We start from the raw sequence: 143,361 nt of genomic DNA on the forward strand, positions 1-143,361 counted from the left end.
TATCACATTAGAATGTTCTTTTTTTTAATTTTTGGGGCTGCAAAAGTATTTTCCCATGGCTTTGCCAAGTTGTGTTTTACAACGGCCAGCAGGATTCCTCTGCTGGTGGGTGACAGCACTGTACTTCCCAGAAGTAAGTGTATGGCCCACACCCTGAGGGGAGCTTCAGCATCTGGAGGGACTGCTTGTTCAGCTGAACAGCTGAGGGAACAGTGGAGCCCTGAGCGCCGAATGCTTTCCGAGCCACAAGCCTGACAAAACACAGGTGGATTCCAGCCTGAAGGGGTACACAGATATTCCCTGAGCAGAACAAAAACCAGACAGGCCTTCTGCTCTACCACTGATAAAAGGGAAGTGGTTCTCTATGTGAAGCAAAGATTGAAAAGAAAAGCTCTGCGATGTCCTGTGCATGTGCTGGCTGCTAAACCCCAGGAACATAGTGACAAGAGAAATGGGCAAGAGACAGAGATTTAATTGAATAAAAACTCCAGGCTGTGACGGAGTGGGGCCGGGGGGAGGTGGTGGGAAGACACAAAGCAGTAATTAACAACATAATATTTTAAATGACAATGCAATTAATTAACGTCCTGGGTAAGTGCAGCGTGGGAGGAGGGCATCTTTCAGCTCAGAAACACTGCTAAGTAAAGGAGAAGGGAACTTTCCGTGTTTTTTAAAAAAACCTATGTGCAAATGGCCCTGGTTATCACAACTTTATCAAAGCTCACTCACAGCAACAACTCGAGTGGTTTCTCTGGCCAGAGAAAGCCAACAAATGGATCGACTTTGTATTTCAACGTTTTTCTCCTCTGTGAGGGGAGAGATACTGGGCTAGATAATGAAGTTGGCGGATGTTCAGGTTTCATTCATGATTCAGGTTGAGGACTAGTCTCTCTTGAGGGTGCTGGGGTGAGGCTGCAGGAGCTAAAAGCCTCCCTGGGGTGGGCTCCCAAGCCTGTAGGAATAGACCAAGGCTGCTAGAGCAGCAGCGGTTTGCAGCTGGCCAGGGTGGTGTGGGGCTGGCTAGAATCTGTTCAGGAAATGATTTTCTGAAACCACTGGGCTGTTCACTCATGGGAGATAGCCGCTTGGATATAAAAGGGATGTCTCAGACGAGCGATGCTATTGCTATTCACATTGATCACATGCCCTTCTCCAAGAGGTGAGAATGGGTTATCTGCACCTGCCTAAGGGTTTAGCGGTGACAGCTGGACATGCATTTTGAGTTCACTTCCAGAAGGGACTTCTCAAACTAATTTCTGGGTTCCTTATGACCCAGGAAATGCAATCGTCCCCTTTGTAATTGCAAGGCCCACGGCATCTGTTCACTGACGGAAATGACTGTCTTGATGGGGTCAGTCTAGAGTCAGAATCGTAATGAAGTTTGTCACCTTCTAGGAATCTTGTCATGACCTTGGGTTTTTTTCTCACTCTCAAGAGAACATCCAAATGCAGGACTGCCGGACTAGGAAGGCCTGCCAATCACAGGATATTTGGGGAGAAAAGTCATCTTTACACATGAGTCCTAGCCCAAGGCTCAGTACGGGGTAGAGTGTAGGTTTATCTCCATTTACTTTTCGAAGCAGAAAACTCTTTTTATCACAATATCCTGTTAGCTCATGCCCAACCTGGTCATTTTTCGGGCTAGAAGACACTATACAGAGTTATATCAGCAGAGAAATCTGACACCTTGGTTTAAAACGAGGGCCACTTCATTGGTTGCTGCCCCTTTAGCATGTAACACATATAAAGAATAAGACACAGGTGTGGGAACAGATTTTCTCTTCTTGACTTTCCACTGTGAAAAGAAGGGGTTCTCCAGCAGACTTGCCTCTTGCAAGTATTACACACAGCTCTGGGAAGCAGCACTGCTTAGTCACAAGTCAGGTAGAAAATCACCTCCATGCGCTTACTCGGGTTATACAAACTGAGATTGAGCACATCAACCTGGTTTTAGGGGTTGGGGCAAGTCCACTATTAACTGAACAGAAATGTGCTGCTACAACACAGGATAGTTCAAATAATTGTTTTTTCCTAAACTGAGTTTGGCCTAGGGTAGAGATCTAAAGGAAACAAGAAACCCTCACAACCACTGAAACAAACAAAGCGGAAGTACTTAGCAATTTATAGAACTAAAGTTTAAGGTGAATATCGTTCCAGAGCCACAGGGGCTGAAAGAGGCTTACGCTCACTTGGTTTCAAACAAAAAGACACTCTTCATAGAAAGACGGACTTAAACTGTTACTTGGATTTCAAAACTCCCCATTTGGAAAAGAACATTTAATCTAGCTTTTTCTGTAACCTGTTTAGGCATTTTAAACAGTGGCTTGATGCTTCCTGGAATTATAAAGCTATGTATAAAATCATTCCAGAACATACGTATCTCTCTTACTTTACAATGAAGCTTATTCTGAGAACAAAGACCCTGTTTTCAAACAAATGTGATCATTAACTGTGGTGCATCAGAAAACATATGGCATGTTTAGTTTCAGCGGAATCATTCCTAAAGAAAGTTGACTAAGGTCCCATGAGGAATCAAGACGTTTTCGATTCATGAGGAGAGCCAACCAGGAAGGCGAGTGAGGAGCCCTGCACATCAGCTGAAGGCTCACAGGCGCCTCAGAGGTCTTGTGATTTCAACACGGGACTGAGGGTCCCAACGCGATTTACGTCCCGCCAGCAAACAGCTTCAAAGGCTAGTAATTCACCCCACAAAGGCCCTTCCATAAATTCATCTCATTCCTGCAGGGCACTGAAAATCCGGCTGCAGTCCCACCGCGCCTCCTCCTTTTCTGGGGCTGTGGAGACACAGCATTTCAGAAACTCAATCCACCTCTTTCCAAAAGACTATTCATTGTATTTTCTAGAACCAATCTCTGGGCTTTCCGCCCTTTGTCTTTTCCTACTCTTTTTTTTTTTTTTTCTTTTCTTAACGGCAGACCCATAAAAAGTGAAAAACCACAAAAACATCACCTTGGGAGACAGAAAAGACTAAGACAGATCTGACCACATGACAAGTGTCTCGGCCTTGACCTACACAGGAGCAGGTAAGGCTCTGGGTGACGACGGCCGCTGCCGCCGCCGCAACTGCACAATACGGTTTAGACGGTTGAACAAGTGCAAAGAGAACACTGCTGAGTCCCGCTGGGGTTACTCGGCCGCGCAGCTCATGGTGTCGGAGGCGGTTTCGGAGATGGGCACGAGCTCTCGCTGTCGAAGCTGGCAGCTCGGCCCTGCCACTGCAAAGGGGGAAAATCTGGTTATTAATTGCTAAGGGAATTCACATTTCAACTTGCAAAACTGAACTGGCCCATGCACTGAATTCCCCTTTCCCAGCTTCTCATAAGCTTTCTTGAATTTTGCTGTCAGCCATGCAAAAATATAAGGGAAACAGCTTAGAGCTTCCAGGCTGGAATACCTGATTTTCAAAATGACCTACTGCAGAGATAAAGCTTTCTGTGTGTGTGTGTGTGTGTGTGTGTGTGTGTGTGTGTGTGTGTGTGTCTGCGTGTGTGTTAATGAGGTGCTATGACTGGACCATTTCTGAGTGCTTCAGCCATTTTTTCACACTGAAAATCATATCATATTAGTAGCGAAAGAGGCAGTGTGCAGAATATGCCCTTACTGCCAAGAACCCATGGTCATGAATTATTAGCGATTTGTCTGGGAGCTGATAGTACAGCTAAAAACCGGATACTGCTCCAGCTTTGAGCTGTCTCCTTCGGTCTTCACTCTTCCCGTGGGCATTTGCACCTGACTTGCGGAGAGGTAGAGGTGTGAGCAGACCCTTCTTGGCTTCTGCAACCCCTTTTTCCTCCCCAGTTCTCCTAGCTCACAGACTGCCTCTGTGAAAGGGGTGATGTCATGAGGCGTAATGGAGTGAAGGAGAGGGCTGAGGCTGGTGGACTTGAGCCATTCAATCCTTTAACCAGTCAGAGCTGCAGCGGTCATAACCACAGCAATGTTTACTGAGCAAGGATCTGACCCCGTGAATTGACCTGCCTGGGGACTTTATGTTAATAACTTCCAAGTGAGTCAGTGTCCACTGCCCACCCATCCTTGGAGTGGGTTGAAGAGACCCAGTACTCTCCTGGGTGTCTGCGGGACAGAGCTCCAGAGACAGAGGTAGGTGGGTGGTCAAGATGGCCTTCCTGAACCTGAAGTGCAGCCCCTTCTGCTTCTCATGAGCACCGATGGTCTCCACTGTGGAATGGTGGGGCTGAGTAAAAGCTGCAACTGCGTATCTGTGCATGCATGGAGGGTCGGGGTCGGGGAGGATGTGGTTCTCCCTCGATATAGCCATTTCTAGAAGGGCTGAGCAACCTGAGAATAGATCACTTTCCATCCAGCATCACCTAGGGAGTAGATGGGAGACCCACAGAATTGAGGAAGGATCCAGACCTACTAAACTACCTTAATGGTTTCAATTCTAAGGAAAGCTTCTGTTACCATTCTCCGGGCTTAGTTCTTCATGGGCCCCTAAGGGCTCTCTGTGCAGGCCAAAGGAAGGTCTTTATGACTAAGCAAGGGCCGGACAATCAAGGATTGATGACCACCGTTCTGTGACCTAGACTGGAGCAATCTTAGCATGTCAGAACTGGAGGCAGGCTTGGGAGCCGATCTAGTCTAACCTTCTTGTTCTTGCAAATAAGAAAACTAAGACGGAGAAGTCAAGGCACAGCTAGCTAGGGGCAGAGCCAGGAGCTGAAACCAGGTCTCCTAACACCCAATTAAATGTTCTTTCCACTCCATCCTGCTGCGATCTCAGCATCTGGCCTCACTTGGGGAAGAAGGAGACAAAAGGTAGTAAGCAACCTAACATCTTCGGGTGCACACCGGGTACTTACTCCTAACTCCAGGTGGCAGTCTCTCTGCTTGCGGCATCCACGTGAATGAAATCACAACCGAGGTTTTCCCTGGTGAAATATTTTAGATCAATAAATGCCTGGTTGTTGAGCCCTCTATGGCTTCTGACTCAAGTGTTTCTTACCCAGAAGGTGACAACAGGTGATTACTAATGCTCTCATTTAACAGACCTTCATTTTAGGGATTCTACTTTTCTATTACAACCTTTACAGTTGGTGAAACGTACGTTATAATCACCGGCTTCTTCCCTGGGTAAGCATGCCACTTAAACCTGACTGACCGGCAAGGTCAGAGGAGGAAACACAAAAGGGTTACACTGAGTGTGTTTCCTCCTTTATATAACAGCCCAAAGAGTAGTCACAGGGAGCATAGCTATTTATCCAGAACAAATGAAGAAGGAACAGTGGCTCCCCGGCTAGTCCAAGTCTTCCTATGAAGATAAACAAAGGGAGGAGATGGGGCTTGTGGACCGTGGGAAGGCGAATGATTCTAGGAGGCTTACAGTGGCTCTGGAATAGCAGCATACCTGTCCCAGAACACAGGGAAATTATTGTTCCAGAATGCCTGTGTTCCAGTAAGGGCTTTTGTTGCTCTGAAATGGGTCACATTCCAACAGAGATGTAACATTTCTGGCAGATGATCTGAACCTGGCCCCCCGTAATAAAATGCCTTGGAGAAGAGCGCTGGTCAGCCCTGTGTGTGTGGTAACAACGATGATACGTGGCTGTGGGCTGAGAGGGAAGGGGGCCGGTGCCACAGCCGGCGAAGGCCACTCGTGATGGCTCGTGAATTTTTATTCATGAAAGAATTCCAGCAGGGAAAGACCCCGTTTCAGTTAATTTGTTCCCCTCAGCCTTATTTTGAGCCCTCAAACAAGCAAGCAAGTGTGATGCCCTCTGTTCTCACTAATAAAAAAGAAATGGTCCAATTCATCTTAAGGGATTAATGAAAATCCCTTACGAAAGGTGCAAGATAAATACAGAACGCTTTGCAGATATGATGCCATTTATCTTCCTGGGAGCTAGAGGAGATTTCTTTATGATTATACAAATGGGAGACACAAATTTCAGGAGCAAAGCTCTTGCTCAATATCCAGAACAGGAACGAAAGAAGGCAGGATGTGAGCTCTGAGGATGAGCTGGAGGATCGCCTCCAAACACAATGCATCACATGGACACAAGGTGCTTACTTAATGTCAGCCCTGTGGGGGTTTACATGCGTTTTAATAAAGATGTTGAAACTGCGGGAGCTAAATGTGTTGGCAACAATTTTAAACAAACGGGAACTGTAGAAATCCCAGGTTGCCAAGACGAGTGCCATTTTCAGCTTCTTGATACAGAGAATGATCAGCTGAGCAGAAAATGGTGGGATTGTGCGTTGGGGAGGGGGCATTCCTGGGAGCTTGGCCCAAAGGATATCCATTTATTCTCTTTTGTTTTCCATATACTGTTACTTTCCCTTTACGGTCTCATCAAATATTCATTTTCAAGGGCTCGATTCTACTTTATCTTTCTTTTGCAGTCTGAAGCAATGAAACCAAAGAAACAGGGATTTCCAATCAATGATTTGGCTTAATTAGGTTGTATTCTTCATGAAGGAGAGTGATTCTGGGGCCAAGTCCTGGTCCCTCCACGTCCTCAGCACCCCACCCCCAGCTGTAGCCACTGTTCTGTCACTTTCCATTTCCCACAGGCAGGCCCAGCCTGGTAAGGGATGGGTTATTGCAGATTCAAGATTAGAAAGGCAGTCACAGCACAAGATGGGGGCTCATGGGCCCAGCCATCATGTAGGGTCACAGTTTCCTAGAAAGGTAAAGCTGGGCAGTGCTTATCCCCTCATTACAAAATAACCCAAAGACCAGAGTGGGGCAGTAGGTTTTCTAAGGCCCTACAGCTGACCAGAGGCCTCTTAGCTGTCATTCCATGCCCTCCCCCTAAGTCACCATAAACAGTTTAGTATACTTGTTCTATTCTTAAATATCACCAAAGGATGATAAATGGGTGGAGAGAGGGGTGGGGGGGTTCGGGGGGCTGTCACGACCCCTCCCTGGGTTGACCCAGCACAGCCTTTAGTGAGGTGCTGGATGCCGTCTGCAGGTTGGCTAGTGTTCGGCCCAGCAGTGCCTCCTGTTTTGTGGGCTCCTCACCCACACTCTGCAGAAAGGGCCTTCTGGAAAAGAGGGGCAGGGGCTCCCCTGAGGGAGCTGAGAGCTGAGGGACTGGCCTCACGCATTAAAGCTCCACAGCTGTGGGAAAATCAAGGTACCCAGAAGACAGAACTATGAGGCCTCAACTGCCAGAAACTGCTTCTTTTCACCGCCTTGATGCCGCCTCAAAGGTCACAGGGCAGGAGCTGCACAGAGCAGATGCTTCCTGTCTGGGTAGGTGAATCAGTGAGCCTGCCCCCGCCCCCCCATCAATCCAAGGTCCCTATCACCCATGTCTCCAGGGGTCCAATCCCCTTGGCTCTCAGATTCTCTTGGGATACCTCACCTTGCCGGGAACAGGTGGAAATGGGCTCGTCTTCCCTGAGAGGGCAGGGAGCCAGCAGGTTCTCAGGCTTTGCCGCCCTGACTTCTCTGTATCATAGATTGTGGGGATGGGATGACACTGTTTTGAAGGGGACTCCAATTTTAAGCCAAGGGCCATGCAGTGGAAGGGATAAAGCTTCATTTTTGTATTAGTAGAATTTCCAATTTATACAGCTCTCTAGATTTGCTAGGTTTGAAGCCTGTTAAGATGCCAGAATATTCACCCAGCTTTCTAGGATATGGACCAAGGGATGAGATATTACGAGTGAGGTTTGAGCCTTGTTTGGTCACCCACACTTCCAATCCATTTGAGAAGAAGCAGGCCTGGGGACCACCAAGGTGACAGAACACAGGACCCTAAGTCGGTGGGGTTCAGTGGAGGGTGGAGAAGTTGGCAGTTATCACTCAGGGGATATTGTCTTTGCAATTGAGAGAGAACTGACAGGTTCAAGATTATACAGCAAGCCTGGAGGGGCCAAGATTGGAACCCAAGTCTCAGAACTCCCCGGCCCAGTGCTCTCTCCATTATGTCTCTGTTAGAATCCAGCGCAACCCAGCCCCACAGCTTTAGCCAGAAAGCGTGACACCTTGAGGCCATGCTCCCTTTGCCAATAAGGGCGAGAACCCACATCCAGAAGAGGAGGAATCTGCTCCTTGGGATGTCCACCCGAGCAGTGAAAACGGCTAAGTGACGGCCTTGCTTGAGCCTCAGGGAACTTACTGTTCCGACCGGGGTAGAATGTCTTGCCAAGCTCTGATCTCACCCCCTTGGGGCTTTCTCTTAAAGGACCGACTTGGCCAAGGGCTTTGTGAAAGCATTTCAGGCCTGGCACAGTGGTCTGCTGGGAAGTTTTCTTCAAAGTTCTTGCTTTCCATTAAGAATTCAGTGTTGCCTTCAAAATGCCCAACACCAGGGACTTTGTGTCAGCGGCCTCCACCTGCTTCCTCTGATTCCTTTCAGCCTATTACACACTGGGGAAGAAGCATGTGGCCCCCAGGCCCACCTTTCCACAAAAGGCCAAGGGTCTCACTGCAGCCGACTGCCATTCTCCAGCCCACACTGCCATGCAGCAAACATGCCAAGGGCCAGGCGACCTCACCCACCTCTTTGAAGGATTTCTTTACCTCCACCAAGGAGTGCCAGTGTGCGATGGGCTTCCGGGGGTATGCCAGCATCTCATTCCAGTGGTCCCTGCCCAGCCCTTCAGCATTGATTCCCACACGACAGACTCCTATGATCTCATTGTGGCCCACTCTGAGGGAGAAACAAAAGTCCCAGCATTGGCTACCAGACATGGCCTCAGAAAAGGAGGTCTGCTGGGGGTGGTGGTAGGATTCTGCCCAGTGGGTGTAACTCAGAACTCTGAGCTCTGAAAACATGCTTGGCAGGGCCTCAGGGTGTCAGTGGCAGTGAAGCTTTGCCTAGTCCCCTTCAGTGGACACTGAACACAGACAGATAAGCAAAGGTTATAAATTTGTTTGGAATCTCAAGAAGTGGTGAGCAGATGACCTGGGTTTGGGAGGTGAGAGGTTCTAAGTCCCTTCACTTATTTGACCCAGGCAGCACGTTACAACCTCACTGAGACAGCTGCATCTGCAAATAAATCAACGGTCTCTGAGCACCATTTCTCCAAACGCCCAGTGGCTGAAATGTGATTTATTCACTCAGTAAGAGCATCAATTATCCCTTAAGTGTGTTCGTCAAGCATCTACTACGCCTGAGAACTTGTGCTAAAAATCCCGAATTGAGGCTTTAGTGCACGGTTTCTTTCTCCTTTAGCTAAAGTGACAACTGGAGAGGAGTTATGGAGGCTGGAGTAGCTGAAAAATGTTTTTGAGCCAGCCTAGATGGAAGTGCAGGCTGTGTGGAAGAGAAGAAAAATATCTGAGGAAGGGGAAATCCCATGGGATGGATATGCTGGGTCCAGAAGGCCGTACAGTGCACAGGAAAGCCTGGATCACAGGAGCCATTGATGGTTCTTGAGAAGGGAAGGTCCAGGAAGAAAGCTGTCATGTGGGAAGATGCGTCCTTAGTATGCTGGCTGAATTGGGGCAGGAATTGATGGAGGCAGGGGTCAGCTAGGAGGCTGCACAGCCATCCCAGGGTGAGAGTTGTAGCAACAGCAGAAATAGGATAGAGGGGCACTTCAAAGGCCAGATAGTAGGACTTGGTGCCAGATAGAAGAGTGGGAAAAATAAGGGGTGAATTCAGGGAAACTGATGGCTAGAGCTGCCCCTGATGGAACTAGGGCAGTTGGGATAAGAACTTTGAACCCTTTGCTGAGTGGGAATCTATGCTCTTCCTCAAACTCCTCTACCCTTCTTAAGTGCAGACAGATTTGAGGCCTGGTCCCTGAAGCTGAGCCCTGAACCGCAAGGTCTGAGGTCAAGGAGCCGTGTGCGGCGCTGGGGTGGGCCCCTCCGGGCCGCCTACCTACCGGTCATAGTCCATGACTGAGATGAGCAGGCTGACTTGATCCATGTTTTCCGGGGGAATGTCAAAGATGATGGCCTCGTTGTAGACAGGATTGAGAGTGTTTTTCTTTATGGTTGTTTTCTTTTTCTTCAGCCTCCGCCCATCGCAAAGCAGGGACACTTTGACATAGGGATCTGTGCCAATGGGGGCAGAGGAAAGGGAATGGAGTGTGTTAAACAGATGTCCGCAAACATCATTTGCAGCAAAGGGACCGAAACCCTAGACCTACTGCTGCTCATCAGATGGTATCAGTGGGTTGTTAAAATAATTAAAGCACCTCGTATTTATGTAGCACACCTGCCTCTGAGGACGCTCTGTGCTTAATAAATGCAGAGTCTTTAGCTACCTCAGTATTCTTGGGAGAGCGCCTAATGGATTTTTACTAATGGGGAAGCTGGCCCCAAATCAGACATGACACCTGCCGATGGGTACGCAGTTCATAGCCCTAAATCTCAGCTCGTCGGCCGCTGGCTGACTCAAAAGGATGATGAGGCTGAACAGTGACACGGTTTCTTTCACCTATGTGGAGTCCTTTTCTCTGACTTTTTTGTTTTGCCAGAATTATAAACCAAAGGATAAAGGTTGTGGGGGAGGGAAAAAATAGGACTCAACAATGGCCAAGGAGACACAATGTGTCAGAGTGAAATGAACCTCAACGGTCACAATGCTGTTCATGTCCTCCCCACCCGACAACATAATTGTGGGTCCCATTGTCTCAGTAATCTTATTTCCATTTGGCATCCACAAGGTGGGAAGTGGCCCTGCTCTCTGCTTCCCTGGAAGCCGTTTCCTGCCCACTTCTGGGTGGTGGAGGCAGAGGGAGCTGTGGCCCCGGGAGACTCAGGGCAGCTGGTTGACATTTCCTTCCTCAGTGGTATCTTGGATTCTCTCCATCCTGCCAATATAAGCTTTTGTTGAACTTCCACGTACCTCCCACCCTTTTGTTTTCTTTAGCTTTCTGAATGGGTATTTCTTGGTCGTCTTTCTACCCTGAAATTTTCTCCTCATCCAAGTGAAGTGACACCTATTGTATCTCATAGCACAGGTGTCCCGGTCAGCATCGTAATTGCTATTTATGCCTCGCAGCTCAAGAAATGGGAGGGCGGCTCACAGGTAATGATGGCTTTTGAGACACTGATGCGCTGAGACACCTTGTTGCCCAGAAGCCAGGGCTCCTGTGACTCTGTCAGGAGCTGAGCAGCTGCTCCCAGCTCTGTGATTCATAGGCGCATGGTTCTATCTCCTGGACATTGAGCATCCACTAGGCCCCTGGACTCCCTGGCATCATCCAGACTTCAGGGTGCTTAGGAGCTGTCTCATTCCCCTGCTCCGCCTTATTTCCTTCAGATGAGGCACACATCCACGGTGGAACCAAGGGAGAACCACAACACCTGACCGGAAACCCCCAGCCTTAAAGGCATTTCCGTAGAGCTGCGACTAATCCATGTGACAGCAGTAGCTTGCCTTAACTATGGGGACATGAGGTTGGGTTTATGGGGAGACCATAAGGTGTTTAATCGGCCTGCTATCTCTAACTGCACATTTTTAAAAACCTTGTCTCAGGGGGATTTTCAGTAAACAGGAAGTAGCAGTTTTGAGAACTGGCATGAGATGGCTTCCTGGTTTTCACAGATTCCATTCTCCATGGATATGCCCCAGGACATGATTCAGGTCCAAGTAGACAGATGGTCAGAGCTAGCCCCAAGACCCGTCTTTAACACAGCAGCTTGCAAGCTCCGCCAGGATGTACTTCGCCTTGCAAAGTGGCTCCAGACTTCAGGGTGCTTAGGAGCTGTCTCATGCCTTATTTCCACACACTCCTATGTAAGAGCAGATTTCCATATCATGAAGCTTGAAAAATAGAGGCAGAGCCACTTGTCCCATGGGCCACTGGACAAATGCTTTTAGCAGCCTTCCCCCAGTCTGTTCACCCCTACAACAGACTCCCAAATAGCTGGGATTACAGGTGCATGCGACCACACCTGGCTAATTTTTTGTATTTTTGGTAGAAACAGGGTTTCGCCATGTTAGCCAGGCTGGTCTCAAACTTCTGACCTCAGAACCCCTCAGGTGATCTGCCCACCTTGGCCTCCCAAAGTGCTGGGATTACAGGAGTGCGCCACTGCCCCTGGCCGGTGTACCCATTTTTTTTTTTTTTTTTTTTTTTTTTTAAAGACAGGGTCTTGCCATTTTGCTCAGTCTGGTCTTGAACTCCTGGGCTCAAGTGATTCCTCCACCTCAGCCTCCTGAGTAGCTGGGATTACAGGCATGCGCCACTGTGCCTGGCTGCATTTGAAATCTCTAAAATTCAGTGGACATATTTCCCTTGCAGGAACCAACACTTTCACCAGCATCCATGAAGCCAAGCAGACACATGACTGTTCCCTAGGCTTTTCTGGGGCAAAAGCCCGTGGTTTCTAGTGGAATGCTGGCCCCAAATGATCCTGGAGGTCCTTCCTCTCTAACAGCCTATGATGCTCTATGCAGCTCAGGGAGGGGACACAAAGAACAGCAGTGTATTTCAGCCTCATTATCATGGGAGCCATCAAAATTCAGCATTTAGAATGCACTCACCACCCCTTTGTAGCGTACTGGTCCTTATTATTATTTTGTGCTATTTTTCGTGTTGTGGTTCTAGCAGATAGGCTTAGACAATTGGTTCAGGGCTAGTTTAGATCATGGAGAACAGGAAGATCCTGGGTTTTAGATGTCAGTGCCACACAATCCAGGAATAGGCAGTTAATAAGCTCCATTCACTCCCAGCTTAGTCCAACATCAGATAAGTCTGGGCTGAGGGTAAACTCAAACTCATCCTCAAGAACAGGAGATCTAGTTTGAGAGGCTCCTAGCAAGCACACCCCCTCTGCTTCACTCTTGGGACGGGTTCCTCATGCTGTAAATTCAACCATCCATTCATTCAGTGCCCATTTATTGAATGCTTACTGCGTTTTACCCCCGTTCCTGATACTTGCTTACATCAATGACCAAGACAGACAGAAGTCTGTAATGAAAAGAGGACCCTTGCATCTTCGGAATCAAGCCAAGGTTTAATACCAGGTTCCAAACCCAGGTCGAAAAGAGGGGCAATTGTGAGAGGCAGGTCAGAACTTAGCATGAAAACAATCTCATACCCCAAACCCTCTGATTCAGAGCAGCTTTTGTGATGACCTCAGCTTTCTCTCCAGCACATCAGTTTAATTACACCAGAGAAGACAGTGTGGGGACTTAGGCAGCAAAATCCTATTTCCCTCAGCAGCCTCAAGAGTCTTCAGTGAATTTTCTTCCCTGTTATGCACTTATTTTGGTATTAAAATGAAATCTCTATTGGCTATATTTTAGGGGAAGCTGACTTGCTGCTGCCTAAGCATTTCCCAGGCCAGAAGAGGTCAGTTCATCTCTTCCCCATGTCCTGATGTGTGTGGGTAGCTCCGATGGACTCAGAGCTGCAACAAACACAGGTCACTCTAGGATTCCCTGACCACCTTGTCCTGAAACTTTAGTTTTCAAGGCCTGATACCTCCTCTTCGTCCAGCCGCACTAGGTCACGCCTGAGCCAGGTGTTTTGGGCTGGGGCATCACCTCCTTCCAGCAACTGATCATACGGAAGACTCAAGCTACTCCTCTGCTGTTTCCAAACTCAAATACCTTCTTCCACAACTTAGGAGTTTTCCAACAAATAACAAAAAATACAAAGCAAATATGAGGAAACCTCTTTAATATATTCCCATCTAAGTTCAGAAGCACCTCCTGAGTGGCTTTACGTTGCAAAGCTGAGTCAGTGAGAGCCTCTTGAGCAGAAGAACGGGGGGATCTAGGAAAACAAACCGAGCTTTTGTCTACACTTGCAATTCTGGGTGCAGCCCAGACCATCCTATGTGCCCATCCTTTGGGAGGTTTCACCCCATTTCACTCCTCAGAGCAGTCCGAGCTGATGAGGGAAGGAGGCTCCCGAGACTCAAGCTGCTTATTCCACAACAGCCTGCAGAACTGTAGGGGACGCAACCTTCTGACACGACGTCCAGCCTGCAGGACTCTGTGCAGCTGCCTCCAAACAAGCATTTCCTCTGCCGCTAGAGTAGGACTCTATTTCTATGTTCCTGCTGTACCTAGCGGCTATCTTCGCGCCGAGGCCAGGAGGCCTGCAGCAGAGTAGGACTCTATTTCTATGTTCCTGCTGTACCTAGCGGCTATCTTCGTGCCGAGGCCAGGAGGCCTGCAGCAAAGCCTCAAATACAAAAGCGTTTTGTTTTCAGTGGATTTGTTTCGTTGCCTCAGTGTATAGAAACGGTGCCATCGGCCTGCAGGGACCGACTAACATTTACATACTCAAACTTGACACAGCCTGGGGCCTCATATAAACAAGAAAACTTATTCTCAATTTTTAAATCCTATATGTTTACTTCTTATTATCTCTCTCTTCTATGAGAAAGAATGACAGTAACAGATGATAGTTACTGAGTGCTTGTATGAGGCACCATTCTGAACATTTACACGAATTAACTCATTTCTCCTAAAAGCAATCCACAGAAGGTATTATGATTATTATTTTATTTATTTGTTTATTTATTTTTGAGATGGAGTCTCGCTCTGTCACCAGGCTGGATTGCAGTGGTGCCATCCACTGTAACCTCTGCCTCCTGGGTTCAAGTGAGTCTCCTGCCTCAGCCTCCCGAGTAGCTGGGACCAGAGGTACAGGCCACCACGCCCAGCTAACTTTTGTATTTTTAGTAGAAACAGGGTTTCACCATGTTGGCCAGGATGATCTCGATCTCCTGACCTCGTGATCCACCCACTTCAGCCTCCCAAAGTGCTTTTCAGACTAGAAAACCAAAGCATTTACACAGCAAGGAAGGCAGAACTGGAGTTCAAATCCAGACAGTTTGCATCCAAAGCTGGTCCTTCTAAGAATGCTGACAGTTCTTTCCCCCTCTCCCCAAATACCCTTCCAAATCCTAACGTCTGGGCTGCTGGCAGGCCACTCGGGTTAAGAGAGGTACCTGAATAGCCTGTGATGTCCATCGCCTTGAGGTTCCGACACTTAATCACCGTGAGGGTGAGCCTGCCTGCTGTGGGCAGGTAGCAGAGGGAGAACATGATCTCTCCCAAGTCCACGCTTTCCTGCAAAGAAGCAGACAAGAGGGCAGATGAGGGCTTGCAGGCCATGGGCCTCTTGTCCTGTGCAGTGTCTGTTGAGGCTCTCTGGGGTCAGGAGGAGGCTCTTGGAGACACAGTGTCGTGTCTCTAAGACCAATGGACTGGGCGCCATGCTGCGAGTAACCAGGTATAAAAGGCAATGAAAACATTATTGCCTCTTCAGTACAATTTGCCCCTTCCAATATTCCCTCTCAGTGTCAACCACATTCTGACTCTGGTCCTTGCTGATCTGCTTTGGCCTGACTTGCTCTCCGTGCACCCCTCGGCTGCAGCCTCCAACCACCAGTCCCTTTACGGCCTCTTCCTGTTCTCCTCCAGCTTCCCCTTCTCAGTCACTGACCCCCTTGACTTCCCGCCCATCCAAGCATGTGGTCATGCCAGTGTCCTGGACAAGACGCATGCCCTAGCCTTCAGGTGTCCCCTCTCCCAACAGGTCCATGATTCTTTTCTGCTTCTGCCCCTCAGTGCAGTCATTCTTTGTCAATCACTGCCAACCAAGGAGACACACACCTGCCATCCCATTTGATGGTAAGTGTTTGACACCAGGCCTCAGGTCCACTTTCTCTTTTCTCCTTAAATGTGGTCACCCTTTAAAAATAAACCCAGAACAGAGCACACGCTCTGCTGCCTCTCCCGCCCCCAGAATCATCATGGCCAGGGATTCCTGGGAGTTTCTGAGAGCACAGAAAAACCTCAAAGACAGTAAGCGCACCCATCTGTGGCATTAAACAGTGCCTTGGCAGGTTGCTTCCTCCATCTGATGAAGGAGGGTGCTGTCATGGAAGCCTTCTCCTGTAGGTTTGAGGAGAGACTCCAAGATATGGAGATACTTGCTCCCATAGGGCTCCCAGAGTCAGGTTTGAGGGGAGGAGTTCAGGGTTTAGGGTGATTTCAGATGAGGCTCTCCCTCCGCCCAGTCAGTAATTCGGTCTGCCAACAAATATTTATTGAGCACCTTCCATGTGCTAAGTGTTGATCTGAGTGCTTAGGATACAGGAAAGAACAAAACAGACAAAAATCCCTGTCTTCATGAAGCTTACATTTTAAAAAATAATTTCAACTTTTATTTTAGATTCAGATTCAGGGGTACATGTACAGGTTTGTAAATGGGAATGTTGTGTGATGCTGAGGTTTGGGGTACACATGATCCCCCCACCCAGGTAGTGAGCATAGCACCCAATAGTTTTTCAAACCTACCCTCCTTCCTCCCTCCCTCTGTCCCTCCTGACTCTAGCAGTGCCTAGTGTCTACTGTTGCCATCTTTATGAATGGAGCTTTCATTTTATTAGGGCAAAGGACAAGAAAAGAGGTAAGTAAGTAAGTTAGATAGTCAGAAGTATCAAGGAGGAAAAAAGACAGAGAAGGGGAATATCAAATGACCAGCAGGAGGCTACAGCTATTGAATTTTTGGCCAGAGAAGGGCTCCCTAAGGAGGTAATGACTTCCGGGAAAGAGAGGAGGCAAGGGTGACACCAGGGCTTTTGTCCGTTGTCCTTGTAAAGAGCCACCTGTCCTGGAGACTCCTAGAGCCCTGGTCTCCCCTGGAGAATAAGCGAAGGCCCCATCTCCCTGACCTCCAGAGTCTGCACTCCCAACACTCTCTTCTAGGTGGCCCTGACACCCACCCCTTCCTAGCCCTAGATTTGTCTTTTTGTCCATGCCCCTAAATAAAATCACCCCCAAATCAAATTCCAGTATAGCAGAAGGTGAATACCCCCAGCTTTCCAGGAAGGGCCTGGCTGGGGCTGGGGCTGGGCCCGCTGTGGAGACAGCCACCCCTCTGGCACACAACCCCGTGGCCTCCACAGAGCCAGCTGCACTGCCTCCAGGAACAGCACTTCCAGCTGTGAGGCTCCCAGCAACTCTCCGAGGCAGGGTTTTCTGCACTCCCCTCCATTTCACAGACGAAGAACTTGCTCAGGTTCACAAGCCTTGCCAGCTGCTTGGACTTGGCATTGATCCTGTGGCGGGGGAAGATCAGCGTCACATCTGGCTAAATAGTCCCTGTCTCACAGAGGCCCTGAGGTAAGAAGAGAAGCCCCTTTATTTCCCTTAATAACCCTCCAAGCCCCAAGTTACTGAAACCCTCTAGATTCAGTGAGCACAGTACTGGGAACCCACCCACTGGACACGCACTGTGTGCCAGGCCGCTGCTAAGTACTTTGCTAGCTTACCTGTGGATGAGTCTAACCTCAGCCCTGTGAGGTAGGTACGGTCTCTCATCAGCCCTACTGCACACAGGAGAAAACGAATGTTTTGTGAAGTTGAATATCTGGCCAAGGCTGTGCGACTGGTGAGTGGTTTGGTGCCAGATTTTCCTATATCAGTGCCATTGCTCAAACACCTTCAGCGGCTCCCCCCGTTCGGCTTGTGTGATTAAGCCTCATCTTCTTAGCTTGCACTTGGGGCTTCCAGAACCTGGGCCCTGTCTAACCTCCCTGCCTGCGGCTCTCTCCCTTGTCTATGCCAACCCTCCGCCCCACACGGCTGGTACATCTTTGGTCCTTTATGCCCTTCTCCTCTTGGCTTGGATGCTCCGATACCTACATCACGCCCCCCACACCACACCCCTAAGGGCCCTCACCCCGGGGCCAGACCATAGCGAGCATCTCTCCTCCACACCCCTGCAGGGCTTCCTGTCCCTGAACAGCTCACGGGAGCCACCAAGTCCCCTTTGCCCTGCAGCTGTGCCCCCCAGCATCTAGTGGCGAGAGCCCCCTTTGGGACAGGGTCCTTGCTTTGCACCTGCTTGTGCTTCAGTGTGGCCAGCAGGACACAGAGCAGCTACAGAAATACTCACAGAAAGGGGCGCTTACGTTTTAGTAAAAGAACTTGGGAAGGACTGGTTCTTTGCGCAGTGTTGTGATCAAGTTAGAGCCCTGGAAAGAACTCTGGAAGCTCCTGTGGCCCCTGAGAGGGAATGAACAAATGGCCACTGTCACATTTCCCCACCATACCGTGTCCTACAGATGCAGAGTTGCCTGTGCTTTCACAGGCTGTCTCATCTGGGGGAGTCTGAGTGATTTGTTACGGACCTGGGGGGCTTGCCTGGGGATATGAGGGGTCCCTCGGGGTAAGCAGCATCACCCCAGGCTCTATGAACTGCTCTCAAGGATGGCTCCCTCCAGGGGAGCAGTGACCCACAGACCTCCCTGGATTTTGCAGGACTCCTGCCCTTTCTCATAGGACTGTGCCAGCTGGGGACATGCAGGTGCTGAGTCTGCAGTGTGGTGCTGCACCAAAAGTGAACTGTGCTCTCCATCCACGGGCGCAGCCAGGTGAAAGGACTGGCCCAAGATCCCACTGTGACCTGGAGGCAGAGAGGAAACCAGGGCCAGAAGTCCAAAGCCTGGACGGGGCTTCTGCGCGGGGTGGCTGCCCTCACGGTGCCTGGTGGCGAGTCCGCAGCTCTTGGCTCCCTGTTCCCCTGCAGAGGACTGGATTATTTAATAAGGGAAAATAAACAGGTTAATTTTGAGTAAATAAGAGATGAGAGCTGAGCAAACAGAGTCAGCATCTCCTGCTAGTCACTCTCTCTCGCTGGAAAGCCAGGCCCCAGCTCAGCCCTCACCAGGTCCTCTCTCTGCACTACCTGCTCTTGAGAGGTTTCAGTTGGATCCCACATGGCTTTCCAGCCTTTTATCCTCATTAGAGGTGTTTGAGACTTTGGACTTCAATAAAACCAGGGTTACCGGGGGCTTCAGAACAGCCAGCACATTATTGCTTTCATCTTCACCTGCTGTCAGGAGAGGCTGCCCGAGGGCCCCCGACTGGTAATGAGCTCTCTGGTGCAGGAGAGGTCACTGCTGTCCGGAAAGCAGCAGAAGCCAGCGTCGCCTTCTAGACTCCTAACCTAGGAGCGGAGAGTGTAGGTCTGAGCTCAGCAGCAGCTGGCTGAAGGTCTTGGCTGGTGCTTGCAGGAGGTTGACCTGCTGCCAGGGGAGGGGAAACGAGGATGTTGGCTTCTGGAGAAACCTGTCCTTTAGTGCAACTTGACGTCGCTGCCCATAATAGTAGCATTCTCCTTGGCTGCAGTGCCCAGGGCGTGGGCGTCTGGGGATTCTAAAGGGCCCACCTATCCATTGTACAACACTGCACTCCCTGCCTCCCCTGCGCCCATCTGCAACAGCGGATTAAAGCACTTCTCTCTCCTTGATACAGTCACGTAGTCCTGGGCATAGGAAAAGAAATCCTATTTGTGGGCTGCCCACGAAGGAGCAGTGAACCATGAATCAGGAGACCTGGACTTTAGATTCTCTGCCCCAGTTAGCTGTGAGACCTTAAGCTGTCTCTGGTCCTTGGGCTATACAATGAAGGGGTTGTTCTAGATGAGATGATGTATGCTCAAGGTCCCTCCAGCCATGAGAACCCAAGATTCCAACTGGAAAAATCCACCAGCCATCACCAACTGAGATGACTCAGGGATGCTCAAGTGGTCTCTATCGCTCAACTCAAGGAATCTAGTAATTTCATTTTGAAATCCAAATGCTCCCATTTCTTTAGTCCCCATTGCCCCTCAAATGTTTTGTTCTTCTCCAAGGCCAGCCATGCCTCCTCCTAAATAAGCAGTGAGTGGTGTCGGTGCCTCTGAGTCTGTCTTGGGAATGCAGGCAAAGCAAAGTAAGAACAATGGTTCCCTATTTCTTACAGAACACTTTTAGTCTCTTAGTCATTAAGTGGCTTGTCTGAATCTCTCATCATCAGCAGAGAAGCATCCGCTCCACTTTCAGGAAAGCCATAGGAGAACTAAAAAGATCTCAGAAGCACTGGGCAGGAAGTGCCGCTAAGTTCCCTAGGGGTTGTGGGAGGGTTGGGGCACTGGAAGAGAGATGGGGTGGAAGCCAGCTGGACTCCAGTGGATAGAGAAACATTCACTGAGCAACCCCGCATTGCAGGCCTGGGGCTCGGTATTAGGGATACAGAAATGAGTCAGACATGGAAGCCAGATACTTGAAGCTGAGCCAGCCACCATGATATCTTCCCCCCTAGCAACACAGGCCTCCCCTTCGTAGCACACACTACAACTATAACTTTTATGTTGATTTGGGGATTACATGCCGAATGTCTGTGTTTCTCACCAGATCGTACGCTCTTTGAAGGCACGAATGGGGTCTGGTTCTATTCATCCTGGTATCTTTCATGTGCAGCCCAGTACCTGCTATGTAGCAAGTGCTCAGGAAATACTGGCTAATGAACAAATGGTGGAGAACGTGGATTTGGGGTTGGGCAGATCCAACTTCCAGCTCTCAAGACTATGAAAGGTTAAATAAGCTATACTACTCTCTTAGGAGACATACGACTCTCTTAGGAGAAAGTAGGCTTAGGAGAGTAGTATGGCTTGCTTAACCTTCCACAGTCTTGGCTTCCTAACTTGTACAGTGGGGTGAATATAGGACCCACCTCTTAGAGGTTGAATGAGGTAACTTGCGCACACTGCTTGGCACAGTGGCTGGCACAGGGTAGGTGTTTAGTAAGTACTGGCTGCTATTAGAATTATTGCTGCTATTATAAAGAGCTCACGGTCTTGGCAGAGGGGCAGGGAAGAGAAAGGCATACCAGTAAATAGTACTGTTTGGTTTGATGGGTGCAGTAATAGAGGCGTGGACAAGATGTGGGCGAGCAGAGCGAGGAACAAGGAACTCAGCCCCAGATTTCAAGGTAGGCTTCCCAGAGGGGGTGATATTTGATAGGATCTAGAAAGGTGAGTAAAAGTAGATTTCCGGCAGAAAAAAGCAAGCGAGGGAGGGCTTTTGCTTTTTTCTATGGAGAGAGATCAACAGTGCCTACAGACACGGAAGAGGCAGGGAATGTCCAGGGGACATGAGAGGTTCTCTGTGGCTAGAGAGCACGGTGATGACAGTGGGGGAGAGCTCCCAGATGAGGCTAGAAACAAGGCCCCAGGCAAGCGTCAGCCTTGCCTGCCTCGTAGCCCATTCTTGAGAGTTTGTCCTTGATTCTACAGACGATGGGAAACGGACTCTCCCCCTGCCCTTCCTTCTCTACTTCCCACTCAGTCCACCGTGTCACCTTCCACCCAGACACCCACACCAGAGACCATTTTCACGTGTGTCATTCATTTGTCACACACCCACTAAATGTTGGAGGATCCGCAGAGATATTCTAAGGGAGGAAGATAAAAGTGCACTCAGCAAGGTGGTACCCAAGGGCAGCAAGGGAGCCAGGGACCTGACCAAGGGTAGCGAGTGGGGTGTGGGGCCGCTTTACCCAGAGTGGCCCTGAAAGATGGGGAGGAGCAGCCAAGAGTGGAAGGAGAGCTCTCGACAGAGGGGCTAACAAGGAGCACCGGGAGTCTGGCTCGAGGAGGCAGATGGTGGCAGTGGTACTGAGGTGCGCAGAGAGTACCAGGGAGGCAAAGGGAGGACTTGAAAGTGCTGGGGGATTTTGCTTCCTATGAAAAGCAGAGCCCTTGGAGGGCTCACAGCAGTTTGAGTCTTCAGCAGTTTGTAAAGAATGGGTGTCAGGGCAGGGTGAAAGTGAGTGTGAGCTCAAATGCCCCACCCTCCACTGTTACTCAGTTCCCGAGCTGCAGGGCTTCTCTCTGATTGTCCCCAAACTCGGAGGCCTCTCTTCCCATCCCCCTGCACCACCTCAGCTCTGGCCTGCACCATCTCTGCCAGGTCCTTGCCCACCCCCTCCAATCCATCCTCCTTGCTGTAACCAGGAGGTCGCTCTCCTGCTCGGAGTTCTTCAGTGGCTTCCCATTTCACACTTGTTTTGTGGCTGGAAAGCCTCTTCTTCAGATGAAGCATCATGCAACAGCCCAATCATATACAGCAGCTGAAAAGTGGCACAGAAACGGGGCACCCAGCGCACCTTCAACCCCCTGTGCTATCTCCTTGGAACTTTTAGGAGCCAGCATGAAAGTCACTAATCCAGACCCACATGGCATTCAAGCTTCTTTGTGGGGTGGCCCTCCCCTTTCTAGCCAGCCTCACCTCTCACAGTTCTGCCCCCGGTGCCCTACCCTCCAGCCATAGTTACTATGACATTGAGTGTTTGCTGAGTGCCTCCTGCCCTAAGTGCTTACATGTAAGATGCCATACAATCTTCACAAAAGCCTTAAGAGACGGCTCCTATTATTATCCTCACTTTTTACCTGGGGACACCGAAGTATGGAGAGGTTACTCTGCTGGCCCAAGGGCACACAGCTACTATATGGCACAGCCGGGATGTGGACAGAAGCTGGAGGGACCCCTCTTTCAGCCACTGTACCATTCTGCCTCTCGATGACTCGGCCTCTAAACACTCCAAGACCTTTCCCACCTTCATGCCTTCGTCTTGCTCTTTCTACTGCCTGAACTAATCTCTCTGTCCCTCTGACCATCCTGGACACTTATCTTTCCAGGCCAGCTGTCCTGTCACCTCCTCTTGGGTCACCTCCTCTGACTCCTTTGGTCTGTGCCTGGGGTTGTGCTCCCATTGCCCATGAGTGAGTGGTAAAGGCCAAGGGAGAAATCTTACAACTGCCCCAAGGCAAAGGCAGGACTTCCAAGAGGAACCGGGCAGGATGTGATACCCTGTGGGATCAGGGTCTGCAGGAGGGTGGAGACTGACACTCTGCCCACCCCACGTCCCCATGGCTGGCTCAGTGCTTGCCTGGGAGAGAGGAGCTGTGGGAGTAGGCACTCATTCCTGGGGTGCTGAGAGGGGGCCCCTGCTGTGAACACCGGCCTGGGTGACGTGAGTTGGTTCCCTGTTCCTCCTCAGGCCCGGGCTCTTAGGGCTTCAGCAAGAATGCTGGGGGTGGAAGGGCGGGATGTGTCTGTTGCGACGGGGCTTCCTGCTGGGTGCTGGGGCAGGTTCTGTTTGTTCTGAGCTCCATGCCTGCTTTTACTCTCAAGTGCTTCTCTGCCCCACGGGCCTTGCCGCATTATGAATAAATGATCAACCAGAATTGAGGCTCCTTAAATCAATTCAGTCTACTCCTGCTTCACCCTGCCGTGTGGACACAGAGCTAAGGACTGCCCTGTGGAGGAGAGGGCACCCCCAAGCCCGTGTGGAGCAGTGGTGCAGAGAGGACCCGGGTGAGATCCTTGAGGCTGGGCTTGTCCTAGGGACCCATTGAGACTAAAGCACATCAGCGGGAAGCAAATGTTTCTGCATCTGAGCATCTTCAGGGAAACAGATGGTCTTATTTAGGAAACTTTTTCTCAGCCTCTTCTTCATGAACCTGCCCTTGAAAAGAGGCTTAGCATTTCACATGCACCATTACTTTTGGGCAAATATCCATGAGTCAGAATCACACTGGGAGGTGCAGATCTCTTCCTAAGGACTTTTTAAAAGGTGGGTGGAGAAGAAGAGGGGCTATGAGGGGGTGGAAAGGAGCTTGAGGGGAGTGGAGTTTGGAGAAGTTTTAGAGATGGTGTGGCAATGCCCGGTCAAGCAGGGAGTCTGTGCCACAGAGTGTGCATGAGAGGCCAGAGCCGAGGACCTCACTTCAGAGCTGGGCCTTCCCCTGTCGTCTTCATTAACCACAGGGGCGGCATGGGGAGTAAATGGCACGTTAATGAACTTAATGATGAGAATCCATCTGCATTTCTTGCCACAAGTTGTCCTGCCGCGTGGCTGTCAAACAGCTGTCTTTCCCCTGGGAAGAGGGCAGTCAGCTCCGTGGTGAGGGATCTGCTCTCTGCCCCTCACAGGGCTGTGGGGGCTGGGGCTCTCAGCAGAAGGGAAGATACCTTGGTCCCCAGGAGTCTCTTGGGGCAGCTGAGGACTGTTTCCTGCAAGCAAGTGCCCTGAGGTGGGGTGACAAATAGGCAGGGCTTTGGTCTCAGGCAAAGGCACATGCCCGCATTGCACGACAGTGGCTTTAGCTTCACCATCTCTTTGGGGACAGTCACCCTGAAGATAGAGATCTTTCCCCACCTCCTGCTTCCCACACTCCAGAATCTCTGGGCCTGGCCATGGCAAGGTGCTCCATGGAGTGGCTCTTTCCAGCCTTTCACAGAGTTGACTGCCCTGGTCTTGAAAACTCCCCTTCCTTCGGGTTCTCCTGCCACCTCTCTGGCTGCTTCTTTCAGGTCTCCTACGCTGGCCTCTTCTCCCATCCCTGCCTCCAAACAGCGGAGTTCGTCAAGCCTCTCCTCTCCTCTCTCAGCCACAATAGCCTCTCCACAGACGTCTCTGCTAGACTCCGGACCCATCTATCTGATATGATATGGCCATGTGGCTGGAAATCTAAAGCTTCAGATGCTCAGAGTTGCCCTTTTCATCTTCTGTTTACATTCTCTAATTTTCCCCAACTTGTAAGTGGCCCTTCCACACAGCCAGTTGCTCAAGCCAGAAATGAGACAACTTTGTGGGCATCTGCCATCCTCTTTTGCATTTAGATCATCGTCGAGGCCTGAGAATTCTAACTCTGCATTCCATCTCAAGTCATCCACCTCTCTCCATCTCCAGTGCCACACGGAGGCCAAAGCCTCTCCCGCTGCCCCCATACAGCTGCCTCCTATCTGCCCTCCCTGCTTCCCTTGCTCTGCTGCCCCATTCTCCAAGCAGCAGCCAGAGTGCTCCTCCCCAGATGGAAAATGGACTGCACCACTCCTTGTTTAAAATCTCCAATGGCGGCCGGGTGTGGTGGCTCACGCCTGTAATCCCAGCACTTTGGGAGGCTGAGGCAGGCGGATCACGAGGTCAACAGATCAAGACCATCCTGGCTGTGGTGAAACCCTGTCTTTACTTAAAATACAAAAATTAGCCGGGCATGGTGGCACGCACCTGTGGTCCCAGCTACTTGGGAGGCTGAGGCAGAAGAATTTCGGGAGGCGGAGGTTGCAGTGAGCTGAGATTGCACCACTGCACTCCAACCTGGCGACAGAGTAAGACTCCGTCTCAAAAAAAAAAAAAAAAAAAAAAATCTCCAATGGCATCCCCTTGCGCTAGAAATAAAAACAAAAGCACTTACCAAGATCTACAGGGCCCTCCACGAACGGGCTGATTCTTCAGCCTCTTCCACGCAGGGGTTCTCCTCACAGCCTTCCTTAAATGCCCCAGGCTCTTCCTGCCTCGTGACTTTGTGCTTTCTCTTCCTCTGACTGACCGCTCTTTCCCCAGCTCTTCACAGGGCAGACACCCACTCATGTCAGGCCACTTCCTCCAGCGCCTCCCTCTGCCGCCAACTATGTTCCCAAAGGACAGGGTCTGGGTCTGTTTTGCCAGGGCCAGGATGAGGGTGAGGTGAAGCAGGTGCCCAGGTACAAAGTGAAGGAGGTGCTCACTGTCAGGTTCATGCTTCCAAGAGTGAGCGCCCCCTTCCATTCTGCCCCCTGGGTACTTCAATTGCCTCACCCTAACCTCAACCCCCTATTTTACTCACCACTGTATTCTCAGTACTGAGCACAGTGCCTGGTGTATAACAGATGCTGACAAATATTTGTTGAATTAATGAGCAACTCAGCTTTGTGGGAGCTCACCTGGTTAAGGTGGCAAAATGAATTGGTGACAAGAGGAGGCCCTTGCTGAACCTCTGTGGTTCAGCAGTTGCTGTGGTCGCTGAGATGGTTTCAGGGTGGAGCCTCATAGGTGTCCTCAGTGGGTGGGCTGAATATTCCCTGCATTAGAAGGTTGGGAGTTGGGGACTTGATTCCTGAGCTGCACCCAAGATCTACTGAGTCATAGTCTCTGGAGGGGGGTCCTGGATGTTTGCATTATTGACAGGCTTCCCAGGTGAGTCTCACATATCCTCAATTTGTGACATAAGGCAAGAGATTCTGAGGTTGCCCCAGGTCAGTCCCTATTAGGATCTCTGTGACATAGAACATGTCCTTTTTTTGTGGTTATGATAATTATTTTTTATTACTTACCTTAACACCCTCAGTGCCGGCAGAATTTCTCTTGCTTAACAAACATTCGTTGAGATCTGATAAGTGGAAAAAATTGTCATTTGCTTATTCAAGCCATGCTTTTCTGTGATATTCTGATCCTAGTTGAATATATAGAAATAAATGTCTAAAACAGCACCTTGATTCTGGCCTGCGACAGGACCAAGTTCACTGTGACCTCAGATAAGCTTGGCCAAAATAGGACTTGAGTGGAGATAGTCACGCTTCAGCGAAGAGAGAGAATCCCCTGTGTAACGTGACCAGGAGCGTCAACCTCAATATTCTGCACTGAAGGGATGCTCCTCCCAATGAACGGGGTGCTGTATGTTGCAGGCCCTCCAGTTTCTGTGCAAGCTGAGTATGGTTGCCATCTCCTGATCACTCAGTTTAGTCAAAGACCTGAATGTTCTCAACAGTGCGTGCTGGTGTGACAGACTGGGGGATCACAATCACGTTCCTCTGGATATGGAAACGGATCAGAACCTGGGCTGCAGTGTTTTTGTGCTTTGCAGCGATCTCCTTAATCGTGGGATCCTCCAGCAGAGAAGGGTCCTCTGGCTTGGCCCAAGGTCTATCCGGAGAGCCCGGGGGCTGTAGGCTGTAACGGTGATGCCCTTGGAGTGGCACTACTGGATCAGTGTCTCCTGCGTGAGGTAGGGGTGACACTCAACCTGGTTAGTCACTGGTTTCTATTTCAGTCCAGGTTTGTTCAAGAGCCTCTCGATCTGGAAGTGGTTGAAATTGGAAATCCCAAAGGCTTTCACCAGCCCCGCAACCCCCAGCTCCCCCACGGCCTCCCAGGCATCCAAGAACGTTGCTTTTCCATCGATCATTTTACCTTCATCTGGGGATGAAAAAGGTCATCCCCAGACTTGAATCCTTGTGGCCAGTGAATAAGATAGACATCCAGATGGCTCAGTTTCAGGTCCTTGAGGGTCTTCTCACAGGCTTTCCTCACGAAGAGTCTCTCAAAGAAAGTGGGCCACAACTTGCTGATGATGAAGAGGTCCTCCTGCTCACAGCCTTCTCTTGGATCTTCCCTTGGATGGCTTCCCCCACCTCATGCACATTCTGATACACATAGGCACAGTCGATGTGGCGATATCCTGCGTCAATGGCCACCTTCACAGCTTCTTTCACTTTGCCGACAGGAGACTTCCAAGTGCCCAGGCCCACAATGGGCATTTGGCTTTGGTGGTACTGAGCTCCACAAAGGTGACCATGGTTGGTGCAGGTTTTTTTTTTTTGGTTACGATAATTATTATTTATCTTTACACACTGCTGGAAGAATTTCTGTTGCTTAACAAACATTTGTCAAGATCAGATAAGTGGAAAAAATTAGGACGTAAAACATGTCCTAATGCAACTGCAGTCATTAACTATCAGGACTACCAAGCAAAAGTGAAGACAGAAAAGGCCTCTTCACCTGCACTGGGCACAAACAAGGCTTCTGGACTGAAGCCATGTGGGCTCCTGGACTCGTCCTGGCCCTCACTATCTCTGTTTGCCTTTTTCCTTTGCACCAAAAGGTACAATAGGTGGCTGTATTTTAGGAAGAAGCTGCCTCATCCAAATGTACAGGGTTTAAGAAACTTAGATATTAAGCAATGACAGTGTTTCAAAGATATCTGACACCATTCTTCAAATATTCCTTATTGCCATAGGTCTCCAAGGATGGGTTTCTGACCAGTAAGTTCAACATCACTTGGAACTTACCAGAAACTCAAATTCTTGGGCTCTACCCTCAGGAGGCAGGGCCCAATCATCGGTGTTTAACAAGCCCAGGAACGTCTCAGGGACTGACAACCATTGCTTTTATCTAGTTGGAAGAACCAACTGAACACTCATTCTCTGGCCAGGATTTTGAAGTTTCTTCCACTTCTTTGAACCCAATTATTTTGGTGACCAAAGCCAAAATCAAGAGAGGAGGAGACAATTACGGAGCATCTACTAGTTTGTAGGGACTATGTTGAGTACTTAACACTTTTTTTTTTTTTTGAAACAGAGTCTTGCTCTGTTGCCCAGGCTGGAGTGCAATGGTGCGATCTCAGCTCACTGCATCCTTGACCTCCTGGTTCAAGCAATTCTCCTGCCTCAGCCTCCTGAGTAGCTGGGATTACAGGTATGCACCACCACACTCAGCTAATTTGTGTATTTTTAGTAGAGACAGGGTTGCACTGTGCTGGCCAGGCTGGTCTCCAATTCCTGACCTTGTGATCTGCCCGCCTCGTCCTCCCAAAGTGCTGGGATTATAGTTGTGAGCCACAGTGCCCAGCCCTTAACACATATTAAATTCAGTTTACTCATGCTCTGTGCCTGGGAGGAACTCATAATTATCTCCACATTGTACAGAAACTCATAGAGGTTAAGGAACTTGCCTAGGGTCTCCTGTGCTAAGCTTGGCTTTGGACTCAAGTGCATTGACCCTGAAGGCATTGTTCTTCTCCTCCATCCCACCCAGCCTCCTCTGGGACTGTCTATGCTCCACTGCACTCCACCCCACCTTCCGTCCCTGGTTATTGAGGGTTAGGGGTGCCAAGGGCTGTGTAGGTTTTGAAGGTGAAATTTTTTGATGTTCTGGAAGCAAGAAGCAAGAGAGAGGAAGCTCCAAGACAGAATATTTGCCTCCCTTCTGCCTGCCTCCGCCTCCCCCTCTTGGAAGGAGACAAATGGATGGTGTCGCCCTGCATTACAGACTACAAGAGATCCATCCTGCTCACTTAAACCTGCTAGTGCAGCACCCTGGCCTCAGCCCGCCATTTCTCATGAAAGGCACCTATTATGTCATTGTCTCACTAAGTGCGACACTGTTGCAGCAGACACTGCCTCAGGAGAAGAAGGTAGGGGGAGAGGCTAGGCCAGTAGGGGCAGAACCCCTGGGCCAAAGCTCTTGCCCCCACCACAGAAGCTCAGTGGAAGAACTCTGGGTCCTCTCTGCACAGGTCTTTGTACCTGAGATCTCTGGGGAGCAGCCCAGAGGACTGGGAGGAGGAATCCTATATATGAAGAAGTTCTAAGCTAATGAAGTGTTTCCCCTGTCTACTGTAAAGTTGTTGATAATATTCCTCACCTGGAGTTGTTTTGGATAGAGTGTGGGAATGAGGCATCTTCCAGCCTGCATTTCAGAGGCCCCAGCTCCTGCCTGCAGGGCCCCAGAGAAGCTAACTCTTTCTTCCCTCCCAGCCCGGGGCTTCCCTACCCAGCAGCACCTTCAATCAGTAGGATTGGGGAGGGCATCCTGCATCTTCTCAGCCTCCAGGCTCCAGTTCAGATGTTCCCAGTAAGATAATTTAAGGGAAAAATTAAGCTGGCTCCCAGAGGCCTGGGTTAAAATCCTGATTCTGCTGCGAATCGGTAGAATGATATGGGACAGGCCACTGTGCCTCCCTGAGCTGCGTATCCTCAGCTACAAAATGAGAGCATTGTACCAGAAGACCTCACCTCCTCATTAGTAAAATAGGGTGAACCATGAAGCCAAATGAGTGTGTGCGCTGGAGACACCTCTCATGGATCTAGTGCAGAGCAAACTCCGGATATTTTCCGGCCCCTTCCTGCTCCACCCTGCTGCGGAGCTGCCTCTGGCCACTGGTGGGCTGGCTTCGGCCACCTCCAGACTGCATCCTGACGATGCCTCACTGGAAGGAGAAGCACGTGGTGTGGGAGAGGAGGACAGGGAGGAGAGAGCATGGGGCCAGGATCTCAGAGATTCCCCAGGAGGTGCAGAGCCCTTTGCTGGGAAGTTGCTCTAAACCGGGCCCCAGGCCTCCCTTCCCCCTGCTCGCCCGGGAGCACAATGATGAAGCGCCAAATTAGCTCCATTATTGTAACTCCTCCAAAAATTACAGGCCACATGTTCTGCCAGAGCTGGCTAATGTCTCCCCTTGGTAAGCAGGTGACACTAATAGTTATTTCCTCTCTTCCAGGCACCAAGTACAGAGGGGCAGAAACAGAATGAGGCTCAGGCTGGGAGGAGGGAGGCCCAGGGAGAAGCCGAGGCCCCCCTCCTCCAGGGGGGCACCTGAGCACCACAGCCAAAGTTTGCAGATCCCCCATTCCCCGCTTAAGAGAAACTGTCTGTTCACATTGTATGAACCTGGAGACGTCCCTGCTCAGGAATGGTGCTGCCTGCCATCCAGGGGAGGCAATAGCCCGCAGGCCATGCCGCACCCACCGGCGGGGTGTCCCTGGGGCTCCTGCTGCTACTGCAGAGCGGCCTGCTGCTTCCCGACTGTCCCCACGGCTCAGGTTCCTTCTCTAAGTCCATGCCCAGCTTTCTCTGGCTTCCCACACAGCAGCCAGCGTTTCCTCTCTCACCTCTTCCATCTTCTCGCATCCCCATCTGCCTCTCCTCTCACACCAGACAGAGCTATCTCCTGGTGGTGTCAGCTGAGGCAACTCTTCCTGAAGGGGGCAGGGTCCAAGCGGGAGTGGAAACAGCCCATTCCCAGGCACACCTAGGCCCCTTCCTGCCAGGCCCAGCGGCAGGAAATCACAGATTCCTGGACCTGGGGAGGCTTCTGTGTCTCTGTGATCACTGCCCCCGGCAGGCACCACAGTTCTGCAGAGCATCCAGCAACTCCGTCCCAGCCCAGTCCTACCTGGAGACAAAGGTGGGAACCAGGTGGGCCTGACACCTCTCTTTAAGGAATTCCCAACCAAGGCCCTTCTGCAGTTAGTAGCTGAAGCATAAAGACCTCTCTGGTGATCAGTGTGAGAGCTCCGGGGTCCCCAGAGATTACAAAGGCCTCTTCTCATTTCACAGATGAGGAAACAGAGGCTTGGAGGGGCTGTGTGTCCCTGATGATTCTGCATGGAGTATTCCAGCTCCTACACTGAGCTGGAATCCCTTTCTCTTACTTTCCAATTCATCCCACAAATATAAATCGAGCACCTACTGGATGCAAGGCCAGGGTTCAAGGCTCCAGGGGACATGGAAATTCCCGAATTCCAGGAACTGCCTACCTGTAACACTGGATGACAACAAGGAAGAACCTTAAGGATTCTACACACAGCTGGAATCCAGTGAGTGCTTGCTGTGTGCCCACGGGCACTTGGCTGAGGTTTGTGTGGATTCTCTTCTTTAATCCTCACGACAACCTTATGGAAGAGGGATTATTTTTACCCACATTTTACACACGAGAAAACATGCATGGGGATGTTATGTTAAAGAGTAGGGAGGCACGGCTTGAACTCAGGCAGCCGGACCCCAGGGCCCACCGTGCCAAGCCAGCTTGGTTTTCTGAAAGGCTGAGAATCATTCGCCCAGTGCTTCCGCAGCTCTGACTGAGTAGGATGTGATGGGGGGGGGGCAGGGGGGGCTTTGCACATTCTCTCAGTAACTTGTTTTTTAAAATGTCTTTTAAAGATTCTCATGTATTTGTTACAATAAATTTATAAGTGAGGTTTTATAATTACCAGCACTTTGCAGTTGAAGAAGTGGAAGCATAGAGATGTTCAGGAGGTCTCAGAATCCGAAGACCCCACTCTGAACTGCCCCTGTGATGGTGTTCCCTATGTGAGGCCCTCGGTAGAAAATTCCCTCCTGTCCCAGAACCAGGAATAGCTTTGTGTCTCCTAAGCCTCTGGTTCACCTTTACTTAACGGACACTGGATTCTGTGACTACCTTTCCCTTTCAGTGTTATTTGTCAGAATGCTTCAAGTCAATCAGGTGGCCTGCCTCTGGGCAGGTTTGGACAGCAGGCGTACACATTGTGTAGGAAACTCTCTGGACTCCAGAATTTTCCATTCTTTCACTTACTTTTTTCTACTCTTTAATGATGTTTTAAACTTATTTTTAATCCTGTCGTGTCTTATGAGCTAGCTAAATCTTTTCTGGAGCGACACAAAGTGACAAGCAAAATAAGTAAATGTTTTTATTACTTGCTGTGCATCCTCAGATAATTCACTCAGTCTCTCTTAATTTTCTCTATCTACAGAATTAGGATAATTCCTCCTACCTGCTGAGGATTCAATGAGACAACGTGTGCAAAAAGGCCCTGTAAATTTCATAGTGCTATATAAAGGCAAGATGTCCCTGCCCCTGGGGCACCTGCAGTCAGGGATTGGTAAGGAGGGCGTGGCTGGCTAGGACCCACCCCCACATCACTGGGAAGACATCCAGGGTTGTGTGGCCTGAAGGAGCTGCTGATGCTGCCCTGGCTGGGGAACAGAGCTGCATCAGACCTCATGCTGCCCATGCCTACAGGCAGGGCCTTAGTTGAAGCTGTCCCTGCCGCCCTGCCCACTGGGCAGCTAACTGGCCAAAGAGGGGCAGGTGATGTCTCTATAGCCACCAAGCCCCCCGGGGGAAGGTTGGCAGTATCTGTGAGGTTGCAGGACTCTCCAGAGAGTCTTCTAGGATGTCAGCCTCATCATCGGAGAAGGCCATGGCCCCTCCTACTCAATGTCTCAGAGAGCTCAGGGACTTGCTGATACAAGATGGGCAGTGGCCTTGGTCTTTGTTGAGAAGGCTGGGCTGTCCTCACTGTCCCTCCTCGGAGCTTCGACCCTGCACACCTCACACTCTCCTCCCTCCTGTTCTCCACTCCACATCTTCCCTTCTTTCCAGCATTCCTCCAAAATTCCTTAATCTCGGACATTTCCAGGCCCAACCCAGTCAGTGCATCAACCCTCCCAGTCTCCAGTGCAGTCCTCGCCCTTAACTGCATTCACATTGTTTTCTAAGCCACAGGAGGACTCTGGCTCATTGAAATGCAGGTTGCAGTATTCTCGGGAGAATGGGCTTATGGTGAAATGTATTTTTTGTGGCTTTCTATATCTTCCAAAATATCTAAAACAAGAATGTAATACTTTTCCTTGAGGCAAAGAAGGGTACAATATATTAGTTATACAGCATTTAAAGAAAATAATCTGAGTTTTGGTTCTCTGCTCTATCATTTTAAAACTGAGCGACTTCAGCAGATTTCCTCAGTTTTCCCCATCTGTAAAATGGAAATACTGATCTCTTCCTGTATTGAGGTTAAATGAGATCATGTCCTTGGAAATTTATTTATAAACACATTAGTTATTATTGTTGTTAGATTCAAGAGCAATAAACCACAGCAGGAACCTAGGAAGGCCCTTGTCTCATTGAAATTGTATTGCACCCTAGTCACAGCCCTGTGACAGAGATCATTGTCCACATTTGGCTAACGAGGAAAGAGAGGGGTGAAGAGGTTCGATTGAGGCCACATAGCAGAGGCCAGCTTCAAGCCCCAGCCTCCTGACTCCACCTCTTCCTTACCTGCAGGCTCTCGGGGTCTGGCACCAAGTCAGCCCTTGGATCCACGCCCCTTGCAGAGTCTCACAGGTCCTGACTGAGAGCCCAGAGCTGACTGTGAGGCCTTGAAGGCAATATACCTTCATCAGGGCCTCAGCTTCCCCATGAGTGGAATGAAGAGAGACTCTTTATCCTCCTTTCTCAACACGTGAGAGACACAAGCTGACATGGAAGCAGTTGGGTTTTATTATAATCACCCTTATGAGTATTCATAAGCCACATCATCTTCAGGCGGAGAGGTGTCCTAGAGATTCTTTTCCAAACAGTTTCTTAAGGGAACTGAAAAATATCTATCTCTTGGGGACTGGGGTCCTCTGGCGGGAGGAGGAGTGACAGCCCATCAAACAAGATGGAACAGGAATGAGCCCCTTGCTGCTTCCCTGGCGTAGGATGGACACAGCGTGTGTATTCGTGTGTGTGCGTGTGTGTGTGTGTGTGTGTGTACATGAACATACGCACACACACACGGGGCTGCCAGACTCAAGGTGGGCGGTGGAGGGTTCTGCTGAGATTCTCCTTTCCTATCTCTTGCAGGAGGCAGAGAGGAGCGCAGCCAGAGTTTTTCTGGTAAAAATTCTCCAAATAGGGCTGGGGGAATACTTTCCTCAGGGAACACCCACTCCCTAAAAAGAGCTGGGTGGCTGCCTGGACTTGGATAGGACTCACCAAAAATGGCCTGTCAGCAGGAGCTGGCATTACAAAGGCCTTCACTGCCAGCCTTTCCCCCCGCTCCTTTTTCTCCCCAAACCTACCAAAAAGACCCAGCAGCACTAAGAAAGGTTGGTTCTCATAATTTCCCCTTTCTCATAAAAGTCACCTTGACTCCTAATTCCCCACTTTCAAAATGCCTGTCGGGGCCTGCCCGCCCTGGATTCCTGACAGCGTTAGAGACCTGACTCACACCTCCCTTTCTCCAGGGCCCCTGAGACTAGGCGCTCTGAGCCTGGCTGTTCCCGGTGCCCTCCTTCCTGCCTTTTCACTTCCAGCTGACTTTCAACTAGTTCGTCTGATGTATTGAACCCAGGAGGGGCTGGGCAGGGCTCCCGGCAGTGTCGCTCTCACAGGGCCCTGTGGGGGTGACTCAGCTGGAGATGGCTCTGACAATGTGGGGGAGGCATCTTCAAGCAGGTGCAAGTCACAAAGCCAGCCCTGTCCCCAACTTCTCAAGAAGGGAAATGTTTATCATGTTGTCATGACACATCGCCAGAGCTGTTTTGCTCTCTCTCTGGAAGTTGGACTGTTCCTAGCACATGGTCCAATGTGTCACTAGAGATGTGAGTCAACCAAGGGTTGGAGGAGGGACAGACTCACCCTGGGAAAGAGCCCCAGGCCAGCGATGTGTCCATGCGTGCATGCAGGGGTTGCACAAGAGGCTGCCCTCCCCACTCTCCTCCTCTGGAGCTGTGACCTCTCTTATTCAAACAAGGTGTGAAGCCTTTTAGGGGCAGCAGAGAGGAGCTCTGGAGAAGGCTGACAGGCCGCAGGGGCTGAAGTGACCCCTCTCTCCCCGACACTCCCCTTCTTTCCTTCTGGGTTTTCTTTCTGGTTCTAGGTGCTCCATCAAACTCTGTCCCTGCATTCTCTTTAAAGCTCCGACCCCAGTGTAGACTGAAACCTGCTCCTGTCCCCATCCCATCCCTGAAAGAGCCCAGCAGTGTAAGCAACTTCTTCAAACAGTGACAGTGCACAAAAGGCAATAACCACAGGCAAAGCAAAGCACTCGGCCTCAGGGTCTCCAGCCCCAGACGGCTTGTGCAGGCCCCTCCCTGGGTTCTTCCCTGGCAGCTCCCTGCCCGTCCCTGAGGAGGCGCATCTCTCTTTTCTGGACATGCATCTCTAACACTCTGTCTCTTTTCTGGCTGAGACCACATCCAATTCTTCCACTTGGCTGGGAACTCCTTCTCAGGCCCCATTTTGGACGGAAGGACTGGTTTATTCTCAGGAGACTTGTAGAACTGGGAGGGCTGAGATGAGAGGCTTCTCCCTTCCTATCTCAGGTGGCAGCTCCACCCAAGCCCTAAGGAGGGGCCTGTCTCCGCATATACAGGAAAACAGCTCTACAAGCCCCAATGGCCATAGCAATTCTTAGGAAACAGAGAAAGCAAATGCCATTTGAAACCATAAAAGCCTTCTGTGGAGGGTGGGGCCTGGTCAAGGCAATATAACAATCTTAGGGTTCCCACTGCTCCTGGAAATAATGGCAAGTTATTCAATTAAAAACCTTTTTGGGTTTTAAATGTAAAAAGATGGGGACTGGAACTGAGCTGCAGCTGGGGCAGGGGGCTGGAGAGAAGTCAGGCCATTTCAAGAGAGATGTGTGGTTGTTTGGATTTGAGGCCTGGAACTTGCAGAGAAGGAACTTGCAGAGAAGGAAAAGGGAAGACAATAGAATGATGGGGATGGTGGGGAGCTGGGGGCAGGTGCCCACCAGCAGTCTGCTGTACCCCTGGGCGGTGGGAGGGTAAACACTCACTTTGTGTCACAGCTGACCTGCTCTTCACTTCATGTTGCTTGGGATGTGAAGCTGGGCCCTTGTTCTGTGACTGGGTCGATGAAGGAAGAGCTGTCAGAGGCCACGAGGAGGACGACATTTCGGCAGAGGCAGAATACTGGTGCCAAAAGGGACCATGATCATGTATGCTCTCCGCCCCCCACCCGCCCCCAGGATGAGGAAGGATGCAGGGAGTGAGCCTTTGTGAGCCAGTTCCTGAGAGGCAGAAATGGGGGAGGGCTCAGAGCACATATCGCAGGCTGGCCCAAGTGGACTCCTGCCGCTCACTGGCCTGGTGACCACTGGCCTCGAGCAAGTTGCCCGAGCTGCTTCATCTGGAGACTGGGGATAGCACCAGTACCTACCCTGCAAGGCAGGGCCGAGGAGTGAATACGCTACGCTACTTACAGCCTGGCACACAGGAGGCTAAGCGGCTCTGGCGGATACCCTGCTTAACTTGCAGCTGGAATTCTGCACATACACTGTCATCTGAGGCTTGTTTTCTCACCCCTTCCTGGTCTCACCTCCATTCCCTCCCACCCCAAGCACATCAGACACAGGTTTTGTGAAGAAAATATAAAATAGCTCCTAGGAAAACCCAACGCATAGTCAAGGATGTTGGCGAACTCTAAACTGTGACATCCAGACAGTCAGCAGGACGGGACTCTAAAATGACAGTCTTTCGAAGCAATCATGGGTGCTTCTCAGGCCGTCAAGATGGAGGGTGCTGCCAGACGTGGGTGAAGGTCTTGCTGTGGCTCATCCTGTCCCAGGGGCTGTTTCTCTACTCTAATTCTCTCACCCCAAGGCCAACTAGACTCCATGGAAAGCTCTCTAACCAGATTTCAGTGCAGCTCTGGAGAGGCCCTCAAGGTCTCAGGGTCTTTGTCCAGAAAGGAAGATATTAAATATTCATGGAGAATGAGTAGGTGTCAATTCAGACATGAGAGGCAAATGTGGCTACAGTGGATGGCTGATGAGGATGAATGAGGGCCAGATGGGCTCAGGGTTGGCAGGGGCGTTGGGGCTGGAGGGAGCGGGAAGACAGCTGCTGTAGAGACCATATTTTTCTGTATTGTTTCTGACACTAAAACACCATAAAAATATGCTAGCAACTGGACAAGGCTGACCTATACTCTACAGCTCACCTTGTCTCCTTCCTCCTCCAAGACAGAAATATTTATGCACCATGGGGAGATTTTGGGTAGGGGGTTAACTGGCTCAGGGTCAAAACGTTTTGATAAACGGCCTCTCTTTCTTCCTTGGTTTCCTGCTGATGTTGCTTGCCCGTCTGCCTATTCCCTGTCTTAGATCCTCCTTGCATGGAAAAGACTAACTTTTGGGAGAGGGGAGGGGTCTTTGCTCTGTGCCCTTTGACATTTCATGCCTTTAACTCCAAATCCTCTCTTTCACCTACAGGGTAGAGAGGCTACCAGGCACAGGATGAAGCCAGTGACTGGGCAGGGGTCTGGGAAGGAAAGAGTGAAAACAAGGCAAGAAAATTTGCCGTAAAAACCCAGAGACTAGGAAGGCAGTAGGAAGGGCATAGGCCGGGTCTCATGAGACCTGGTTTGGAGTCGATCTGCATTGACTCACAACTACCCTAAGCAAGGTACGAGACTTCTCTGGTCTGAAATTGCTCATCTGTAGCAGGAGGAGGTTGGGCCAGGTCATCTCTGAGGCTCTTTCCAGCTCTAACCATCCCCAAATCCATGAAAATATGGAGTCATAACACCGGGTCCGCAGGAAAATGCGAAGCCCCTCAGGGACTGCTCCAATTCTCCCGGTTGCTATTCTGGTCACAGTTACACCCCATGGCCCTAGCCTCTCTGAATTGCTGCTGATCTAGGAAACTGCATTCCCTTCCTCCTGGCTGAATCCTGGAGTTCAAAAGTCTGTGACAGTGCCCAGAGGGGGTGTTTGGCTGTTGCTTTCCTTGTGACCAAACAGTCTCTCTCCAGGAGAAAATGTCACCGTGTGTTACTGGGAGATGGAAGCACCAAGCGCGTTTGCTGTGGGAGCAAGCTGGGGGAGACGGGGAGTGCATCTGTGCCGGAGAAACTGCGTCTTGTTGATGCATGAGCTCACTGCCTAATGATTTCCCATTCATCCTCTTGTAAGGGAAAGATTAGATATTTATTCCATTGAGAGGCACAGCATACTAATGAGGGGCACACTGGGCCGGGGGCAGGGTCTCCTTGCCCACCAGCTCAGTGCTGAAGCAGGCTGCGAACAGAGGGAGTGAACACGGGGCTGCGGTCTGGTGGCCAGTGGGAGCTGAGCCCTGCAGGAAGCTGGCCTGAGTGGGCAGTGGGCCTGTCTGGAGATAGGGAACTCATCGAGAGTGGAACTGGAACTGTCTCCACTGTCTGGGCCTCTGGCAGCTTTGTAGGGTCATTTCTTCTGAAGCGGCAGAGGAGGACCTATTGTGAAAGGCCAGGTTTAGAAAGAACTAAAGAATACCCGGGGCCGGCAGAGCTGAGCAGCTCCGCTGACTGCAGGTCAGAGCCCCGTCTGGACCCATTAGCTTTGTTTTCCAGAATCACATGGGAAACCTTTAGCCCCCTGGAGCCAAGAACAGCTACTGGTCATAATTTTGGCTCAAGTGAGAGTGTGTGGAAGGGTGGGTGCACATCCATCACCTCTGAAGCAGGAGCAGCCTGGGGACTTGGAGTCCTCCCCTGTGGCGGAGGGGCCTGCTGCTGCTCAGCTGCGGGAGCGTGTGGCCTGACTCCTGGACTGGCCTCAGGGACCCTAGTGAAGGCTACCCGTGGGATGGAGTGTGGAACCTACGCCTCTCCTCTTTCCTTTCTGGTAGATTTTCAGCAATCCTTCTCTAGAGGAGCCTTGGTCCCTTGGGCAACCCCAGAAAAGTCAAGGTCCCGTTTGCTTTAGAACCTGGGGCTGGACACAGTGAGGCACATTCTCAGGATCTGAGCTTTGAGCATGGAGGGACCCCCCCCCACAGTACCCTCCAACCCCCAATTTCCTCCTAGTCGCTATAGGACACGGGGGCCGAGGTTGCTGTTACTATTCTGGAGCAGAAAAAGCTGCTCCTGGCTTGATGTTCCCAACCGACCAAGAAATCCTTCCAGGGAGGCAACCAGGCTCTTCACTTCCTCCTTCTTTGGTGAGAGGTACAAAGAAGAGGTCCCACCCATCTGTCCTCTGCATTGGCAGGGTTGGCAGGAATAATCTGTGGGGAGGATGCACTGGACATTTCCAGAGGGGGTGTCAGAGAATAACAAGGATGATGAGACCAGGCCCAAGGGAGCATGGGGGCAAATGAACATCCAGCAAAGGCAACTGAGGAGCTGCACAGCTCCTTCTGAGCAGCAAACACACAAGGGAGCCTTGGAGCCCTACTGGGGACCCGGTGGCTTCTGACTTAGGTGGGTCGGGGGTGAGGCAGCTGGAAGGGCCACTGCTGGGCTCACTTGGATTGCTCAAAGAGGGGCACAGGGCTGGCTGTCTTCATGCATTATTCAGAGTGCTCCGGCCGCAGGGCTCAGCCTGGGGAGCAGTCTTCATGGGTTTGGGCAGGCCTCCCAGGCCCCCAGGCTCAGGCATACCTTCACACCTACTGGGGCTTCCATGTGATGCCGATTTGCCCCGCTGCCCTCTTTCAGAGTACTCTCCCTCTCTGCTTCCATCCTGGCTCGGACCTGCATGCAGGAGTCCAGACACTCGGGAACTTAAGGCAGAATTCTAGGGATACTGAGCCTTTCTGCACATTTCTGATGGAAAGGGTGGTCTTGGCTTGCGTTGTTCTGTGCTGCTGTCAGCCAGCGTTGCTCACTCTACCCCTTTCCCAGCCCCGGTTTTTCCCTAAGCTATGGCCCATATGTGGAACTAGACTGTTGGCGCACTGCCAAACCAACCTTCCTAGACCTTTTAAAACCCATTACAAGAGCTGCACCCTCCAGAAAATTTCCCAGTTCCACAGTTGATCTTCCCCACTCCGGCTCTGCCACAGCCGCCTTTGTCAAGGCCGATGATAAGCTCCCTGAGGCTGAACGAAATGGCCAGTTCTCAATCCGCATCCTGAGTGACTGGTCACAGCATCTAATACAGCTGAGCCTTACCCCCTCCTTCCGGAAACACTTTGTTCCTGAGACCCCGCACCCTCCCGGCTTTCCTCCTGTCCCCCTTCCGCTAGTTTCCTTTGCTGATTTTTCTTCATAGCCCCACATAAATTGTTAGAGTGCCTCGTGGTAAATCCCGTTCCTTTCCTCTTTTCTAGCTAAACGTGTGGCTCTTGACGCCATTTATATGCTGACATCTCCTAAATCTGTTTCTTTAGCCAAGGCCTCCCTCTTGGACTCTAGACTTTATATCCAGCTTCCTGTGCAGCATCACCACATGGATGCCCAAAAGATATCTCAAATACGACATGTCCAAATCTGCGCTCCTGATCTTCCTACCCGACTGGTTCTTCGTCCAAGATTTCCCAAATCAGCATCCTGAGTTGCTCAGACTGAAAATCTTGATCATTCTGTTTCCCTACACCTTAGACCCTCCACCCAATCTGTCATCAAATACTGCTGGCTGTACTTTTAAAGTATATTCAGAGACTAGCCACCTCTTACATATCTACCACCATCCTTGTTCAAGGTACTGTCATCTCTTTCTTAGGACATCGCCTCCCCACTGACATCCCTGCCTTTGCTCTGACTGTACAGTGGTCTAGTCCCAGCCCGTCAGCTGCAGCGATCCTTTGCAACCTCGCTAACGTTTCCTGCCTCTTACCTCTCCCACTTCATCGTTCACTCTTTCCCCTCCCCAGCCCCATTTCTGCTTCTGCCACATTGGTCCTCTTGCTGTTCTTTGTTTTTCTCTTTTTTTCTTTCTCTCTCTTTCTGTTTCCCTCCCTGCCTTCCTCTTTCCCTCCCTCCCTCTCTCTCTCTCTCTTTCTTTCCATTCTCTCTTTCTCTCTTTCTTTTTTTCTGATAGGGTCTTGCTCTGTTGCCCAGCCTGATGGCTCACGCTGCACCAGTGTGATCATGGCTTACTGCAACCTCAATGTCCCAGGCTCAAGCGATCGTCCCACCTCAGCCTCTGAGTTGCTGGGATTACAGCACGCAGCACCACACTCAGCTTTTAAAAATTTTTATTTTTTGTAGAGATGAAGTCTCCCTGTTTTGCCAGAAGCTGATCTCAAACTCCTGGCCTCACATGATCCTCCTGCCTTGGCCTCCCAAAGTGCTAGGCGTACAGGTGTGAGCCACGGTACCTGGCCTCTTTCCTGTTCTTTGACCATGCTGGATGCCATCGCACCTCGGGCTCTTTGCATTCCCCTTTCTCTCTACCTGGGCCTCTCTTCTTGCAAATATCTGCAGGGTTCTCTCCCATCTTTCAGGTCTACTCACAGGGCATCCTCTCAGGGAGGTCTCCCCTGCCCACCCCTGTCATCCTTCCTTCAACCCACCCTCCCCAACCCAACTCTCCTATCACATTTCCCTGCTTTGTTTTCTCCATGCCATTTATGACTCTCAGACATACTATTTATCTTAGTCATTTGCCTTCCTCCATTACAGCATAAGCTCCACGAGAGCAGGGACTTTCTCTGCTGCATCCTCAGCATCTAGGACCATGCTTGGTACCTAGCAGATGCTCAAACAGGTCATTGCTGAATGAATAATTCCCGAGCAATTCCTCCTCTGACTTCTTCCGTTCCCTTTCTCTTGCTCTCCTCCTGCTTGGTGCTCTCTGCTGCCTGCCCCTCTCTCTCCTTCATCCTGGCTGTGGGCGTTCCCCAAAGCTCAGTTCTCGTTCCTGAATTCTCCTTCTGCTATCTGTATCCGTCATCCCACTCACTCACTCACTCTCCCCACTTCGATACTCACCTCTATCTCCCCCATTTTCCTTTTAATGTAATTTAAATAACTGCGCTCCTTTCATTAGATTTTTACCTGCTCTGAAACCTCTGTTCAACTGTGAGTTCCTTGAAAGCAAGGACTATGTTTGTCCCTTCGATACAGTTCGTTGTTCTAGGACCCAAGTGTGTTCTTCGAGGGCTCGTTGAAGACCTTTTAGTGGGTGAAGATTCAATACGCTTACCGCTTACTCCTGCCCTCTGCTGTCCAGGATAGACTGACCTGGAAGCCTGAGATCCAAGGTGGACACTTTGAAGGCATTGCATCAAACTGCTGGTCAATGAGGCTTTGGGAAGCTTCATCCCCGGGTGATTTAATGAGTCACAGTGGATCAATTAGCCAATTCTTTGGCTCTACTTGAACAAGCCTTTTGTGGCCACTCTTGGATCTCACTCGACTTGAGTGTGTGGGCGTGAGAAGAGGATGCAACTGAAAATTTTTTCAGGCAAGAAAGGAAGGCAATTTCATTTCAGGAGGCCTGCCTTCCTTCAACTTCTGGGCCAGTGAGGGACCTGCACGTCCCCAAGCCAACAAAGCTAGTTTCCTCCCTCCTCCATTGGACTGCGAGGTCTTAAGGGCAGGACTGGAGTTGAAGTCATATTCCCAGCCTGGTGCCTGGTACATAGCAATTACTCTGCAAGTAGTTATTACACAAAGAAAAGAAACCCAATCTTACGTGAGAGAAGTTCTCTCGAGATCCTTCCCCAAGTCCACAGAGAACAGGGAAACGTACTCGCCTTCCTCTGACTTCCTCTTTTACCGTGCTCTGTCCTTCACTGTCATCAACATAGCCTGGCCTGAAACTTTTCTAGAGCAATCTCATCTGACTCTGACTTCTTTTCTTCATGTCTCCTAACACCGCGGCACATGGCTTGCAGTGTGGCAGCATGTGTAATTGTGTCGTAAGCATCCTGAGCTGGTCTGTCCCCAGGTGTGTGCCTTGCGTATGAAGGGCTTGGGGACTTGGGGGCACAGGGCATCTCTTATAGTTGCTGGCAGCCTGGGCACCCTGATGTGGAGGGCTCTTGCCTTGCCTTCCTTTCCACAGCCCAGCCCATGGCTCTGCATGGGCATAGTCAGCATTCAATGAATAGCTATTAAACCAAAGAGAAATCATGTCAAACCCAGTGCTCACAGAAAGGAAATGGGGGACAAGGTCAAGGAATCTAATGTCAGCACCAAACCTGCTCCCCGAAATGACCAGATTTTGAGATGAGCGAGAGAAACTAACCAGCCCACAAAGAAAAAAACAGAACAAAACACTCTTCTGGATCCCCTGACGAGCTGCACAGTTTCAGAGTTTGGTTTCTGTCCCAAGAAGCAATGTAACCACGCTTCCCTCTGGCTGTGCAAGGATCATGAGTTCAGATCTTGGCTTTCTTATTTCTGTTTAGGCGACACTGGGTAAGACACTTAACCTCAAACCTTCATTTCTTTATTTTCTTATAGGGGTTGACCGTAGGGTTGTGGTAAGGATGAAACATGGCAAAGTAGGTTGTGCCCTGGGTTCCTAGCAGGAGCCGGATGAATAATGACCGGCACATCCCAATAAATGGGATTGGAAAAGAGACGGGAGGAGGGAGCTAAGCGCTGGCGTAGGGATGTGGCTCGCGGCAAAGGAAGAGGAAGGGTTGTTGGCGGGGCCTCCCCTGTGGCAGAAACCACCAGAGGACATTCCCCAAGGGCTTGAAGAGAGGACTGACTCTTACTTACACTTAGGGAAGAGTGAGGATGTCTGGAAATTCCGCCCAGTGACTTGTCACTGCGGGGTTTAGGCCTCTGCTATGGAGACCACACTCCTTGGGAATGGGTAGCTCTCTCCTGTGAAAGCGTGAGAGCTAAGAAACTCTCTACGGGAGAAGATGAAAATCACAGGACTCTAGAGATGGTTTAATAATGAGGAAAATGCAGCCCGGGCAGGGAAAGTCACTTTTTCAAGGTCACACAGAAAACACATGCCATAGCCAAGACAAGAAATTAAAAGGGAATAATAATATTCAACAACCAGTCAGAACTGGTGTCCTGGACTAACAGGGAAGGTGAGGCCTGGGAGTGGCACAGAAGTGACTCACGGGCTAAGCCAACAGCATGGGCACCAGAGGAAGAGGGCTCAGCAGCTGCTCTGTGACGGCGCTGTCCTAGGTGACTGCAGTTTCCTTTACTACGTATAATACCAATAGGAGCTAGACACCATTATTATCCCCATTTTGCTGATGGCAAAACTGAGGCATAGTCTAGATAATGTCCCAAGGTTTTAAAGGTAGAAAGTGAGAAAGCTGGAATGCAACTCGGGTTGACGATAAAGCCTGCACTCCTTCCGCACAGCTCTGCTCATTTCCAGGCCAGAGGCTGTTCTTCCATTTAAGGCCCCCCTTCCTCCCTGCATATCCTCAGTCCAGGCTCTCTGGAGTTATATAGGACACTTCAACACCCCTAAAACAACACATACACAAATGCACACTCACACACATACACATGCATGCACACACACATTCTAGCCTAGTCCAAAAACAACACACACGCACGCACACACACACACACACACACTCATGCACACTCTAAACTAGTAGGGACCTGGTAAGGCAGCAAGATGGCCGAATCCATTAGCACCACCAAGCACAGCACATATTTATGGCCCCAATTACAGCCTTCGCCTCCTGCCACAGTGAAGGACGGGGAATAGTGACAGGAATAGTTGTGTGCAGTGGGGTCTGAGGCCTCTGTAGCAATACTACAAGATTACAGAGATGTTAGCAAACCCGGCTGATGGCGGCTCTATTATAATGATAAATCTACAGCTTTATTTAGAAATAATGAGACTAGGGGCAGAGGAAGCTGGGAGGGAAGAGCATGGTGATTTTAGCCAATTGAAGCTCTGGTTGGAGAGACAGTGGCACACCTCTGGGAATGTCCAGGAGACCATCAGAGGCCCTTGGGCATCTGGAAGAGAGACAGGGAGAGCAGAGGGCAGTGCTTCCCAGGGCTGGAATGGATGTGGCAGACTCCCAAAATTTCCATCCCAGGCCTGAGTTTCTTAATTCCGTGCAATGCAAGAGGCCTCCAACTGCCCTGCAGGCCCGGTTTGCTCTGGCTCTCCAGGCAGCGGGGCATATTAGCTGCTGTGCTGCCCAGATTTCTCCCTGGAACAATCTAGACTGGGGAGGCGAGTGTCCCTTGAGGCTTAAGATTTGCAATTAACAAAGGGTTAGACTCCTCGGATGTGCACCTCCCCTTCACTAGCCTTGAGCTCAGGGCTCTGTGGCCGTGAGAAAACAATGCAAATGCTTCTGGCTTTGGTACTTCAACTCAAGCACGGGGTGGGGGCAGGAACAAGGGACTTGCCTGGTGCCACCTGCCAGGGCCGAATCTGACTCTCCTGCACAGACTCAAGGAGCAACACAGGCAGCGTTCACAGCACTTGGGTGAGCACAGAGCAGCCCCCAAGTCCCCTTTCTCACAGTACCTTTCCTTCTGCTCAGCATGTGGGTCACGGACCCTCTGCTTTGGTCCAGACTACCTGACCAAACCATCCCATTCACCTCTGAATGGGATGTCTTACCCCAGACACAAACCATCCCATTCACCTCTGAATGAGTGCACAGGCTGGGTCTCTGCCCACCAAGCCTGACTCTAGCTATTTTCTAAATACTACTTGAGCTGCTTCTCCAAGAAGCCTTCCCAGGTTAACCCATTCCATGCCAACTACTTCTTTAATAGTCTTTCCCTTGGGCACCCATATATAGTCTTAATTGAATGAAGTAAGCCACTGGTCATTTAACAAGAAAGTACTGGGTTCTTACACTCAGCCCTGAGGGAAAATACAAGAGAAAGTCAAAAGTGGGTCACAAGCCATTCCTGAGCCATTGGGAGGACTTTACAAGATAGAATATGACTCAGGATACAACTTGGGGTTACAGAGAACACACTGGAGAGGCAGCTGCTGTGAGACCGGGAGGCCACGTGGAGGATGATGGCAGGTGGGCTCTGAAAGGTGGATTGGTTTGCACCAGGAAGAGAGGTGGGAACAGGCCTGCCTAACAAGGAGAACCTTGTGGGCAAAGGCAAGAGTCAGGAGTGTCAGGTGTTTTTCCGAAGCTGCCGAATTCCTGACCTCAGGTCCAAAGGGCAGCTCTGGGAATGGAATCAGACGCACCGCAGAGATGGGAGCTGGCTGTCAGCCGCATTCAGCTCATCAGTGCTGTCCCCCATTGTGCTGGCTGTGGGAATTTATACACACTCAGTGCTCTGTCATTCCTGGACACTGTGATGACTTGGGCCTCCCTGGCCCCCAAATAATTAAAATTTGACAGCACCACGAACAGGTACAAGCAGCAGCCTTCTTGCTTGAGTCCTTGCCTGCAAGGTGATGAACCTGCTCCTGAAAATTCTGCCTGCTGGTGGGCAGCGGGCTGGAGATCACCAGGGGACTCACTTGAGAAGGAACCTGCAGCTCAGACAGTAAGACAGGCTGTCTGAGCACGGGACTGGCTCTGCAGCCTTGGCAACTCCTGGGCCCGGATTCCCTCTGCACCTGGCTAGAATGCTCCTGCTTCCCCTTGGCCTATTGAGTTACTTATGACTGTCCTTCACCACCTGATTTAATTCTCCTCACCCAGGAGACCTTCCCCAGCTGTCCTGACTGTAAGGATCCTGCAACCGTACGCAGCGGATAGTATTTGCTGCTTTGCTCGGCCAGCTACTGCATAGACATTTCCTGTCTCTGTAATTAGATTACAAGTTTCTGTGGGTCAAAGAGGCTGTTTTCTATCCCAGGGCCATCCCCACCCCCGTGCCTGGCACAGTGTTCTTGGGAGGAGGAGACAGAGGAGAACTATAATGATACTAGTTGAGGATGATGAGGATGATGGTGATTTGTCCCGTGCTCTTCGGTTGATCTGCCTTTTCAGAAACCAGGCTGGGGAAGTGGGGATGGGACAAGGAGAGGACAGGACAGGACAGCCACAGGGTTCTCAGATATGAAAAGGTACATCCAGGTGAGGAGTGTGCTTGGGCACAGACTGCCTACCCCAGGACTGAGGCTTCCATTCATGCCTGAAGTCAGAAACAATGGACCGTGGGCTCTGGCAAGGAGCAAAGGAGGCTCCTAGGAGGGCTGCGCTGAGCTCCGCTTCCTGCAGCCCCTGGCCCTCACCCCCATCCCTAGGTGACAACTCACTGTGAGGAGGGCTGAGCTGCTTTTCTCTACCTATACAGTTACCATAATGAAGCCACAGCCTAAGGAAACCACAAAGGAAGCGCTGCGCCAGATGTAAATTTCAGAGTGATTTATGGAGTGGAGCTCCCCAGCTTGGGGCTGGTGCACAGCTGCTGTTCCGATCCGCCCCGTCTGCCCGCCCCGTCTGTCTGCTGGCCAGCCAGCTACTTGAGTTCTTCTTAAGGATGACATTTCAGGAAAGCAAAGGTGGGGGAGGCACTGGGCCACTGGGCTGGACTGGTTAAAGTCAGCAATAGCTATGAGAATGGGGCACAAGCAGAGCCCACAAAGCTTTCTCTCTTTGAACACATCAAAATTATACCCTTTGCACACCAGAGTCCCTCTCCTCATAGGCTCAACACAGAGATATTGAGTATTGACTATTGAAAGGGGAGTCTGCTGACAGAGTGGGGTAGCAGCTCCTCAGAGATACAGTGCAGGAAATACCCAGGTTGCTGCTCAACCTGTTAGCACTCAAGAGAGCAGATGCAAGACCACCGGAGTTGGAGAAAACGCCCCCATTGAGCTCTCAGCTGCCTGGGTGGGCTTAGAGAGAGAACACTAACTATACCTGCAGGATGCAGCTACACAGCTTCCTCAACCCAGGGAACTGGAGCAAAGGGCTATGTCAGACCGAAGGGCTCTACATGTGCCCTCTCTGGTTCTCTGTGCCAAACCTGCGCTCCCTTCTCTTAAAAGCCAACTTGAGCCCCAGTTCCTTGAAACCTTCTGTGGTTAATTCCAGCTGATTGCAAACAGCTCAGCACCCACCTCCTGTGTAGGGGTTAGCCAGGTCTCCTTTTCAGCTGGCCTTCCCCATCTCCCAGACTTCCCTGGGGAAAACAGTGCTCAAGCACAGGGACTCTGCTCTGTGTCCCTCGTCATTCATGCTGTTCATTAGGTATGTCCAGCTCCCCTTCTGGGCACTTGGTAGGATTACTTTGCCGCTTCTCCCTTGATATTAGGAGTTACCATGTGTCTTGTCCTAACAGGAGTGGAAGTGACATGTGTCACGTCTTCGTGGAAGCTTTAATAAATAGTGCATGATCTGCCACTTCCTCTTCCTCCTGATGTTTAGCTGTGGGGGCACATGTCTAAATGCAGCCTCTGTTGGCTTGGGTCCCCAGGTAACAGGGTGGAGTAGAGTCCCCAGCCCAGCTGCAAAGCACATGAAACATGAAGTCTAAAGCCACAAAATCCTCAGACTGTTTGCTGCTGCTGCCTAGCCTGGTTCAGCCTGATTGATATGGCCTGTTTTGGTTGCCCATGCCAAGCTTCTAATGCACATCAGTGCTCTCAGTAGAAAGAACCACCACAGAACACGCATCCAGAAGCCACAGATAAAAATTCCCTTCACTTTCTACCTACATGGGGCCTCTGCTGTCTGCCATCCTAACCCGCGGCAGAGTGCAAGGGTAGGCTGGGCCACTGGGCAGTTTCCACACTCCTTCTTCATATCCCAAAGGGCAAAGGCCCATTTGTTCTAGGAACTGAGAGGTTTGGGACATGTCCCACCCAACCCAGAATCACACATCCTCAAGAAGCCAAGGAACTAGACTGTACTCACACTCGTGGCGTATTGAATGTCCTTCCAGATGGAGGTTTCCCGAGACAGGTCAGAGGCCTCAAAGAGGTTGTCCAGGATGACCTCTCCAATCATGTCATGGCGGGAGAAGCGGTCGAAGTCGAAGACACTGAGATGCAGCTTGCGGTCAGCCAGCTCCTCGTAGGGCACGGGGAAGTGGAAGTTCTCGTCGAAGGTGGGGTTCAGGGTCTTGCGGTGCACCCGGGTCTGCAGCTTGCATTTGCGGTCGGGCAAGAGGTAGATCTTGACGTAAGGGTCAGAGCTCCCACAGAAGTCCTTGGCAGGGAGGTCGAAAGCCTTCAGGATACGCACAATCAGGGTCTCGGTCTCATAATCGTAGCGAAGGCTGAAATTGATCTTCCCGCAGCTCTTGGTGGCCTCAGACTTAGCATCGTCCCCATCCACCGACTTCTGCTTGTAGAGCTCGGGCTTGATGCGGCCGATGCTGGTGGGCTGCTCTGCGGCTGGCGGAAGCTCATTGCCATAGTCTACACTGGAGACATGCATCTGCCTTGGCAGGTGGCGCTTGAAGGATGTGTGCCTGGTGGAGGTGGCAGAGGGAAGTGTGGTCAGGGCTCAGGGGAAGGGGAATGTAGACAGACACAAGCCTGGAGACCCTGGCTCATCCAATCCCTTGTTGAGTCCCCTTTTCTTCCTCTTATTGACCCCACTTTTCTTCTGCACACACTTTGTGTGCAAGGTTCTTGTGAGCATTACATGTCTTAATATATGTAAAGTAGTTGGAATGGTGTCTGGTATACAGTAAGCTCAGTAAACATAGCCATTGCTATTGTCATCACTTTTTCCTGCTTTCCTGTTACCTGCTTTTTAGGTTTATTTCCTAGCAGATATGACTCCAGTTCCCTTATTAAATCATGAGATCCCTTAAGAGAAGGACCATCCCTTCTTATCCTCAACGTGGCAACCCCCTCGTCACCGTCACCACCGTCACCGCCACCATTTGTTCGGCATTTGCTATACGGCAGGCAGCGGGGTCGATAAAAGCATGGGCTTTGGAGTTAGACTGCATAGGCTAATTTTGGCTCTGTCACTTTCTAGCTGAGATCTTGGGGAAGTTATTTAACCTCTCTGTGCCCTAAAAATGAGAATAATACAAGTAACGACTGCATAGGATAGCTGTGAGAGTGAAATGAATTGATTACATATGAAGTACTTAGAAGAGTAATCATAAGCAATAAAAGTGTTAGCTCTCCTTATAGATCACATTGATTCTTCCATTGGCTCCTCACAACTGCCATATAAAAGTCATCAGCCCTACAGTTGGAAAAAGCGAGGCTTAGGGAAGGTGAGCAACTTGCCCAAGGCCATGAGACAAACGGTCAGTGTGACCCTCAGCATGTTGATTCCTGGCCTCCAGTCTGAAGACCAGGCCTCCTTTTCTTTGGTTGGTCCCCTGAGAGCCTGGAGGGCCATTGCAGGCACCTAGGAACCCATCAGAGCCCTACGTTTCGAGTAAATACAATGCCTCATGCATGCTTGCACCACATCTTTTAAAAGTGTTTCTGAATTTAGGGTAGGTTTTTGCTATGCTTTTCTTGTTGCTATTTTCAGTTAAAAGATATTGTATATATTTACAATTGTTGTCATGCAAGGAACTCTGAAAGGCTTTAAAGGAATCCTCAGTCTCAAACTATTAAGACTCTTGCCTTATCTGCCATGCGCTGCAGACTGTAGCTATCAGTCTTAATGACATACCCCTAAACACACCATCAACTCCTGCGTCTCTAGGCCTTCGCATATTCTCTCCCTTCTGCCTGAGGTCTTTCCGTCCAAATATCCAACACTCCCCGATTCCACTATTCCGTTCCCTTCACACCCACACACACCCCAAGTGCTCACCACATGTACAGCAACCTGCCTCAAAGGTTTGCCTTTTGTGAAGTCTTTCCTGGTGCCCACCTCTTTACTGATCACCCATCATGGATCACATCATCTGACATATTTCTCAATCAAAGGATATGTGTTATTATTTCTGATCTCTGATCCTCACAAGGTGGAATCTCATAGGTGTATTAAATAAGAGAGTGTGGAGATACGGGGGTCAGGGAAAGGAGCGGGCCACTCCTCACCTGGTGGATGACGCTGGCTCTGTAGTTTGTCGCTGCAGCCGCGTGTGACGCATGATGTGCTCCTTGACCGACATCTGCACCTCAGCTGGGATATCTGGGGATGTGTGGCTGATCTTCACGGCCGCCTCCAGGAAGCCCAGGGTGCTGGGGTCCTTCAGCTTGTCTGCCATGTTGCCTCTGAAGCTGGGGCTCTGGAGGGCTTCCAAGGGGGGATTAGCAGAAGAGGGACTGGAGGCCTCCTTGTTCCTCCAGGGCATCCAGCACAGCTTCCAAAAGAGAAAGAGAAAAACTGCCACCAGGGCCACGCCACACACAATAACTACAACTGCGAGAAGGCTGACAGAGGTGCCTGCCCTCGGCATGAGCCAGGCAGGGAGGGACAAACAGACAGAGGTGGGGAGAAGCGGGTGAGCGTGTTGGAGGAGGGAGCACACAGAAGGGACAAAGACGGAAGAAGAGAAAAGAATGCTCATGAGAAAGCTGCCAGGTCAGAGGGAGAGGTGGTGTCAGGGTTGACTCTTGATTGTCCACTTCGTGGAATATCTGCAGCCTTGTGTTCACCTCAATCTGATTCTTCCAGCATCATCCCCTCTCCCGCCCCCACCACTATCCCCCCCAGCCAGCTTGGGGAGCACCTGGGCCGTCGTCTCTACTGCCTATTGGCATGTGCACAGGGAAAGGAAAGTAATTTAAATAGCAGCCTAAGCAAATGTGCAAATTCGTGAAGCGTTCATGCTCAGATGCTGTTTGAATTTCTATTAGAGCTGCTACTGTGGCCAGACTTAGAGTCATTTTTGTCGACAGCCCTCTTCCTTGACAGGCTGTGATACGTTGGGGGGCAGAGGCTGGCTAACTCATTCTCATTTCTTCTTCAGCCCATCCCTACTGAGCCCAGGACAGGAACTCAATAAACATTGAGTTGACTTCAAGTGAATGACATTGAGCATAATCTCTTTAAGGGCAAGGATGAGCTTCTTCTGTACTCCCAGAACTCTGTGCATAGTGGGTTCTGTAAATACTTTTATCAAGTTGGAATCTGATCTACACAGTGAACCTCAAAGCTAAATACAGGCACGCTTCATTTCACGGGGCTTCGCTTTATTGTGTTTCACACGTATTGTGTTTTTTACAAATGGAAGGTTTGTGGCAACCCTGCCTTGAACAAGTCTGCTGCTGCCAGTTGCCCCATAGCGTGTACACATTTTGTGTCTGTGTGTCACATTTTGGCAATTCTCTCATTATTTCAAACTTTTAAATTACTGTTGTAGTTTTTATGGTGATCTGTGATCTGTGATCTTGAATATTACTCTCGTCATTGTTTTGAGGTGCCATGGGCTGCACCCATGTAAGATGGCCAACTTAATTGATAAATGTTGGGTGTGTTCTGACTGATCTCCTGGTGGACATTCTCCTTGGGCCTCTCTATTTGCTGAGCCACAAGAACATGGAGATTAGGCCAATTAATAACCTTACTTTGACTTCTAAGTGTTCAGGCGAAAGGAAGTGTCACATGACTCTCATTTTAAACTAAAAGCTAGAAATGATTAGGCTTAGTGAGGATGGCATGTCAAAAGCCAAGACAGGCCAAAAGTGAGGCATTTTGTGCCTAACAGGCAAGTTGTGAATGCAAAGAAAAAGTTCTTAGAGGAAGTTAGAAGTGCAGTAAGCAAGCAAACAGCCTCACTGCTGATGTGGAGAAAGCTTTAGTCATCTGGGTAGAAGATGAAACCAGCCCCAACACTCCCCTAAGCCAAAGCCTGATCCAGAGCAAGACGGAGACTTTCTTTCATTCTATGAAGACTGAAAGAGGAGAGGAAGCTGCAGAAGAAAAGTTTGAAGCTAGCAGAGGTTGGTTGGTGAGGTTTAAGGAAAGATGTCCTCTTCATAATGGAAAAGTTCAAAGCAGCAAGTGCTGATGTAGAAACTGCAGGAAGTGATTCAGACGATCTAGCTAAGATAATTGATGAAGGTGACTACACCGAACACCAGATTTTCAGGGTAGAAGAAATGGCCTTAAACTGGGAAAGGATGCCATCCAGGACTTTCAAAGCTAGAAAGGGGAAGTCAATGTCTGGCTACAAAGTTTCAAAGGACCCGCTCACTCTCTTTTTAGGGGCTCATACAGCTGATGACTTTAAGATGAACCCAATGGTTATTTACCATTCCAAAAATCTTAGGGGCATGAAGAAGTATGCTCAATCTACTCTGCCTATGCTCTAAAAATGGAACATCAAAACTGGATGACAGCACATCTGTTTAAGAATAGTTTACTGAATATTTTAAGCCCACTGTTGAAACCTACTACTCAGAAGAAATGATTCCTTTCAAAATATTACTGCTCATTGACAACGCACCTAGTCACCCCAGGGCTCTGATGGAGATGTACAAGGAGACTAATGTTGTTTTCATGTGGGCTAACACAGCATCCATTCTGCAGCCCATGGTTTGAGGAGTCATTTCAACCTTCAAATCTGATGATTTAAGAAATTTTGTAGTCTTTAGCTGTCATAGATAGTGATTCCTCGGATGGACTTTGCCTCTGGGCCAAGTAAATTGATAACTGTCTGAATAGGATTCACCATTCTTGATGCCGTTAAGAACATTAATGATTCAGGGGAAAAGGTTAAAATATCAACATTAACAGAAATTTTTGAAAAGTTGATTCCAATCATCATGAATGTCTTTGAGGGGTTCAAGACCTCAGTGAAGGAAGTAACTGCAGGTGTGGTGGAAATAGCAAGAGAACCAGAATAGAAGTGGCACCTGAAGAATGGTGAGGAGTTGCTTCTTATGGATGAGTAAATAAAGTAGTTTCTTGAGATAAAATCTCCTGGTGAAGATGCTGTGAACATTGTTGAAATGACCACAAAGAACTTAGAATATTAAATAATAAATAATATTAAATAACCTTAGTTGATAAAGCAGTGTCAGGGGTTGAGAGGATTGACTCCAATTTTGAAAGACGTTCTACTGTTGGCAAAATGCTGTCAAGCAGCAGTGTATGCTACAGAGACGTCTTTCATGCAAGAAAAGGTCCATTGACGCAGCAAACTCACTGTTGTCTTATTTAAAGAAATCGCCACAGGCACTCCAGCCACCAGCAACCACCAAACTGCTCAGTCAGCAGGCACCAACATTGAGGCAAGACCCTCCACAGGCAAAAAGAGGTTAAGACTCACCCTATGATTGTTAGCATTTTTTTTAAGCAATCAAGTATTTAAAATTAAAATATATACATTGTTTTTGGGTGCATATTAAAATTAAAATATATACATTGTTTTGGGTGTACATTAAAATGAAAATATATACATCGTTTTCTGTTGCATACTTAATAGACTAGAGTATATTTTACACTGTATATGTATACATATGTATAGGTATATATATTACAATATATACATTTTGTAATATAATCACTGTAATGTAATCACTGCCACAGATAGTGATTCCTCTGATAGATCTGGGCAAAGTAAATTGAAAACCATCTGAATAGGATTCACCGTTCTTGATGCCATTATATTTACAATATATTACAGGATATTTTATACTGTATATATTCACATATATGTACATATACATATATATATACTGTATACACTTAATAGACTGTAGTATATTTTATACTGTATATTTTATTTAATTTTTAAATTAATATTATTATTAATTTTAAATTAAAATTATTTAATATTTTTAAAAAATATACTGTAGTCTATTAAGTGCACAATAGAATTATACAAAGTTATATATACATATGTATGCATAAAATTATATATACTTATATGTATAAAAGTTATATATACATGCATGTATATATAGTATAAAAGTTATATATGCATATATATACATATGTATATATACATGTATATGTTATATATAACTTATATGTAAATAAGTTATACATAACTTCTGTGTGTGTGTGTATATATATATAACTTTCATATGCACTAGGAAACCAAAAAATTGGTATGACTTGCTTTATTTTGCTATATGCTTTATTGCAGAGGTCTGTAACGGAACCTACAGTATCTCCAAGGTATTCCTGTACAAATGATCCCTAGAGCTGTCCTTTTCCATTCTTGTGAGTATTCAAGAGCTTTTCTCTAAAACTGGGGTATTTTAAATGTTGTAATTGGTTTGGAGGTGGGCACTCACTGCCCCATCCCCAGCCCACCCCTGGCCCCAGGGATGCCCATTATCCCAAGAAAGCTACAAGGGATGCCTCTCTTTGTGAGAAGTTATGAAGCAGACCTCCCATCCCACTTCCCTCCCCAAATCTGGGAATGAACCTTTGAGCCCAAGGTTTCTTCTTGCTCTGAGTAGAGAAGTCAGGAGACTCTGAAGCAAGGGCATGCCTTGCGGGGTTTGCAAAAAGTTTACTGTGGACAAGCTAGCAGAAGAGTTTGGTTTGGCTTCCTTAATGATTGAAATGTTAAGAAATTCTGTCATCTTCATCATCATCCCAGATTTCTGTCTTCACTGGAAAAGATCACTGACTTGGTAACTGAACATGGGCTCCCACATGGTGGGAACTGCTGACTCTCTTTGTAGGTATATGTCCTCACCAGCTCAACCCTCCACTCCCTGTTCCCTACCTGGCCCCTGAAAGCTTGTAAGTTTGCAGCCCCTGTATTAGCCTGTCCCAATGCCTTAAATATCTTACTATTTAAGGTGAGAAATGACCCCACAAGTACTGAGGCCAGGCTGTGCCTTTAAAGGTGGGAGCAGTGGTCCACAGAAGGGACTTGCTTAGAGTCACATATTGGGCAGACACAGAGCCTGGACTAGGGTCCAGATGTCCACCACCCAGCCTGGCACGCTTTCCTCTGCCCTGACCTGTTTGTCTGTGGTTAAACTCTAGGCTACTGTAGGCTACTATGACCCTGTGTTTTTCCTCTTTGTCTGACTCAGGGCCTTGCATAGAAACTGACACATGAAATGAATGAGTGAATGAAAGAATGGTACATGAAAAGGCTGTAATTAGCTCTCATTTCAATTAAGTTCAAGCAACATTTACTGAGTACCTGCCATGTGCCAAGTTCTGAGTTAGACTTGGGGTACAAAGATGCCCAGGTCCCTCCTAACGGGATCCAGGTACTCCCATAGCACATAGGCTCCAGGGAAAGAGATTCCACATCAAAGGGGCCAAGAGGAGGTCAGGATATCAGGCACTCTCTCTGGGAAGCCAGTACTGCCTTTTCACTCCTTTGCTGCAAGTTACTTGCCTGGATCAGCTATCACCTCTGTGAATAGGGAATAATAGCAGAGAATTCTCAAATCCTGAGCCACATACCACCACCCCCTTCCCAAGCCTTTCCAACGCCCGGCTCCCTGCACAGACATTACAGCCTTTCCCTGGCCAAAGGAGCTGGAGCTAGTCCTTCACCTAGAGACAGCCAGACAGCAGGAAAGCTGATTCTAAGTCAACTTCTACACTAAAGGTCTCTAATGTGGTGGTGTCTCCAGTGAGGTGAACCTCAGGGCTGGGGGACACCAGAGAAAAACAATTAAGCCATTTTAATATTTATAATCTTTAAAAGAAATCAAAATTTTAATATATGAGTTTATAGGAATAGTGGCATGTTATTATTAGATTTAGGTAATTTATTCAACATTACTACATCTAAGGTTCGAAGAGCTTTGTATCTATTCACTCATTTAATCCTCTCCAGTGAAAAAGGTTTGATTATTATCCTCATTTTGCAGATGTGGAAACCGAGGCACAGAAGGTTAACTAGATTACCCAGGTCACACAACGCAGCCAGTCTGGTTCTGTAGTATCACCTCTGTGGAACGTGCATGTAACCTGGGAACAAAAAAACATATTGGAGGTACTAAGCTGTTTGTTTTACTCGTTATGAGCTCAGGATCTATTTGGAGACTTTTCTTCAGGCCTTTATCCTAGCGGGCTCACTGGGAAAGTCACCTCAGCTTTCTGTGTCCTTATTCTATGTATCTGGCCATCTCTAGCCCTTCACATCTGTTCTCTGTTACAGCTGTTCTGGATGCATTCTCTGCAATATGAGTCCCTGCCAAACAAAAGGTGTTTCTAGGGCTTCGGTTTCCTTTGATCATCCATCTTACTTGTTCTGGTAATAATCAGAATTTTAATGAGAAGGGGGTGGGGGAATCTAGAGAGCATAGAGTGCGTTTAAATGTTCAGCCTGACAAAAAAATTGAATTCGTAAATGAATAGAGAGGTGGGAGAAGGAGGAGGGCGTGAGAATGAGGTTTTCCCCCGTGTGATTGCTATTCAGATTGCTTCTCACGTGACCCCCAGCTGCTGTTCCCTCAGAGCTGTGATTAGGGAAGGCAGAGGGCATGGGTTATTGGAATCAGCACCCAGTGCTCAATACTGGTTATGTAAGACCGGGAGGCCCTTCCTATGCCTGAAGAATCTTCTTCCAGGACTTGAGGAGCCTGGACTTTCGGCATCTCTCTCACTAGCAGGCAGTGCAAAGAGAATTAGATCTCAAACACAGAGTGAGTTCATCTTCATAGGGATGCAAGGTTGGTGAGCAAAGCTGTTAAGACCAGAAGCAGGCAGGAGGAGGAGGTGATTGTAGAGGATCTGGCTCCTTTAAAATCCCTGTATGTGGCCTTGAACCCAGACAGCCCTCATCTCCTCGTTACAGGTACATGGAGGTTAGAAAGGGCTGTAGGCTTCTGTAACAGCTTAAGGGCTGCACAAAGGCCCAGATAACTTAAGCTCTATGCCCTCTGACTCTGGGCTTTCTAGGGCCAACCCACTGGGACATGTCTCCTAGGAAATCACACAGGGTTGCACAAATAGCCTTCAAAACCCTTTCCCCTCACATCTTCTTTGAACTTTGAACCCGTGAGGCAGCTAGAACTTAGATGGGCAGTTCTGCCAGTTTCTGAGGCCTGATCCAGTCTTCTTCCAATGTATACCATGAATTCACTTCAGGAAAAGTGAGAAGTAAGGGAGAGAGGGCTCAGCCCGGCACTGAAACAGAGAAAGTACTTCCTAGGTATTTAGATTCTTCTTCCCTGTCTTCTTTACTTCCTCTTCAGCGTAGAGCGAAGACCTCATTGCCTTGAAGTCAGACGGGGCTCACTCACAGTCTACCTCCACTAGTTTTAAACTGTGTGACTCTGGCAAAGTATGTAACATTTCTCAGCCTCAGTTTCCTCATCTATAAATTGGGGGTAGTAATCATATTTATCCCATTTAAATGGGATTAAAAGTGTTGAGGATAGTGCCTACAATGTAAAAGAAATAAAATAGTCCAGGCTCAGTGGCTCACGCCTGTAATCCTAGCACTTTGGAAGGCCAAGGCAGGCGGATCACCTGAGGTCGGGAGTTTGAGACCAGCCTGACCAACATGGAGAAACCCCGTCTCTACTGAAAATGCAAAATTAGCCGAGCATGGTAGCCCATGCCTGTAACCCCAGCTGCTCAGGAGGGTGAGGCAGGAGAATTGCTTGAACCCGGGAGGCAGAGGTTGTGATGAGCTGAGATCATGCCATTGCACTTCAGCCTGGGCAACAAGAGGGAAACTCCGTCTCAAAAAAAAAAAAAAAAAAAGAAAGAAAGAAAGAAAGAAAGAGAGAAAAAGAAATACAATAAATATTACCCACTTTTATTAGAATGACTTATGCCCAGCTAATTTGAAACAGTCCTTAGTTTTGAAATCTAATGGCAGAACACCTGCAAACCATGAATATTGATCACCAGAGACAGCTTTAACCTTGTCTTTACAAACCAAGAACAATTTTACTAGCAGAAATGATATAAGGGTTTCAGACATGGCCAGGTCTGTCTGTATCTCAGGACATAACACAGACTATGGTTCAGATCACACATCTAAGAAGATCACGGAAGAAAAGCCTATAGTTGAGAACAGCCTATGTTCTTAAACAATTTCTTGAAATTTGGGGAAAACAAGCCTATCGCTCAATATTCATTGTGAAACATTTTCATTCAGACATCAGAGGAGCTCTAGTAGTATTTCACGGGCACCTGATTTGGTAAACCATCATAGCCAACTATCCAGCAGCCCCTGGGAGCGAAAAGAGCTATGGAACTAGGCTTTGGGCTCACACCCCAGTGACACAGCCTTGTACAGGGGCACAAGGCTTCCAGTTCTGGCTGTGAAACTGGACTCACAGGTGCTCAGACACAGGATGAACATCTCAGGTGGGCGGCAGTGCCGGAACGACCGACAGCAGAGCATGTACCATCCTCACTACGTGACCTTGAGCAAGTTATTTAACCTGCCCAAATCTTAGTTTCCTCTTTTATTTAGTCAGGATACAAACTATTCCTACCTTACAGAATCATTGTGAATACCAAATAATCTAAGACTTTGAGCACAGGCCCTGGTACATGGTGAATGTCCCCAAAATGTAAGATGCTGTTATTCATGTTTTGTTTTCCAGTGGAGGGTAATAGTTTACTATGTACAGAACAGACACAAAGCTAAGTCTTTGAGGAAGATCAGAGGATAAAGCATCTGAGGACACCTCACGCCCCTCTTCTCTCCTGGGAAGTTAAGATCCCCTTCGAGGCCATCAGGGTGGGATCTGCTTGTCACCTTAAATGAGACTGTCTGGTTGGGGTGATGGCCCATGGTCTCCCTCCTCTTTGAGAAAATGCTGGGTTATTAATTAGCAGCTCAGGGCTTTCTTATCTTCCCCCACTGACACTTCTTTCTCCAAAGACAGCCCTGGTGCCCCTCCCTTCTTCTCCACCTGGTGTTAGAATTCATCAGCAATTCTTATCGCTTGCTATTGTTCCCATTTTTCTAATGGGCTCCCATGTCAGAAAAATCCATTTTGTATCAGTAACAGGCATTCTTGCTAACAGATTGTAATTGAAGAGATAAGCTGGGGAGAGGAAGCAAAAAGAGAGAACCATTTTCCCTGCTCACCCCAAAGCAAGAGAAGGCTGGCTTCAGGGCCTGGAATTGCTGGTGGACCCTCAGAAATGGTCAGTGCTCAGGCTGTGGAGAGCAGGAGCTGCCTCACCCAAGGAGCTCTCATGCAGACACAGAGAGAGACGACAGAGACAAAGCACAGCCCAGAGGCCAGGGAGCAGGAGACACAGAGGTCCAAGAGCTTGGAAGAACAGCATTTAGTCTGGCGAGAGAAGAGATCCTGGGCAGAACCACTCATAATACTACTAATAACATTATTTGTTATTTATTTCTAACATGGTAAGCACTATGACCTTTACACGATCTAATTTAAGCTTCTAGCCTCCCTAAGAAATTGGTATTTACCCTTCATGATAAATAAACGAAGTGCAGAGATGTTAACCAAGTAACTTGTTCAAGGGCACAGTACATTAAAGAGAGGAGCTGAGATTTGAATCTAGGACTTTCTGAGGCCCAAGTCGGGGCTCTTGAACCAGGCATCTGGGAGGACTGGAAATTGAGCTGTAGAGTCCCACGCTGGACAGAGAAGCTGGAGGAAGGGGGAGGAATTTCTTAGTTGTACTCAGGAGAGGATGGGACCCCCTGAACCTGGACAGAGTCCCAGAAGACTTGGATTATGACCAGCCTGCTTACCACCCTGCCCCATCTTCTTCCTTGGAAAGCTGACACTGCAGGTTGCCCACCAGCCACTAGGCAAGTAACCAGTGGCCTCTGGAAAAGTCCCATTCACCAGAGATGTACCTGAGGAATATCTGAGAGAGAGAGAGAGAGAGAGAATGTGTGTGTGTGTGTGTGTGTGTGTGTGTGTGTGTGTGTGTGTGTGTGTGTGTTGGGAGAACAGAGCTATTCTGTACTGAGGCGCAGAAGTGGCCCATTAATAATAAGCTCTGCCAGGGCTTGTAAGTTTATTAGGAGAACCCGGTGTAATTAAAATTCAGGGCTGGGGGGAGGGGAGCAGAGGGCTTTTGCTTCCTTTCCTTCTTTCAGAGATCCAGACTGCGCTACCAATGGGGATAATTAGCAGAGTCCAAACAGAGAAGGAATTAATGCTCCTGAAAAAGCTGTGATGAGGGGAGACAATGCCAAGCTAATTATGGCCACACCAAGCTTTACGACTGGGCGCCCGCTTCCACCATCATTAGGGATTCGGAGCAAAATCGGAGACTAATGTGGAGTGTTATAGCTAACAGAGCATTGGCACTAATTTAGCAATTATTAATATGATTATTTTGGTGGATGGTAACTGTACCTTTCTGCCTAAGGGGTCAGGGAATGTGGCCCTTCTGAATGTGCTATTAAGGCTGGAATGACAGAGGTGGGGGACAGCCAGCCAGAAATTCTTTTCCCTCTATGCTCCTCTCCCTGTTTGTACCTGCAACTAGAGAGAGGAGGGGTCTGCATGGGTCCTCAGGGAGCAAGAAAGAGTTCAGTGCTCCTAGAGGAAAGAAGGGAGGGATGAGGCTGTGTCATTACACTTGGAGCGCCCAGATCTGGGTGCCCCTGTTCATTTCTTCTTTCAGAGGCTCCTCTGATTTCAGTAGCTAAGTGTGACTCAGTCCTTACAGGTTTCTTTTCCTAGGCCAGACTAGAAAGGGTGCCACCTAGTTTAGTCGGGACTTGCTCTTAGCATGCTTTCCCCATTCCAGGCAACCTTATACAGACTGTAAAGAAACCTGACTTGGTCCAGATGCCTCAATGGCAGTCCTCACTATTTGCAGTCATGTGTCATACCACTAACTCTGTGCACAGGGAAGATACAGTTCAGACGGTTAGAAGAGAACATCTCTTTTGTACAGAGCTTAGAGGGATGGCACATACTGAAACCACTGTCCCCACTTGACGTTCTCATCATAGTCAGAGGGAGGAGAGAACTTCTAGAACTGAAAATCTAAGGGCTCTACAACTCCCAGATACTGGACCCTGCTTCTAGAACTCTAAAGCTCAAAACACACTAGTCAGAATATCATCTCCTTGGGTTCCAAGGATTGCGCATCGTACCTTTCCTCAGAAAAAAGGGCCAAACTGGCAGAATTCCACACTTCCAGTGAGAAGCAATGAGGGAGTGAACTTTGTGTTGTAATGAAATTTTGGGCATTACATTTGCCATTACAAGCAGGAAGAAAAATCTCTATGTTGCAAAAGGCCACTTCAAAGCCAGGTGGCTGAATCACAGAACATCTCCAGAGTCATTAGCAAGGTGAGCAAACATCACATAAATCTCATGGCCACAGGTAAGCTGGAGATAACCAACCCTGGCTGCCAGCCTAAAAAAAGCAGGGAAGCTTGAGGTCTCCTGTCAGGTTTCTGCATTCTCTGGAGCACTTCTGGACCTCTGCTTGCTTCCTTAAGTCCAGAACCCATGCTGACCAGACCTAAACCTCTGCAATGTGGCCTATGGATAAAGTTCATTCATCCCCACAAGGCAAATGACACAAGGAAAGGTGGAGAACTGCTTCTTAGTATTCACTTGGGGTGTTTTAAGGAGAATAGCAGGCCAGTGGCTTCAGAGTTTTTAAAGAAAAAGGCAGAACTTGCTTTTGGTTGGGACAGTTTGTGTACAGGTGTTTCCAAGTCAGGCTCTGATTAACTGAGACTTGCTGTGCGATTCCTAGCACAGACCCTGGCCTGCAGATAAGTCTCAGCAAATGACAGTGGAGCCTGAATCTCAATTGTCGAATCTCAGGGTGTTACTAGAAATCTATAAGCTAGAGACTTGGAACAGGAGGAAGTCAAGGGAAAACATAAAATGGTTAAGAGACTGTTTCAAAAAACTGCAACAAATGAAAAGCTCTAGTGTTCTGCTGGCTGGAGAATCTGGACCCAGGTAGTGGCTCTGGGATGCAGAGAGCAGGCTGGGAGGAAGAACAGCTGGGGCCTGGTCCTGGACTCCACAGAATCTCCCCAGACCCTGTGGTCACCTAAATTCTCAGGATCCTAAGACCACTCTCAACCACTTTCTTTCTCTTGCTATGATCAAAGGGTCTGCCCCTGCCTCCGCCCTCCATATCCCTTTCAGCCTCCCAGCTTGCCCCCTGGGCTTCTTGGACTTGTGACTCAGCAGCCAAAGTTAAAGTTTTCCTGAGCTGACAACTCAAACTCATGTCCTGAGGCAGCCTGCAGGGAAGGCATAGTCATCATCTGGGTCTGCTGACTCTTACCCCTCAGGCTTTTCTCACCCACAACCTGGCCATGCAGGCACCTGTCATTCCAGATTATGGGCATCCCTCTGGAATCAGAACACCAGTGCCTCCCCCTACCAAGATGTGCTGTGCACAGATAGCCCTACCCCACCTCCAGCATCTCCCCCCCTCCCCCGCCCAGCATTTCTGCCCTAGAGAGACAGGAGGGGCAGCTTCCTTTCAAGGTGGAACTAGACAGGTATGTTCTCACCCTCTAGGCTCTGAGGGTCAAACATTAAGGCGGCGCTGGAGATGGACCAATGGTGGAAAAGATGGAAGGGGGCTGGGGAGTAGGGAGAGGCAGGAAGAGACTCCCTAATAGGGAAAATTCTGTGTCTGGTGGGTATGGGGAAATGGGTGGTGTAGGAGGGGATGGCACTGGAGAACCAGAGACCTGTAATAACTTGCCAGGCCTAATCTGTTCTGAGAATCTCCGAGGTGAGGAATCAACTTCCCCAATCTCCATCTCTGAACCACCCTCTAAAAGTTCTTCATGTCTAACCTCAGTCTCTTCTGCTGCAGTGATCAAACCATTGACTAAACATTGCCACAACTAGGGAGAGCAGCGACTCCTTCGACTTTCAGTGCTCAGGTGGGCTCCACTCACCCCAAGGCTGGATACAGCCCCCTCACACACACAAGCCTCCCCTTGGGCCACTGCCCCTCGCCTGAAGTGTTCCTCATCGGAATCTACCTCCGTATATGACCTTTAACCTCAAGTGAAAGAAAACAGGACCCTGGGAACCTGCAGCCGCTGGGGAGTTTACCCCACCTGTACCTGCTCCCGGAACCGCCGCTACGGTCCCAGGCTTCTTGTCCCCGAAGCAACGCTTGGGGACCAAATTCCTGCCTCTGGCAGCCCCTTCCCTCCCCTTCCCGCGCCTGCGGTGCGGAGCCACGGGGCAACTCCCGAGTACTTGCAGGCCCAGCACTACTGGGGTCGGGGTCGGGGGACAAGGAGGGATGGAGCCTGCAGAGCCTCCTGGACCCCCGGTGCCCTGGTCCCTGCAGGATCTCCCCACCCCCATTCCGCATTCTCTCCAGGCCTCTCACTCCCCCAGCCCCTCCCCCACGGAGGGGACGCGACCCCGCACTCCCTCCGGCCCCGGACCCTCAAGACGTCGGGACAAAGAAGCCTCGCGACGGCCGGCGACTGTGGCCGCAGGGCACTGGTGCAGCAGGTAAATACCCGGGGCCGGCCGCCACGTCGCCGACCCTCCCGCGTCTCCCGCCGCCAGGGCGCGACACGCCATTCCCGCTGTCGCGACTCCCGGGAGACGCCGTAGCTGCGCGCCGGGGTCCAGCCCGGCGGGGATCGGGCTCGGGACTCACCCGCTCCAGCGAGCTCGACTCGGCTCGGGCTCCCGCCTCGGCTCGGCAGCCGCCTGGGGTTGCGTCCGACGCAGGGTCCGCGCGGCTCGGGCAGGAGGCGCCCTCTTGGCAAAGTCGGCGAGAGGCGCCGGCTCAGTCGCGCACCCGCCCCGAGTCCGAGTCCGAGAGGGACCGAGGGAGCGAGTTATAGGGGCGAGGGGGGTGGGGGAAGGACGACGCGACACCCTCATACCCTCCCCCACCCCGCCCCCTGTCCCCCGCCCCCCAGCGGAGACGCGGAAAACCACTCGCAGCCGGAGAGACACCCGGACACAAAGACCTCGTGCCAGCCGCAGACCCAAGTTTCTCCCAGAGAGACCGGGGGTCCTCCGTGTTCACCACGAGAACACACAAACGGACGGACAGACCGATGCACGAACCCCGGGACCTCGACACTCGCTAGGAGACAAGCTTTCTTCCTCAGCTAGGCGCCCCTCGTCTCCCGCTCTCTCCACGGACCCCTCTTCTGGCAGGTCGCCTGCAGAGCGAGCCTGGAGATGCGAGGGAAACTGAAGCCCCGAGGGTGCCCCATCCTGGGAGCCTGGCTGTCTGTGGGGTCCCCCGCAGTAGTAACACCGGAGGACCGGGGGAGTTATACCCCCACCCCCGGTCCCTTTCTGGTGTCTCCTGGCTGTGGAAGCGATGGGCCAGGGGACTGGCCCGAGGCTGGCTTCCAATCCAGAATACCGAGCTGGAGAGTTCTCTCTAGGTTTTGGGGCTCCTGGGACCGGTGCTCTGGGGAGGGGAGTCCGCAGGACGGGAATCGAAGAAGGGAGAGGGCTCTGGGTCTCCCGTTACCTGCGCCTGCCGCGCTGGGACTCCGCTCTGGGGGTTGCAGCTCGAAGCTCCGACAAGTCTCCACGTCCAGCCCAAGAGGGGGCGGCCGGGCCCGGCACAACGAGGCGAGAACCGCGAGCGCCTCCTGGCACCGAGGCCCGCCGGCCCCCCACACCCCGCTCATGCCCCAGACACCCAGGCCTGCCGAGCAGCAGCTCGAACCCGCGCAGCGGCCGCACTGGGGCGGGGCACTACGGCCCCTAGAAGACCCTCCCTGCAGCGGCCCCCTGCGGCTCCGCTCCGCTTTTAATCACTTCCCCGCAGGGTCCCCGCCCCTCACGTGGCATCCCGCGGCAGCTGGCAAGTCTGGCGCCTCGCAGCCGCCCCCTCTACACTCAGGGACTGGCCTGAGTCAGGGGAGGGGGGTTCGAGGCAGGGAGTCGGGCTGTCCCGAATCTCAGAGGGTGCAAGGCTGATAAAGAGCCCGGGTTCCCGCTCTGCATTCACTGCTTGGTGTGACCTTGGGCGTCTCTGCGCCTCAATTTCCCTCTCCGTAAAGGAGGTGTAATGATTTTAAGTGCTTCACTGGCTGCCTGGGAATAGAAAGATCGTGTTTGTGAAAACATTGGGTAAACGGCCACATGCCACACAAATGGCAGCGAAATAGATAACCCTGAAACAGAAAGAGCGACGGTCAGGCTGGGGCTGGAAGGGCCTTGGCCGCGGTTCCTGACCGGAGAAGTTATACTGGCCCCAAGTCCCAGCTTCGGAGGTAGAAGACCTCAAGACAGGCGGGCGATGCGAACTGCAAGACTTTCAGAGCTCCGCAATCCTGCGGTCCGCGGTACCCGCGTGTTGCTATGGCGACTGGTGCCAGCGGCCGTCTCTCTCCATGGCAACGGGAGGGGAAAGTTTCTGGCGAATAGGAATGGGGGGTCATTTCAAGAGGGCGCGGGGCGCTGAGTTCCGCCGACCCACCTCTCCACTTCAGTGCAACAACTCCAGAGATCATGTATCTTTCTACTAAGCATAACAAGAAAGCTAAACGCAAGGACTGAGGCTAAAGTAGAGATTCCCCCAGAAACTGTGGAGTGAGGCCCAGGAGCAGACTAGCTGTGGGGCCTCAAGGCTCCTCACTTAGCGCTGGAAGTCTGTGCGCCATGGTCAGGGAGGCCGCGGAACCAGCTCCCTGAAGGGGCCTATCACGGGAGTCTCTTGATCTCCACCTGTCGGCGTTTGGCCCCTTCTGTGTGGGGCTCGCCTGAAGCCCCAGACTCCAGTCCATTTGCTCTCCCGGAGCTGGGAAGGAGACTTTAGCTGCAGCCCTGGAAACCGCTGGGTTGGTGTATGCCCGAATGGCTGGTGAGGGAGGAGGGTCTCGCCCCTTAATTAACACGCTTATTGGAAGTGACTCGGGCAGTGACTCAGGTTCCGGAGGGAGGAGATTCGGAACCCCAGCTCCTGGCAGTCTCCACTGTGAGCCATCTGTGCCAGCAGGCCCTTGGACTTGCGATTCCCTAGCAGCTAGTGCCCTGGGCACCAAGGGCCAAGACGTGGCCTGTGAGGACCCTGGGTCAGGCAGGCGGCTTTTCCACCGTGAGTCGTTCCCTGGCTCTGTCCACGGTGCTGAACCCAGTTGGTGCTACCATCACGTGAGCACTGGGTTAGAGGATGGGGGAGAGGCAATTGTGGAAGGCTCGCATCTTCCACCCTAACCCCTGTGCCTGTGATAGGAGGGGGCTAGGAACTCAGGCAGGGACCAAGCAGACACACGCCGGCAATACTGTACAATCCAGACCGCCTTCCTGCCGGAGGTGTTTGGTTGCTGTTACAAGAACAGGTGGGGCTCTGGCATCCCCATTCGCCTTCCTGGTGCTTCTGAAAACCCACCTGAGGAGCCCAGAGGCCTCAATACCTTCTTTTCTATCACCCTATGCAGATCCCAGCACTCAGGAGTGCCTCTGGCTACACGCTTATTAGCAGTTTCCGAAGTGGCAGGTTTGTGTTTATGTAAAATACAAATGGAGAAGAATTGCTCTTTGCCCGTGTTTATGGCAACTCTGTCACTCCACTGCTATTTCTCCCTCCCCCTCTAGAGTTCCTGGGGAAATGCACAGAACAAAGCGCCTTGTTTTGCCTTTGCAGAGAATGAAAAAACACAGGACTATTCCAAGGGCCCGGACCTGTGATGCAGGGAAATCAATATTTTGCTTACATCGAGTGGGGGAATTTGCATCTAAACTGAAGCCAAAGGAGCTTGTTTGGAGCAGAGCAGGTGGCAGGAGCCGAGAATTAACGGATAATTTTTCACTGTTCCCAGATTCAGCCTCCACACTTGGCAGGCGGTTATGCAGCGTCTCTGGCGCCCCGGCAGCAGCTCCGGACCTGGCATTTCTCAATCTAACAGTGTGAAGGAGCTGCTGCCCTGATAGGGCTGTGGAAACAGGATAGGTCTCCTGCCTCAGTCAATAGCTATTGAAGTTGGAATGTAGGAGTTAGGGCGTGTGAGAGACACAGAGATGAGAGAGACAGAGAGAAAGAAACAGAGACAGAGATAGACAAGATACAGATACAAATGAGAGAGACAGAGGATAAGACAGAGATACAGAGAGAGTTATAGGAGATAGAGAACAGAGAAACAGACAGGAAGACAGGTGCACAGATAAGGAAACACATTCAGAAGGAGACATTTAAAAAGTATCTTTAAACATTAAGATAAAGCCTTAACCTAGTTGTCGGCTTTAGCCCACTACCTCCCCCTTCTCCCAGGTCAATTGCTGACGACATTGTGGTCACATAATTAGCCACAAAACAGAAAAAAATTCATCATGTAAATATAGTAACTTTTTTATCTCCCAAACCCATTTCCCCTGCAAACCCAACCCCAAAACACACCTTTTCTTCTTCCCATATGAAGATATCAAATTTGGAGTCCCAAGCTTCCACCAAAACCTGGGAGGGAGGATCCAGCGACCTTCTCAAACCCAGAGAGGGAAAGAGGTAGAAAGAAATGGAATTGTTGCCCTTAAATTCTATGTCTCAAAGAAATCCCATTCTGAGTTTGGGTTTGGCAGGTGGAGGGGAGAGAAGCAGGAGCAGAGACCTTAAGCATGGAGTGGTGGCAAATAAGTACATTGGATAGGGTCTGGGAGGGCTGGATTCAGGGCTGGTGCACCAAAGCAGCCAGGAGGCTGTCACATCCCCTGTCTGGGTCTCAGTGTGCCTATCTCAAGTTGGATTAGGAGCTCTTTGAGGCTCCTTCCGGCAACAGCACTATAGGATTTTATATGAGGGAGAAAGGAGGAGGCTGGGGTGAGGGGAGGAGGGAGGCAGCCTTTCCTGGCTCTGAAGCTCCGGGTGGTTTTACAGAGGCCAACTCAGTTTCAGCTCCCCCTCCCTGACTGCTCTCATTACATCTATAGCCATGGATGGAGCATCCCAAGTCAGGGTACCCCCAGGACAGACTGCTCAGATGCAGGAAGAGGAGCTGGGGTTGAATGGGAGGCAGAATGAGAGGAGGTTTGAGACAGAAATCAGAGGCCTCCCACTCCAATGCCCTCCTCTCTACGGAAACAGCCAATGTGCTCATCCTCTGCTCCCACCTTAAGTCTCTGCCCTTGGGCCGGCTACCACCCTGCTCTAAGCAGCAATGTCTTGTTGAGTTATGTTGCAAATAAAATAAATTAAAACCAAATAATAATTTCTTTCAAAAAATTGAACCTTGGTAAGGAATTGCTAATGCTGTAGGCGGGAAGAAAGAGCTCCTTTGACATGAGCAGATGTGTCATATTGTCTTTCCATTTCAATGCAATTTCTAAATAGGGAGCCCTTTCCCCATTCCCTCCTCCCTCCAAGCCCCCAGCAGAAATGTAAAGGGAGCAGTCTGACAATTGTAGCTGGATTGTCTGACTTGTAGGGAAAGACACAGAGGAATAGACACACAAGCACACCTACAGCTTTGCCACATGGATAGAAGCCAAGGAGGCTCTGATCCAACCCTGAGGGCCCCAGTCTCTTCTCCCCACCTTCCCCGTTCCTGCTTACTGAAGCATGTAGCCACTTTCTGCAGAGGTGTTAATTTACTCAGGAAAATGGACATCAGTTGAACCTTGGCTACTGCTCGTGGAGAATCAAGTTGATGTCTTGTATTTGATGTAATGGTGTAACTTTACATCATTATTCGGAATAAACTGTACTGTGGATTCCCTATGGGGTTTCAGCCAGAACAGCTTCATCAGTATTTCCTGCAGATGCCGCCCTCTCCCCCAGCCCCATACCAAGATAGCAAATGTAGCCAAAGCTGGGTGACTTCTGCAAATCATGATGTCTCAAGCCATCATCAGAGTTTTCATCTTACCTGAGAAGATGCAGAAGACATTGCAAAGCTCAAGGTCAATGCCTAGGTGCTTTTTGAAAGAGTCCATTCTTGCTTTTATTCCAAGAAAGATGCGTGACAGTTCAAAGATCCCGAACCAAGCTATATTTGCCTCTCTCCCAATCCTCCCCCATTTCAGTGTTCTCTCCGTTCTGTGCTCTCTGCTCAAGCACACAATGTTGCACATCAGACTTGGGAAGACAGGACAAAGTCTGCTGCATCCAGCCTGGCTTTGTGGGCAAAAGCAGGTTGGAGTTTGGGAAAGAAACAGGTTGAAGGTCAGAAGGCAGTATCATCCTTCAAACAACTTTAGAGCTAGGCCTAACCATAGTGGGTTGACGTCTGTCTTTGTTATTGAGAAGTGAAGATGATGTCAGAGGGAAGGGCTAGGAAGGGAGCCAAATAGTCCTCCTCTCACTGACCTTATATGGAAGAAACAGCATGGGCTCTGGAGTCAGACGGATCTGCATTCAAATCCTGGGTCCGTTATTTACCGACTGGATGGCTTTAGGTGCTATACTTAGCTTGCTGAACCTCAGCTTCCTCATTTGTAAAATGGGACATATAAGGCCTGCTTCATAGTGTACAAAGCAAGGATTACATGAGTTGGGTTAAATGCTGAAGGTACTGGGACTGTTCCATGACAAGTGTTAACCAAATTACAGTTCCTGTCCTCTTTCTTCCCTTTTTTCAGGATGTAGAGGAAAATTTATCAGGTATACTATTCAGAGGTTATATTCTTCCATGAGACAAGTACCTGAAAATTTTCCAGAAGGAATTTATCTCATTTAATTCTTATAAAAACACTGAGAGGCAGAATGGGTGGATGCTAACGGTCCATCTGGTAGATGAGGAAATTAGGAGACTGGTTCCTGGTCCACAAACAAGGAGGTGGTAGAGAACTGGAATTCAGGCCTTCGGACAGCAGATCAGTGCCCCTTCCTTCTTCACCATGCTGCAGGAAGATGGTGGGGATGTGAAACTTTTTCTTCTTTTCTTACAAGAGGTTATAATATTTTTTAATTGCCTTTATAATAAATTTAAAAACTGGAAATAAATTACAATGCAGTGAAAGATATTTTTTCCTGTGCCTCTTTGCAATGCTCTTGCTTCTTTGACCTTGGCCATTCAGTTGCCTCTTGGACCCAGTTACTGGTCTCGAGGAAAGATGGTTTCATTGATAAAATACGGGGCTGGGGCCAGACAGCTTCATGGCCTGGGACATGCTTGGTTGCTTCACTCTTGACAGAGGTAGGACTCCTCAGAGAGCAGCTTGGGGTGCCTCTGTGCCTGGATTGTGTCCTGTGGTCAGAACCCTGCTTCCAGGAAAGGGCCAAGCCAAGATTCTTATAAGACCAGGACCCCAAAGACTGGAGCTTTCCCCAAGGAGCCTGGAGAGAGTTTGCATCTCAGGTCTCTGGCTGTTCCACTAATGAAAGGAAACCAGATAAAATGCCAAAATAAATTAAAATGACAAATCCAAAAAGGCCCTGTCAAAACTGGGAAGTCTTAATTCTTGATTTCAACAGAATTCAGGTAGGAAGACTCAACAGAGCATGCTTTGGGTCAGTGGACTGAAGTCCCCTGCGGAATTGAAGTGCTGGAGTCCCTGGAGAGAACAAATCTGTTTACCAAATTCCAGTTTCCATCCGTTTGGTAGAATAAAAATCCTTTTCTCTCCCAGCCTCTAAGCCTTATATACATTGCTGCTATTTGCTAGAGCCACAGTAAATGGTTTTAATGAGTCAGTCCCCAACCTTTATTAATACTGCTGTACCTTTGTAGTGCGTGGTACAGTTTACACAACACTCTTACATATGTTATCTCATGTCATATAACAACCCCAAGAGGTGGATATAATTATTCTCATTTCACTGGCAAGGTCCCAGAGAGGCTAGAAATAACTGGCTCGGGATTCACAGCTAGCAGTGGCAGAGCCAGAGCCCAAGTCTGTCTTCTCATGTCACTCTTTCACTCATTCAACATTTATTGAGGTCCTACCCAGTCTGCACCAGGCACATGGGATGCAGTCCCGTGCTGTTTCCTGCATACAGAGCCCACAGCATATGGGTTCTGTCCTGAGGGAGTGTACACCCTCGGTTGTGTAGAGAGGCGGCGTGGGAAATGGATTGAAAGTGAGTTCTTTGACCTCCTTGATGCACAGTTGTACAACCCACATGAACTGTGAAATTCTCTTCCGACGTGATTCTCTCTGGGCTTTCCTCCTGTCCTGCTTCTTTCAGTCTCCTTTGCCTCCTCTCAACCCTCTGCTTTCTCCAGGGTTCAGCTCTCAGCTTTTCTTTCTTCTGTCTCAGCAATTTCTCTCTGAATGGTCTTACCCACTCCTAGGGCTTCAAATACAAAACAATGACAACATTAATAGCGGTGGTAAACAGTTACTGAGCACTTTCTCTTTTCCAAGCTCCATGGTGCTTGCTTAATATGGATTACATAATTTATTCCTCACAACAATCCTATCATTGTCTGCAATTTGCAGGTACCAAGTGCTGGAGCCAGAATTTAAACCCATGCGGTCTCACTCCAGCGCCCACCCTAAGGATTTCCAATTCTGTATCTCTGACTCATCTCTCTCTCCTTGCTTCTCCATGTGCATTTATAAATTTCTATTCTGAACACCTTGACCCCAGACCTTCTGAATCCAATACATATAAGACAGAAATTATATTTTCCTTCGCAAACCTGCTTCACTTTCTTAAAGAAGGCTGTAATGAAACCAAATCCGTGGCTCAAACTAAAAACTCGGAGCCCTCCTTGATGCTTCCCTCTCCCTTATTCATCCGCATTTGTCCATGACTGAATTCTGTTGTTTCTATTTCTAAAGTGTTTTGAACCCCTGCTCCCCTCGTCCTTGGATTCACTGTCCTTGCCCTGGCTCCAGCACCCAGCACTCCTCTTCCAGATCACCGCAGTTATGTTACGGGATAATGTGATTATGTCACCCTCTCCATTAATATCCTTCACAGAATTCTTGTGGCCTTTGAGATGAAGTTGAGACCCTCCAGTATAGCAAACAAAGCCATTCCAAATCTGGCCTTCATCTACCTATGCAGCCTTCACTCTCGACACTCCCAGGTGTCCCCTGTGGACCACCTGTGCTGTGGTCACAGAGTGATAATTCCCATCCCTTGTCTTCACTCTCCACCCCACCTTCTGCAATTTCACTCACTTTGTTCCTGCAGTTCCTCTTCTCTCCCATTCCAGAATCTAAAACTTTGTGACTGCTTGTCCCTCTGCCCCGAAAACCTTCCCCCTTTTCCTCATCACCCAGCTTGTTCCTACCGGATGCAGTGGTACACACAGATTAAGACTGTAGGCTTTGAACATTATACTGAATGGGCAAGAGCTGGAAGCATTCCTGTTGAGAACCAGAACAAGACAAGGATGCCCATACTCATCACTCTTATTCAACATAGTACTGGAAGTCCTAGCCAGAACAATCAGGCAAGAGAAATAAATAAAAGGTATCAAAATAAAAGACAGGAAGTCAAACTAACTCTCTGCGCAGACAATATGAAACAATACCTAGAAAACCCCATAGTCTGTGCCCAAAGGCGCCTAGATCTGATAAACAACTTTAGCGAAGTTTCAGGATACAAAATCAGTGTACAAAACTTGGTAGCATTTTTATACAACAGTAGCATCCAAGCTGAGAGGGAAATCAGGAATGCAATCACATTCACAATAGCCACAAAAATAGTAAAATAGCTAGGAAAACAGCTAACCAGGGAGGTAAAAGATCTTTACAAGAAGAATTATAAAATATTGCACAAAGAAGTCAGAGGTGACACAAACAAATATAAAAACATTTCACGCTCATGGATAAGAAGAAGTAATATTGTTAAAATGGACACACTGCTGAAAGCCATTTACCGATTCAATGCTATTCCTATCAACCTACTAATGATATTTGTCACAGAATTAAAAAAATATCTAAAATTCATTTTGAACGAAAAAAAGAGCCTGAATAGCCAGAGCAATCATAAGCAAAAAGTACAAAGCTGGAGGCATCACACTGCCCAACTTGAAACTATACTACAAGGCCACAGTGACTAAAACAGCATGGTACTGGTACAAAAACAAACTCATAAACCAGCAACATAGGTTAGAGAACACAGAAATAAAGCTGCACACCTACAGCCATCTGACAAAGCCAAGAAAAACAAGCAATGGGGAAAGCACTCCCTATTTAATAAATGGTGCTGGGATAACTGGCTAGCTGTATGTACAACATCAAAACTGGACTCCTCTCTTTCACCATATACAAAAATCAGCTCAAAGTAGATTAAAGACTTAAGTGTAAAACCTAAAACTATAAAGACTCAGAAGAAAATCTAGGAAATATCCATTCTAGACATTGGCCCTGGCAAATACTTCATGACAAATACTCCAGAAGCAATTGCAACGAAAACAAAAATTGGCAACTGGGATCCTAATTAAAAAAGAGCTTCTGCGCAGTGAAAGAAAATATCAATTGAATAAACAGACAACCTACAGAATGAGAGAAAATATTTGCAAATTAGGCATCTGACGAAGGTTTAGTATCCAGGATTTATAAGGAACTCAAATACATCAACAAGCAAAAACAACCTCATTAAAAAATGGATAAATTATATGGACAGACACTTCTCAAAAGAAATACAGGTGTCCAACAAGCATATGAAAAAAGTACTCAATATTACTAATCATTAGGGAAATGTGAGTCAAAACCACAATGAGATACCATTTCTAGCCCTTCTGAATGGCTATCATTAAAAAGTCAAAAAATAACAGATGCTGGTGAGGTTGTGGAAAAAAGCACTTATACACAGCTAGTAAGAATATTAATTAGTTTAGCCACCATGGAAAGCAGTCTGGAGATTTCTTGAAGAACTTAAAATAGAACTGCCAATTGAGCCAACAATTCCATTACTGGGTATATACCCAAAGGAATATAAATTGTTCTACCATAAAGACACATGCATGTGCATACTTATCGCAGCACTATTCACAATAGCAAAGACATGGAATCAACCTAGATTCCCATCAACAGTGAACTGCATACAGAAAATATGGAACATATACACCATGGAATACTACACAGCTATACAAAACAAGATCGTGGCCTTTGCAGCAACAGGGATGGAACTGGAGGCCATAATCCTAAATGGATTAACACAGCAACAGAAAACCAAACACCACGTGTTCTCAATTATAAGTGGAAAGTAAACATTGAGTACACGTGGACACAAAGAACCAAGGACAGACACTGGGGTCTATTTGAGGGTAAAGAGTGGGGGGAGGGTGACAATTAAAAAACTTATCAGGTGTTGAGCTTATTAACTGGGTGACAAAGTCATCTGTACACCAAACCCCTGAGACACTCAATTTGCCCATGCAAAAAACCTGCACATGTACCCCTTGAACCTAAAATAAACGTTGGAGGGAAAAAAAAGAGTGTATAGGCTTTGCAGCTAGATTTCTTGGTTCAAACTTTGGATCTGTCATTCAATTGAATGAATGACATAGTAGCTGTGTGACCTTGGGCAAGTTACGAAACCTCTCTGTGCCTCTGTTTTCTTGTCCATAAAATGGAGATAATAATAGTACCTCTCTCATTAGTTTACTGGGAGGTTTAAACGAGTTGATATAAAAGAAGCACTCAGAGTATCCCCTTCCCTGACTTCCAGAGCTGACTCAGATATCCCCTTCTTGACAGCCCATGGCACCCAATGCTTTTCTTTGTCACAGAGTTTAGCAAACCACACTGTTGACTGTTACTAGGCGGTGAGCTCCTGAGCTTGGTCTGTCTCTTGATCTTTATACCCTTAGTGTCTCACACCTGATCCACATGCAGCAAATGTCCATTGCTTTGAAGAAGGCTAATGTGTGAGTGTAACACAATGCAAAGTGGGTGCGTGTGTGCAGGAGGATCCCCAGAGGACAGTTCCAAGGGCCAAGTCAGGGAAGGCTTCTCGGAAGAGTGCAGTTGGGAGGTTTTTTGTTTTGTCTGGGACTGGAAGGAACAGGGGAACACATTCATTCTGGGCTGCAGGATGCCGGTGACACAGGGGAGTTCACGCAAAAACAAGCATTTCACAGGAGGGAGGAGTGAGCAGAGTGAGGGAGAAGGGGCAAGAGAGAACCCTGGATCTTCAGGGACCCCAGTTCACTGCTCTGACGCTCCTCTTACTCAGCTGGGTTGTTATCAAAAGCTGGGCTTGTTCCAGCCTCGGAGACCAAGGCAGAGGGAGGCCCAACCCCAGCCCTCAAGGAGATTCCAGTGAAGCCACAGGAAGCTAGGAGGCACCCATCAATACTCCGCAAGCACTCCGGGGGTTGGATCATGAAAAGCTTCTTTTCTTTCTTTCTTTTTTTTTTTTTTTTTTTTTTTTAGAAGAAATTGCTTACCAAAAGTGTTGATTGAGGAGAAAAATAAATTTTCATAACGAAATTTTTTTTAAAAAAAGGAAGTATTTATTTTTCTCGTGTCAAGCCATCGCTGTGAAGCACGCCTGTGTCTGCTGGGGCAGCTGACTGTTTTCCAGGATAAATTTCTGGTAATAACACCAAGTCATTACTGCACAATTAGTGCTGCTAATGAGGAATGCACAGTTCCCTTCCTACTCCTTCTCCTGCCCTCTCCACCTCTCTGCTCTTTCTCACTGCTGTGCACACATTCTTCTCAGACCCCTCCCTCCCAACCCCAGAGCTGGTAGTGGGAGATGGGAGGGCCCCAGGTGAGGCTATCAGACATTTGATTTTGACCCTCAAGCCTCCCAAATTAGCAAAGTGCCCACGAAGCTGGGAGAGGGCAGAGAACCAAGGGGTGCCAATGAAGAGGCGGGAGAGGCTGGCCTTGACCTGAGCACCAGAATGTTAACAAGGGGCCGGGTGCAGTGGCTCACACCCGTAATCCCAGCGCTTTGGGAAGCTAAAGTGAGAGGATCACCTGAAGTCAGAAGTTCAAGATTGCAATGAGCTATGATCACACCACTGTACTCTAGCCTGAGTGACGGAGCAAGACTTGCCTCTAAAAAAAGAAAAGAAAAAAAGAAAGTTAAATAAGGGCGGCAGCAGTAGCCCCGTAGGGGGCAACTTACCCTCAGGGTATGCAGCAGTGATCTGTCACCCTAGAGACTTTATCTAATGCCCTGGTAATGGTGGAATTTTTGGGCGGGCACGGTGGCTCACACCTGTAATTCCAGCACTTTGGGAGGCCGAGGCAGGCGGATCATGAGGTCGGGAGATTGAGACCTCGTGGCTAACACAGTGAAAACCCATCTCTACTAAAGATCCAAAAAATTTAGCTGAGAATGGTGGCACGTGCTTGTCATCTCAGCTACTGGGGAAGCTGAGGCAGGAGAATCGCTTGAACCGGGGAGGTGGAGGCTGCAGTTAGCTGAGATCACGCCACTGCACTCCAGCTTGGGCGACACAGTGAGACTCCATCTTAAAAAATATATTAAAAAAGTGGAATTTTCTCCGGCAGTGCCAGGGCTAGGTAACAGAGCTGTGGGTGGGTGATGCTGTGTTTGTTTAGGCTGCTGGTGGAAACAGCAGCTAAGCTTGATGGGAACATATTTTATTTCATTCTGAGTAATTATTTTTCCTACACACACACTCTTAGACACACATACACAGACTACATTCAGACACACGCCCCCAGGGGTGTTTTCAGCCTTGCGCCTGGAAGCACCTGACAGGTTCTCTGACAGGCTGTCCTCCCAGGTGGCTATTGAGCTTTTAGGAAACCTCAACAGCCTTTGTAGGATGGAGAGTTTAAAAACTGCTGAGAAGATTATGTAGGGTAGGTAGGGAGCTCACTGAGGCCTCGGTTCCTGAGTAGGCGTCTTCGTGGTGGGCTGTAGAGTCGCCTACTGCCCTGGTAGCAGAAGTCAGCAGTGGCTGATGGAGATCAACCTCCCCGCCCTGGGGAACAGGGTGGGCACAAGAGGCCCATGAGGGAAGGAGGACAAGGAAGGAAGGGGGCAATTGTGAAGCCTGTGGCTCCAGGAGAAGGGCTCAGGGGCAGGAGGTTGCTGAAGCGGGGCTTGAATGCGGAGGATGCTTGCAGGGACAGCAGGCGTGGGGGTCGCTGCAGGGCCACAGCTCCACGGCTCCAGGATGCCGCAGAGAGCACAGAGCGCAAATGCCTCAGCCCCAGCAGGGAGTGGATTGGATGGCCTGGCTTGCCTCTCATCGGATTCTTGATGATTCTTGTGCATGAACATTGCCAAAAACCAATCACTTTCCTCACAGCTGTGCTAACCTAGGGTGGGGGGCAGCAGAGAGGATGGCAAAGCTTTTCATTATTCATTGGGTTAAACTGTTAGAGCCAAACAGCACAACAAAGGGAAGTCCGTTGTTTTCTCTGAAAGCCATTCTCATTGTTAACTGGGCTGCTGAGTGAGATGTCCTGGGAACCTCAGGGCGGCTTCATGCTGCTTTCGGGTTTGTGAGCCGAACTTGGACAATGCTTTCCTCTGTCGCCCTTAGGCAGACAAGAAAGCACCTCCATGAGTCACCCTCAGTTCTGAAGAACCTCTCACTCCCCCACAGGCTAGGCCCAGGGACCCCAACGTTGAGCCTTGCCTTGTTTTGAGCATCTCCTTTGGGAGGAGGGTCCCATCTTCCTGTTCTGGGTTAGGTGCCCCCTGAGCCTTCCATTGCTGCTGTTGTCCCTGCCCTCACACTTTATGGTCATTGCTAATTTACTTATCCATCTCCTAGACAGATGCATCAGGGACTAAGCTGCAAGTTCCGTTTCCGTTTTGTTCACTTTGGTATTCCCAGCCCTTGCTATCTTGTCTGTTACCTAGTCGGTGCTCCAGCAAGTTTAACTGGGTGAATTAGCTGAGATAGGAGTTTCAAAGTTTGGGAGTGGGGAGTCATTTTTAGATCAATTCCTACTTTGGAAAACCGAGAAGTGTCTAAAAGCAAAGAGAAGGTTTGCTGACCACAGAGTAGGAGAGGGGCACGTCCTTCTTCTCACCTGGAATTCCTAAAACATGGGGCACGGGGTGAGAACAACTGCTGTAAATATCTACCAAGTAAAGCTTCAAGATCTCGCTGTAGATCTCCATCTCCTGGGCCGGAGCCACCCTCCTGGGAGGCCTTGTTCCCTTTCCCTGACCTCTTGCTCTCCTTTCTCTAACCTCTGTGGAGCTGGTACTCGCACCTCCAGACAACCTCCAGGCAGATGCTGCCTGATTGAGTTCATGCTCTGGAAATCCTCTTTCTTGAACCAGTGGCCTCACCGTCTCCCCTTCGCCGGGAGCTGCTGGGGACTCCTGCTACCTCCTCCGTGTTCTTCTTCCAGTGCATTGCTCTTTCTCTTGCTGCTCCCACCCAAGTGAAGACAAAATCCTCCTCCTCGTTTCTCCTCAGCATGCCGTGGCAGGCTGGCAATTGAAAAAGAACCTTAAGAATGACTGAGGAAGGAATTACCATTCATATAAATAGTTTTTGGATATTCAAGAGTTCTAGACAGAAAGAGCAGGTGCCACATCACAGGCATGTTGCCTGGGTCCTGGCTCGGTTGGGCAGGGGCTGGAGCTCGTTCTCAGAGGTCACCAACTGAGCAGCAGGAATGAGGCATCCGGACATTTGCCACAAGTTCTGCAGCAGTAGCCAAGAGGTCACTTACGCAATACCAGAGAACAAAAGCTAAAGGCCACCTGCACCAGAGGCAGGTGCTGAGATTCCAGCTGCCTACCCAGAATGTCAGGGACAGCTAGGGGTAGGGTCGACACAGAGCTCGTCAGTTCCCAAGGTAACCGCCGCAGACACCTGTGGATGTTCAGAGCGTACCTCTAGGGGGACGTCTCTGGTGTTCTCTGTGGCCGAGTGGCTTGAGCAGGAGTGAAGGATCTGGGGGCGAGGCAGACAGCTTCCTTTCTTTTTAGCCACAGCTAGTCTTTAAACTTAAGAGAAGACCACAGTCAGCTGTCACTCAGAGAGTTGATGACAGTTTTAGCCCAACATAATTCCAATTGGCAAGACACAGAGGAGGTTAAGAGCATGGGTCTTGGAGTTAGAAAAAGGTGGATATAGATCGTGGCTGTGTCATTTGTTCTCTGTGTATAACACTTCCAAACCTCCATTGCCTCCACTGTAAAATGGGGATGATACAAGCACCTATTAGAATTGCCGGGACAATTGAATGCGATCATACTTGCAAAGGACCTAGTATACAGTAAGTGCTTAATAACTGATAGCTCTGTGATTATTATTTGAACTTGGTAAGTGCTTACCGAGTGGCCTCTAATCTAAGAGTATGACCTTGATAAAATCCCCTATTACAGGTCACCAACTGAATGCCTTAACCACAAAAGAACAGAAATTGCCCTCAGCTCCAGAGAGCAGTCTGCCTCCAGGTAAGGTAAACAGGTGTCACTGTGGCCTAGAAAGGCCTAGACCTTTAGATGGTCCCCCTCCCTTCGAAGCTGAGGTGGGCCCTAGTGGGCGAGGAGGGGCCAGTGGTTAAACTGAGCCCTTTGGACATGAATTATGAATCGGTGACCTTTCCCAGTTTAATTACTCCCACTGCCGGGTGGTCTGTGCTCTGGCACTACCCCCTGGGGGGTGCAAATTCTGTTCGCAGCCAGCAAAGCCCAGAGCCTGGTGCTTTTGCTTTCATCACCCCTGGTTCGTGTGGCTATTTCTGTGGCAGGAAAATGTTCTCGCTGTGATGAAGGTCATGCTGTAGTTAGGGGCAGGCCCCTTTGGGGTCCCCTAATCCCTCTGACCTTTGCAGAGCCACCTTATTATTCTTCCAAGCTCGTTGACATCATCCGGCTCGTTTTTTTTTTAAAGCTGAATCTGACGGTATATTAATAAAGCTGTCACACTCGTAGATCTGTGGGTTCTAATTGAACTGATACGTAGAAACAATCGCATTCAGACAAAAAGAGCTCAGGGGACTCCACGAGGGGGTGACCCTCCCGGGCCGAGAGGCTACTGTTTACAGCCTCAAGACGGCAGAAATCAGGAGGTTGAGTTTCTGTTTTTGAGAAAATATTTTCAAATATACACAGAGAGAATGATAGAATGAAATCCCACATACCTGTCACCTGGATTCAAAAATTGTCAACATTCTCCAATCTGGTTTCATGTCTTGCTCACCTCTTCATTTTCCTGACGTATTTTAAAACAAGTTCCGGACCCTGTATCATTTCACTGTGTGTTCTTCTCCACATACTTCTGATAAAAACTGTAAATATGTATGACTCTAAATATATTCATTACCCCTGACAAAATCAACAGAACAACAATTCTCTAATATTACCCTTTCCACACTGAAATGGTGCAGTTATTTGAGAATGGCTTTTTATAGTTGGCATATTTTTGATTAGGATCCAAAGCGGTTTGGTTTTTAATAGCAGGTCTGACTTCCCCTATCCAAAGTTGATAACGGAATGAAATAACCTAGACAGCAGCCAGGCACGGGAAGTGATTAGAGTGGGGATGGGGGCATGAGGGAAAGCCTACATTTCCCCAAGATAGGGCCTGGGCCCCAGGAAATTCCGTTTTAAGCTCGAGCTTCTTGGGGATGTGGCTTGGAGCCTTGGGTACAGAGATATCCCTTTGGCATATGATAACAGCCATCCTTTGGGATAGGCCTCTCTTGGTCACTACCAACCTGGCTTGGGGCTCTGCCAAAGCCCTTCTGCTGCCCCTGTCTCAGTAGCCATGGTTATCTGTTCTTCGCGGATTTACTAAACGCTCATTAGTCACCTGTTCTGCAAGGAGAGGGGGAACAGCAAGGAACAGACAGGTCAGATGCTACAAGTTTCCTGTCTGCTACCATGATAGTCTAGAGACAGTGTCTTCAGCCCGTGTCAAGTGTGTGCAAAGAGCTGCAGGAGCCAGAGGAGGAACCCAGAAGTATGCTGAAAGTCAAGGAAGGCTTCAGAAAAGGTGACATTTTGAACTGATTCTGGGGGCGCTGAAGTTGCTGGGGGGCGGCCAATGAGTCACATCTCCTGATTCTAAAGCAGAAACAGACACAGAAATCAAAATGAGATCAAATATCTGCTCAGTTGGGGAAAACAACTTAGATCCAAGGCCCCAAAGAGCTCCCTGCTCCTCATCAAGGGTGATTTTAAATTAAAAGCCCTGGGGGAGGGGATGGGGATGCAGCCAACACAATACAACTTTATTTATTTATTTATTTATTTATTTATTTATTTATTTATTTATTCATTTATTCATTTATTTTGGGATGGAGTCTTGCTAGGTTGCCCAGGCTGGAGTGCAGTGGTGCGATCTCAGTTCACTGCAACCTCCGCCTCCCAGGTTCAAGCAATTCTTCTGCCTCAGCCTCCGGAGTAGCTGGGATTACAGGTGCACACCACCAAACTCAGCTAATTTTTATATTTTTAGTAGAGACGGGGTTTCACCATGTTGGCTCAGCTGGTCTCAAAATCCTAACCTCAGGTGATCCACCCACCTCAACCTCCCAAAGTGCTGAGATTACAGGTGTGAGCCACTGCGTCCGGCCCACAAGTAACTTTAAACAAATACCACACCATTTGTAAAATGTTATGTGAACAGGTCAAACGTTCCCTAGTGTGGACACTGGACAGTGATGTGAAGAAGTCTATCTTAGACAGGGTGGGCCAGGAGAATCTGTGGGTATGTTCAGGGAGGCCTCCTGTATGTAGACAGAGGAAGGCTTCCTGTTTGTGGTATGGCCTTCATGTCCTTGTTTAAGGTGTTCTCCTGGCCTGGAGACCCTGCTTGAATCCCTCCAGCCAAATCATGTCACTCACATGCTCTTCTTCAGAAAGGCTTCTCTTTCATTGCCTCTTGTTCTCCATGTCAGCCTTTGCAGACCTGCTCATCCACACCACTCTCAAAGTGGAGGACTTGAATTCCTGGTGTTGAATCGCTAGTCTTCACACAGACCCTTTCACATGACATACATTCCTGTTGCTAATGTTAAGTCATCTCTTGTGAACTTCTGGTGGCTGTCCCTGCCCTGGGTTTCTTTTGTATCCCCACAATGCTTTAGAAAGGTGTTTACTCTTGACAAGGGCCTGTCTCATTAATTCATTAATTTCAACTAATAACTAAATCACCAAGTAAGCACAGGAGATACAGAGTGAGCAAAACCAGGCTCCCCATCCTCATCAAGCTTAAAAACCAGTGAGAGGCGGATAATGAAGAAATAAACAAGTCTATAATATGACGTCAGTGTATTTGTTTGTTCTCAGACTGCTGTAGAGATACGACCCAAGACTGGGTCATTTATAAACAAAGGAGATTTAATTGACTCACAGTTCTACGTGGCTGAGAAGGCCTCAGGAAAATTACAATCATGGCAAAAGGGGAAGCAGGCACCTTCTTCACAAGGTGACGAGAGAGAGTGTGAGTGTGTCAAGGAGGAACTGTCAAACGCTTGTAAAACCATCAGGTCTCGTGAGAACTCACTCAGTATCACAAGAACAGCACGGGGAAAACCAGCCCCAGGATCTGATCACCTCCCTCCCTCAACATGTGGGGATTAAAGGTTCCTCCCTCGACACGTGGAGATTACAAGCCAAGATGAGATTTGGGTGGGGACAAAGAGCCAAACCATATCAGTCAGGTAGCAATAACTGCCATCAACAACAAAAAAGCAAAGGACAGAAGAGGGAGAGTAACAGGTGATGCCTTTATTGGTAGGGTGTTCAGAAAAATTTTTGGTCCTTGACCAGAATAAAGTGAGGGAGTGAGACATTTGAATATCTAGAGGAAGGTAATTCTAGCTAAAAGGAAGAGCAAGTGCAAAGGCTATGAGATGAGAATGTGCCTGACATGTTCGAGAAGCATCTGGAAGACCAATGTGGCTTGAGCCAAGTGACAGGAGGGAAAAGGGGTAGAAGGCAACGTCAGAGAGGGTATGTAGGCTGTGTTGTCCAATGTGACAGTTGCCACATGTGACTATTTAAGTTAATTAAATGGGATACAATTTGAAAGTTAATTTTTCAGTTGGCGTAGCCTCATTTCAAGTGCTCATAGCCACACGTGGCCGGTGGTGACCATATTGGACAGCACAGATGTTGGATGCCACGGCAGAAAGCTCTATTGGTTGGAGGTGGTATAGAGCCTTGTAGACCTCAGTGAGGACTTAGAACTTTATTCTGAGAGGGATGGAAAACGTTGGGAGGGGTCTGATTTACATTTTAAAGGATCGTTCTGGCTGTGTGGAGAATACTTTTTAGGGGGGCAAGGGTGGACATGAAGAGACCAGGGTGGAAGTGAAGAGACTGCTGCAGTAATCCAAGAAAGATGACAGTGGCCAGGATCATGTGGTGGTGGTAGAGGTGGTAAGATTTAATGGATTTGGGATATAGTTTAAAGACAGAACCGAAAAGAGTTTGCCGATAGGTTAGATGTGGGGCGTATGTGAGACAGAGGAGTCAACAGTGACTCGCAGGTTTTTGATCACAGAAACTGGATGAATTGTGGCACCTATCACTGAGCTAGAGGTTGCTGGGGAAGAGAGGTTTTGGTGGGAGTGAGGGTGACATGGGTATTATGCATTCAGTTTGTATGTGTCAAGTGTGAGATGTCTACTAGACATCCATGCAGAGATAAAGGTTATATTCAAGTTTGGAATTTAGGGGAGAGGTCAGGGCTGAAAATAAAAATCTGGGAGGTGATTTTTAAATCTGTGAGACTGACGGAGGTCATCCAGGGTGCTGTGGTCTAAATGCTCACCCACCAAATTCGTATGTTCAAATCCTAATCCCAAGGTGGTGAGTGATGACGTGGGCCTTTGAGATGTTATTAAGTCATAAGGGTTTTGCTTTCATAAATGGAATTATTTACCTTGTAGAAAAGGTCCCAGAGAGCTAGACCTTTTTATCGTATTAGGATGTAGCAAGAAGATTCCATCTATGAGAAATCAGGCCTCATCCGGCACAGAATCTGCCAGCCCATGATCTTGGACTTCCCAGCCTCTAAAACTATGAGAAACAAAGTATTGTTTATAAACTATCTAGTTAATGGTGTTCTGTTATAGCAGCCCCAAAGGACTAACACACACACACACACACACACACACACACACACAGATTGAGGGAGAGAGAGACAGAGGACAGAGAAGAAAAGGTGTACAAACTGAGCCTGGCACTGGCACCATTTAGATGCTAGAGAAGAGGATCTACAAAAGAACTAGAAGGAGCAGCCCATTACGTGGGAGAGCAGGAGAATGTGGTGCCTGGCAGTCAAGTGGAGTGATTGTTTCAAGAAGGACCAGCCATACCCAAAGCAGCTGGGGGGTTTAGTAACAGGAGACCTGAGATCTAACCACCGAATGTGGCAATGTAGAGATCATGGGGGAACATGAACGATGACTCTATCCATTAAGGGATTGGGAGAAAATGTGACTACAGGGCATGCAAGAGAGAACGGTAGGTGAGGCTGTAGAGAGAGCAAGTATAAGGTCAAGTTTTTCAAGGAGTTTTGCTATAAAGGGGCAGCTCTCGGTGCTACCAGGCAGTTACTGCAGAGAACTGCGGGGTCTAGGGATAACTGTTTTTAATGTGACAGATGATACAGTATGTTTGTATGCTGATAAGATGATCCAATGGGGAGGGGAAAGTAATGAGGCAAAAGAAAGAGAAGTTAGTGCAGGATTGATGACCTTGAATAGGAGAAGGGAGAGATCTGCGGCCCAGGTGAAGGATTTGGCCTTCGGTGGACCCGTGAACATTTCGTTCCTTGCAATGAGAGGAAGGAAGCCTGCGTGGATTCAGCATATCAGCAGGTTGATGCATACGGCAGTGGGAGTTTCTATTTTCTCAGTGAAATAACATGCTAGACCACCAGCTGGGAGTGAGGGGGCATCACAGGTAGGGGGGTTTAAGGAGAGAGGAGAAAGTAAGCGATAGTCCTCTTGGAGAGCAGGAGAGTGAATTAACTGGGATGTAGGAGCACTGCCCCACAGCACCGAGGGCTCACTTGCGGTTTGTGGTCATGAATTTAAAATGAGACAAATCAATATGGGTGTGGATTTTTTCCAGCCATGATTGTAGGTGAGCAGTAGGCAGAGAGTTAGATTTAATCAGGATTGTAATTTTGCCAAGAATGAGACAGGGGCAACACAGTTGATGATAATGATGCAGGGCAGTGATTATATTGATGGATGTGGGAGCCTACGCTGGCTAAAGAGGGAGGTGGGCATGAGGAGAGGAATGGCGAGTGAATGGGTAACAGTGGGGTGGCTTGGAGGTGCTGATTATGGGCATAATGACACCGTAGGCGATGCTGATGGGAGCCGGCAGCTAAAAAGGAGGAGGACGGGCCTGGGCAGTGAGCAGGCTAAGGAACTGAAAGGCCAGGGATGTGTATGTGGCTATTGGCGTCACCAAGATCCATGACAGGTAAACCAGGTGACGAAATAATCAGCGAGTGGAGGAATGTCCGGGAGGACCATAGGTAATTGCAAAAAGGGAGGTCATGGGTGTCTAATCTGATAGCCTGTGCTTCAAAACAGTTGAACAATTCTTGCAGGGTGGGAGGAGAAAAACAGGCTGAAAGTGGTGAAGAGGCATGAGGGCACTGACCCCAGCTCCAGGTCCAGGGAGAGGTAAGCGGTGTGTGATTCCCGGCGCTGGGAGTGAGTTATGAACTGGACAGATGAGGACTCTGATTTTATGGAGATTACATTTCAACTGAGGAAGTCAATAAATAAGACAATATCAGATAATGAAAAGTGTTATGAAGAAAATGGAAAAGTGATGTTCTTGGTGGTATCTGGCCATTAGTGGGGGTGGTCTGCTGTCGTTCAGGTGGTCTGAACCAGATGGCCATGGGAGTCAGAAGTCCCGTGTGGAGGGAGAAGGAAGTATAAAGGCAAGTTCACAAGCAAGAACAGGATCCCTCTAGGCTTAAGGGACAGCACTCCAAGTCTGAAAGAGAAACTTGCTCAACAGAGCCTGCAGGAAACAAGGATCTGAACCGGAGTTGTCAGCAATGCCTAGGGAGGTGCGTGAAGGGAAAATAACACTCTAGATGAAGCCCTTTGTTTGGCTCAGAAAAGTTACAGTATTCTCAACACCTACTTTCTATAAAGTGCTCCAATAGTTTTTGCCCTTAACCAAATTCCTCTCCCTTTGTATCAAATTGAAGAACATTTTTATTCTGTTTGCACTGTTGGCTGAACATTAAAACTGCATCATTGGTTTTCTCTCTCACTTGTTCTCGGTTTTTATTTTATTGTTATTCAGTGCAAACAGAAAGCTGTGATCAGAAGAAGACAATAGGGGGATGGCTGGAGGAAAGCTTGTCAAAATAACCTCATGTTTAGGAGTTTTGCTTCTGTTCATGCCTGACTTTCATATGCATATAAGGGCCAGAAATTTATCACAAATGGCAGAAAATTGCATTCCATTAATTTCAGAGCCTTTGACTCTGACAGCTCAATCTTCAAGAGCAGTTGCTTCTGGGATGTTCAAAAAAACAGAGAATAAAAGCTGTTTTGCATATCTGTTTTATATTTTAGAAGAATATATTTCACTACATTATCCAGAGGGATTTTGCTCAGAATCTCATCAGTCTGTTTAGAGTCTGCTTGCCCACAGAAGCCCTGGATTTCAACTAGGAGACAAAAGGGTAGAAACTATGGGTGAGGCTGGCAAAAGGAGATCCCTTACAGGACAAAATTAATAAACACAAACCGCCGTTCAAAATGAACTGAAGTCCTTGGAAAGCAGAAACTGAAATGAAAACTCAAAACCTTAAAATTGTTACCTACGCTGTATCCCTGATATCTGTTCATTCAGCCTTTGCTTGACTTTCCTAGTGACAAGGAACTCACTACTTCCTAATGAACACAAGTTCATTTTAAAGCAGTCTAGCTGGAAGAAATTTCTCTGTAAGAGGAGAAATTAACTCCCGGAAACATTCATCTATTGATCCCAGTTCTACCCTCCAGAGGCTGCTGCACACATTTCTTAATGTATCACAAGACAACGTTCCTGTCTGCCTTGGGCTCAACATCCCTGATTGTCTCTTTGGAATTGTTGCATTCACATGTCTCTTTTCCAGCCAAATGGCCTCCTAAAATCCAATATGGTTGTACTTCAAGGCTGCTACTCAAATTCCGACATACTTTTATCTCATTGTGTTTAAGAAACATTGAGCAGAGGGACACACAATCTGCAGAGGCTAAAGGATTGGAAGTGACTCTCCGCCACTCAGTCTCTCCAGCACATGGTCGATACTACCCTGCAAAATGAGAATTTATTCCCCTCCCTTTTCTTCCACTAGGGCCAAGGCCAAACATTACACAGGCATATGCTTTGGGGACCATGAATCATTCTGAAAGGCCAATAAAAGCTATGGGTGCCCTCTTCAGAAATATGAACATGCCCATAAAATATTGTATTCGACTTCATCAAATCTAGACGTCCCACCCTGCATCCCATGCATGAACTGCACTCTCCTTCCACAGGGTGCAAATGAAGAATCTCTGCTATAAACAAAACCTACACAGTCCAGCACTATGTCCTCTATTGTATTTCAAAGGGTTTTCAATTGAGGGCTTAAAATGACTCACTCAGTTCAGCCATCCTTTCAATCAGATATACCAACTATGTGCCATGCGTCTCACACACCAAGGGTAGGGCACTGAACAAGACACAGTCTCCATTCTCAGGGAGCTCGTGGTCTAGGGCAGACAGCAGGAGCAATTACGCTTACACAAACACTCTGTTAAGTGACAGTGCTATAGTAGGGATAGGAACATGGTGTGTACTGGAGTGAGGCACCTAACGCAGCCTTGGGGGTTTCTGGGAGGACTTTTCAGAGGAGGTTGCTAAGCCCTGAAAACGTTTCATATTAGATTTAAAACATATTTTTAAAATCCCAGATGTGGTACTAATTCAATAGGCCAAATTGGGTGCATTCTCAGCACAGCACAGCTCCTCACAGCAAAGGCTTCCTTGTCCATCTGCTGCAGAGGCTGCCGCCCTGTAGCCTCCCGGTAAACACTCCAAGAACCCACCTCTCCTTGCCCATCCTGCTATCTCCTCCCTGGGATACATGGCAGTGATTTCCCACAGCTGCTGATTCTTCTAAACTATACTGGCCCCCAGGCAGGTAAAATTGGGACACAGCTCCTGCTGCTAATGAAGATATGATGTCCCTCTAATGAAAACAGGACGTGGTGCTGGGAGCCCACTAAGGATGAATAATGACACCCTAATTAAACACCGCCTTTTGTTTTCCATTCATTTGTTCAGTATTAAATGTGAATGAGGTTTGCTTCATGCAAGAGTCAGCTCTGACACATTTCTATGGAGTCACCAAGAAATCATTCCTCTCATCGTGCTTATTATACCACTTGGTGCTCTTTTAAAAAATCAAGATGTATATATAACCTTGGTAGGTGGAAAATGCTCCCTGTAACTCTGGATTTTCTTCAGATGGATAATCGGTCCTGGGATTTTTTTCTGAATGAGGCTTGCTTTCAGGTTCTTGTTTTCCAGGTTCTCCTTGGCATAATCTTCTCCGCTGATTAAATCCATCCTTCAATGCGATAATGACCAGCTTTGTTTACTTTTCATGCTCACTTTAGCCAGGACGGGAAGGTTGAGGAAAGACCTCCCTAGTTGGATTCTTGGCATAAGATTAGCAGGGGATGCTGGCATTTCCTAGCACAGAATAGGGCTGACTTGGGAGAGTTAGGCAATTTTTCACACCCTTGTAGATTATTTCCTCATAGTTTGGCTTTATTATCTGGTCAGTGTTTGGCAATGTCTCTGAATATTAGAAATCTTCACATTTTAATGCATTTCAAAGCCTGGACAAGATTTTTCTGGGCCAAACAGGCTTACCCAAGCAGCTTCCTCTTGCATGGAGAATCAAGGGCTGTCTGTGCTTTGCAATGATCCCAAATGGGCAGAAGACAGCATGATTGGTGGAGAAGGAGGACCAGGTAAGAATCAGGAGTCGCGGTTATTAATGCCGTTTGCCAAGGTGGCAACACCTGTTCTCCTCGTGTTTGGGCCCATATATTTAGTTTGGGCTAATAGCTTGTAAATGAAAGAAACATGTGACACTTTCAGACTGGAGAATTTAATTGCTGGTGTGAGAGTCCCTGGAGCATCGAGTGGTGGCAGCTCCACGAGCATCTTACCATGGGCCCCAGGGTGACTACGATGAGCAGACCTGCTCCCCTAAGTGTGTCTATTTATTTATAAACTACATACGCGAACTGCCATAATTAACTCATTCTTCAAGGTCCTTTGGGTGACATTCATCTCTAATAAATATAAACATAAACTCACATTTCAAAAGGTGTTTCTGATCATTTCCAATTCCTTTTGGCCAGTGTCTTGTCAGATTTGATTGAATCATCATTGTTTTACTGCATAATGTGACAGATGCTGAGCGTGTATTGGGGTAGAAATGTCAGTTCTCCCTCTTTCCTATGTTCACTCAGGCTTATTATCAGTAGTGTGAAGCTCAAACCACAGGGATCGTTTTAGGCCATTTTTCCATTTTATGAAGAGTAGTTTAGTGAGAGCTAAATTACATAATCTCTAGATAAAAATTTAAAACTATGGGAATGTGAAAAACTGCATTGACGGACAAGAGCCTCTTGTTAACCTTTCCGGGTGTGGGCCTCCCACTTTTGCCTCCATGTCTCTCTGGATCGTACATGGTTAAGAACCATCCAACATGTACAGCAGGCAGGGCCTCAGGTGTCAGACCGTATATTAAATATTGGTGAGTGTAATTTCTTTCTTATTTTTTAAATTATAAAAATATAAACATTTTGTGGATTCGAAGACATTCTTTTCACGTTTTAATAACTCTGAGATTAGGATTTACTTTACAACCATAGTTTAGTTGGTAACTTTTAAACATTTTTCCTAATGTACCTTAAAAAATGGTAATTAGTGGCATTTCTGGTAGATAAAATATGGTAAATAAGAATTCTAGAATCTTCTCCTTTTGATCCAAATGGATTGTTTTATGATCGCTTTTAGAGACCACTGCTCTAGAGCCTTGCTGCTCCAAGCAAGTGTGGTATTTGGACCGGCATCAAAGGCATCGCTGTGGAGTCTGTGACGGCCAGTCCTGCCCCAGACCTCCTGAATCAGATCTGCATTTTAACAAGATCTTCAGGTCATTCGTGTGCCCATTAAGATCTGAAAAGCCCTGCTTTAGAGATATTGAAATTTGGAATTTGCCAGTGGCAGCTTACATTATATTTGGTGCTGGCAGACACATTTCAGAGGTGACTGGCTTATCTACCTGGCTAATATCTATCTTAGGACTCAGCTTTGGGCCCACCTCATCTGGGGTATGCTGATGAATTTTTAACAACTGGCTCTCTGGCAAAGGAAAAAAAAAAAACCTAATTTGTCACATTTGTCAATTTCCATGGCATAAGTCTTCCTCCCATGGCTGATTTCAAGCCACAGATGGTTGTCTTAGGTAGCATTCCTGGAAATTTGACAACCCTTTCTCTAGAGCCAGTATGCCCATCACCGAATGCCCTTCAGAAAGTCCTTCCTCGTCGCTCTTTCTCTCCCTTTTCCAATGTTGGGGAAGAGCCACAGCACCCGTGCATATCTTCTTCAAGGCAGAACCACACTGTGCTACTTATTCAATGTCTGTGTGGTAGGCAGAATAGCCCCCACCCCAACAAATGGTGTCCCCATCCTAATCCCCAGAATGTGTAAACATGCTATGCTTTGTTACCAATCAGCTGATCTTCAGATGGGAGATCATCCTGTATTATCTGGGTAGTTCAAATGTAAGCATCAGGGCTCTTATAAATCAAAAAGAAAGGTGGGACAGTCAGAGTGATGCAATGTGACAAAGACTCCATCAGAGTAGTTCCTGAGCATTTTGAGGACAGAGGCTGGGTTTCCTTATCTGGTATCCCCAGCACCCCACACAGTGCCTGGCACAGAAGCCTTATCTTCAAATAAGGTCACATTCTAAGGTACTAGGGTTTAGAGTTTCCAGAGTAGGAACTAAGGAAATATGAAGCAAATGGATAACTGATTTCTGAACAAACCAGAACTCTAATGCTAGAGGGCTACAGAGACAAACTGATGGCTTTAGAAAGGTCCAAGGTGATGGTTTCAAACTTTTTTTTTAACGGAGGGGAGCTTTTTTCCTTTTAAGTTATATTTTCTTTGAATGTGTAAGACAGATAATAGTGGCACCAATAATTTTCCTCTGCTCAGCCTCTCCCCTGACCTCTGGGACCCCTCCACCCATATATCCTTGAACTCAGAGAACACAGCAGGACACTCTTCCTGGAAGAGAGGAGATAGAAGGCCTAGAAAACAGGATGCTGGCTACTGGAGGTCTGGAGCAAGAGCAGGTCAGGGAACGGAAGGACTCACAGTAAGGGTTCCTCCTTGGGGTTGGCTGTATAGGAGAAAAGTGGTACGAGTTCAGGGGATTCAAGGTGTCAGAACTAACCGGACCAAAGAGGCCCAGTGCCAAGTAGGCTTGGGTCAAAGTCCAGAGGTAACAACTGGGCAGGAGAAGAAGGCAGACATAGAGTCAGTCCACATATCCAGGCAGGGCTCGGACCAGGCAAAAGGGAGCAGGCTCGTACCCACCTGCCCTCCGTCCATTGGTCATTTCCATCCATGTGTGACTCTAGTCCAGATTCATAGTCTAGGAAAAGGGAGTCCAGTTGACCTAATTGGGGGTTCACAGTCCCCTTGGGTGGGAGATGACAGGTCACCTTCATTTATAACCCTGTAGAAAATGTATCCAATAGGAAAAAGGTGATATCCCCAGAGGAATTCAAAGTGCTGATGGGAAAGGGCAGTTGAGATACAGTGCCTGGCCATTGTGAGCAGGTAGGGTCATGCTCATTGATCAGAAAAGAAACTGAGGCTTAGGCTGACCAGAAAACCTGCCCTGTGTTTGCATAGATAATAAATCCCGGCCCTGGGGTTTGAACTCAGGGTGGTCTGAAGCTGGTACTCTTTCAAGGACAACACTTTATCTGCTAAGAGTCCAGTGCCTGTGACAGAGGCACATGACAGAGACACATGGACAGGCAAAGCCCAGCAGCAGCAGCAGCAGCAGCACTGTTGAGGGGCCAGTTCCTGTGCTCCCTCTTGCCAGGAAAGAAATGGGGCTGAGCCTACAGTCAGGAGCCAGGCAAGTCAGCATAAGACAGGCAGGACAGTCCTTACCACCAGCCAACCCTGCTGATCCTGACCTGGAGCAACTGCCCCTCTACTCATTTTACGTCCTTGTATCAGTTTGCTAGCGCTGCAGTAACAAAGCACCACACAAACTTGGTGGCTTAAACAACTGCAATGTATTGTTTTATAGTTCTGGAGGTTAAATGTCCAAAATTGAGGAGCTGGGGGATTCCTTCTGGGGCCTGCGAGGAACGATCTGTTTCAATCTCTCTCTTTGGCTCACAGATGGCCGTCTTCTCCCTGTGTGTGTTGACATCAGCTTTCCTCTGTGTGTGTCTCTCTGTGCCCAAATTTCCCCTTTTTATAAAGGCAGATCATATTTGATCAGGGCCCACAATGATGAATTCCTTTATTAGTTTTATGAAAGCCTCGTCTGCAAGTAAGGTCACATTCTAAGGTACTAGGGTTTGGAATTTCAGCGCATGAATTTTGGGGAGATACAGTTCAATCCGTAACAGCTCCCTTCTTGATGCCAAGAGATAAATGACTGGCTGACGTGTGCTCCTTCCTGACGCAGGGCAGGACTTCGTGTGGGACATGTTCTTTCCAGAGCATCTACTGTGCACTTGGTACTGAATCCAGCCCTCACAGAACTCATTGGGTTGGGAGGGAGAAAAGCTTATAAAACATTAGGTGCCAGGGTAGATACGGTATGGTACAGTGGTTGAGAGCTCAGAATCTATGACAAGATTGCTGGGTTTGAATTCTGGCCCTGCTACTTATAAGCTGTGTGACCTTGGACAAGTTGCTGACCCTCTCTTTGCCTTTGTTTTCTCATCTGTAAAATAGGCACAGTAATAGCAAGTTCCTTATTGTCTGCTATGAGGATTCAGTGAGTAAACATTTCTTAAAGTGCTTAGCAAGTGTTACACAGTATAAGTGTTTGTTAAATCAAACCACTAAAAGTGGACTCAGTGTGCTAAGGAAACACCAAGGAGAGATACCTAAGCCAAACTTAGAAGGCTCAGGGGACCAGCAGGGAGCTTCCTGGAGTCTGTGAAGTGTTAAACTGATGGATGCTGGTGAGGACAGAAGGGCAAGTTCTCTGGGGGGCATTTGTGGCATGTTATCAGAAAAGGTGTGGACTTGAGGGATGGGGGCCTCGGCTCCTCTGGAATGTGTCCTATACTCTTCCTCCAGACACAGCAGGGGGAGGCTGAGCCAGATCAGCCATATAGTTGGTTCCTGGAGGAGGAAATTTCAACAAAAAAAGTACAACTTATAGGCTTGAGCCACTGCATTGCTTGAACCTGGGAGGCAGAGGTTGCAGTGACCAAGATTGAGCCACTGCACTCCAGCTTGGGCAACAGAGTAAGACTCCATCTCAAAAAAAAAAAAAGTACAACTTAATCTAAGCCCCGTGTGAAGCCTTCTTACTGCTTGGAAATAGGGTGGGCCTCTCGCCTGTTAAATGCACAAGTCAGTTCTGCAAGATGTGAATCCAAATCCAACTCCCTGCCATTGCCAGGTGCATATCTCAGTCACCCCTACTTATAAGTCTCAGGACATCCAAGGGATTAAAAAAAATAAGCTAAGACTAATTAGAAATCCAACTCTTCTTTAACCCCATCCCAACGCTACTTCCACCACCAAAATAGTTGTTAATAATTTCGCAGGTCTTCTGTAGTCATACAGTCATTTCTGTATAAACTGCAGTTTAAAAAAGCGACCACGTCCCAGGGACCCACCCTGAGGGCATGGATAATTAAAACAACCTGATTCCTACAAATTGCAGCTAGAGCCGTTTTTGATGTGGGTCTTGAAAGCAAGTGCTAATGAGCTCCTTCGCTGGCAGGTGGAGGGAGGGCTGCAGGTAGGAGTCAAAGGCCCTGTCTGCAAAATGCCGGGAGCACAAGGGGCACCTCTATTTAAAAGGCTTCTCTCTGAGGTCTGCAATCAGAAACCGAAACTGGAGACTCACATATGACCAAGGCATTCCCCAGTCTCTTGGTCCTGTCACGGGGCCATTGTTGCCTCTCTCTTCCCAAGTGCTTTGAGGAATATTGATCTCATATTTAGATCTCTCATTATTTAAACTTCTTAGAATGTTTGGAATATGCATCTTTATTGTGTGGCGAGTGACATCGGGGAGTAGGTTAATAAGGACAGTGGCCTCCACTGGGCCTCCACCCATTATTTATGAGGAGTTGACACCCTGAGAAAGGCCCCCAGCCTGGGGGTTGTGTTCTCCAGAGATATCACAGATACTGCAGGCCTTAATGAGGCCCACGTGCACTGAATAGGAAAATTTGTTTCTCCCTGTGAGTCATTATCAGTGAACACTCGGCAGTATCGATACATTGGAACTGCCAAAGAGCTGCTCATTAAGTGACTTAGATCAGGAGGTAACGACACTCTGGAGTAAGATGGGGGTGGAGGGGTGGGAATGGAGAAGAGATGGTGGGAATCAAATTTGCCAACCCACTGGAATCCACAAACATGCTGCTGGAATTGCTATCTCTGCCATCCATACCAGAGAAGAGCAGGCAATGTACCAGCGAGCGAAGTGGAATTGCGTTAAAGTAATGATGCGTCATGTTTGGGCCTAGTCCCGCTTCTCCCCTTGCAAATAAGCTTCTCTAGAGCCAGGGGTGTGTCTCATCTATTCCGAAGCTGGCCTCCACCCAATACCCTGCCCTACCTGTGTTCTCACTAAAGTGGGGAAATCTGTGATGGAAGGTTGGGGATGGGCAGAGAGGATCCCAGCCTCAGCCATGTCACTGAAGGCTGCTGTGGGAAGGTGAGACGTGGTCAAGATTGCAGTGGCTGGGAATAATGTCGTCACTTCGATTTATTGAGCCCTTACTGAGGAGTAAGCACTGTGTTAAGCACAGACCCCCCCCCCTCCCGGGAATGCAGTTCTTCCTTTCCAGAACCCCAGCCATTCTTTCCAGAATCCCCTCAGAGAGGAGGGGGTGGGGAAACAAGGCCCAAATGACATGTTGCAGGCCACTGCAGAGCTGTGGACGCCTACACGTTAATTTTGTTCCAAAACACATACAGCAGGATGTTTTAATTCAACCTTCATGGCAACCCTAAGGGGTAGGATCTATGATTTCCGATTTACACATGAGGAAACTGAAACTCAGAGAAGTCAAGAGATTTGATCAACAGCTTGTGAATGGTAGAGCTTGGATCCAAACCCAGATTTGCCTGTCTCCAAAGCTGGTGCACTCAAGTCTCTCCCACTACGTATTCATCTAAGGGAGGCCTGAACACAAAGCATCAGGTCACTGGTAAGACACATTTACAGGTGCATTGGAAAGTCAGGCTTTGGGACACGTGTCATTCCCTGAGGGTTAGCTGTAGCTCCTTCACTTTCTTTGCTGGTCAAAGAAGCTAATCATTATTCAAGTGTGTGAGAGCCAGGCTATTATATCTGCTCTATTCAAAAAGTAAATCACTCCCCAAATTGGATGCTTTAAGTATTATTAGTAACCAATTATTTGCACCACCACGCACCACTCCTTGTGACATATGCCGCAGTGGTTCTCCATGAAAATGGTAGATAAGAAGCGGTTTCCTGGGCCCCCACCTCACCGATTCTGATCTAGTTGGTCTGAAACTGGCCTTAGAAACCTGAATTCTAAACAGTTTCTCAGAGGATTCTGAAGCCACTGGTGCATATAGGCCCTGCTCTGAAGAACCCTGCCTGGAGTATGCTGCGTCTTCTTCATGAAGTTGTGGGGTGGGAGAGAAGGCCTCTAAGACTTGAGTCAGTCATCCTGGGTTCTGAGCCCAGCCTGGATGCTCCCTAGCTGTGTGGCTTTTAGACTGGTCTCCCTGGGCCTCGGCTTCCTCCCAGGTCACTGGACTGGACCATTGCTGAGGCTCCCTCCAGCTCTAAGAGTGGTTGCTTCTGAGGCAGGGCCCAGGTCCTGCCCATCAGGAGTGGAGCTGTGTGCTTTCTTATTTGTTTTACTCTCTGGCTTTGTGTCGTAATTTTCTTATTTTTCTTTTCTTTTTCCTTTCTTTTTTGCTGTGTGCTTTCTTAAAGGCAGAGAGGAGGGGAGGGAGCTGGAGGAGAGGTGAAGAGGGAGGAGAGTTAATAGACAGAAGGGGTCTTGCCAGCCGGTAAGTGAGGCCCCAGGGACGGTCTGCAGGCAAGACGCTTCAGAGCACGCCAGTCCCCCGGACCTGGATTTCTGGAAACTCATTGCAGCACAGCCCCAGGAAGAGCTGGCTCACTGCACTCTATCCCTTCTGCAGACAGATTTCAGGTGAAAAGATTCTAGACTGCAACAGGTGCTGGAAAGGGATTCTAGTGGTGGTGGTGGGGGAAGCACTCAGGTGAGGGTCAGAAACCCTGGATTCTCCTTTCCGTGGGGCTGTGGGTGCCAGGCCCTTTCTGAGTTTCCCTACTTTTGGGTTTCAGGGCCACACCATAAAAGGCAGCTCCAGGATAGACCCATACCCAAAGCCTCATCAGATCATGGTCTTGTGGGTCCACGATTTGATGATTCCAAGTCACCACTCCCATCCTGCAGTACCCTTTGTCTGGAGCCTGTCACAGTTGCCACGCCGTTGAAGACAGCCCCACGTTGCACCACACGTCAAAGGTGAATGAAGAGTGACGGAGGGAGGAAGCTGTCACCTCAATTCTGTACAACTAAGACGTCTCAGCTCACAACTGCCACTTGTACCTCTGCACATGCTCAGGATTAATGTGCTGTTACTATTCGACAGCCTGTTTCTAGAAATCACTTTGCTCCTGGAACAACATTAGGAGGGGCAAAGCACAGCACCAGCTGTGCCTGTGAAAATGGTTTCATGTCAGAAGCCAGATCCTCTTCCTACTGCTACTCATCTGAGCTGCAAAGAAACAGAGGGGTCAGAGACAGTGTGAGTGGAGAGAGAGAGGGAAGAGGGCAAGAGCAGCCATCTCACTTTGGTTCAGCGTTCTCACCTCTCTCAGGCTCCCTAGCCAGCTGTGGAGGGGCTGTAGGAGACAGTGGAGCTATGCTGTGAGAGCTGCTCACATCTGCCCCAGCCTTGTCTGTCAGCCCTGCGCCCTGGGAGCAAGAGACATGACAAAGCAGAGGACAGTGCCTGTCCATTCAACTTGCACTCACCAAGTCCCCACAGGGAGGAAAAGGGCCCATGATAAGTGTAAGGGATACCAAAATAAATAAGATCCCCAACCCTACCTGCCACCAGCCTTGAACCACGTCTCAGTCCAATTCCTGACACCAGGAGCTGCCTGCACAGCCCAGCTGCAGGAAGCCGAGCCGGGTGGAATCCTCGTTGGATGAAGAGGAGCAGTGCAGGCCAGTGGGCAGAGCAAGGCGATGGCAAGGCTCTAATTCCATGATGTTGGGGCTATCTCTCTCTGCTCCCCCAGTTTTCTGGTTCAGATCCTTAAAAACCCTCACCTAAACGTCTCAGCGGCCTTCCACAGCAGTAAAACCATGTTTTCACACAAGGTAAAAGTTGATGGGTCTGTGTCTCCGGGTCTTGCCTTCACTCCAAGACCTATTTTTATTCTGTTTAATCATAGTCTTATGAGTAGCCTTTTTTTTGTTTTCCTTTTTCCTGAGATGGAGTTTTGCTCTTGTTGCCCAGGCTGGAGTGCAATGGCCTGATCTCAGCTCACTGCACCCTCTGCCTCTCAGGTTTAAGTGATTTTCCTGCTTCAGCCTCCCAAGTAGCTGGGATTATAGGCATGCACCACCACGCCCGGCTAATTTTGTATTTTTAGTAGAGACAGGATTTCTCCATATTGGTCAGGCTGGTCTAAAACTCTTGACCTCAGGTGATCTGCCCACCTTGGCATCTCAAAGTGCTGGGATTACAGGCATGAGCCACCACGCCCAGCCATGAGCATCGTTGTCAACACACTATTATTATTCTTTTAATTTTTGTGGATGCATAGTAGGTATGTATATTTATGGGATACATGAGACATTTTGGCACAGGCATGCAATGTATCATAATCACATCATCGAAAATTGGATATCCATCCTCCCAGGCATTTATCCTTGGTGTTACAAACAATCCAATTATAGTCTTTTAGTTATTTTATATTAAATTATTATTGACTATAGTCAACCTGTTGGGCTATCAAATATTAGGTCTTATTCCTTCTTTTTAACATTTTTTGTACCCATTAACCATCCTCACCTCCCCGCCAGCCCTCACTACCCTTTCCAGCCTCTGAGAACCATCCTTCTATTCTCTATCTCCATGAGTTCAATTGTTTTGATTTTTAGACCCCACAAATAAGTGAGAACGTGCGATGTTTTCTTTCTGTGCCAGGATTATTTCACTTAACACAATGACCCCCAGTTCCATCCATGTTGTGGCAAATGACAGGATCTCATCCTTTTTTATGGCTGACTAGTACTTCATTGTGTTTAAGTCTCACATTTTCTTTATCCATTATCTGTCGATAAACACTCAGTTTGCTTCCAAATCTTGGCTATTGTGAAGAGCACTGCAACAAACAGGGGTGAAGATAGCTTTTCGATACCGTGGTTTGCTTTCTTGTAGGTATATACCCAGGAATGGGATCGCTGGATCATATAACAGTTCAATTTTCATTTTTCTAAGTAACCTCCAGACTGTTCTCCACGGTGGTTGTACTAATTTACATTCCATCAACAGTGTATGAAGGCTTCCTTCTCTCCACGTCCTTGCCAGCGTTTGTAATTGCCTGATTTTTGGCTAAAAGTCGTGTAAACTGGGTGAGATGATATTCATTGTAGTTTTGATTTGCATTTCTCTGATGATCACTGATACTGCGCACATTTTCATATGCCTGTTTTCCATGTGTATGTCTTCTTTTGAGAAATGTCTATTCCAATCTTTTGCCCATTATTTAATTAGATAATTAGAAGTTTTTCCCATAGAGTTGTTTGAGCTCCATATATGTTCTGGTTATTAATCCCTTATTAGATGGTGTATTAGCCCATTTTCACACTGATATAAAGAACTTCCCTGAGAGTGGGTCATTTATAAATGAAAGAGGTTTAATTGACTCACAGTTCTGCAAGGCTGAGGAGGCTGCAGGAAACTTACAATCATGGCAGAAGGGGAAGCAGGCACATCTCACATGGTCACAGGTGGGAGAAAACAAGCAAGAGCAGGGAAAACCACCTTATAAACCATCAGGTCTCGTGAGAACTCACTTGCTGTCACAAGAACAGCATGGGGGAACCTCCGTCCCGTCATCCAGTCAGCTCCCTCCCTCAACACATGGAAATTACAATTCAAGATGATATTTGGGTGGAGACACATAGCTAAACCATGTCAGATGGGTAGTTTGCAAGTATTTTCTCTCATTCTGTGGGTCGTCGCTTCCCTTTGTTGAAGGTTTCCTTTGCCATGCAGAAGCTTTTTAACTTGCCATGATCCCATTTGTCCATTTTTGCATTGCTTGCCTGTCCTTGTTGGGTATCACTCAAGAAATTTCTGCCCGTATCAATGTCCTGGAAAGTTTCCCCAAGGTTTTCTTGTAGTTGTTTCATAGTTTGAGGTCTTAAGTCTTTAACTCATTTTGACTTAATTTTTGTATATGGTGAGAGATAGGAATCTAAAATTTCATTCTTCTGCATGTGGATATCCAGTTTTCCCAGCACTATTTATTGAAGAGACTGTCCTTTGCCCAATGTATGTTCTTGGTACCTTTGTTGAAAATAAGTTTACCGTAGGTGTGTGGATTTGTTTCTGGGTTCTCTTTTCTGTTCTGTTGGTCTATGTGTCTGTTTTTATGCCAGTACCATGGTGTTTTGGTTACTATAGTTCTGTAGTGTAATCTGAAGTCAGGTAATGCGATTCCTCCAGTTTTGTTCTTTTTGCTCAGGCTAGCTTCAGCTATTCTGGGTCTTTTGTGGTCTAATGTGAATTTTAGGATTGATTTTTCTATTTCTGTGAAGAATGTCATTGGCATTTTAAGAGGGATTGCATTGAACTTATAGATTGTTCTGAGTGTTGTGGCCATTTTAACAATATTGATTCTTCCAATCCATGAATTTGGACTATCTTTCCATTTTGTGTGTGTGTGTGTGTGTGTGTGTGTGTGTGTCCTCTTCCATTTCTTTCATGAGTGTTTTATAGTTTTTATTGTAGAGATCTTTCACTTCTTTGATTAATTCCTAGTTATTTATTTTTATTTATGTCTATTGTAAATGGGATTACTTTTTTGATTTATTTTAACAAACTACTTTAAATTGTGGAAAGGCACCACACCGAGGAACTCTGCTGGAAAAGGATGCCACCCTCCTCCTCCGTCATCCTTCCTCCAAATGACTTGTTTCCTAGCTTCCAGGTTCGGTCCTCCATTCACACTCCTCGGACCTGCCAAATAAATGTCTCTGAAGCCCACTTTGTTGGGCCACACCAATGTTCACAGACCCCTCAGGTTCAGGCTGACTGATGACAGTGCTTACAAGGACACCTGTAACTACAACTATTGACTACCTGCTACATCACCTTGTATAACTTTCACACAACACTATTAAATATGTATTGTTACTAACCCCATTTTGTAGATGGGAAAACTGAACTTCAGAGAAGCTAAGTTGCTTGAGGTCACAGTGTAAAAGTGGCACAGCCAGATTTGAACCCTAGGTCCATGCCCTCGTCACTACATTCCAGCGTCTCTCTGTCCTTCCAAGTGTCCTCTAGATAAGGACGAGTCACACACTCTTCCACACCAAGAGGCAAAGGCTAGTGCTAGGAACCATTAACAGCCATCTTCTAATGCAGAGTCTCCCAAGGTTTGTTCCCAAGGTAGAACAAATCCCTGAGATGCTGGGCAGAGAAGTGTTTCCCAGGTCATCCACACACAAAAAAGGCTTCATTTTCTGTCTGTCTCCTGTAAGTTTACAATGTGCAGCAGCTCTGAAAACGATGGGGCAATTTATTGAGATTATATTTTGCATTTTGTTCTCACTGTAGTTTTCATCCCCCAACATTTTCTCTCTGAGAAAGTTCCCAGCCTTTTTTTGGTGCCCTTTTGATTGAGAGATTTGTTTTGTAGGATCTCTGTAGCCACTTTTTGAGACACCCTTCCTGTCTTTGATTGGGAGAAATTCTGCTAGATCCTCCCAGAGGGGGAGGAAATAGGCAAGTGCTTTCGCCTGGTAGAGAGTAGGGTTGAGAGGCAAAAGCAGAGGAGTTAGAAACTCCCCAAGATGAAAAGGGAGAAGAGGTTGGGGGTTCTGGGAGAAGTTGGCACCAGAAAGGGCCCCTGTGGAGCTGTCAGGACCCAATGGGGCATGTGAAGAAGCTGGGCTCCAGGTACTGAGGCCCTGGCCTCAGCAAAGCTCCCCAAACCCAAGCCTGGCACAAGCTCGGCAGAACCACTCCACTTCACGCAGCCATGCAGGCTTGGACCAAGAGACCATTGTCAACACCACCCCATCCTGAGCCCCGAGGGTCCCACTCTGTGTCATATCTCAGGACATTGTCATATCCCTAAAGGGGGAGGGCAGGATCAGAGGAACTCTCAGTGACAGCTGAGGGTGGATTTCCCATTAGTCCAGTGGGATGGAGGTTCAGGTTTAGTCAATTTGACTTTAAGAAAATAAGGCAATATGACAGTGCTTGCACAACCAAGTTTGAATTTCAGTTCTTACCCATTAAATTTGATAATTCATGATTTGTTAACTTTTTAAACCTATGAAACCTAATTAGCAATTGTTGGAATTTTGGTCATTAGATCAACTTTTAGGAATTCTAACTTTAGAACATTGGCCTCCATATTTGTGACTTAACCTTCCAGGAATAATGGGGCCAACCAGACCAGGTAAGCAGGACAAGAGGCAGGAGGGATGTATAGAGAGCAGGAGGGAAGAGTAGGAGAGAGAAAAAGAAAAAGGGAAAGAAAAGGAGAGAGAAACAAAGAGGAGAAAAGCCAGGGAGGTGAGAGGAGCAGAAAAAGATTGAGCCAGAGAACCATGGGAGAAAGGGACAGAGAAGAGAAGAGAGGGAGACATTGGAGGATGGGGAGGGGAGGGAAAATCCACTATGCTGCAGGTGGGAACTTGGTCATGTGCTCAGAACACCCAGGACAAGGACAGGACAGCACTCTGTCTGGCCTTGGGTAAAGCACACGTAGGGGTTGCAGCGCCATATGGGTACGCTGTGAGAGGGAGAAGGCTGGATGTGGGGCTGACGAGAACCCCAGCTTGTTTTGAGGATGCAGTCCTTCCAGAGAGGCACCCCAGTGTGATGACTGACATTCCACTGTGGAGCAGAGGAGCTCCCCAGTTAGAGTAGAGTAGCCACAGCTAGAGGTTCAGCCAGGGTTTGAGTCCTGGAGCATGTTAGACAGGTGGTGCCTATCCAAGGGGCAAAGCTGACAGTGGGTGCTTTCTGTGAGCCCTCTCCATCTCTGCCCCTCTCCTTCTTTAGAACCATTCCTCTCACCCCCCTTCCAAGCATCTTCAGGGAAGCTGTCTAATGTTTATTACTAAGCCTTAATCTCTTATCCCTTCTCCCAAAGTATAAGAAAGTGGGGAAAAAGCAAAGAAACAACCTCTAATTGTGAGATTTTCATAGACTGTGCCTAGACAATGGGACAGATGCTTAGAAAGGAAGGAAGAGAATTAAGTATTTTGGCCAGATTTTCTCTGTTTTTTTCTCAGGGTGAGACAGATGACTAAGCTAAAATACAGTCTGACTGTGAAGCTGAATGGTGAAGTGAACTGGAAATCAGCAGCCTAGAGACCGAATCTGTCTTGGCGAGTGGGTTGTAGGACCTGGACTAGGTCATTCACTTAATGCTCATTTTGTCCACAAGGGGGTGAAACTGAAGGGTTCAATCCAGACACGTCCTCTTGTAGCCTACCTCCCAGCTCTAATATGCCGTAGTTCTGTAAGTAGAGTTTAACGTAAAAATCAAGTAACACTTGCAACTAAATGAACCCTTTATATTCAAAGAGCTATACTTAGTGGTTCTTTGCCTTCCAGAACAAGTGTTTCTGGGGTCAAATGCACATTGATGGAGCAAGGGGTGATCGGGAGAGTCTGTGACTCTGCCCTTCCCTCTTTTCCAGCCCAGCACCCAGAAGGAGAGGCTCTCTGGCTTCTACTGACTTTAGGGTGGATGCTCCAGGCTCAGTCTGTCCCAACCTTGTCTTAGGGAGGGGAGATGTAACACCATGACTGAATCCTAAATCCCTTTACCAGCATTATTCCTCCAACAATCTTGAGGCAGTATGCTAGTCAAGACTTTCGGTGACAAATGTCAGGAACTTAAACTAGTTTTAAAAAAGGGAGGGAGGATTTATTTGCTCAGAAAGCTGGGAAATCCAGAAGTGTACCTGCTTTCAGACATGGCAAGAACCAGGAAATCAAATGACTTCATTAGGGCTCTCTCTTCCTTTTTAACCTCTGCTTATTCCTGCTGGGCTCCCTTCTTTGGACAGCCTGTTTCACGTAGTAAGGTAGATAGCTGACTGCACCCCCAGACTCCTATGCTCACTCTGATTGGATGTACCTGAATCACATGCCTCCCCTGTCACTGGGAGAATAAAGTGGGGGTCAGCTCCATTTGAAGCCCATGGAAAAGGATGCCTACAGGAAAAGTTGTAGAGAAGGGATTCCACCAGATGAAACATCAGATTTCCTCAAATAGAATGTCTTTAAACCCATTATACAGATGAGAAAATGGAGGATCAGATTGGTTAAGTAACTCACCAAGGTTTACAAAACCAAGAAGTCACAGAGCTTGGACTTGAAGCCACATTTGTCTAAGACAAAAGTACACGTTTTAACCACAGCACTCTGCTAGCTCAACTGTCCCAGCATCCCCAAGAGCCCCATGACTTCAAATCTGAATACTTGGGCTTGTCATTGAGGGTTCCCAAAATAATGGAATTTGCAGGGAGCCTGACAATGCATTTGAGACCCCTGGATCCTCAAAGGAGCTTGCCAATCTGCTCTGTTCCTTTTGTTCCTCCTTTCCCCAGTTGAAAGGAAGGATCCGGGGAACCATAATTGTGCCTCTTATTGCCTCTTCCAAGGCTAGATATACAGGTATGTGGAATAGGCTGAATGCCTGTTGTTCTCAACCACGGCGTGCTCACACTGGCACGGTGAATCGGTCGTGAGGTGTGTTGCCAGTAGATTTGTTTTGTTAATAGTTAAAATACTGGAGTTTGCAAATGGTTTATCTTTTTATAAAAATAAGCAAGAGAAAATTCAAGGTTATCCCTATAACAACACCCACTGTGTTCACTTGTATTCTTTTTTATACTTTTTCTGAGTGGGAGAGAAAGAGGTAAAGTGAAAGTAAGCAGGCATTTGTTCTTACCTTGGGCGTAGCCATGGGAGATTTTCTTTCTCATGTGCCCACCTGGAAAAGGGGCTGGATATTATTGATTTAAGAGAGGACTTCTGCTCCCCAATACCTCCTCAATACCTATTTCCAATTCCACCAAGTGAAAAATACATTGGTTTTAAAAGCTAACGCTGGGTAGGCAGCATGAACCCACATATTAGCATCCTATAATTCACGCTAATATGTGAGTTCAACAGTCACTCACATATTAGCATGAATTATAGGATGCCCTTGTTCAAGAATAAGGTATTCTAGAAACCTCAGATGAATGGAGACATTTCTGAATACTTTCAGATAATAAAAACTTCTGAAGGACTAAAAACAAAGTCAAACTTTAAAGTGAAGCTTTAAATAGAGTTGAAAGCTTTTTGAGTTAATAATTTTATGCAGAATAACTTCCATACTAGCAAGTAGCTTGCTAAGTGAGTGACAGAGTAGGCAGCTGACTTTGTTTTCCATCATGGCAAATCAGAGCTTTATCCTCGGTTCTTTTCACCCTCTGGCTATTTAACACCCAAGTTCATTGCAGCATATTTACAATAGCCAAGAGGCAGAAGCACCCAAATTTCCATCAATGGGAGAGTAAAGAAATGTGGTGCGTACATCCAATGAAATATTACTCAACCTTGAAAAAAGAACGAAGTTCTGACACATGCTCCAATGTGAATGAACCTTGAGGACATTATACTGAGTGAAATAATCCAGCTATAGTAAGAAAAATACTGTATGATTCAACTTATATGAGTTATCTCAAGTAGTCAAACTCTCAGGAACAGAAAGTAGAACGGTGGCTGCTAGAGGGTGGGACCCGGGTGATGAGGACAGAGGAATTATTAACATCATTCCATGAGTATAGAGTTTCAGTTTCGCAAGGTGAAAAATCTCTAGAGCTTCAATCCACAACAGTACGCTTAAAAGGGTTTGGACAGGAAATTTTATATTATGCATTTTTACCACACATTTTTACAATGTTTAAAAAAAGAAAGAAAAAAAGAAAGGAAAGGAAAGGAAACAAAAGAAAGATCCAGAAAACTAGGGCTGAGTTATTGTCATTTAAGACTAAAGAAAAAAAAGGAGAGAACAGAGAGCCAGTAATTAGTCCTGGAACCTAATTCCAGGAATGTCTGGAAGTCCAAAGTCGCTTGGTGAAATTTAAAGTGCTGTTGAGAAGGTATCTGTGGGCAGAAGTCCTCCCTTAAATCAGTAATGCTCAACACTCTTCCCAGAGTGAACACACAAGAAAGAAAATCTCCCATGGTTATACCCAGCGTAACGACAAATGCCTGCTTTCTTAAACTTCACCTCTCTCTCTCCCCGACTCAAAACCCCTCTCTCATAGAATAAATGGCAAAAGAAAAGTCTCCATGGAGTAGTTTCTTAACAACAGAAGTAGCAAGGGGAGATGAAGAGAAGAGGGAGTGAGCAGCAAGCTGAAACTACAGTCTTAAAAAATGATTATTTTCAACAATACACAAAAAAGGAAATAATGCAGATTCTACACCCAACATTGTACTGAGTATAAAAATTGTGCCACAGTAGTCACGAAAGCCCTTCATGTTGCTGCCAGAGACACAGAGAGAGAGCTTATGACATTCCAACAAAATCCCACCAATCTCAAGGCTGAGGGTTTTGGATTTAATCAGCTTGCTTTCCCCACACCTACCATAAGAAAATGGAGGGAAGATGAGACATAATTTGAAGGCACAGAATCTTATGAAGATAAACGGGCCAAAGTCAGGGGTCCTGGATAGTCAAAGAGAAGTTTGTAGAGATGGGAGTGAAAGAGACTGTTGCTGGCCGACTGGAGGAAGTATGGGCAAGGTGGTGAAAAGAGGTGAGAAACAGAGACAAATTTTACCACCTAGGAAAAAAAACGCTGCAGTTTGGTTCTGCCTTCTCCCTTCTTAGAATCAAATTAGCTTTTACTTGCATGTTATTAGTCCTTGCCTTCCTCCCAATCCAAATGCCATGGACCCCAGAGGGGCAAGACAAGGCAAAGATGAGCCTGCATGGGGAGCTGGTTCAGTGGCAGCCGTCGGGCTCCCAGGGATTGCCCAAGGCAGGCTGTAAGATACAAGGAGGAATGTGCTGGGTCATTGGTGCCATGAGGTACAACAAAGACAACTTGGTGGAAACTCTGTCACACAGATTGCTACAAGAAAGGCAGCCTGGCCAGCAGCTATGCATAGTGTCACTTTAATATGCAGCCCTTCTGGACTGGGAGAAGGCTGCCAGAGGCGGGATTCCCTAAGGGAGGCTGTGTGGTTTGCTCTCCCGACTCGGGACACCGGGATCCTGTCAGCAGTAGTTAGGTGGGGCTCTTTTCCCAGTCACATTCCATTTATGAAAATACCGAGAATGGTTCTTTAATTTAGACTTTAATAAAGATAAGACAAAGGTCAATTGAGAAAGGCTGAGTCTCACATTATGTAATGAGGACTGCCTAAAATCTACTGCGCTGTTAACTTGGAAAATTGCTGCTGAGTTCTGATATTGACCTCCACGCCTTCCGAACTGAGGAATTGATGGGTCTGTTGGTTTTATGTTACCCAAGCCTAGCTGACCTGCGTCTTCCATTCTTCCTAATTCTTGGCTCATACTGGTCTGGGTTCATATGGATTTTTTCTTGTATCAAGGCTCTTGTTACTAATTGCGGATAATTCTCAATCTCTACATCTGTAAGTTCAGGTTTTTAAATAACAAAGGCCACGTCAATTGCTGTCTAGGGAGGTTGCCTCTTCCAACGTGATCTGCAAAATGTCTGCTGTCCGTTACTCATAACCCGAAAATGGCTTCTTTTTCTACTTGGAATGTGCTGATCTGCTCCATCCTCAGCATCTGCTTGCCTCTGCTCAGTTGCCTCTGCTGGTGGGCTGGGCTGGAAACTGGCTCCTTTTGGGAACAAGAATTACTTCACGAGTGAATGTCATCTTCCTGCTTTGGACACCTAGAAATACATCCTAGATTTCTTTCTAGAACGTCTGGGACACCCCCATTCAACATCCACCTTTGGCCCTGGCTGGTTTTAGGATTTACTCTATAGCTATTTCATGTTTACAGATGGTGACAAGAAAGAACTTGGCTAGAAGACTGCTGCGTGAAGACATGAGTTTATACACTGTGCAAAGGTGCCCAGCCAAGCAGGCAAGTGGGGCTGAATTCAGTCCTGCAGGAAGGAATGTCTTTTCTTTGCACAAAGGGGTCACAGCTTCCACCAAGCCATGTGCTGGTGAAGCTGTGTCCACACAGGAGTATCCTCTTTGAATCTACATACTCCATAGACTGGCAGCGGCCTTTCCTGAAAGCCTTCCCTGCTGTGGGTTGGGGAAATTGGGTTTTTAAAGAGCCCAAAGAAAAGTTTACCAGGATCGTGCATGGAGGAAAAGTCAGCATGATCACCCCCAAAGTGGAAGCCAACAGTGATCAATCAAAAAACCAAAGAGGGCCGGGCACAGTGGCTCACACCTGTAATCCCAGCACTTTGGGAGGCAGAGGTGGGTGGATCATATGAGGTCAGGAGTTCAAGACCAGCCTGACTAACGTGGTGAAACCCTGTCTCTACTAACATACAAAAATTAGCTGGGCATGGTGGTAGGCACTTGTAATCTCAGCTACTCAGGAGGCTGAGGCAGGAGAATCACTTGAACCCAGGAGGCAGAGGTTGCAGTGAGCCAAGATCATGCCACTGCACTCCAGTCTGGCCAACAGAGCCAGATTCCCTCTCAAAAACAAACAAATAAAGAAACAGAGAGGCTGGGTGCAGTGGCTCACGCCTGTAATCCCAACACTTTGGGAGGCCAAGGTGGAAGGATTGCTTGAGTCCGGGAGTTCAAGACCAGCCTGGGCAACATGATGAGACCCTATCTACAAAAAATAAAAAACTAGCCACGTGTGGTGCTGAGTGCCTGTGGTCCAGCTACTTGGGAGGCTGAGGTGTGAGGGTCACTTGAACCGAGGAGGTAGAGGTTGCGGTGAGTTGAGATCATGCCACTGCACTCCAGCCTGGGTGACAGAGTGAAACTCTGTCTCGAACAACAACAACAAACCCCAAAGACCGAAGATTAAGAATCTAAAGCTTTGCTTCCTAGCTCATGCTCCACTGGAAGATGCTTTGCTTTTCTTTCCTTCTCTCCTCCTACATTATTTATCAAAAAGTAAGGGCTGATTTTCCATGTGAAATTGGGAGGAAGAGGGCTTAGATGATACAACACATACCACAGAACACAGGAGCCGGTTCAAAGGTGCTGCCATAATACCACAAACACACCCACTTATCCCATAGAGTAATTCCAAGGACCGATCGCATTTGGCCACAGTAAAGGCAGCCAGAGGGGTAAATGCACTAGCCCAGTATGCATCAAAAGGGCAGCTTTGTTCATTGCCACAACACCTGCCCTCAGACGTTGCTTCTCCTGGCTTCCCTTTCATTCTCTCATCTCTGGTGCTTTCCCTCTTGCTGCTCATATTCTGTGTTCTGGAATTCTCACTGCCTCCCAGACACTGTGCTTCACTTTGATTGATGCTCTTTGTTCTCTGTGGAAGTGGAGAACTGCTCAACAGAATAATGTAGTTTTCAGCCGACTCTATCATTTCCTTTATTCTTACCTTGCCTGCTCAGGCACAGCAGTCAATGTGGAAACAAATGTTTTTGAGGACCTACTATGTGATGCATGATTCTAGGCACTGGGAACACGGTGGTGATCAAACAGACAAAAATCCCTGCTGGAAGGAATGAGGTGAGGCAGGGATAGGCAATAAAGAAGATGAGCAAGTAGGCTGGGTGCAGTGGCTCACACCTATAATCCCAGCACTTTGGGAGCAGAGGCAGGCAGATCGTTTGAGCCCAGGAGTTTGAGACCCGCCTGCGCAACAAGACGAAACTTCGTTTCTACAAAAAAAATATAAAAATTAGCTGGCTCAAACAAATTAACAAGAAAAAGACAATCCCATCAAAAAAACGGGCTAAGGACATGAATAGACGATTCTTAAAAGAAGATACACAAATGGCGATGAAAAAATGCTCATCATCACTAAATGCTCATCAGGGAAATGCAAGTCAAAACCACAATGTGATACCCCCTTACTCCTCCATAATCAAAGAATTAGAGCTGTCGGCAGCGATGCGGTGAAAAGGGGACACGTTCACGCTGCTGGTGAGAGTGTCAATGGTGCAACCACCATGGAAAACAGTGTGAAGGTTCCTTAAAGAACTGAAAGCAGAACTACCATTTGATTCACTACTGGGTGTCTGCCCGGTGGAAAAGAAGTCGTTATGTGAAAAAGATACCTGCACACGCATGTTTACGGTAGCACAATTCACAATTGCCAAAATATGGAAGCAGCCCAAATGCCCTTCAGTCAGTGAGCAGATAGAAGTTATGAGAAAAAGCAATGAGATAATGGCATTCGCAACCATCTGGATGGAATTAGAGGCCGTTATTCGAAGTGGAGTAACTCAGGAATGGAAAACCAAACATCATATGTTCTCGCTCATAAGTGGGAGCCAAGCTATGAGGGTAAGAGGTAAAAGATACAATGGACTTCAGAGATTTGGGGGAAAGGGGGCGAAGGGGGTGAGGGTTAAAAGACTACACATTAGGTACAGTGCATACTGCTTGTGCGATGGGTGCCCCAAAATCTCACTAATCACCACTAAAGAACTTACCATGTAACCAAACACCACCTGTTCCCCAAAGACCTATGGAAATAAATAAAATTAAAATGCTACAAATGTAAAAAAAAAATTAGCATGGTGGCACATGCCTGTAGTCCCAGCTACTCCAGAGGCTGGGGTTGGAGCCTTGAGCCTGGGAGGCAGAGGCTGCAGTGAGCTGTGATCAAGCCACTGCACTCCAGCTTGGGTGACAGAGCGAGATCTTGACTCACAAAAAAAAGGTGAATAAAATGTGTGGTATACCAGATGGTGACACGTGTTAAAGAGAAAAATAAAGCAGGAGAATGTGGAGGGTGTGGTGATGAGCGCCCTGTGGTCCCAGCCACTTGGGAGGCTGAGGAGTGTAAAAAATATCTTTGTATTTCTCTTCAGTAAATACGTAGAAGTGAGATTCCTGGGTCCAGTCATAAGCACGTGCTTAACAAATGTTAAACCGAAGAAAGAACCTGTCAAATGGTTTGCCATTTCCTAACGGGTGGCCAAGAAAGCCCTCGATGACATGATGAATTTTGATTAAGGATCGGAAGGAGGTGAGTGAGCCTTGGCATGTCGGAGGAGAAAACGCAGTGATCTTTTTGTAATTCTCAAGCTTCTGACTGGCTACACAGGGTTTACATTTTTATTCTTATCAAGTATATTAGTTATCAGTTGCTATAGAACAAATGACTCCAAAACTTAGTGGCTTAAAACAACAAAATGTTGTCCCACAATGAGTCAGGAATCCAAGTGTAGCTTTCCTGTGTCCCTTTGGCTCAGGGTCTCTCACACAAGGTTGTCATGAAGGCATTGGATGGGACTGCAGTCATCCCCATGCTCAGCTGGAAGAGGATCTGCCTCCAAGATCACGCAGGTGGCTGTTGGCAGGCCTCAGGTCCTCACTGGCTGTTAGCCGAAGATACCAGTTTCTTGCAGCTTCGACCTCTCCACGGGGCAGCTGACGACAGAGAAACTCAGCAAGACAGAAGGCAGACTTTCAATCATCTAATCTTAGGAGCGATATCCATCCTTTTTGCCATATTAGATTTGATGGAAGCAACTCATTAGGTCCAGCCCACACTAAAGGGGAGGGGGCTACAGAAGGGTGTGAATTCCAGAAGGTGAGGATGGTTGAGGCCATTTTAAAAGTTGACCTTCTCCCCAAGAGTAGAACAGAGTCATGTGCATCCTTAATGTGCACCTGGATGATGTCCCCTTGTCAATTTTCCCCATAGCAGTGACAGCGGTCCTCACGAAATTTAAGCAAGTAACTAGAAGGTAAGGTGGACAAGGCAGGGACTTTCATCTGTTTTGTTCACTGCTCTGTTTCCAGTGCCTGGGACGTAAAAAGAGTCTCAGTGGATGTCACCAGAATAAGAGAGTGACTGAACAGCATTTGAATGTATGTAAAGATGAAGTCATCTCTAACACAGCAATAATAATATCTTCCACTTGGGGGGCTTATTATATCCTAGGCAATTTACAAATATCATTTGATCCTTACAAAGATCCCATGAGGTGGGTACTATCATTATCCTCATCTTACAGGGGAAGAAAACAAGGCTTGGCAAGACCAGGAACCTACACAAGATGACACAACAAATGGAAGAGCTGATTCAAGCCCACAGTTGTCTGACCCTGCAGCCCCCAGCAAGAAAGCAACCAAGACAGTGGCTCTCCACGCAGGCTGTGCACAGGAGCACCGCAGGACACGGGCCTCACCACCATAGCGTCATAGTCACCGTAAGACTATTTCTAAAACTGCTCCCTAGGAAATCCTAATGTACAGGCTTTGATAGGGATCCTGCCTCACACTTCAAGATCTAGTGACAAGTATGAATGCAGTGCCTACATCTACAGTAGTCTATATAATTTAGCAGAGGATGGCTTTAATCTCAACCTTTAGGCAAAACTGTGACATTTACCTTGGGGCTACCCAGAGGCTCTGCTGAGACTTGAGCAGCCCAGGTTTTTGCCCTGCTCACCCACACTCACCCACACTGTGTCTTGCTTCCTCAGAGTTCTGTGCTGTCCATTAGGGACAGTGAGAGGACAAGGCAGGGCTGTCCCCCACTCAGAGCTCTCAGCCCCATTGCTGCCACTGGCTGCAGGCTAATGGACAAATGAGGCTGCAGCTCCCGATCGGCCTCCCCTCCCTTCTCAGTGCAGCTGACAGCGGCATCACCCATCTGGAGTACCTGACTCCCAGTTTCCTCGCTCCTGCCACACTCAATTCCTTTCAGTCCCTGAACTTGTCATGCTCTCTCACATACTGGCTTAGCTCACGCTTGTGCCTCTTCCAAGAACACTGTTTCCCTCTGATCAGCTAGGTAAATCTTACTAATGCTCAGGTCTCAGTGTAAATGTCACTTCCTCCAGGAAGACTTCTCTAAGCAGGCACTTCCCTGCTCCACCAGTACCCAGGACTTCCTGTATGACAGTAGAACACCAGCTTGCTTTCATAATTACCTGCACTTCCACAGAGGCGCCCTGAGATCAGGAACCATGTCTGCTGGGTATCTGTTTGTAGCCTAGCATTACCTCCTCTCCTCAGGAAAGAGTTTACCAAATTTCCTTTTATTTCCGTTCAGCCATGTGGTTTGTGTGCGATTGATGCCAGTGTCCACCTCCATCTGCAGAGCTTAAGTTAATGGGCATACTCTACCTCCATTCTCCCTGTCACAGTGGCCCAGGGTTCACATGTGACTCAGGCCAGGCCAATCGGGCTGCACCTCAGGGCTCTGCCTGGAAAGATGAGCCCTGGACTCTTTCTCCCCTGCTGCACATGTTGGGATACTGGAAGAAACCTTGGCTTTCTAAGTAACCTGTGTCAGCATCAAAGGCAGAGCCCCCTGGCATGCTGCTAATGTTCTCCTCTCAGGTTAATATTGAAGCAGTGGAACTATCCTTTGGATCTGGCTATTATACCAGTTAACCCCATGCATTAAAGGAAAGTGTATTCAGTAAGTATGTTCAGTAACAACTCAGAGGCTCAACATCCTTATCAATGGAGGTGAGGGTTGGAGTGGTAGAGTCAGGCCTGCAACGAAGCCACCCAGAGCTAAGAAATGAAGAGAAAGGGCTGAGCGCGGTGGCTCACACCTGTAATCCCAGCACTTTGGGAGGCCAAGGCGGGGGGATCACGAGGTAAGGTGCTCAAGACCAGCCTGGCCAAGATGATGAAACCCTGGCTCTTCTAAAAATACAAAAATTAGCTGGGTGTGGTGGTAGGTGCCTGTAATCCCAGCTACTCAGGAGAGAATTGCTTGAACCTGGGAGGCGGAACCAGTGAGCTGAGATCACCTCACTGCACTCCAGCCTGGGTGACTTGAGTAAGACTCTGCCTCAAAAAAAAAGAAAAGAAAGAAAGAAAAAAGAAGAAATGGAGAGACAGAAATGGAGGCCTGGTCTCATTATTTGAGGCATTAGATCAAGCATTACCTGAAACTAGAGCTACCTCTAGATTTGTCAATTACACAGATCAATCAATTACCTTTATATTTAAATGAGATTGGGTTTGCTTTTTGTTGTTGTTACTTGCAATCAGGAAAACATCTTAATTTTAAATTCTGCCTTATTCACCATTGAATCCTCAGCCCTCAGCACAGTGCCTTGCACCTAACTGTGAGTAAATACAAGTTTCTTTAGGTAAGAAATCTGGGGACTAGCAACTCCAGCAGGGAGGGCAAAGTAAGCACCTGGTTCTTTCTAGGCAGTTGCTGTAATACTGGGTCTACTTCTTTCTCCCTGTTTCTAAACAAGACTGCATCAGAGATCCCTCTCTCAGCTCCCCTGGGTCCTGAAGACCCAGGAGCTCTTCTGTCTGGCTGCTGAGATGCAGTCCCTAACTCCTGGTCCTAATTACAGAATCTTCCGTAACCAGCTGCATTCAAGTCCTCGGCCCGCCACAGCAGCCATGGTAACTCGAGCCTGTTACGGACCACAGGGCCGCTCACACCACAGATTTAGGGCACTGTCTACTTGTTTTTTAAAAAATCTCGGCTGTGATTGGTTCTTCCACTCACACACTGGATACATTCTGTGCCCTCTCTTGTGTCCACAGTCTGATGTTATCACTGTTGTTGGAATAACAGAATTTGAGAAAGAAACGTGGAGGTCATTTAGTTCAACTCCACTTCCAGAGCAGGAGCCACCACTACTAGGTCTCTGACTGAGGTCTAGCCTGCTTTGGCTTGAATGCAAGCAGGAACCGGCTGCTCCATCCTTTGCAAGTCGGGCACATTGTCAGACAGCTCAGATTGTTAGAAAGTTCTTCCTGAAATTGAGCTGGAATCTGCTTCCTTGTCATTCCACCTAGTCCTGGATCTGCCATCTGGAGTCCCTGGCATCAGCCTGATCCCTCCCCCACATGGCAGCCATTGGGATATATGAGGACAGCTCACATGTCCCTAACGTCTGCTTGGCTCCAGGCAAAGAATCCCTTGTGCCCTTACCCAGTCCTCATGTGACTTGGTTTCTCGATATTGCACCAGCACATCGTCCTCTGAATGTGCTCCATTTGTGATTGTTCACCTCTCTGAAAATACGGTTCCTTGAAAGGATACCAACAGTCTAGATGTAGCCTGTCTGGCACCAAGCACAACAGAACCATCCTGTACCTGGTTCTGGGCTCACCACACCTGTTAATGACGATATGTAAATTTCCAGTGCCATTTTTACAGTCTTATCATACTTTTAGCTCTATGTAATCTTAGAGAAAACAAACCCCCTCCATTGGATTTTCCATAATTGAACATTTGATGTATGGAGCTCTATAGTGATTTCTCTTGAATTTTATCTTACAGGGTTTAGACTGCGCAGAATCACTAAAGTGATCCTATAATTTATCATATAAGTTGTGGCCATTTTAACACTGAAAGCAGGTGTTATTGTTACTATTAACAATTATTTTGAGACAATATTACACAACCAGGGCTTCCCAAACAAACCTACACCCAGGACCACTCTAAGCAAAGTGGTTAGAACCACAGGCTCCAGGTTGAAATCCCGGTGCTATCATTTACCAGTTCCTTACTTAATCTCTTGACATTTCTGTTTTCCCATCTCGGAAAGGGAGGTAACATTTCTACATTGTAGGATCATCATAAGTATTAAACAAGATCATGTTTGGAAAGCATTTAACCCAGAGCCTGGCTTACATTCAATGCTTAGGAAATATCACTTGTTATTTTTAACTTGTTGAAATCTTTTAAAATTTGACCAGCTATCCCTCACGGCATAGTGTCATTTTTAAATCTGAGAAGTACATCTTCCACAGCCTTGCCTGAGCTATTGCTTATATGACGTGTGTCAGCATCAAAACAGAGCCCTGCGCCATGCTGCTCGTGTTCCCCTTCCAGGCTGATGTTGAAGCATTGGCCACTATTCTTTGGATATGTTAAACCAGTTAACCCCGTGCATTAAAAGAAAGTATGTTTAGTAAGTAACAGCTCAGAGGCTTGACTGGTATACAGGTTGACGTTTCTCTTGCATGAAAGTATGGAGAGGCCTTACTCTGGCCGGAGTCCATCCTCCCACCATTAGCCAGGGACCCAGGCTGATGGCAGCTCTTCTGTCTTCAGCATGTGGCTTTCTGAGTGGCTCTGCTGGTCACCATTCTCACCAGTAGGAAGCAGGAGAAGAGTGTGGAGGAGCAAGTGGAGAAGATATATGCGCTGGCCTGATGGGGGCATGGATGACTTCTGCTCACAAGCCTGTGGGGAGAACGTAGACACAAAGGCGCGCCACAACATAGGGAAGGTGGGAAAGGCAGGGCAGCTTAACCACCGAGAGCCAGCTCCACTGCTGTTCCTACAGAAGAAGGAGAGATGAGATTTGGGTGGACAAATAGGAATTTCCATCTCTCCCATCCACCTAATGGATTATCATTCGGGCCTCATTTTCTATCTTGTCCCCGAGGAAGTAAGGTGAGACTCTATGAAATACTTTATGGATTCAAAGGCCTCCACCATTTTGCTCTGCGCTAGCAAAGAAAGAAAATCATTTCCAGGGCCTGATGAGGAGATGGCACATAGGCAGTCTGCACTCTGAGAAATGGTTTTACATTTAGGGCAGTGCAGTTCATTTAATTCTTCCATCAATCTGTGTGGGGAAGAAACAAAAAGAAGGTAGAAACATAGTGGAGTTTAAAAAATGAAATGAAATTCCAAGTATAAGAGCTTTATGGAAAAGTCAAGCAGAAAAGAAATTATACATAAAAATTAAAATAATCTTATGGATTGCTTAATATTTCTCTTTGAACACTCCTGAACTCCTTGAAATAAGATGTAGGGCTTGGATTTCTGACGCAAGTAACACAGGCATTATGGTCAGCTGTTAAACTCCAGGCTGCAGCTCTAAAAGTCAAGTGAAACACTGCAGATAAGCAACCTCATTCATTCTTTCAACAACTATGTAGAGAGAGGCTTCTCAGTGCCATGTAGCATGCGGGCAGGGAATGAAGAAATAAACAAGCTGTGAGCCCTACTCTTGAAGGTCTTTCAGACTCAAAGATTCCTAGTTGCAAATATCAGAGACCATGTCTGGCTACTTTACATAGAAAGCAAATTTACTAAAGAATATTGGTTAGGTCACCAAATCTCTGGGAAGTTATGGATCAAGGAATAATACCTCAAAACGCTTTGCAGAATAGTCTAGAAGAGACAATGCTGGCCCCCCTTTCAGCACAGACACACAGCTTGAACTGGCGCCCCTGCCAGTGTGGGACCTTGGATGCTCTCATGAGGATCTTCTGAGACTGAGGCAGATACGAGCCACCTTAGCCAGAATATACTCCTCCCAGTTCGCGCTGCTTTGCAGTGCTAGCTTCTGATTCAGAGTCCTTCTGAGGCAGCTGTGCCTTAGCTGCTAGGGAGGTGGGGAGGTGAGTACCTGCCTTCTAAGTTAGGATGTGGGGATTTGTAAAACAGAATTCCCCAAACATAGGGAAGATGTGAAAAGGTCCTGGAGAGACACGTCATGGGGCTCCAGCGCTTCTGCCTCTTAGTCCAGCCAAGGCAGGGACAGCCACTCCTCCAGCCTATCTGAACAGTACCCCATCTGGCCAGCTGAGGACATGCTGGACCATCCCGCCCCCTGCGAACTCATCAAGGGAAAGACTAAGTCAGAGGAGTCCCTCTCTGACCTTACAGGTTCCCTCCTCTCCCTGCAGCTGGATCTTGGGCCCTCACTTTTGGATGAGGTGCTGAATGTCATGGACAAAATAAGTAAGAGGATACCAACTTTTTTCCTTTGGGGTAAAAGGTACAAAAAACAAACTAGCCGCAGTTGAAGAGAAGGGCTTCCGGAGCTGTATTTGCAGTTTTGTGATGGGTTTTCTAAAATAATATTCTTACAAAGTATTTTTTTTACCTGTTACGCCCTGTTTGCAGAAACGATTTAGAAAAAACAACAAAACAAAACCTGTTTTGGCAAAAAGAGGAAGTGAGTCAGCCAGAGCCCATTTTCAGCAGGCCTTGGTGACGTTCGGCTCATGTATTGTTTGCAGACACACGAGCAATCTGGCTCGGCCAGGACTGACACCAGCCATGAAGCGCTGGGCGATTCACGTTAAGGAACTTTATAGAACTTTACAGCACTCCGACATTTTCTGAGCAAGAGAAAGTCAAAATTTATTTAACACCTAAGCCTTTTTTCTAGATTCTTTTCTGTATATTGCTTGGGCTCCCCATAGCGAATTCTCCAGGGTTAAAACTTTTTCGTTGTCATGTTTGAACTTTTTGGGTTTGGGGGATTTCCTGCAGTTCTTATGTCTCCCTATATATTATATCTATATTGCAAAATTTTGACTGTCAGCTACATGTTGGTAAGACACAGGCAAAGAATCGCTGTAACTAAGTTATTTTTAAAGTTAATATTTATTTTTACATGCCTTTGGCTTTAAAAAAAGAGAAGAAAAGGTCCCAGGTGGGCAAAAAATTGGTAAGTGTCCATGAAGAGGTGAAAAATCACATGCAAATGCATATATTAATGTGGAATATGGGCTTTATGAACTTCATGAACAGAGGTGTGGAAATACAGAGGACAGAGAAATAAAACCTGACTGAGCAGGTCAGAGAAGACTTCACCAAGGCAGTCTCCACCTGTCCCACCCACCGAATGCGTTCGCATTCAGCCCACGTTTTCTATCTTCTTCTCTGGGTCATAAAGGATGCCTAAGAACTTTCTAGGGAAAGTTTCTGAGGATGGGCCCTGCACACAGAGGAAAAGCGTGTGAAAAGGCATGAGAGTGGGAAAGACCTGGTAGGTCTGCGGAGAGGCTCCATGTTGTAAAGGCAAAGGCCACACGTCAGCAGAGAGGCGCAGATGGGCTGAGAGTGACAAGTCAACATCAGGTCACAAAAGGCTTTTATGGTCATCGGATGTCATTGAAGGATGGGAGTAATGTGACCTATTTGTTTTTAAGAGACTACCTGGTGCTACGCAGAGGGTGGACTGGATAGGAAAGAAAATGAAGATGGAGACAAAGTCCAGAGGCTGGTCTGAAAGACCAACTGATAATGACACAAACCTGAATTAAGGAAATGGCAGCAGGAAGGAAGGGAAAGCTGGGTCTGAGAAATGGCTCTGTCCACTAGGAAACTCAAACTATGGGTCTGGAAGAGAGTTGGGGATCATTAGCTTTTAGATGGTAGTTGGTACAATGAGAGAGGCCACAGAGAGTGAACAGAAGATGGCTGGGAACCCTTACAGTTAAGCCTTAGGAAGCCCAAGTCAGGTTCCCAATCCCAGCAGCAACCAAAGGCAGGATGTGTCCAGGCCATAAAGCACGACAGTGGGTACTGGGGTAAGAGGGCAGAGATCCTGACTCAGGCTCCCTGGAGCTCACTGCTGTGTTCAAGCACGTAGATAGCATTGTAGTTTTTTGGCTACCTGCTTTGATTTTTTTCCTTCTCACTGCAATGGAGCATGATTCCCTTTTGGGAAATCCCCTCTCACCCATTCTGTGCAGTCTTGGAGGTGTCAATCAGTGTGACCTGTCGGCACCTGGCTAAGAGGTGAGCATAGGGCCCAAGAGCATTCAGATTCTCTTCAAAGACTTCTTCTTCTGAGCTGAGTGAAGCAAGGCTGGAAAGAAGAGTTTGGAGTTGGTGCAACCCAGTAGCACCCCCTGAGGAGCACCCCCTCTAAGGAGACCATCCCCTAATTCCTGCCCCATGGAATCCTGAGCTGCCCTAGCTCAATTTTTCTTTAAGTCTGGTTTCTAGCTTTCCCTTCTGCTCTGTGAACTCTGTGAGACTCTTACACTGAATTTTATTTTTCTGCTTAAGTGAGTCAGAATCTGTGGTTTGCAGTCGAACAACCCCAACTGACTCACAGAGTGTCAGGCATTTAAGCCAACTACGTGAAAGGAGCCTTCCAAACCAACCTCCCAACAGGCGCAAAGCATTGGTGAAAGAGGAATGGAGCTGTCATGCCTACTGGAACAGGGGTCATTCTAGCTGTGCCTTTTTCTTCACTGTCACAAGACCCTGAACGGGTCCCTTCCCTTCTCCAGGCCTCAGCGCTCTCATCTGCAAATCACAGTGCTGGGTTGGATGATACTTGGTGTCCAGTGGTGTGCCGGTAGACTGCTTCTGTTTTGAAAGAGCATTGTGCTGGTTTTTAAGCTACTTGGTCAAAAATTCTGCTTCCTCAAAACATAGAGAATTAATGAACACCTCAAGCTTTTTATTTTTCTCTTTAATGATGCCTGCACTATCTGAATATTCTAGTGTTCTCTCTTTTCTTTGGTGTATAATCATGCACAACCTTTTTATTTCTTTAAGGTGGGAGTATATTTTTATTACCTAAATGCCGTACTATGAAGATCAAAGTCTTAAGTGTGTTTGCGCAGCTCAAAAATAAAATATATTAAGAGGGGAAAACACTGTTCTAAATGCAAGGCATGCTTAAAGCAAGTTTTACTTTTGGTTGTATTTTCTTGTATATTATGAATATTTATTTAACTTGTTGCCATTTGAAGTAAAAAATGTCCAAAATGTGTGCTCAACAATAATCACTAAAATGTTTGCAGCAAAAAAAAAAAAAAGCAAAAGCCTTGGTTATTAGTGTTTGATAATTTCTGTGGCATAAATATTCCTCCTGTGGCTAGCTTTCAAGCTATTAACCAGCTTTCTAATTTCCTGAAATTTTTACTTTGCAATCAGGCATAGGCCAGTTCTGGTACATCACCATTGGTGTCCCTTCTAGGGCTGCCTTCTGGTCTATACCTCTCTACACCAGGAAGCTGGAAGACTAAGTCTTTGACTCTTGTTGGAAAGAAAGCATCTAGGGTGGCATTTCTCAAACTCCGTGGCAGGGAACTTGTTAAAATGCAAATGTCCACAGACTACTATTGGGCACTCTGAATTAGCACAGGGGTGGAAGAGTTCCAAGAAATATGCACCATTAACACACTCCCCAGATGATTCTGATGCAGGAAGTGTGAGGGCCAGACTTTGAGAGACACAGGCTTGGAAAGCAGAAGGTAAAACAGGGTGAGAGTGGTGGTGGGAAATGAAGGGAGGCCAGGGGAGAGAGGATTATGGAGGAAACGATGACCCAGAGCAGACACAACTGGGAAGCAAAGGGGAGGGAGGCAGGAGATACTCTCAGCTTGATATCCAGACTCAGAGTGCTCTGCAGAACACCATGTACCAGAGGGCTTTAATAAGAGATGATGATGATGATGATGGTGATGGTGATGGTGATGAAGCAGGGCAGTAGGCTTTGTTAACCAGCATTACAGGGCTGGTAGGAAGTAGAGCCATCTGGTGCATATTTGGTACATTACAGAATCCATTTTATTTTCACTCGTGCTGCTCAGCCAAATTTATATCTGTTTCTGGCTGCAGAACTTGCCTGGTATTAGACTAAGCCCTAAGCTCTGAGCAGGAAGAATCCCATGCCAAGGACGTGATCAGTTTTTGCCGATCCTGGGGCAAGGCTGGATTTCTGAGCCTTCCTAGAATTTCAGCCCTTGTTCTAGAGGGTGGGAACCCAGGAAGGTTTCAAGTGAATGATTGAAAGCCCTGAAGGAATCTGTGCTCATATCACCAAACTATCTGTCTCCTCCTGCAGGAGAGGGCAGCAGTGACCCCAGCCTCCGTGTGAGGCCCTTCACATCCTCATTTCCATTCCTCTGTCGCTTCTGGGGGGCAAGGATCTTGTTCATCTCTTCAGGCCAGGGCCTGTTCTGTGCCTCTCAGTGGATGGAAGAATGAGGCAGGCAGGTGATGGTAATGTACAGGGATTAGGAAACCTCATTAGGGCTGGCCGGGCTAAGACAGATACAGATAGAAGAAGAGGGATTGCCCAGAAGGGGGTGGCTGAATATTAGGGGGTGCTGAATATTAGGGGTCAAACCTGAAATTTGCCCTTCTTGAGAAGGAAAACAAATCTGCCTAAAGGTACACAATAAATTAATAACAATAATATATTTTTTAAAAGACTGACTAATGCTCCTCCCTACCTCTGTCACTCCCCCACCCAAAAGAAAACAAGAAAACTTTCAGGAAAGTTGGGGAAGGGGAGGTACGTGCTGCTCGAGAGGTTCTTAGGAGAGCGTTTGTTGTCTCTTCCTAGTCTTTGGCCTTTTTCCAGTCCCAACTGTTCAAAGGCACCGGGGCAGAATTTGTCTTCCCAGGGCTGGAACACAGGATATCGCTAAGATTCCTCTAGATTCCGGAGTGATGCTGCGAGCTGCACGCACCTGCTCTGACTTTTCCCATTTAAAATTCCTCATCAGAAACCCTTCCTTCCACTCTGACGTCCCAGACGTCGCTCTTGGATCTTCCACCCTGCTTGCCTTGCATTCCTACCACTCAGCTCAGACAGATGAAATGCACGATAAAACCTCTCAGTCCATGGAGCAGGGACCTTGTCTTTGTGTCTCATACAGTGCATGTACACCTGCAGTGCTTTGTAAATAATAAATGGCCACAATAAAGAAGCTGCTTCTTTGGGGTCAGGGGTGTGTGTTTGCAGAAAAACAGTTCCCCCGACGCCTCCTCCCACCAGGTCTAGCTCTGCCTGGCACAGCTGTCACTGGAGTCTGAGGATGCAGTGCACAGAGATTTCCAAAGGGACATGTGACCTGAAAACGTAGGGTTCCAAACAGAATAAAAGGCACAGTGCCAGGATTTCTTGGCCAGGGGAGGTCAGAGAGCAGCCTGCCGACATACTATGTACTCGAAAAATAAATGTAGCATGGAAATGCAAGATGTCATTATTATTACTTCAAGTTGTATTGTTCTGCTTAATCCGGCCTTTACAAATTACAACAGCACAGGCTTTTTAAGCCAAGTATATAACAATAATGTACTATTGAAAGAGAGATTGGCTGGTAATAACAGGTATTATTACTCTAATAATAACGTGCCAATTTCATACAAAGGAGAGAGACCTCTTTCCAGCTGGGTGAGCAAGCTGAAATAGACAAGGGCGTTTCATTAGGGTGACTGTGGAAGGGCAAGGACACGATGACAACATGGTCACTCACTAGGATGACCCCATTACTGATACTGCGAACAAGTGGAGTAAGACTCTCGACTAGCCCGCAGTTTTGCTGCAGGAAACAGCAGTTCATGTTTTTGAAAGCATGCTGCTAAAATCTTTCCTCTGTGTTTCCTGTTGCAGGGCACTATCAGAGCCACAGAAAGTTCTAGAACAATGAGCTCATCCATCAGGTATATTGGGGGCCTTCGTAAGAATAGTAGCTGCCATTTATTGAAGCCTTGCTATGTGCCAGGCACTGTGCATCACTCCATTTACTCCTCTCCACCTTCCCTATGAAGCGAATCCTGTTATCCTCCGTTTTATACATGAGAGACCTCAGGCTCAGGGTCGGTGGCCCAGGGTTCTAGCTAGGATCGAAACATAGACTGAATCTGGGGCCCAAGATCGTTACCACTGTGATCTGCTCTCTCTACCGCCACTTGGCAATGTTTCAGTGGTTGAAATAACTGAGTATCAGTAACTCAGATTTGACATCTCTAGGCTAAAGGGAACACTTTTCAAGCATCTGAGCTGATGGAAGGACAGAGTGGCAGGAATCACACCAATGCACAGGTGCTCAGAGAGGCACCTGGACTTGGCTGCGGACAGCCTCTCCGGTGGAGTCTGCAGCAGAGTTGCTTTCTGAACGATGTTTCTCGAGGCAGGTATTAAAAATAGCCGTAATTTCTGAGACTACTCTGGCTAGTCGGGAGAGGAGAGTGACTCTGAAAGAGGGGTGGGAATGGAGAAACTACTGCGGCATAAAAGTTTGACTACAGATAATTTGTAAAGTTGATGATCACCCTGGCTCAGACTTGCTCTTTCTAATTAGCAGAGCTGGATGGTGGTAGCTCCTTCAGCCCTCTGAGACTTCATTTTTAAAATCTCTTTATCTTTAAATGAGGGATGTGGAGGAAAATTAGAAGGATGGGTGTTTCGAGGTTCCTATTGTCGAGCTCTGACCATCTGCCCTGGACTCGATTTATTCCAGATTGTCAGTTCCATGAGCCATCTTAATGAGCAAGCAGGGGAAAGGTCTCAGTCCAAGCATTGCTCTGGCCTAAAGTGATTGCCCATGAACGACTCACTAATTTTTAATTAATGCTCTGATCCATCCCAGACCCCTGGCTTGTGCATATTCTGCCCCTTCCCCCCACCCTTCACAAGCAGGAAGAAAGACATCTGGGCTGCTTCGGTGCCTGTTGAGACAGGAAAAGGAGCCAGGGTTAGTGCACATCCCTTTCATTTTCAGGGAAGTCACAGAACCACATGTTTTTTAAAGCTCAAGGGTGGAGGGCTGGGATCGGGGAGAGGCTGAGGGGGAAGGGATGCATGTATGTGATGGGGGCTATGGATGTGGAGGTAATGATGTGGCAAGTGTGTCCATGTGCAATATGGTGTGTGTGATGTCATGTGAGCATGCTATGTAGGTCAAGTGTGTGATGGTGTCTGTGTGTGTGTATGTGTGTTGTGCTCTGTGTGATGTGGTAGGTGTTGCTGTGTAGGTCGAGTGTGTTTTGTGAGTATGGTGTGTGTGTGCATGTGCAGTGTGGTGTGGTCTGAGTGTAAGGGGGGTGTGTGTGTATATGTGGTATGGTGTGTGACTTACAAATGAGCTTATGTGTTGTGCAGGTCGAGCGTGTTGTGTGTGTATGGTGAGTGCATGCACAGTGGGTCTGGGTTCTATGGATGAGCATGTGTCTGTTGTGTAGTGTGTGTGCGTGTGCAGTCTGGTGTGGTGTGTGATGTGAGTGTGGGGGAATGAATGTGGTGGTAGTGATGGTGGGGTGTGTGTGTGTGTGTGTGTGTGTGCATGTGCATGTGTGAAAAGAGGCAGAACAAGAATGAAAGCATCTCTAACACAATAAGCTGCTTGAAAAGGGGATTTTTCTATCCCTAGAAATTTGCCAGAATATCTTTCTTTTCTGGCTAAAACCTCTACTCAGAAGGTCTCTGATGCTCTTGTTTAAAAAGGACAGGATGGGTTTCAACCAAATAAAATGAGTGTTAAAGATACTTTGGGAAAAAGCATTTTTACAAATTCAGTGCTAATGATGCAGTAGTTTCAGTTTCCTTCCATTGAGTGAGAAGGAAAATTAATTTTGAAACCAGTGGAGGCTCAGGTCCTGTGCAGCAAGATAAAGAAGACAATAGCACGCAGCCCCTTTGTAGATTCGTCCCTGCTCCCCTCACAGCTCCTGTTTCCAGTTCACAGATGGGGTGAAATCCTCTCTTTGTGGAATACTGAAAAGGACTTTTGGTCTCCAGGGTTTGCCATTCCAAACAGTAGGGACTGAAGTCACCCTGATATGGAGGTGCCATCTAGGGGCAAGAAGGGGCCGGAGGAGGCTCCTGAAGAACAAGGAAAGGAGTCATCCAGCCAAAGGATTTTGTCACAGTCCTTCATGTACGCTTTCAGGAGCTGGGGTCCTTGTGCAGGGGAGCGTCATAGAAGGGCTCAGCCCAGACAACTCCAGCAGCTTCAAAAACATTTCCACTGAGAGGCTTTTCTTCAAGCCAAGCTCCCTGGCAGAGCAGCATTCCAGAGAAATGCAAATTGAGTAAACACATGGAAAAAAGTTTACATTCACAAGTCATCATGGAAATGAAAAACAAAAAAATTGACACTGAATTGGTGAAGTTTTTTTAAATGGTTATGTTGGGGCGCTCTCACGCTGCTGGGAGAAGTACACATTAGAATAACCTTTCTGGGAGGGAGTTTGGCAACACTTATCAAGAGCCTTAAAAGTGTTTCTACCCTTTGGCTCAGTAATTCAATTTCTAGGAGTTTATTTAAAAAAAAAAACAACTCATCAGAGTGTAAAGATTTCTGTAAGGAGATGTCCATGGCAGGGTTAGTTATAAATGTGAAAAACTGGTATTAACTTTGTAATCAAAATAGAAAAGTCGAAAATAAATGTACTGTCTACATAATGAAATGCTATGCTGAAAATCATATTTTTGGACATGGGAAAATAGGCAAATACAATGTAAAGTTAAAAAGGAAATATGTTTAGAAGTATATAATGTATATTTATAGAAAAAGGGGCTGAAAGGATATACATCAAACTTAATAGCTGTTTCCTTCGAGGAAATAACATTAAGTGATTTTTTAATTTAAGCTTTTCTGCATTTTTCCATAATTTTCTATACTGGGAAATAAATATGATAATGATAATAATAAAAACGACATATATAATTTTTAAAATAAGCCTGAGGGGAGATATGGTGGCCATGCCTGTAATCCAAGCACTTTGGGAGGCCAACACAGAAGGATTGTTTTGAGGCCAGGAGTTCGAGATCAGCCTGTGCAACACAGCTGAGACCCCATTACTACAAAAAAAAAAAAAAATTAAAATTAGCTGGGCGTGGTGGTGCATGCCTATAGTCCTAGCTATCCAGGAGGCCGAGGTAGGAGGATCATTTGAGTCTAGGAGTTTGAGGAGGCAGTGAGCTATAACCACACCACTGCACTTCAGCCTGGATGACACAGTGAGATCCTTTCTCTAAAAATAAACAAATAGATCAATAAAACATTCCTGTGAGCAACAACGACAAAGGCAGTAGAAGAATCCCTTTCAATTAGAGGGGAAGGCACTCACATTTTTAAGTACTTCCTCCTGTGTTACAGGCTTTGAACTTGCGTTATATTATTTCATGCTCACAATAGCCTTGGGGAAGATGTCTCTTCTCATAGCTCCAATGCCTTTCCCCTCCTCTCACTTTCAGCCCATGGTCTTGCTTCCTATTCCATTGAGAAAACGAAAGCAATAAGAAGACATCTTTCATACTCTCCCACTATTGCTTCTTCCTCCAACCTGCGTCTGTGCTCACGGATTTGGCTTCCCTGCTGTTGTTATAGATGACTCACCTGTGCTCCTCTCTAAAGCCAGCCTCTGCACTCGGGCTGCAAGTCCAGTCTCCTTTCACCTACTCAACATTTCTCCACGAGTCTTCTCTCTCTGTCTCACATCCATTTCCCTAGCTATTGGATCATCCCATCGGCTTATTAACATGCTGTAATATTGCCCACATTAAAAAAAATTCTCTCTTGACTGATGGCCCCTTCCACCTACACTTCCTCCTTTCTACACCCACTTTTGCAACAAAACTCAAAAGGATTGTCTGTCTTCACTGATTCCATTTCCTCCCGTTTTCTTTAAGCCTCCGTGCTCAGCAGTCACCCTACCCTGGTCCATGAAATTGTTCTCATCAAGCTCATCGCTGACCTCCATGTTACTAACCCAAACCGTCAATGATTAGTCCTTACCTTGCTCAACCTCTCAGCAGCCTTTGATGCAGCTGAAAAAACTGACGCTTCTTAAAACGGTTCCTTCACTTGACTCTCAGTAGTCTATGCAACCCTGGTTTCCTGCCATTCAGTTGCTGTCTCCTTTTGCTGATTATATAACCTTCTCTAATCCCCGGGGTTCCATTCTCTGCTCTCTTTTCCTCTGCAAATATGAATCTCTCCCTTGAACTTCAGATATATAGCTAAATTCGAAATGGGTAGAGAGACAGATACCATATCAAACTTAATCAAAATCAAACTTCCTATCGTCTTTCCGGGACACATGTTCCCACCACTGCCTCCCTCATATCAGTTAGCGGCAGTGGTATTCTTACCATTGTTCAGGTCGAAACCTTAGTATCACCCTTGAGGAATATTTCCCTTTCACTCTGCATCTCATCTATTATCAAATGTTGTCTCTTCCTCCTTCATAATACATCCAAAAACCAGCCACTTCTCACCACCTCCACTGCTACCATCCTAGTTCAGGCCGCCATCATCTGTCTCCTGGATTTTTTTCTTCCAAACTGGTCCCTTTAATTCCAGCCTTGACTCTCTACATTTATTCTCAACCCAGTAACCAGGGCAACCTGCTAAAATACAAATCAGATAATGTCACTCCTTCCCGTGTTACTCAGAATAAAAGCCTATGTCTTTCCAAAAGCCCATAAGGACCTGTGTAACCTGGGTCTCTGTTTCTATCTCCAACCTCATCCTACTTCTCTCTGCCTTCCCACTCTGCTCTTTCCATAGTGACATCCTGGCTAAATAAGAGCAGACCAGTTACGTTCTACCTCGGATATGTGTTTGGGTGCTCTCCCTTATCCCCAGATTTTCGAGCAAATGTCACCTTCTCAATGAGACTTTCCCTGATCATCCTATTTAAAATTGCTTTTTGTGGCCGAGCACAGTGGCCCACACCTGTAATCCCAACACTTTGGGAGGCCGAGGTAGGTGGATCATGATATTAGGAGTTTGAGACCAGCCTGGCCAACATGGTGAAACCCCATCTCTACTAAAAATGCAAAAATTAGCTGGGCGTGGTAGTGGGCTCCTGTAATCCCAGCTACCCGGGAGGCTGAGACAGGAGGACTGCTTGAACCCGGGAGACAGAGGTTGCAGTGAATCGAGACCACATCATTGCAGTCCAGCCTGGGTAACAGACCAAGACTCCGACTCAAAAAAAATTTCTTTTTGCCCATGTCCCCTTTCCTTGCCGCTCTGTCTCTATGACACTTGCCATCATCTGCTACGCTATGTCGCACACTTTTCCTTTGCTGTCTAGAGTGCAAACTCCATGAGGCAGGGTCTTTGTCTGCCTTGTTCACCGTTACACCCCCAAAACCTGGATCAGTGCCTGGCCTAAAACAGGAACTCAGTGAACATTTGGAGAATGAATGAATGAATGAATGAATGAATGAACTAGCAGTGATTAAAAAAGACTCAACACCCTACTCAGTGCTTTAAAAATATGCCACTAATTACAGGCACAGAAAGAAAATTGGCCGTGAGCATTTCTTTTCTGTACCCATTAGAACTTCTAATGAGATTGCACGGTTGTTATTATTTCAAAAGCAACAGCTTTCCAGTGTTTAACAATGTGCTAAATGCTTTTGCTGTTTGTTTCCATTCCTTTTTCCCTAATGGGTAAGGGGATTCGATGGCTGATTCCCCAACTCTAATCACCACCGGGAGGCTGGCTTTCCCTATGGCACTTGGCTTCTCCCCTTCTCAGATTCAGCCAGCACTTAGTTCATAAAAAATTTGAGCACCTACTGTGTACTGGGTGTAGGGTTCTCTCTTTGAATCATAAGTCTATTGTGCACCACAAAATATCAACCAAATGTTGGTGCCACTGTCCCAGTTACCTCCCGCCAAGGAAATTTTGTGGCCAGTGTCCCCAGTGCTAAAGCATGCCCTATCTCTGCCAGAAGATCTTTGATGCCACATGGGGCAATATGGTGTTTCCCAGCCTCTTCTACAGAACTCTGTGTCAGTGTCAAAACATTCTATGCCCGCCTCACATGATAGTGGTTACTTCCCTCATGATGGAGGCTACGGCTGGGGCTTACTGTGCCTTTGGATTCACAGACTCCTTATGATAACCAAAACTGCCCATCCACAGGCCCTGAAACGCTGATGTCACTGAAAAGTGCATTGTTCTTAGAGCTCAAAGACCCGATGGCACTCTTGGTTCTGCCACCTATTGGCTGTGCCTCCTGAGGAAAGCTACTGCATCTTCAGAGGTAGTCTCCCTTTCTGTAAAATGGAAATGTGAAAGCCACCTGTGCTAAGGTTGCTGTGAGGATTAACTGAGACTCGTGTGAAGGGGCTCATACACACTGGCAAGGATGAAGTGTTAGTGAACTCAGTCTTCAGCCTCTCAACGCTCACCTGCGCAGTTGCTGCCATTGAAGCACCTCTTCACCTCTTTGGCCTATCTCTAGCTTGCTGTGGTTTTCTCCATCTAATTTCTCTTTATTTTGCAAGCTCATTAAACATATGCTGAGAATAAATGTACTATTAGGCTGTGAATTTCTGCAGGGCAGTAACAGAGTCCTCCTCCGTTCTACTGCCCCAGAAAAAATCTGCCATCAGCACTGGGCCCAGAGCCCACCTGCTTCAAAGGAGCCCCAGTGGCCTGGGGTCCAAGGGAGCCCCCACCTGACTGACTGAGAGCGTCCCAGAGAGGATCTGAGAGCGAGGTTCCCCTTTCAGGTCACAGACGAAGAGAAATTTTTCCTTTTGCTTCTCCAAGCAGGCTCACTTCCTCACTGAACACTTTTGCCAGCTGCTTTCAATCCTAATATTTTGGCAGCCAAACAGCATGCTGTTCTGCAAAGGAGCTGGGAAACTGCTAACGATCCGATATGAACAGCCTCCCAGCTCTCCTGGGCTCCTGCTCAGAACCCCAGGTTGACAGTGGGACACCAGGCTTCTCAGCACACTGCTTTTTGCTCCAACCAGAGAAGCCCCTGGGCCGCATGCTTTACAGCCCCATCCCCATATCACCAACTCTAGGTATGGAGGGAAACCTGGGCACCTCTGTCTCTCAGGATCTGCTGTTCAACTCTGGTACAGCACAACACAGAACCTTAAACACCCTCTCTCGGAAATGACACCATTCCAGCCTGAGGACAATGCTTCTCCACCTCTCTTATGTCCTTGAAACAAAAGGTGACTGCATCTGAGTGTTGAGAGTTGTGGGTTGTGGTGTTTCTAGTGTGGGAGACGGACATTATTTCAGAATATGTGTCAGTTGGGGAAGGGGAAGTGACTGATCAGCAGAAGCACTTGGGTGAAAGAAAAGACAAATACATTAACATGTCAAATTCTTCCTCTCACACGGCCAAGAGTGCACTCAACTCTTACAAAATTCAATCAACATCGTACGTCCATTTTCTTGCTTTTCTTCACGTTCCCATTTGTGATTCTGGAGTTATCCAAACACTAGTGTAGAATCCACAACAGTTTATATGGCAGTTAAGGAACCTTTTGTAATATTAAACAGTTTATAAAACCGTTGTGTGTGTGTGTGTGTGAGGTGTGTGCGTGCGTGTGTGTGTGACTGACTGTATGTGTGAGGTGTGTGTGCGTGTGTGACTGTGAATGTGTGTATGTGTGAGTTGTGTGCATGTGTGTGTGTGACTGTGACTGTGTGTATGTGTGTGTGTGTGAGGTGTGTGTGCGACTGTGAATGTGTGTGTGTGAGGTGTGTGCATGTGTGTGTGTGTGTGTGTGCATATGTGTGTGTGTGTGTAGCTGGGGTTTCTCAACCTTAACACTGCTGGCATTTTAGACTGGTTACTTCATTGTCGAGGGCTGCCCTAGAATGTCTAGCAGCAACACTGGTTCCCACTCACTAGATGCCAGTAGCAAGTGTGTCAACAAAAGATGTCCCCAGACGATGCCCCTGGGAAGCAAAACCAACCCAGCTGAGAACCACTAGACATAGACATGTTAAATGCATGAAAAGTGATGTTGCTTCTCACACTGGCAATGACAAGGATCTCACACATCAGAATTTTATTTAGTTTCGTTTAAATAATTTTGATTAAAAATGTTCACATCCATTAATCATAAAGGTATGGCCCTCTTAATTTTAATAGGCATATTTTAATACAAAGAAAATTCTTTTTTTGAAAACATGAAAAATGTACATTCAAATAGTTTACCTTTAGTTTAATCTACACTTTATGATAAAAATATGTTAAAACTTTAGATGTTTTAAATACAAAACTCCAGATCATGACCATCAATAGAACACAGATGACATGAATATCTTGATTATACAGCAACATAATTTTATGATTTTGTTAAAATAAAAACATGAAAACTAAAATGTGTGGGTGAAGATGTCGTAGTTTATGAACTATGTGTGTATTTATTTCATTACCCACGCCAACATCATTGGCCCATCAACCGAACGCCAAGACATGTGTAAGAATGATTTAATTCAGTCATCTTGGATATTGGGCTCAATTTTGGTCATACAGGAACTGTACTTTTGTACATAATATGCTTTCTGCTGAGGCATGTTTGTCAAAGGAGGAAGCTAGAATATATTTTATCACATAGTTTATCCTCTTGGTTTATCATATATGGTCTTTGGGTCTTTGCTTGTCTTTTGCCAGGGGCCTGGCATGCATGAGGACAGGTCTCATCCACTTGACCTCAGGCCTCAGCCCAAGGCCTAAAATGGGACTGCGCAGGCACTGAGCCCAGGATGGGCTGCGGGTGGGGGGCAAAGGGAGGGTGGGGCTGGTCGATCAACCACAGGCCTGAGTGGCAGGCGGGCCCTGGGCAAAATGGTGATTATTCCCTCACTGGGGGCTTCCCTAGCCCATCTTAGATTCCAGGTTCCTCATGCCCTATCCCAGTCAAGCCTCAGAATTCCATCCCGAAGTACAACCTGACCCATATACCGTTTATTCATTCAAGAAGTATTTATGGAGGACTCAAGATGGTGCTGTGAGAACAACCCAGGATTGGAGCTCTCGTTGAATCCGCAAACGGTGAGTCGGAGTTGCATTTCCAGACTGATCTTTGTTGCCCACAGAACGGGGAAACTCCCAAGTATAAAAAAGACACGGGACGCCAGGCAGTAGGTCTGCCTGGTGAAGCAGGCAGCCGGGGTGGCAGCGGCCGGCCCTACCCAGCAATCCCCACAGGGCGCGCTTGTCCGGGTGCACTGTTGAACCGGCAACCTGAGACTTGAGAGGGCTGGACTTGAGACTGAACGAGACTTGGACAGTAGGCCAGCCCAGGGGATTGCAGGGACAGATCGTTTGGGACACCCAGTGGGACGAACAAAACCGCGATTTCAAACTATCCCAAGCAGACGGTCCGAGACGCTCTGTGGGGGAGGGGCGTCCACCACTACCGAGGCAACCCGCCCCAACTGAGATACACGCCCACTGCTGACGCAGCCTGCTGTTGCCGAGGCAACCCTCTACAACGAAGAGACTCCGCCGCAGGGCGTGGCGGAGACCACAGCAGAGCCTGCAGAAACAGGGCGAATCACACAACAGCAGGGCGGAGACTCGGCAGCCAAACAGTGGCTAGTCTGCCTTCTAGCTGGGCAGGACACCTCATCGGACATCGAAAAATAAAGCCCGAACCCCCCAACACAGAGCATTTGAGAAAAAAAGGGTTTTTTTTATGAGCTCTGTTGCCGCAGAATCAAACATAGCAGCCTAACAGCCCTGAATGAACAACAGAGCTCACAGCTCAGCAATTGAGCTCCAAAAAAGTACAGACTGTCTCCTCAAGCAGCTCCCTGACCCCTCTATATCCAAAAGACTGACATTTGGCAGGCATCATCCTGGGACAAAGATAGCAGAAAAAGAAACGGGTAGCATCCCTCACTGTGCCACAGCTGCTAGAGATGCACCCCAGACAAGCAGGGCCTGGAGTGGACCTCAGCAGTCGTACAGTGAAGGGGCTAGGCTGGTAGAAGGAAAACCAAGTAACAGAAATACCTCATCATCAACAATCTGGGTGTCCACTCAGAGACCCAATCGAAAAGTCAGCAACTACGCAGAGGACAAGCGGATACCCACAAAGATGGGAAGAAACCAGCGAAAAAAGGAGGAAAACACCCGAAACCAGAACACCTCGCCTCCTAGAAAGGACCAAAACTCCTCACCAGCAAGGGAGCAAAGCTGGACGGAGAATGACTGTGACGAAATGACGGAATTAGACTTCAGAAGGTGGATAATGAGAAACTTTAGTGAGCTAAAAGAACATGTATTAAATCAATGCAAAGAAACTAAGGAACTTAAAAAAAGATATGAGAAAATGATAACAAGAATGGATAACTTAGAGAGGAATATGAATGAATTAAAGGGGCTGAAAAACACAATACGAGAACTTCGCGAAGCATGCACAAGTTTCAATAGCCGAATTGACCAAGCAGAAGAAAGAATATCTGAAGTCGAAGACCAACTCAATGAAATTAAATGAGAAACCAAGATTAGAGAAAAAAGCGCAAAAAGGAATGAACAAAGTCTCCAAGAAATGTGGGACTATGTGAAACGACCTAATCTACGTTTGATAGGTGTACCAGAAGGGGACGAAGAGAATGAATCCAAGCTGGAAAATACTCTTCAGGACATCATCCAGGAAAATTTCCCCCACCTAGCAAGACAAGCCAACACTCAATTGCAGGAAATACAGAGAACACCACAAAGATATTCTGCAAGAAGAGCAACCCCAAGGCACATAATCGTCAGATTCAACAAGGTTGAAATAAAGGAGAAAATACTAAGGGCAGCCAGAGAGAAAGGTCGAGTTACCCACAAAGGGAAGCCCATCAGACTCACAGCAGATCTCTCGGCAGAAACACTACAAGCCAGAAGAGAGTGGGGGCCAATATTCAACATTCTTAAAGAAAAGAACTTTCAACCCAGAATTTCATATCCAGCCAAACTGAGCTTCAGAAGTGAAGGAAAAATAAAATCCTTTGTGAACAAGCAAGTACTCAGAGATTTTGTCACCACCAGGCCTGCTTTACAAGAGCTCCTAAAAGAGGCACTACACATAGAAAGGAACAACCAGTACCAGCCATTCCAAAATCACACACAAGAGACAAAGTTAAAGAGCATCAACATAATGAAGATTCTACAACAACTAACGGGCAAAACATCCACTTAGCATCAAAATGGCAGTATCAAATTCACACATAACAATACTAACCCTGAATGTAAATGGACTAAATGCACCAATCAAAAGACACAGACTGGCAAATTGGATAAAAATTCAAAACCCATCAGTGTGCTGTATCCAGGAAACCCATCTCACATGCAAGGATACACAAAGGCTCAAAATAAAGGGATGGAGGAAGATTTACCAAGCAAATGGAGAGCAAAAAAAAGCAGGAGTTGCAATTCTCATCTCTGATAAAATAGACTTTAAAGCAACAAAGATCAAAAGAGACAAAGAAGGCCATTACATACTGGTAAAAGGATCGATAAAACAAGAAGAGCTAACGATCCTAAACATATATGGACCCAATGCAGGAGCACCCAGATACATAAGGCAAGTTCTTAATGACTTACAAAGAGACTTAGACTCCCACACAATAATAGTGGGAGACTTTAACACTCCACTGTCAATATTAGACAGATCAACCAGACAGAAAATCAACAAGGATATCCAGGGCTTGAACTCAGACCTGGAGCAAGCAAACCTGATAGACATTTACAGAACTCTCCACCCCAAATCCACAGAATACACATTCTTCTCAGCACCACATCACACCTACTCAAAAATTGACCACATAATTGGAAGTAAAGCACTGCTCAACAAATGCAAAACAACTGAAATCACAGCCTCTCAGACCATAGTGCAATCAAGTTAGAACTCAGAATACAGAAACCAACCCAGAACCGCACAGCTTTATGGAAACTGAACAACTGGCTCTTGAATGTTGACTGGGTAAACAATGAAATGAAGTCAGAAATAAAGAAGTTCTTCAAAACCAATGAGAACGAAGACACAACATGCCAGAACCTCTGGGACACATTTAAAGCAGTCTCTAGAGGAAAGTATATAGCAATAAGTGCCCATATGAGGAGAATGGAGAGATCCAAAATTGACACCCTATCGTCAAAATTGAAAGAGTTAGAGGAGCAAGATAAAAAAAAACTCAAAACCCAGCAGAAGACAAGAAATAACTAAGATCAGAGCTGAACTGAAGGAGATTGAGATACGAAAAACCCTTCAAAAAATCAATAAATCCAAGAGCTGGTTTTTTGAAAAGATCAACAAAATAGACAGACCACTAGCCAGATTGATTAAAAATAAAAGAGAAAACAACCAAATAGATGCAATAAAAAATGATAAAGGGAAAATCACCACAGATTCCACAGAAATTCAAACCATCATCAGAGAATATTACAAAATACTGTATGCACATAAACTAGTAAACCTGGAAGAAATGGATAAATTCCTGGACTCTTGTGTCCTCCCAAGCCTAAACCAGGAGGAAGCTGAAACTATGAATAGACCAATAACAAGGTCAGAAGTCGAGGCAGCAATTAAGAGCCTACCACACAAAAAAAGCCCAGGTCCAGACGGGTTCACAGCCGAATTCTACCAGACACACAAAGAGGAGCTTGTACCATTCCTTCTAAAACTATTTCAAACAATCCAAAAAGAGGGAATCCTTCCCAAATCATTTTACGAGACCAACATCATCCTGATACCAAAACCCGGCAGAGACCCAACCAGAAAAGAAAACTTCAGGCCAATATCCATGATGAACATAGATGCAAAAATCTTCAATAAAATATTGGCAAGCCGAATGCAACAGCAAATCAAAAAACGTATTCACCATGATCAAGTAGGATTCATCCCGGGGATGCAAGGCTGGTTCAACATACGCAAGTCTATAAACGTAATTGACCACATAAACAGAACCAAAAACAAAAACCACATGATTATCTCTCAATTGACGCAGAGAAGGCATTTGACAAAATTCAACAGCCCTTTATGCTAAAAACCCTCAATAAACTCGGTATCGATGGAACGTATCTCAAAGTAATAAAAGCTATTTATGACAAACCAACAGCCAATATCATACTGAATGGGCAAAAACTGGAAGCATTTCCTTTGAAATCTGGCACTAGACAAGGATGCCCTCTCTCACCACTCCTATTCAATATAGTTCTGGAAGTTCTAGCCAGAGCAATCAGGCAAGAAAAAGAAATAAAGGGTATTCAAATAGGAAAGGAGGAAGCCAAATTGTCTCTATTTGCAGACAACATGATAGTATATCTAGAAGACCCCATCACCTCAGCCCAAAAACTCCTGAAACTGATAAGCAACTTCAGCAAAGTCTCAGGATATAAAATCAATGTGCAAAAATCACAAGCATTCGTCTACACCAATAACAGACTTAAAGAAAGCCAAATCAAGAACGAACTGCCATTCACAATTGCTACAAAAAGAATAAAATACCTTGGAATACAACTCACAAGGAACGTAAGGGACCTCTTCAAGGAGAACTACAAACCACTGCTCAACGAAATCAGAGAGGACACAAACAGATGGAGAAACATTCCATGTTCATGGTTAGGAAGAATTAATATCGTGAAAATGGCTATACTGCCCAAAGTAATTTACAGAATCAACGCTATCCCCATCAAGCTACCATTGACTTTCTTCACAGAACTGGGAAAAACCACCATGAACTTCATATGGAACCAAAAGAGAGCCCACATAGCCAAGGCAATTCTAAGCAAAAAGAACACAGCGGGGGGCATCACACTACCGGATTTCAAACTATACTACAAGGCTACAGTAATCAAAACAGCATGGTACTGGTACCAAAACAGAGATATAGACCAATGGAACAAAACAGAGGCACTGGAGGCAACACAACAAATCTACAACTATACAATCTTTGATAAACCTGACAAAAACAAGCAAGGGGGAAAGGATTCCCTGTTTAACAAATGGTGTTGGGAAAACTGGCTAGCCATGTGCAGAAAGCAGAAACTGGACCCCTTCCTGACACCTTACACTAAAATTAACTCCAGATGGATTAAAGACTTAAACGTAAGACCTGGCACCATAAAAACCCTAGAAGGAAATCTAGGCAAAACTATCCAGGACATAGGAGTAGGCAAGGACTTCATGAACAAAACACCAAAAGCATTGGCAACAAAAGCCAAAATAGACAAATGGGACCTAATGAAACTCCACAGCTTCTGCACGGCAAAAGAAACAGTCAGTAGAGTGGATCAGCAACCAACAGAATGGGAAAAAATTTTTTCAGTTTACCCATCTGACAAAGGGCTGATATCCAGAATTTACAAAGAACTCAAACGGATTTACAGGAAAAAAACAAGCCCATTCAAAAGTGGGCAAAGGATATGAACAGACACTTTTCGAAAGAAGACATATATATGGCCAACAATCATATGAAAAAATGCTCATCGTCACTGGTCATGAGAGAGATGCAAATCAAAACCACATTGAGATACCATCTCACGCAAGTTAGAATGGTGATCATTAAAAAATCTGGAGACAACAGATGCTGGAGAGGATGTGGAGAAAAAGGAACACTTTTACACTGTTGGTGGGAGTGTAAATTAGTTCAACCATTGTGGAAGACAGTGTGGCGATTCCTCAAGGCCTTAGAAATAGAAATTCCATTTGACCCAGCAATCCCATTACTGGGTATATATCCAAAAGACTATAAATCGTTCTACTATAAGGACACATGTACACGAATGTTCATTGCAGCACTGTTTACAATAGCAAAGACCTGGAATCAACCAAAATGCCCATTGATAATAGACTGGATTGGAAAAATGTGGCACATATACACCATGGAATATTATGCAGCAATCAGAAATGATGAGTTTGTGTTGTTTGTAGGGACATGGATGAATCTGGAGAACGTCATCCTCAGCAAACTGACACAAGAACAGAAAATGAAACACCGCATATTCTCACTCATAGGCGGGTGATGAAAAATGAGAACACATGGACACAGAAAGGGGAGTACTAAACACTGGGGTCTATTGGGGGGAAAAGGGGAGGGCCAGTGGGAGGGGGAGGTGGGGAGGGATAGCCTGGGAAGAAATGCCAAATGTGGGTGAAGGGGAGAAGGAAAGAAAAGCACACTGCCATGTGTGTTCCTATGCAAATGTCTTACATGCTCTGCTCATGTACCCCAAAACCTAAAATCCAATAAAAAATTTAAAAAAAAAAAAAGAAGTATTTATGGATCACTTCCTGTTCTCTGGGTACTGGGCTGGACCACGGGATATAAAATCTCGGCTCTAAATAAGCAGGTCATTTCAACAGGGAGAAAGTCCTTATCAATCCCCACTTATTCTATCTCTTTCTCTTTCTCTCAATCTTTTATCCCTAAGCCGTAATAAAGGGGAGAAATACATATTTAGGAACCATTGTATTTGTTAAGTTACATCTTCACTTTTTCAGACTTTTGCTTTCTGCTGTGTTAAGCAACAATTAATTTAATATAATGTCACAGGGGTGAAATTATTGAGCTCCTGTTACCTGACAGACATGAACCATCCTCAGGGAACCCAAAGATTCAGGGGTAAAAACGGTGCCTGAGCTTAAGGATGTCACGCACCAGTAGAGGCAGGCAGGTAAATAAGAAACTCTCATGCTGGGCTAGGGCTGCACGAAGGCTTTGCATGAAGTGTAACCACAGAGGAGGGGGAAATGAATTTTCCTGGGGGATTCAGGTGAAGCTTCACCAAGAGTGCTATTTTAGTAGTGAAGGGTATGCAGAACCCCTCCAGGCAGAGATGCAAAAGGATGGGCAGAGGAAGCAGCCCTGGCAAATGTACCCTTGGAAGGGACAAGCCACTAAAGCAGGGAACCAGCCCTTGGCACAGAGTAGGTGCTTCGTGGGTTCTGGTTTCCTTCTGTTGTATCCTGGCCGAGTGACAGTGCCTGGGTTGTTCATGACAGAACTTAAATTATTTCTAGAGATGTAACACCCTAGCCCCAAGGAGCAATTGCTCCTAAGATTTCCAGGCCCTCGGTGCTGGAGCTGTGCCTTTCAGCAGCCTGCAGAACATTCAGAGGAGCGAGGACAAGAGCAGGAGGGGAGGCTGAGGACATCCTGGCTCATAAGTTAATGAGTGGTGTTGACTGACTGCCTACCCTCCCGGGGTGGTTGTGGAAATCAGAAGAGAGACAGAGCGTATAATGGGGGAAGAAGACATCAGAAGATATCACTCTTGTCTACTCATACCCTTGTTTGGGAGAAAAACTTACCTGAGAAATGCAGGAGAAGTGACTTAGGAACTTGGAAAGTTTGCAAGCATCAGCAGATGCAGCACATGGAGAGACTTCCGCAGGACAGAGGACTGTGGAATGAGGGCAGGGATTTGCATGGGATGGGTTAATTGGGGCATGGCCTCCTAGAGAAAATGCTTGGGGTCTGGTCCAAGAGAAGACAGTGTTTCTGAGCAAGCAGTGCACCAGAGCAAGTGAATTGGCGAGGTGTGTGGGAAAGACAGCAAGCGGGCGTGCCCAGGTAAGAGGGACACTGCGGGGAAGGGCAATGGGGAAAAGGGCTGGAGAAATGAGAACCAGGGTGGTGAGGAGGCTGAAATGCTAGCGGGAGGAGCCTTTTTAGGAAGACTGGGCTGGGGAGCATGTACAGTCCACTCCAACCCTGAGATCTTCCTTGCAGACGGTCCACTCTTTCAGGTGCCCACCCTTCCCCAGCACAAGCCAACTCCCAGCCCCTGGGGTGCATCCCGACTGGTTTAAACTAATCTCAGTAATACCACTGCCCTTGGTTGAGTGTGCCTCTGTAATCAGATCCCAGCCAGAGAGCCACACACGTGATCTGTTGAAAGGTTCTGGAAAGAAATAGTCCATCTTTCTCCTGTGCAAGATGTTGACGTATCTGGATGTGAGACCTGAAACCACTGCAGTGATCCAGCCTGAGGAGAAAACCAATTTAGAAAGGGGCGGAGCAGAGAGAATCACAGAGGACAGGAGCTGGTGCCCTATGGCCCTGTACTGGCAGCCTCCCCCTCCCTCAGGATTTCTTATTACATGAGATGATAAATACTCTTTATGCTATTTGAGAATAGGTTTTCTTCTGCTTGCAGTCAAGAACATCATAATATATATTTTTAATTATCTAGGCCAATAATAACGGGAAAGATATAATTCTAGCCAGAGGAACCCACCAAAGAAACATGTTCCACGCAAGCAGTGACCAGAGTTTCAGCACGATGAACACGCGCAGTTCAGGATGCCACGTGGCTGGAGATGGGCCCAGAGGTGCAGGCAGAGGCCAGGTCTCAGACAGATTTGTAAACTTTGTGGGGAACCTGGTCTTTGAAATATTTGGGATCCATAGATGAGAGGACTAAGTTGCCCTGAATAAAAAGTCAGCAACACATAGGATTTCTGAGCAGGAAATAATTAGGCTAGTGTAACTGAGGCTCAGCAGAGCACAGAAATTCAGGAAAAGGGCTGTGGTGACAGACCAAGCCTTAACCCACAGTTCTACCACTGATGAGCCATGTGCCTCGAGTAAACTTCCCTCAATTTTCTGGAAGACAAGTCCTGCCCCTCGGAGTGGTTGTGGAGTCTGTGAGCTCTCCCTGTGATGGCCTGCACACCTCTGATTGTTCTAGAAACAATCACTGACACTGTGAGGTGCCAGACCCTGTGCTGAGGCTGGGTGCAAGGCCATTTCCTCCATCAAGGTGGGCAAGGCCTCAGCAAGGACAACTCACAAGAAGGTGAATGTCAAGGTGGTGTGCAAAGCGCAAAGCAGAGGTGGATTCAGGTTGTCAAGAGTGGTGTTTTTTCCTAAAATGCAAAGAACAAAAAGTCCATTGATGGCAAAGGTTCAGTAAGTTGCTGACTCAGTTGGCAAGGGAGCCGTTCCCTCTACCTGTTCCCAAACTCCCTGAACACCAGTTCTTTCTTTAGCTTGACACTTCCTCAGCTCTTCCGTGGGACCAGCTGCGAGTTGCCAGCACCCTCCTCTCACCCCACTCCACCCTGTCTCCTCCAAGTTCCCTGTATTGACCCACTCATTGGGGTCACTTCTCAGGGACAGTTTCCCAGCCTGCGTCTGAGGAAGGCCCGGCATCTTTCCCAGGTCCTATGGCCTCCTATCCCTTAAAGCCCCGATCACAAATTTTAGGTCAGCTTTTCTGTAGAGCAACCTCAGGCCCTGCTAACCAACCTCAGGCCCATGCCTAACCAACCTGCGTCTGAAACACAGCCTTTCTAGGATGGAAACAAGGCCAAGACTAATTCTCCCTGCTTAGGCCCAAGGCATAACCTTTGGAAAGGATTCTGGAGGCTTCTTGGAATCATCTTACCTCAGCCCTCTGCAGCTCGATGGCACCATACATCAGACAGCCTACAGGTCTGCCACAGTGGCAGTCATTGAAATTGGCTCCTGATTCTGCTGCTTCTGTCTCAAAGCTGCCAGAAGGTTCGGTAGCCCTCTTCAGGAATCCCAACAGTCTCCTTCCGCAGCATGGTCATTCCCCACCCTCACCTTGGAAGGCACAGGAGGGCGATATTAGGCACTGAACCAACTTACAACACTTTTAATTTTAGTATAGCATGTGTACAGAAAAATGCACACGTCATAAAGGCCTAGCTCGATCAATTATCACAACATGACTACCCATGTAACCACCACCCGAGGGAAGGAGTAGAGCATCTCCAGCCACGCAGGAGCCCTCCTCATGCCCTGTCCCATCAGCAACCTCACTCTCCCATCGAGGCAACTTCTAACGTCATAGAAGTGTTTGGACCAGAGAAGCACTAAAGGGTTTTCAGCAGAGAGGAGATATAGTTGTCATTTGAAAGGTGCTTTCTGTGTAGGAAGAGAACAAGAGGCAGGAGGCAAACTGGGAGTGTGTTGCAGAGACTGTGACTGCTGGGGCCAGACAAGACGCAGTGGGAGGGAAGGAAGGGAGGAAGGGAGGGAGGGAGGAGGGAAGGGAGGGAGGGAGGGAGGGAGGGAGGGAGGGAGGGAGGAAGGGAGGGAGGGAGGAAGGAAGGGAGGCAAACTGGGAGTGTGTTGCAGAGACTGTGACTGCTGGGGCCAGAAAAGATGCAGTGGGAGCAAAGGAAGGGAGGGAGGGAGGGAGGGAGGGAGGGAGGGAGGGAGGAAGGAAAGGAGGGAGGGAGGAAGGGAGGGAGGGAGGGAGGAAGGGAGGAAGGGAGGGAGGGAGGGAGGGAGGAAGGGAGGGAGGGAGGGAGGGAGGGAGGAAAGGAGGGAGGGAGGAAGGAAGGAAAGGAGGGAGGGAGGGAGGGGAGAGAGAGGAGAGACAGGGATGGGAGCAGAGGTCATAAGGCCAACTTTTTGTCAACTTGCCCACTTTCTTAGTGGTGCTTCACTGTGGTCTGCAGATTAATTAAATGACCTTAAAAGCCTCCTACCCCCAATCCTGAAAGTCTTTTATTCAAACCAGTCATCTGGAAAGCAAGCCTCCCACTGGTGCTAATTCACTCAAGGAAAGATTAGAAGAACCTGGTTACCAAGCTTTGAAAAGTTGCTCATAAAATTCAGCAGGAGCCTGCAATCCTCAGAGACTTCTATTTTTACCAAAAATACACACAGAGAAGTGGAGAATTTTCAAATGAATTAGACATGAGATTGATCTTTTTATACAAAAGGAGGGTGAAAAGGAACAGTGATGCTAAGTTTGAACTCCCCGACAACCCCCACCACCTCCCCCCGCACACAGTGTCCCGCATGTCCCTAAGCTGCCTTGACTTGATGGCTTTGGTCAGACCTGAGCTCTGCCCTGACCCAGGTACAGACCACGGTAGGAGCCAGGGTTTCCTTAAGACCATGACCACAGTCAACCCCACACAGGGCCTGCTTCCACTGTAAGAGGAGCTGGCCACAGTGGCTCCCCCAGCCCCACCTGGATGAGAACACCACACATTGGAATGACTGTTGGTGTTGAGAAGGCCTAAAACAGGACATGCTTTGGGAGGGTGGGGGTATCTATCCTGGGCCCAGCTGGTGAGGAAAAGCTCCGCAGTCAGCAATTATTTTCAACCCATCGTATCCCGTAAGCACCAGGCTGTGGCCTTCCTCAACAGTGCTTTGTCAGCTAGCTAACACCTTATCTTTAGCTGGGGTCAATCAAGAACTCCTTTTTAAATTTAATTTTAATTTTTTTTTTTTTTTTTTTTTTAGAGACAGGGCCTTGCTCTGTCACCCAGGCTGGAGTGCAGTGTTGCAATCATGGCTCACTGCATCCTCGAACTCCTGGGCTCAAATGATCCTCCCGCCTCAGCCTTCCAAGTAGCTGGGACTACCGCTGTGTACCACCAGGCCTGGCTAATTAAGGACTCCTGATTTCCTCTTGCGAGCTTTGTGTACATTAGATCTGTGGTTGCCACCCAGTGCTCTGTGGATCCCAGGGGTCCATGTAGGCGGCTCAAGAGCCACTGA

The 143,361-nt window shown here is 47.5% G+C and overlaps 1 protein-coding gene, 2 long non-coding RNA genes and 1 pseudogene across 17 annotated transcripts; all 4 read right to left on the reverse strand.

The window, feature by feature from the left end:
• Nucleotides 1–452: 452 nt before the first annotated feature.
• On the reverse strand, nucleotides 453–69,347 carry SYT6 (synaptotagmin 6). 15 transcript variants are annotated; one of them, XR_013520349.1, is made up of 8 exons: nucleotides 64,650–64,909; nucleotides 50,405–50,670; nucleotides 48,297–48,855; nucleotides 14,867–14,987; nucleotides 9,832–10,003; nucleotides 8,498–8,648; nucleotides 4,845–4,913; nucleotides 453–3,236 (listed from the first exon to the last, which is right to left on the reverse strand). XR_013520349.1 is itself a non-coding variant. In XM_035252521.3 (7 exons), exons 1-7 carry the CDS (start codon nucleotides 69,004–69,006, stop codon nucleotides 3,165–3,167), a joined length of 1,362 nt encoding a protein of 453 aa, XP_035108412.1. In that variant the 5' UTR covers nucleotides 69,007–69,347; the 3' UTR covers nucleotides 453–3,164. The 15 variants fall into 15 exon arrangements, 11 of the variants coding, with proteins under 11 accessions (XP_035108412.1, XP_078188951.1, XP_017830531.1 ...); XR_004727264.3 differs by having other exon boundaries at nucleotides 8,519–8,648; nucleotides 50,405–50,753; XR_004727263.3 differs by having other exon boundaries at nucleotides 50,405–50,753.
• Nucleotides 26,023–27,090, reverse strand: LOC100412976 (aldo-keto reductase family 1 member B10 pseudogene; annotated as a pseudogene).
• A 41,402-nt stretch (nucleotides 69,348–110,749) lies between the features above and the next one.
• LOC118143098 (uncharacterized) lies at nucleotides 110,750–127,440 on the reverse strand. Its single transcript, XR_004727267.3, has 4 exons — nucleotides 127,247–127,440; nucleotides 126,891–127,114; nucleotides 126,223–126,365; nucleotides 110,750–115,933 (listed from the first exon to the last, which is right to left on the reverse strand). It is a non-coding gene; the product is annotated as an uncharacterized LOC118143098 (long non-coding RNA).
• A 10,182-nt stretch (nucleotides 127,441–137,622) lies between these two features.
• LOC118143267 (uncharacterized) lies at nucleotides 137,623–141,453 on the reverse strand. Its single transcript, XR_004727504.3, has 3 exons — nucleotides 141,260–141,453; nucleotides 140,108–140,738; nucleotides 137,623–139,855 (listed from the first exon to the last, which is right to left on the reverse strand). It is a non-coding gene; the product is annotated as an uncharacterized LOC118143267 (long non-coding RNA).
• Nucleotides 141,454–143,361: the final 1,908 nt, after the last annotated feature.

This window comes from Callithrix jacchus, chromosome 7 (genome assembly GCF_049354715.1).
Source record: "Callithrix jacchus isolate 240 chromosome 7, calJac240_pri, whole genome shotgun sequence".
Taxonomy (NCBI): domain Eukaryota; kingdom Metazoa; phylum Chordata; class Mammalia; order Primates; family Cebidae; genus Callithrix; species Callithrix jacchus.

What these genes read in the sequence shown, in the direction of transcription:
- SYT6 (XM_035252518.3), bottom strand. Translation starts at nt 64,812, where the DNA reads ATGAGCGGGGTGTGGGGGGCCGGCGGGCCTCGGTGCCAGGAGGCGCTC. An exon ending in GAGCCAGCGTCATCCACCAG is followed by an intron (nt 48,856 to 50,404) that starts GTGAGGAGTGGC and finishes CACCTCCACCAG; the next exon opens with GCACACATCCTTCAAGCGCC. An exon ending in TCAGTCATGGACTATGACCG is followed by an intron (nt 8,649 to 9,831) that starts GTAGGTAGGCGG and finishes TTTCTCCCTCAG; the next exon opens with AGTGGGCCACAATGAGATCA.